Source organism: Rhizopus delemar, genomic scaffold, assembly GCF_000149305.1.
Source record: "Rhizopus delemar RA 99-880 supercont3.2 genomic scaffold, whole genome shotgun sequence".
Lineage (NCBI taxonomy): Eukaryota > Fungi > Mucoromycota > Mucoromycetes > Mucorales > Rhizopodaceae > Rhizopus > Rhizopus delemar.
This window is the reverse complement of record NW_027137828.1, coordinates 3,448,556-3,586,232: the sequence shown is the minus strand read 5'-3', so window position 1 is coordinate 3,586,232 and position 137,677 is coordinate 3,448,556. Positions and strand designations below refer to the sequence as shown.

Genomic DNA, 137,677 nt, shown 5'->3' with positions numbered 1-137,677 from the left:
GTGTTGGTATGTCTGATCGGTGAGGGACAGATGAGACCGTTGCCGAAATATACAGCCTCTACAGTGGAGAAGGTATGTAAATCACAAGCTGTGGTTTATTTGCAACTGGTGGATGCTTTCAAGGATACAAACATTCGCATGTTTCAAGACATTGCTTCTCGATCCTCTACTATTTTTGAAAATGTAAAAGAGTACGCATAGAGATGATGATATTAATGCGATGAATAGGATAAACACATTGGATTGATCAAACAGTGCTTTCAATCACTTTTAAGAAAGAAGATTAAGGAATTAACGAAAGTGTACATTACAGTTGGATTAAATGAGATGGCTAAAAAGATTGAGAATATCTCACCTAAAGAATTAGAATTGATACTGATTGAGATGGTAGGATGCAACTAAGTTTTAAATAGAGACTAAGAATACAATAGATCAATCAAAAACAAATCTCGGCTAGTATTTCCATCACCGAACAGCTCACAAAGATGGTTCATTTTAATGATGATGACGAAGAAGAAGAAAGACAAAGCAAACTTGAAGAATCCATATTAAATTTATCAACGATTAACAATAGAATATCATACATGGACAAATTGGAAGGATTAAATAGAGATTTCCAAACAAAGGTAAAACTATATTTACAAAAAAGGGATTTATTACAAAAGTATTAATTCAATTAAAGTACATGACATTAAGTTCAACTGGACCTGGAGGGATCAGTGAACATTTTGTAGATGAAGAAATGGAACTTCCAGTGGATGAAGAAGCAAAATCATCTTTTGCTGTCTAATTTTTTTTTTTTTTTTTTTTTTTTTTTTGCTTTTTACTTTTTACTGAGTTCATCCACTGCTAATTGTCCTGATTGAACACCTATTTGATCATTAAAAACCAATTCATTCAAGATAAATGATTGCTTACTTTCACTAAGTCCTGTGGCCTGTATCGGCTTTCTTGTCACTTTCTTTTGTTTCTTTTGAGGCTTGATCACCGTCACCGGCACGGGTGATTTCTGAACGAGAAAGGTAGAGATGGAACCCATAAAAAGTCTAGTACGATCATTAAACTCTGAAAACAACCCCCCTGCATCCCTCTCTCTTTATCGTTTTTACCCTTTCATTGTGCCACCACCCTTCGTTCCACAGACGACCATGGTTAAGGATAAGGTTGTGATCTGTTTTGGTAAGTCAGAGTACAATGGGGGCATTGTTTCCTATTTACCAATTGGGACAAGACATCTTTTACTCTTCCACAAATAGCATACGTGATCAAGTCAACATCAAACAGTAACATTTGATCCATTATTTTCTTGGCTTCTTCTGTTATCCTTTCCGATACCTTATTCAACTAGTCCAAAAAGGAGAGGGTGAATAAAAAAAAAGAAGAATGGAAAACTGATGTTTACCTCTTTGATGAAGGATGGACCCGATTGTTTCACACCTTCCGATTTATCTTCTCTACCGACTGCAGCCACCACATGCAACCGGTCACCATCACGCATCATGGTGCCCATGGTCCACTCGATCGCATGCATACTCTCTGGACTGAAATCGCATGCGACCAGATAGGACCTTTGACGTCGCTTCGGTCTGAATTCCTCACTCAGCTCACCCTTGGGTCCAGCACCGTAATGATGCTGAACGATGATCCGATCCGGCTGGGTGGTCACGTTCTGTTTGTCTGCAAACACCAGCAGATTCTTTCGGATGGCGACATCTTGACTTCGAAGGGACTTGACTCGATGTATCACTGGTGTCACTTGTTCTTCATAGGGAATGTATCGATTGGATTCCGTGATCTGATAGAGTGCTTCATCCTCCTCCTCTTCTTCTTCTTCACTGGATTTGATAATGTTGGGTGAGGGAGCAGGCATCATGAGACTCACTTGTTCTCTTTCCTCTCTGTCCTTGTATTCAGTTTTTAGTGGAAAGGATTCTTCTGCTTTTATTGGACGATCATTTAATGTGAATGTGGGTGTCATTAAAATCGGTTGATGCATTGTTTCAAATAGAAAGAAAAAGAAAATGAATTGGTTTTTATATTCAATTTTTTTAGGAAAAAAAAAAATTATGCACAAAACTTTTTTAGAACTTAAAAATTTTAATCTTTTAGGTTTCAACGTGTTTTCTGTTTTCTATTTAATTAAAATAGACTGAAGTGATCTGCATATGAATTCTAATTTTATCTCTTGTCCAAGCGTGTAACACGTTCTAGGTCAACACATGGCATCCTTTGTAAACCATGTTTCTTTTATCCTCTCTTTTCTCAGTCGTTTTTTTTTTTTTCATCCATCGCTCTAGCATCTTCCTTTTGTCTATCCTTGCCTTGTCACACATATACCCGCCTACCATGTTCACTGAAAAGGTCATTTTGTAAACCAAACCATCTTTTGAAAGGGAACCCTGTTTCATTTGGATCCCATTCGATGCTCGTACGATGGACACACCATTTCTTTTACCTGCTCTGGTGTGTTTATCCACCTGTTTTCTTTGGTGTATAAAAAAAAAGAAAATGAAATGATAATCACACCTAATTCATCTCTATCCTATACACCCTAGCATCCTTTTTTTTTTAAAAAAAAAAAATGCCAGATTGTCTCTCTTGGACTGATCAAGGCTTCTTCTTTTGATGATTGTAGGATAAAGTTGTTTTCAATAAAGACTAGTTCAGTGCGTTTCTACCTTTTGTAAGCAATAGAATTCCTTATTCGCATTGACTTGCCATATGTTCAACATGTGTGTTCAACTCAGCCAAGGGTCTCCTTTTTTGGAAACCAAAGCACATCAAAAGGGCTCGAATGAGACCCACATCATCCCTTGACTTGCTTGTCCAGACGGACAGACCAGCCGAGATACATCCCCCCCCCTCGTCAACACCACATGGACTTGGCCCTATGCTTGCATCCCCAATGACTTTCAATAGACGACTCAACCGTCATTGAACGTACGCTGTAAAGTTCAGACTTTGAACCCTTCAAAAGAGGACTCGGTTGCAATCATCCCTAGACTCCTGCCATGAAAAGAAGTACATCTTTTTTTTCTAAAAGCAAAAAGAATACAGTCTGGATGCTATTCATTTTATGCGTCACTTTAAAAAATAAACAAAAATCCCTTTTTTTTTTCCCTACAAAAAGAACCTTTTGGGCAAGTTGAAAATAAAATTGGTGTTACAAACGCTCTTTTTTTTTTTTTAAGAAAAAAGAGAGAGAAAGGGTTTCGATGTTTAATTATATAAGGACGTGTGTGTCTGAAAATAGGAAAAGATATATAGAAAATGGAGTTGACCTTGACTTGAGTTGTAAATAGCACTGAATACATTTAATAAACAGAATAACCAAACAAATTAGACATCACCAACCGTATAATTGCCATGGCTTATCCTGGTGAAGGTCTTGAGAGTTATTATAGAAACTCTTTTGATCTCGTTAAAAAGTAAGAAAAGACAAAAAGAAACAAATGGTTGAATAAAGAATAGGTTTTTAGATGAGCAACATAAAGGACATTACAAAGTTTATAATCTGTAAAAAAAAAAAAAAAAAAAAAAAACCAATGCCTTCTTCTTATCTTTTTATTAAACAGCCGTTCAGAAAAACTCTATGATTTGTCTAAATTTGAACACGGTAATAAAACAAGAGGATATGCTGTACTGTCTACTGATGATCGGATTAGCTGCTAATTATCCTTTTCTGGATCACCAAGCCCCACCTTTCCGTACGCTGATTGCGTTCTGCAAGGACACGTGGGAGTGGCTGTCGACCGATGTCCATCACGTGGTCGTGATTCACTGCAAAGCAGGCAAGGGCCGGACGGGCACGGTGATCGCGTGTCTGCTGCTGCATCTGGGGGAAGCCAGGGATGCGGTGGAAGCCATGGCGATCTATGCGGACAAGAGGACGAGGGACCAGAAGGGGATCACGATTCCGAGTCAAAAGCGCTATGTGGGATACTATGAATACATGCTCCATCATCCCGCGCTCTACCATCAACATCAAGCCTTACAGTCCACCTTGAACACCCTCCGCCTGTCCCATGCGCCCCTGAACGACTGTGTGATCCGTGTGGACTGTCAGGATGTCTGTGTCCATCAGGCGTTGATCAAGGTAAGCTGCCGTTCGTCATCCGATGCACTGGCTCACTCACAACAGACAACAGACCCTCTGGAGATCCAACTCGAACAAAAAGTATGGGAGGATGTCAAGATCACGTTCTCAACCGTAAGCGATCGTGTTCCTTTTTCCTCCTTGTTGACTCACTTTTTTTTTATTAGGTCAAAGGAAAGGTTTGGATGAGCTTTTGGTTCAATGTGGTGTTTGTGTTTTTGATCAACAAGAATCAGGTCGTGTTGAGAAAGCAAGATTTGGACTTGATTTATGAAAACAAAGCATTCAGTCATGATTTCACTGTACAACTCTTGTTTTCAAACTGAAAAAAAAAAAAATTTATTTTTTTTTTGGGATGCGAGCAAAATGATATAAAATGGTGTGAACATAGTGAGGTATGAATGATGCAAGTTGGATTCATCATTGGTTGGTGTTTTGTCTTTTTCTTTTGATGAAGCAAAGAGAGGAGGTCTGGATGACACGCTTTGTTCCAAGCAACCTTGTCTTGCCTGTCTGTCCATCTTCTTCCCAACTGATTTCCTGTAAAGGCCATCGGTCTTCTCCCCCTCTCTTTCCTTCTTCTCTTTCCTCCCACGGTGATCTGTTTTCTACTTCTTCTTCACTCATCTCCTCACAGACCGTGTTCTCCTGAGGTCTGTTGTCATGATACACCCGCACTAACCAAGCAGTACTCGGATCATAGTGTCCATCCACCTCGTCTTCCTCCTCAAACAGGGATTGTCTTGTCCGTGGCCTGGCTGACCACATCGCTTCCTCGAACGGATGGGCGGGTGAACAAGGATCGGATGAAAAGAAGGCGTCGTCGTCGGATTCTTCCTCTTCAGAAAACGAAAATGGCTATAGCGCATCAGTAACCCCCCCATCGCTTCCCCCCAAGCTCGGTCTTACCCTCTTTTTATCCATCGACCTCTCTTCCCCTCTCACTTTCTCTTCCATCCATCCTTCTTGAAACGGTCGTGGTGGATCGTCTGTGGCAGGACCGAGCGTCATGCGTGAAAGTCGAGTGCAGGGTGTGAAGGTCTGATGGGCCAAAGGACTCACTGTGGGTCGGTCAGGTGTCTTGGGTGAGTTCATGAAGGTTGGAAAGAAAAAAAGAAAAGGGGCGTTCAAAAAAAAAAAAACAATGGCCTTGTTGATTTCACAGACCGATGTCCAGTGAAACACGTCCTTCGTGTCTGGCAATTCCCTTATTTGGAAATCAGTCCTTTTTTACGTGTCTTTTTTTTGCTGTAGGACAATAAAAGAACAAGAAACAATGAACATACGCATGGAGTGTTGTGATTGGAAGTATCAAAAAGTCGATTCACATCGAATGGGGGGTGACAAAGGAACGAAAAGATTCTTTTTGAAAGAGGTTCAGAATGCCTTCTTCAGATTTGTCCCACGCCAGTTTGAGCTCAGGTTACTTTGATCCATAAAGAACAATGTTTTCATTGTTGAAATGCACTGTCATGTACTTTGAAAGTTATCTATTCATTGCTTCATCGAAAACACGGGTCCATTGAAATAAAGAGGAGCCAGTGGACATTCTTTCCTGTCTTTGGATGACACAAAATACGACAGCGAGCGCATGTTCCACTCACTTGATCCGTCCAGAGTTCTTTAAAAGCATCCTTCTCCATCGTCAGAGGGTTGTTTAGAGGGAACGATAGGAGCATGAAAAGTGATTCGACAACAGCCTTTATTCGCATCCTCCACCGTCTGCTTTGCAAGTCGTCCATCTCGGCCCATGCTACATTCCAAGAGCCAGCTTTCTAAAAAAAGTCCTTAAAAGAATGACAAGACTGCTCAGTTCTGGGATGAGACCAAACCACTGTCGATGCCCTTCAAGCCGATGACTGTATCGGATGATAGGGTGTGTGTGAGCTTGAAGATCACTGCTTTGGACATCAGCGGGATATATTCATCCTGTTTAAAAGAAGGGATAGATCCTACGATGCTTCGGCACGCCACATCCCTTCTGGTCCCATGTCATTCTGAAAAGAGTCTATCCAAGCATCTTCATCTCTCCTCACTCATCTGAGTACCTTATACCCCAGTCACTCTACTCTTCTTGTCTTTTGTTCCTCCCTATGGCTTGTATACCATCACCCATCTTATCACAAACGAACAGAATGATCAAACCAATCAAAGCAAGCCGGATCGGCAAAGAAAGCCTTGATTGGACAAAGTTTCTTTCAATAAATGGGCTGGTTCAGCTTTTGTTTATCATTTCTATTTGTAGAGAGCAAGCCATCTATATTTTCTTGACCTTTATTTGCATGGTTTTCGACAATTCAATCATGGGATCAAAAGTAACCCCCGCTTGCGTTATTTTCATAAAAGGAGTGATCAACCATCACTTTTTTGCTGTCCCTCGATGATTGGATTGACCAGCGATGTCCATCTTTTGTGGCCTGAAAACCCAAACAAGAATGCGCTTGTGATGAAAAGAGACATCACCGTCGTTCTCCTTTTCAAAGAAAGCGCTTCTGAACGGCACCCCATCTCCCCCTCGTTTTGAAGACCCTATCGCATCGAACGCTTGGTGAGGGCCCCATGACATCCGATGCCTGTTCACCTACCACAGGCTGGTTTTCATATCCCCCCCCCACTGAACGCGGGGTGGGGTTGCCAAAAGAGAACGCGGTCCTGGATGTGAACACGGTAAGAAAGCAACTTGACGTGTCAGGATCCGACAGCTTACGTTTGAATGAAGCCGTGTGGCATAAAAAGTAAAGTGATAAAAGAAGACATGACGGCCGCTGGTTGTTTCAAGCGATGCGACCGCACTGAAAAGGAGCAGTGAAGGTTTCAAAAAGAAGCGATTCCCGAACGGCCTGCTTTCAAACACATGTCATTTCATTTCGGCAGACCATGGTTTTCTGGCTCTCGATCCACCTCGGATGAAACAGAGAGGATGAATTGATGTCGAGAATGACTTGCTGTCCTGAAAGAAAGCATTCTCGGGTGGATGACAAGCCATGTCTCCTTCTTTTAAAGAAAGAGGGAGGGGGGGGGGAATTCAATGTGGATGGTATGTTTTTGTAGAAAATGAAGGTGCTCCTGGATTTTTTATTTTTATTTGAGGACAGATGAAAACAAATGAATTCAAACCCTATCTGAATGGGTTGTAGACAACTGTGCATACGAAACGTATTTGACAGGGCTGTGACGGGTAGCAAAGGAAGGTCCAGAGTGAACAGGTTTCAATACTTTATAGTCTCATCCACACTTGTGAATGACAAAAAGTGAAAGTAGTCATCCTAATGACTTGAGTCAAATAAACTATGTCACCCTTAAACGAGTTATTTCATGCAAATATCAAAATCCCTCTCTCTCTCTCCTTTGTCCCCTTCTCCTTTTGTTATAAGTGAAATAGAGCATCATGAGCCATCTCTCTCCTTGTGTCTTTTATGAAAAGATTCATGTTTGCATGTGTTCCCTGCTCGTGTTTTCTGTGGGAGAGCTCTGGGTGGGGATCCAAACCGAGTGTGTCGATGTGAATCCAGCCTGTATCACGTGCTCTCGATCCGATCCCACTTTTCTGGGAGACATCAGATTGGGTTTTGCCGAGTGGTCAAGTACGCCCAACCGTTGGCCTAAGGTGGATAACATGCTGTTTATCAACTCGGCGTTTGAGATTCGGGAGAAAGTGTGTTCGGTTGACCTCCAGGGTCAGCCATCCTTGGCAAATGAAGAGCATCCAAGCACAAGGTGAATAACAGATTGCGTGCTGTGAAAGTGGAACAAGAGATTCAAAAACAAGTTTGACGTGTGTGTGTGTGTGTGTAAGAGAGAGGATAGACTGAGCACATGTCAAATGACCTGTTGGAACATTCTTTTTCATCTACACTTTTAATTTAGTTTCTTTGATAACCTGTGCATCAGTCATTCAAACTGCAGAGCATTTTTCAAATTTGGCAAGAACCTGCGTCATGGTCATTGTTTTCAACGCATGCTGGTTCTGGATCGGTGCCCTGAAGACAGTCATCGATGACGGTTTTTTATTGGAAGACGAAATTGGTTTTTTTTTTTTTTTTGAATGAGGTGGATCGAATGTTTGAAACGAATGAGAGAGAGGGGGGGATGAGAAAGAGTGAATTCATTTGATCCTCAACCTGTGATTGAACAAGTTTTTTTTTTCTGGAAACAGAATAGAGTCATGTAGAACCTAGAGACAAGCCATTCCTTTTATAGTAAAAATCTCTGTTGGTACAGTTTGTGTGATACAAATAAATGAGAAACGAGACGCTTGCATCTATTGCTTATCTGCAGAGTATCACAGTGAATTAAGGGATATTGTTTCATCTGAGACCTTTTTGCTCACTTTTTGTAAATCAATAAACTCATTTGTCACACTCGATTCGTAAATCATCAAAGGGGGGCATGTACAACCGAATGGTTTCAGGATCTAATATGATTAAAAAAGGTTTGATTGAAACATGTGCTTGAGACTCTTTACACAAAATCGATAAGGTCTCATGAAAGATGAACTCTGATCACCTACCTCTTTTTCTTCTGCCCTTGTTTCTATCAAATCAACACAGGGTCTCTTTGTGAGAGGGGGGGAGGAAGATCTTTTTCTCCTGAATGAGTGATGACACTGAATCTTTTTTTTTTTTGAAAGGGGATAACCAGGATTTGAAAGCGAAAGGTGAATGTGCTCTTCATCACTGAAGCACACTTCATTGAAGGGGACAAGAGTTTCTGTCGAGTGTAGTCATCCTCCTTAATATCGATTGTAAACTGTTTGTAAAGAACTTTCTAAAAGGAATTACTTTTGAGGCTTTTATTTTTGGGAGCAAAACAAAATGACTCGTATTTGAGAATATTGTTTTTTTTTTTTAAAAAAAAAAAAAAAAAAAAAAAAAAAAAAAAAAAAAAAAAAAAAAAAAAAAAAAAAAAGTTATTTGTTTAGCAACTTTTTTTCTAAAAATGATTTGCGTAAAGAATGAATAAAATAGTCAGTGGCAAGACGATGGTCTAACAAGATCCATTCAATACTCTTAATAGCTCATGTCCCCCCTTTCATCCCCTTTCTTTTTGCCCTTTTTATTTTCTTGATTTAGTCATATAAAATCTTTACTCTAATTTTTGAAAGAGATAAATTCAATCTTTTATGAAATAGATTCCCCAACTTGAAACTAATAAATAGAAATATAGCCTTTTTCATTAACACAATTTTAAAAAAAAAATCACGTTCTCTCCTCCCCTTCTCTCACTCCCTTCTAAATAGAAGAGGCATTTATTATGACCAGTCCGTCAGATGACGAACAAACAAACATCTTTCAACTTATAACCCATCTGCAACTTTATACAAAAAGCAGGGACAGGTTGCATAGACAACTTTGTGTGGAGAGAGTGAAGCGGGGATGAAGAGCGTTTGAAAGATGAATTGTTTTGAAAGGACGATTGGGAACACATGGAAAAAAGACGAAAAAGTGTTTATGAATTGCTATAAACACTCGAGTGGCTAACAATCAAACCTTATTTACAGTAGTTGCCTGCAGATCCCAATGATATAAAAAAGAAAGCGCCGGTTTATAATAAAAGTTGCCACATCCAAATCAGTAGGTGGCTCATGCGTCCACCCGTGCTTCATCCGCGTCACTTTTCATCTCTCTTGTTTTCATCTATTCGACAAGAACGTATCATTTCTTCTTATTATCAAACCAATCGCTTTTTACTTTCATCATCCAGGACCCGCGCATCCATCATTACCTAATACCCCCCTCTCTCTTTCCTCCTATGAAACATGAAACGCCTCACTGCATGGCACGTGCGTTATTGTTCGACACAAACAGACTGCTTGTCAGGGCACCATTGTTTACCATCCACTTTAGAAAACACACGTAACATCTGGGGAAATCATCCCGTTCTCCCCCATCTTTTTTTTTTTACTTTATAAAAGACATACATCGTTCTTCATCCACTCCAGAGGCCTCGATCATTTACCTCGGAAACCTATTTTTGTGTCATCATAAAAAGCCAAGAGTATTTTTTTTTTTTTTTTTTTTTTACAGAAAAGGACGTCAAAAAGGCTTTTTTTTTACATTAAAGTAAGGGGGTGAGAGAGAGAGAGAGAGAGAACAGAAAATAGAATAGTAAAGAATAGAGAGAGAGAGAGGGAGTGTAGTAATTGGATTTGGTTCTTTTTTTCGCCCTTAAGCCTCATAAAAGGAGGAGGGGGGGGGGGAAGAGGGGGTGTGTGTGAAGAAGATATAAATACAACAAGCATCCACACCTACCTTTTTTTCTTTCTTTCTTTCTTTCTTGCAGATTATTTTATTCAATGAGCGAACACCCAATGAACTATATGAGTGGCATGTTTGATCCAACACTTTCCCTTCAACAAGATCTCTTTCTTCCTTCACCTCCAATGGACATGTACCTCTTCAATTCACCTCAACTCTATCTTGATACCGTCTTACCTACCCAACAACCCAAACGGAAGCGAGCCAACACAGGACACATCGAATGTTACAACTGTCATGTCACCAAGACACCTCTCTGGCGACGTACACCCGATCGCGTCCACTCGCTCTGTAACGCGTGCGGTCTGTACTACAAGCAATACAACACCCACCGACCTCTCCAGGTCCGTCAGAAACAAAAGATGACCACCAAGCCCGTGATGAGAAACAAGAAACAGGAAGCGACAGAGCCCGTGATGGAAGGCGATGATACGAAATTCAAGTCTTCACTGGACCGTATGTCGACCGAACAGATGGAAAACTTTTTGAATCTGATGGAAAGGCGTTGTGAAATCCTTCGATCCATCATTTATTCTTCAAATCATAGAGAAATCAACATTTATACTTTGTAAATTATTATATAAAATAAACAACTATTTTTTTTTAAAAAAAAACAAAAACACAAAAACACACTTTAGCAAACATTAAAAAAACAAGATTATTTTTTATAAAGTTATTGGTTCAACACTTGAGCAGCATGGTTGGTTTGAACAGAAGAGAAGCGACGCATTTCCTTGGCATCCATGCTCATCTTCTTCTTACCACCCAACAGCTTCTTTCCAAAGTTTTGAGAACGTTCGAGGGACTTGAGGGAACGAGTACGGTTGGCATAGTAACGAGCAGAAGAGGTACCCGAGAGAGCAGACGCACGACGGCTTTGGCCGGCCATGGGTGTCTTGGAGTGCTTCAAGTCATTCTTGGGTTCAAAGAAGAAACGCATGGCGAACTTGATCAAATCCATTGGCAAGAACCAGATGATGTTCCAGATCCAGGCAATACCGGCCCAGTTCCATCCACAACCCTTGAGTTCGGTGAAACCCCAGTTGGCATAGACCGCAATGAAGGTAGCAACCAGTTGGGCGACAATGAAGGCACACATCAACATGATCGAGGGACGTTCGGTGAAGAAGAAACCACGAGAACGGGTGATGAAGATCAAGGCTTGAGAGATGGTAGAGACTTGCAAGTAGATCACAGAGTGGTACACACCATCGTTCACATCCTTTACACCTTCAGCATTCACATTGTGAGGGAGACTAAAGTGAGTTTCAAAGAAGGTGGTCTTGTAGATCACCGCAAAGAAAGCGACGGTGGAGGCAGTCAAGTAAAGACCATAGACAATAGCATAAGAGAAAATTTCGCGCAAGTTCCAGGCATCGGGGTAAGGCGAGGGCTTGACACGGTCGGTAGAGATCGTCATGATCGTACCATCGTTCAGGATGGCAAGAATCAAGACCATGAAAGGAGGGAAGTTGTATTGGAAGGCAAAGACGAGAATGGCAAAACCGACAACGACACGAATGGTGACAGAACAGGTATAGATCGAGTAGTTACGCATACGTTGGAAAATTTGTCGAGAACCAATGATGGCTTCAATAATCACAGAAAGACCAGGTTCGGTCAACACGATATCGGCAGCAGAACGAGCGGCATCGGTGGCATCAGCAACAGCGATACCGACATTGGCCTTGGAGAGAGCAGGAGCATCGTTGACACCATCACCCGTCATGGCCGTCATGTGTCCCATGGCTTGAAGACGTTCGACAATTTCATACTTGTGTTCGGGATACACACCAGCGAAACCATCACAGTGCAAGACCATTTCGTCCACATCAGAGTAACCAGAACCAGCAGGAGGACCTTCCTTGAGGGTCTTGGACAAGAACATGTTATCACCCATACCCAAACGACGACCGGTTTCTTTACCAATGGCCAATTGATCACCTGTAATCATCTTGACAGAGACACCCAAAGCGATCGCGCGATCGATGGTTTCCTTGGTATCCGAACGAGGAGGATCGTAGATGGGTAAGAGACCGATCAAGCGGAAACCTAAACCTTCACCCTCGACTTCACCCGAGGGCACTTCATCCACAGCCACAGCAAGCGCACGGAGACCACGACGGGCAAATTCATCGACATCGTCGTTCAAGGCCTTGATTTGTTCTTCAGTCTTATCACGCGAACAGAGATCCAAGATGGTGTGGGACATACCCTTGGTGACACGAAGGACCTTGCCATCCGAAAGACGCTTGTAAGTGATTTCGGTACGCTTGACGACAGGATTGAATGGCTTGAATTCCAATTCTTCAATACCCTCACGGGCCAACTTGGGATCGGGCAAGGAGTTGACGATACAGAAATCGATGGCGTCTTGGTTTTCGGTACGAGAGGCATAGGCCGACAAGAGGATGATGTCGTCTCCACTGGCGTCTGAGTATTGCTTGATGGTCGGCTTGTCGACGATCAACTTGTTCAAGGTCAGTGTACCCGTCTTGTCCGAACACAAGATGGTGACAGCTGCCATTTCTTCAATGGCCGTGATACGGGTGACGATAGCCTTGTGTTCAGCGAGTTGCTTGGCACCGATGGCCAAAGTGACAGAGAGGACGGTAGGCATGGCAATGGGGATACCACCGATGAGCAAGACGAGGATGTTGTCGATACCGGTTCGGTAAGCATAGTGGAAGCGAGGGTACATGACAAGGATTTCGAGAATGATAAAGAGCGTGATGGTGACCAAACAAAAGTTACCGATCTTGGCCAAAATGGTTTGCAAGTGGCCGACATCATCATTGGCGTCACCGACCAACTTGGCCGCACGACCAAAGAAGGTGTTGGTACCCGTACCGATCACGATGGCTTCTGCTTCACCTTGCTTGACAGTAGAACCAGAGAAAACTTCATCACCTGCTTCCTTACCGACCGGTAAAGATTCACCAGTCAGGGCAGCTTGATCAATGGACACTTGACCGTGGGCCTGATGAACATGTTAGAAAATGAATTTGATAAAGTCAATCTACTTACAGCAATCAGACGACCATCAGCAGGAACAACATCACCCAATTTGATACTGATGATATCACCAGGGACCAATTCAGCAGCTTCCATCGTTTTCCACTCACCACTACGCTTCACCTTACATTCAGGAGCCAAGGCAGCCATGAGTGCCTTGACGGCATTACCAGCTTGACGTTCTTCCATGAAACCAATGGTAGCATTGGCTAATAAAAGAAGGACGATACCAATGAAATCAGGATAATCTGGGGGCTTGCCACCACCATTGGAAAGAGCAATAGAAACAATAGCAGCGGCTTCCATCACCCAAGAAAGAGGATTCCACATGAAACCCAAGAATTGAAGAATAGGGTTGATTTCCTTGGATTCAAGCTTGTTGCGACCAAATTTTTCAATACGACGGGCGGCTTCTTCGGAAGTTAAACCATCAGAGGAAGTTCTAAGGTGTGAGGTTAGTAAAAAAAAAAAATTTATGAAAAAGTTGTGATCCCCGATGATTTGAAACAGAAAAAAAGAGTGGAGAAAAAAAAATTTTTTTGGGAAAAAGGGGAAGAAAAAAGATGGAAAATAATGAAAAAGTGTTCAAGGAGAGAGAAAGGGGGGGGTAGAGAAGAGGCAGTAAAAAAAAGGGGATAGTAAAAAGAAGAATCATACAAGGGGAGGGGTAAAGGGGGTTCGTATACGTACTGTAAGAGTTGAAATACATCTCCAGGTTCCATTGTAGATAAATCAAATTTATCTTTGTCATAAAGTTCCTCGACAGTCAAGGTCGTAAGATCACCAGAAATGTTGACAGTCTTTTGGATAATGACTTCTTCACCAACGATTTCTTGTGTTTCTGTTTTCTCAGTCATGATTTATATAAAGAAGGAAGTTGAGAGATTTTTAAAAAAGTGTTTTCTTTTTTCTTTTTTTGCTCTTCTTTTTAGTTGTTGTGTTCCAATACAAGAATTAAATTAAAAAGAAAGGAAAAAAAAATGAATGGTGGGAGTTTTTTTGTTTAAGAATAGAAAAAAGAGAAAAAAAAAAAAAAAAAGGCAAGAAAAAATATTAAAGATGCTTTTATATAAGAGATCAAAAAAAAAAAGAAAAAACTCAGCACGGGCAGGGGAACGAACAAAAAAAAAAAAAGTTTAATCCAATCTTCCAAATTGAGTAGGAAGACTCTTGTATGGGGTATTTACAATACCACTAATACAATGGACCAATGATTTTTTTGTGTGCTTCTCTATCCGCTTTTGCCCGCTTTTTTATGTGGACGTCACCTTTGCCACTTTCAAGGATCGGTCAAGGGCCGGTTCAGTCAAGAACCCACTTACGCGATTTCTCATCCTTCTTACTTTTCTTTGAATTCTATAAAAGGGGATTTTGTCTTTACAGTGTAGATCAAATAAACAAGCAGGGTTGTTTAGCTTTCTTTTTTCGGTCCAATTCGCGTTACCACGTTTTTCAATGGGATGTTCGCCGACAGAAAAATCAAAGAATGGTTACATAAACTCATTTTTTTTTACTTGCAGAAATAAGGAAGAGCAATGTTTTGAATCTAAATAACAAGATAATTAAAATGAAACTAATAAAGGGAAATAATAAAAAGAATAGAAAATAAAGAAAGATAATCGCAGGCTTCATTGTTTTGTAATCAAGTTTTATATTGAATCTTGATCAAGCTCCGATAGAAACCCAAATGAAAGAGAGAAGAATGAAAAAAAAAGAAAAAAGAAAAAAAGAGGATAGGCTTTGTTTGTTTGAAATAAAGAATGAGGATAGATTTCGATTTGTTTGCTTTGGTTTTGCTGATTTCAAAGAAGAGAAGATGATGAGATAAGATGGATATACAAATGAAACACAAAGCACATGTATTAAACACAATTTTTGGATCTTCCGGCATTAAGTTTAAGCTCAATATTGAATATAAAGTAATTGGATCAAATGAATTCAAGTGTAACAAATAAACAGAATGATGCAATCAGGCACACAATACTATAAAATGGATCAATCGTCTTCTTCCTTTCTCCCCTCCACCACCTCCTCCTTTCCTCTTTTTATTTTGTGTAAATCATACAAATTGATATTTTTATCCTTCTTGACCTAAAAAAGAAATGAGTTTTAAAATAATGAAAAATTGTATTCTTGTTTTACCAAAATCATTTGTGAATTTCATTTGTTGTTCGATATCTTCTTGATTCACAGTAGGTCTCGTATTCTGAACTGCCTTTAAAAAGTCTTGAATCGTCAACTCGGGTTCTAATAATTGTTCAGATTCAATGTCAACCCAAGTCATCTCTTTTGCTTCAGGTGCACCTGGTGAACAAGGTGTCAAATAACGTGATTTTTGACTTGGGTCTTGTCTTGAGGGTGCCTCTACCCATCTAAAATGAGTTGCCATCTGTACTTTACGAATGGGTTGCATTAACGCATCTCTTACAAGTGTTGCAATATCAGAACCAGAATATCTATTTTATCGTCAGCATCCTCTTTTTCATCTTCTTCATCTTACCCTTCTGTCATGTCTGCCAATTTCTTATAATCCGCCTGTGTCAACGTACACGGGGTGGATCCAACATTCAAGGCAAAGATGGATGCACGAGCAGGGGCATCAGGAAGTGCAATATAAATACGCTTTTCGAATCTAATGAAGGGGTGAGTAAAGAGATGAGAATGAAGCATAGATACCTTCGACGAATAGCAGAATCCAATTGCCAAGGTATATTCGTTGCACCCAAGACAAGCACACCATCCATATCATTCCCCACACCATTCATTTGAACAAGGAATTCAGTCTTGATACGACGCGATGCCTCTGATTCGCCTTCTCCACGCGTGCCACACAAAGAATCCACTTCATCGATAAACACAATCGATGGCTTATTGTCACGTGCCATCTGAAAGAGCTGCTTCACCAGCCGTTCACTCTCTCCCAACCATTTCGAAACCAGGTCCGAAGAGGACACGGAAAAGAAGGTCGAGTTGGCCTCTGTGGCGACCGCCTTGGCCAGATACGATTTACCTGTGCCTGGGGGACCATAGAGCAAGATGCCACGCCAAGGCTTTCTTTGACCGGTAAAAAAGTGAGGAAACTTGATGGGCAGGATCACGGCTTCTTTCAGGGCTTCCTTGGCGCCTTGTAAACCGGCCACGTCGTCCCATCGCACATTGGGCTTTTCGGTCAAGATAGCGCTTGTTAAACTGGCCTTCATCTTTTTCAAGTCTGGGTCTTCGTCTTCTTCGCCTCCGCCTGCTGTCTCACTCGATGCATTTTTTCTATAATAAGTCAATAAACGTCAAGTAGACAAAGCAGCTTACTTTTTGGCGTCAGGATCCTTTTGCTTCTTTTCTTGATTGTTTAAAAACTGTTTCAACATCTCTGCTCGACCAAGATATTCAACAAATCTTTTTCGAATAGGTTCCTTTAAGCGGTCATTCCTTTCATCTTTTTAAAGTGTTAACCTTTCTTTTTTTTTTTTTTTTTTTTCTTTTTTTTAAACATTACATCGGATGGCAGTCATAAAATACTCAAGTGCATTCTGATAGAGGGTATATGCTTCTTTATAATTGCCTTTGTGGTCCTCTTCAGTGGCCCTTTTCACAATCTCAATTGCTTTCTATTCATCATTCACTTCAACATCCTCCTTCTTTTAACCCACTTTTGTTTGACTTACTGCTAAAAAATCTGTATTCGACATTAATAAAAAAAAAAGGGAAAAAAAAAAAAAAAAAAAAATCTTGGCGTATTTTGTTTGTGTGCGTATGAGTGTGTGCTGGTGGGAAACGGGGTTTTTTCCCCCCAGCTGGCTCTCACTCTCACTCACTCTCTCTCTTATGCGTGACTTTTTAATAGACAATCAACGTCATTACGTATTTTTTTTTTTTTTGTTTTTTTTTTAATATATAAAAAAAAGAGAGAGAGATCCAAAATATACATGGCAGAAGATTCATTACAAGATATTACAACACAAGAATCGAATGAGAATCAAGAGCAGCAGCAACCACAACAACAGTAAATATAGATTTGATGTATAAAATAGGTGTGTTAAAAGTTTCATAGTACCGGAGGACAATCATTCAGTGGTGGACCACCCGGTTTTGATCCTTCTGTGAGAATGGTCAATCCTTATCAGAGGATGCAGCAAGTCTGGTTCATGCAGCAACTTCAAAGACAACAAATGCAACGACAGATGGCTGTGGCTGCTGCAGCTGCGGCGGGTCCTCCGTCCAATATTCCTCCAGAATCTCAAAAACCACCTACGGGTTATGTCTGTTTCAAGTGTGGACAACCCGGTCACTGGATTTATTATTGTCCCAACGTGCCCAAAGGTCAATTTGTACAAAGAACGGTCAACAAGTAAAAAGAAAAAAAAATAAAAAAAGAGAAAGGTATTCAAAGTGTGATGTAGGACACAGCAAGAAGAAGAACAACAAAAACCCAGTGAGCTTTGTTGTATGATTTGTAACAAGTTGATGACAGAGGCAGTCGTGATCGCTTGTTGTGGAAAATCATTTTGTAAAGAATGTACGTATATTATTATCTTTAGTTTATTATTATTATATTTCTGTATTTTATATGTGAATATTATTTATGATTGCTGTTTATCAAGTATACAAAAAAGTCTATTTTTTATTATAAAACGAAATCTGAAAAATAATGATAATAAACTAAAGAAGGTTTTTCTTTTGGTTTTTCGCAAGTTATTTACTTTATTGTAGGTATTAGCACTACGCTTGAGAAAGGTGCAAGTTGTCCTCACTGCAATCAAGAAAATCTATCGACAGATCAATTGATTCCTAATAAGACATTAAGAAGAGCCATTGAAGCTTATGTGGAAGAACAAGAAGAGTTGAAAAAGAATGCTCAGTCCATGGAAGATGTTGTCTTGGAACAGCAACCAGAACAGCAAGAGAATGAAGGGAGTGGGGGAGGAGAGGTAAGTGATGCGTATGAAAGGTGTTTGTTATTAAATCCTAAATGCAGTCATCCAAGACGACAGGTGGAGGTACAGCGATCCAAGTGTTTGAATCATCCGATGAAAGGCCGATGAATAGAAAACACAACTTCAATATGGACAACAATATGATGTTCAACATGAATTGGATGCCTAGACCTCCCTTTACTGGTTTCCCACCTTTTGCTTCTAATGCGGACTGGATGAATAAGAACAGTGAAGGAAGCGGGGGAGAGAACAACACTCAGGGATTCATGAATTTTCCATTTAATGAAGAATACAACAACCCGATGGTTCCCTTTCAAGACATGTTTGGATACAACTTTGCCCGTGGCGGCTATCGTGGAAGAGGCATGAGAGGTCGCGGCTATCACGGTTCTCGAGGTCGTGGTGATTATCACTATCACACGAACCATGACTCAAATGAGGATCGTGGACGTTCGCCCAGACGCGATCGTTCGCACGATGACAGCCGAAGACGCGGATATGACGATCGACGTGAGGAAACCAAGGAAGACAGAGGCAGCAGACGATACGATGAAGACAGACGACATGACGAACGAGAGGAGAAGCGAGATCGTCCAGGAGATGATGAGAGTCGCAGCAAGCGAGAAGAGAGTCATAAAAGAGAAGGCAGTCGTAGAAGAGAGGACAGCCGAAGAAGAGAAGACAGCCGTAGAAGAGAAGAACGTAGAGAGGAGAGCCATAGAGGAGAGGAGAGTCGTCGTAGTACGACCCGACGCGATGATAGGAAAGATGATAGACGATATGATAGGTACAGCAGCGATCGATACACTCGCGACGAACAAAAGAGTCATCATCGTGATGATCGATACTCTTCCAGAAGGCGCTCCAAGTCTCCACGATCTTCCTCTCGTCATCATTCTCGCCATCGCAGTTCTTCTAGACGTCATTCGTCTAAATCAAGATATAGAAGCCGTGAAAGAGAAAAGGAAAAGTCAAGAGACAGAAGCCATAGAAGAAGATGATGATTAGGTGTTTTTTTTATTTTCATACAATAATAAAACGAGGTGCACGTTTTTTTTTCTTCTTTTTTTAATTCTTTAGAGGAAAAGTCCAGGATACTTGTCCATCTTGTTCTTTAATGGCAGGAACAAACGAATTCTTTGGGTGTCCTAGGAAAGGTTGATTCATTTTGTATTTTTCTTGTAAATCAATAATCTCTGCCGAGTTTTGCTTGGGATGCTCATCCACACTAGAATAAAGCAAAAAATTCTTTTCTTCCGCTCGACGGTATAATAAATAATTGCCAGGCTCAAGTGTTCTATGATCCAGTGAGTTCCTTGAGCGAGGATCGATGGTTTCACTTACCTGTGCAGATGTGAAAAGGTATGTCGGAGCATCTCGCTTTCTTCAATCGGTCTCCAGTGATCACCCATGATATCCAACATTTGCTTCTTAACAACGCGAATCAAACGATTGTTGACCACATCGATCCTTCCTTCAATCAACATCGAATGTCCTCCGATATAAGACCTCAGCCAATTCATCGCACGTTCAGCACCTGTCGTCGATTCCTCTCGGCCCTCTATTATTTGGTATTCCAGTTTTGAAACTAGACTGGCTTTTTTATCTGCAACCTAGGATGATGAATTGAATACAAAACAAATATGCTTATTTTGGTGAAAGGGGGAAGGGTTCTTACGTTGAAAACATCACCGTCCGACTGATTCCTGATCAATAGGTTCAAGTCTCCAAATGTCCAATGATTATATTGAAGGTTTTCGTCATTATTATAATCCCATTCAGGGGTAGATGCATGCTGTTTAGAACTTGACGATATCGCGTGCCGCTTTGACCAATCTAAACAAAGACTCTTGAAAGCTACATCATAGACCAACTTGTTTCTTTCTCTTGCAGTCGACACATCCTTTGGCAAAGGACGATCAAAGTATACGGTTTTTGCTATCGTCAACGTCAGATGATATAAAGACATTTTTTCATAACCATCTTACTTTCACCGTCTTGTTTTACCATCAGTGGTATATAACTACTCACAGATGGATCATCGTGCATTTCCACCAGATTCAATAAGCAAGAAGTAGATATGACAACATCCATTTTAACATCTTCAAGTAAACTATGCACTGCTTCATCATTACTTATCGTCGGCGGTATCTTCTTTTTGTAATGCGCATCCTCGTGCGTGTCATGATTGCTGAAAAAATAGTTTTTTGAAAGATCGATTTCTACCGGTAATGTGAATTCATCCGATTTGCACCAAGTGATTTGTCCCTTTTGTTTTTCATAATGAGAACCGACTATGTATGAGCTAGACTATCACTTACGGTCTTCATCAATGTCTTTTTAAATGATAATATGGGTTTCTCTGTAGTCATGTCGATGGGTGGTATAACGAATTGATTATAGTATTTGTAGTATCTCTAGTAATAACGTGTTCATCGTCCCTTTCATGCATAACTGCTATAGCAATAGAAACTTACGGGATATTTATAAACTCTTTGTTTCTCAAGATGATAATGTTCTTGTATTATTTTATTCACTCTTTCATCCAACAAGTCATAAGCTCCAGATTCATTCATCTTTTCACGTTGTTCGTTTATGTATTCTATCTGCTCTGCTCTAAACTTACTGCTCATTTCTCTATGCCACCTATCTTCTTCTTCTGATAGTGCAATGCCCTAATAAACAGTGAGCTCTTTGTTGTTATCTAAAGGATCCTATTTACAGCATTTATCTTTTCAGACAAAGAAATAAAATGAGCATGGTCCTGTCTTGTATAAGCCGAACACCGTGTCTCATTGACAACAGGTTCATTCAGCTCGTTTTCTGCAGATTGGCTCTGTTCCTCTTGAACTCTTTCCATTCGCTGACTCTTTTCAAATTCTATTCTATACCTTTGTGCCATTTTAAGGATCTCTATCTGTTCGGGTGTAAAGCCCTGTGGGATAGAGTAAGCTACATAGGCCTCTCGCGAGAAAAAGGTGCCTGAATCTTTGAGCCATTCACTGCGTGCGCGTTTTGCTTCTAGGCTTGCTGTTTCACTGAATTCGTATGGACTATCAACATTAGAAACTGGTTCTGTAAACACTTGCTCTAGTGGTCCCTCGCTTGCGATTTCATTAGATTCATGTGGGGTGAAACCACTGTCCATGGGGTGGATGAATGTCTCATACTGTCGTTGTGAGCCACTTGCAGACTTGCTTGCTGTGCCATCGGGTTCTTTTTGTTGTTGCTCCTCTATGCTTTCTGTTGACTCAACCTGCTGTTGATGTTCTGCTTCAACATCGGTTGCTGAACGATGGACTATATTGTCGGATCCAGTGTCGATTGATCTTGATGAATCATGTACTTCATTTTCTGACCGAGTATCAATATCCTCGCCTGGTTTGCTGATCACCACATCAGATTCAATGTCCTTGGGTTGTGTTGTCACATTACTGGGTTGAGCATCTTCCATTGTCACATTATCAAATTGTGCTTCAGTATCTTTTGCTTTATTATCATCGAGTACTTGTATTTCCTCTTGCTCCATGTATTGATCTGATTCGGATTGTACCTCAATCAACTCTTCTTGTATGTTTGTTCGATCGTCCAAAGATGCTTGAATGTTCTCTGAGGGATCATCGATTGATTCATTTGTAATGCCCAGCGCGTCAATTCTGACAGGCTGGCTGTCCTTGTTTGATTTGCTCATTTTTGAAGGTTGCTCCTCTACTGATTCATTCCTTATTCGTTTTGATTGTCTTACTGGTCCTGTCATGTTTCCAAAGTAAAAATATGAAAATTCTTTTTCTTTTTTTTTTTTTTTTTTTTTTGTTGTGTGCATAATTTAAATATCCGCTTGTCAATACTGAGTTTTTGATACACATAAAGATACATACATGCACTGGTACAAAAAAACCTATAGTTTTATTCTTTATTAAATACATCCAAAAAGTAGATAGATTTTTACACAAGTTCATATACGGTAAAAATTACATAGAATAAAAAAGACAATATACTGTAAACCAACATAGAATGACATGAATAAAAAATTAGATGCCATACTTGACAATTCCCATTTGGCTGACAAAATCCAACATGTTAGAAGAAACAAGGATGCTCCATATAGAATTAAAGGTGGGTGCAGCATGATTAATCTCTTGATTTCTTGATAACTTGCTTCTCCAATAAGCATAGTAAAATAATGAATGATCTTCGCGATCATCTTATTTTGTTTTGTAGGGATGAGGAAAAAGGGGTTTAGAAAAAGATGGAAAATAAGATCAAGAGGCTTCGAATTCATATTCAACTTCTTGATACACTAAAAAAAAAGGCCTTTGAATAATATCCTATTGTTGCATGGACCGCGCTCCGTTTACAATACTCAGCAGCAATTAAAAATGACATGAATTTGTTGCAACCCTACCTCCTAGCTTAAACACAAGACGTGTGGAAATTAAAATGAGTTATTTATGGTAAAGAATAGATTTGGTCTTGATGATCTTTAACAGATTATTTGCATATCTATTTTAATTAATTGTAAATAGGATAAAGGGAATAGTACCACAAATGAAACACATACAGTATTTCCGGAAATAGATTGCACAAATTCAATTTTCAATTGCATACTTGCCGAGATCCAGATTGCACACTTTTAAAAAACTTGTTTGCACCGACGTGCAATCTATTAAAGAGGTTCTTTATTCAAGCATACTTGTAGGTTTATGTGGGAATGACGACAAAAGCCTTAAAGATCTTTCAAGTATATCTTATTGCATGCGTCGGTCACTCTTAAAGTTTCCTCTGATAGCATTCTTTCTCTTTTCATTCTGCTCTTTACAACAGACCAAAATTGTTCGATTGAGTTGAGCTCAGGAGAATATGGTGGAAGATAAACACACCCATAGCCTCGGCAAACAACTAGCCTCTCAATTTGAACAGAGTTATGAATAGGAGCATTATCCATAACAAGATAGCATCCTTTGAGATGTTCATGACGATCAAGCACGTCCAAGGTGCTGACAATAAAATTGAAGTAGTGGCCTGTAACAGTGCCGACTGTCTTCTTCGCCTTTTTCTCGCACGTAACCTTTCTTTTCTTGGAGCTCTCTTCATAAAGCACTCGAACCTTAATGTTGACTATTCCTGCTGAACAGTTTGCTCCTAGGATTGTCGTTGTCTTAGCTCTTGTCTTGGGTTGTCTAGCAACAGCTTTAGTTCCCTTAACGGACCAAGCCATAGTACGGCTCAAATTGATATGAAAGGCCAACTCACCAATGCATACGCCATCAACAAGTCTCAAGGCAGCACTTTCGAAAACTTTCTAGTTTATGAAGCGCCCCCATAGACTCAGTAGGTCATTGTTTTATGGAGCATGGAACAGAATCATCGTTTATGAATTTTTTTTAATTTTTTGTGCTTCTGCTTGGGGAATAATACATATCCAGTGGCTCATTTGCTGGTACAGGACTGTGGCATGTAGGAGTGGATGGGCGACTGATATCCACTACTTCATACTTGTGCTTCTCTTTGTAGACGCCCAGAGCTATCTTTCGGCTTTGATTCAGGACATGTTGACGCCATTGGTATAGGTGCTTGACGGTTGTCCGAAAGTCTTCAAGCTCGACAAGGCTAATGGGTAAACGTACAGAACTGATGTGGTCAGCAACGTTGATATTCTCAAAGCGCTTTAAGCCAGCGATGTAACCATCAACGCCCCAAAAATCCATGTAAATTAAATACATATCATCTGCATTTGTCTTGGCTATCAAGTCATCCAGGACGGCGCCATTGATGCGGATGGATTTTGACTGTTGGCGGGTCAAGAGTTCTGTTGAGGCATTTTGCCTTTTGAATTCAATGCAGCAGTATTCATTGCGAATACCATAGCAGGAATTATGGACAAGGATATCTATTCTGCGGCCGAAGTCAGAGGTGGAGCGATCGTTAGCAGCAGCAGCATGCACAGTAGACTCCGAGACTGCTCCACCAGATTCTGTTGAGATGTCATAGCCTTGAAACAGGACAGCGAGTAGCGACTCAAAACTTGATGAAAAAGAGGCCTCTGACGCATTTGAATTTCCCATCTTTTCAAAGTTATTGACACTAAATTGCAATATACACGGTTATTTATAGTCGACCTTTGGCACATATATATCAAAACTGTTTTACTTACACCATCCAAATAAGCCTCAAAAGCTTGTAGTGTTCAGACTTCTTATCCTTCTCCCGATACTTCTCTCAATCATCATCACGGCATGCCTTTGACCTCTGTCACCTATTAAAATTGGAACGATACAGAGAAGATTAGCATGGCCCCTGCACAAGGATGAGACTTCTCTCCATCAATGTAATCAATAACATCGTTGGTATCGGTGCTAGACAAGCATACGAAATTGTTAATAAGATCCAGACAAATTTGCTGTTTCCACTTAGTCGCTCTATTTAAGGGTGTCTGATTTAAGGGTATTTCCTATTTATGGGTGTATATCTAAAGAACGACATAGGTCCCCAGCATAAATATCACTATACCACTCTTCTATTTAAGGGTGCAACGCAAATATTCTTTACCACTAAATAGAAGATTTTTTATAAGTAACAGTTTTTTGGAGTACTCTAACAATAAGTTTTTTACTGTGTAAAATAAGATCGAAGATCTGTTTGCTCTTTTGACTTATTTAATTCAGCACAAGAGTCAGCCAACCTCATTCGAATTCGACGATGTAATTTACGATCAAGATCGTCCAAAGGAATTTCGTACATGAGAATAGTTTCATAGGCTTCTCTCAACCGATTTTTACACTCTACTATATCGACATACTGCTCATCTTGCTCTGTATTATCATTTTCTTCTGTTTCATCTATGTTGCCTTCTGCCGTTTCTTCATTATTAGTAGTACTTGTGTATAACATACTATCATCTCGCTTTCATCTGCTTCAAGGTTCAACTGGCTAACATCAGTAACTTTGTTGTCAAAGTTCCTGGGGAGATCTGGGAGCATTCCTTTTGTTGTTTCTGGTTTTACTTTAAGCCATGCATTAGCTAGAGAAAACATATCCTGAGATTGATCCATTTTGTAAACATTCGGATGATCCAACTTTTTACTGATATACTGACATAAAGCACGGTCGTGCTGCTAGGCTCGGAAGTGTGCCTTAAAGTTGTCAACAATTCCTATGTCTACAAAATATGAATGAGAAAACTATAAAGTAAAAAGACAGCTTGTATAGCATTTTGTCAACAAATAATAGGTTACCTGTATCAAGAGACTGTAGCTTGCTAGTCGTGTTTGCTAGGAGAAATATCAATTTAATTTTGTTGAGCGGAATTCTTATTTTATGAACGGATGCATTATCCAAAAGAAGAGCAATTTTTCGATTCTGTCTTCCAAAAGCAACATTTAACTTTTTCACGTATGTTGTCATCCAAGCATTAGTAGAGTAATGGTATTCAATTTCATGTTTTTTTCCAATGGCAGTCGTGGATAACACATTAGCTCTTGCTTTAAAGCATTTGGGGCTCTTGTGTTGCCCTTTATAAGTCTCATCCGATTTACAGAGCAATCCAACTGTCAGACGAGTTTTACTTTTTTTAAGGTCACCAAGCGACTCGGAACATATGGTTCTTCTTGGTGGTTGCTGGTAATATAAACCTGTTTCATCAAAGTTCATAATATCTGCAGGATTGCATGGCCCAAGAAGTTCTTCTATCTTCCTCAATTTGTTCTGAATGTTTTCAGAAGTGATGTCTACCGAGGCACTTCCACTATGCATTGACCTGTATTTTACTCCAATTCTCTTAAAAAGTTTGGTGAGCCATCCAGAAGAAAATGAAATCGCATTTTCAAGGATTCTATACTTTACTCAAGCAATAGGTCTTAGATATCGAAGGATTGAGTCTCGATTGACTGGCAGATTGTTATTGTTCATGTCTGCAACAAACTTTACGACTTCATCATCAAGCTAAGGATAGCGTGTTGTTTTTAGACTCTTGCCATTATTGACAACATTATTATTACTATATAACGTTTCAGCATTTTTGAGAGTGTTTGATATAGTCTGTTGGGCAAGTGGTTGATCTAAATTGAATTTCTTCATCGCCCATTCACCTAATTCTGTTTGATTAAGCTGGCCAGTAGCATTTTGATCCAAAAGCTCAATTTTTTGAGAAATAGAAAGGCATACGCGTTTATTATTACATATTTTATAGATATAATCTAAAGAAAGAAAGAAAATAACTTGTTATATCAAATATCTATTCTCATCAAAATTATTTTGAGTCTTGGACTCGTATATTATCCTTCCAGCAACTTCCATCAAGTCTTATACTATTTTCAGGAATGAATGTCGCATTATTACAAATTTTACAATACAATTCATACATAATGACGATAAATTCACACGGCATTCTTTCCTGAAAATAGTGTAAAAGCAAATTTTGATTTGTTAATGTCGTTACACAATTACCAAATCTATACTAGCCGACAGTGGCCTATGTGGAGACATGTTGTATAAACATGTCTATAATGTGGCTACAATACATACTAAGTGACTTCAATTTTTTAATAGCTACGAATTTCTATTTAAAGGTATGTTCTATTTAAGGGTGGCCAAATTTTTTGGAATATCCGCCCTTAAATAGAGCGACTACTTTACCAATCTCCACAGACATTCTTAATTCCAGCTTATCCTATGGTAAAGTGGGTAAAACATTTTGTTTTCAAAAAAGCGTCTTTTTATTTTAAAGCCTTAAAAATATCTTGGCTAAAGACATTGAGATGTAAGCTAGCCTTGGCTTGTAATTAATCGTCTTTTTCTAGTGAGGTTGAAGGGTCACCTTGAATTACTCTTAAATTTCCAAGATGTCATTTAGAAGCCTTTTTTACTGACATGATAACAGGATTGCATGAAAGATGAAATGCTATACATTTTATATCAACCACATATATCCCAAAGATATGCACTTGCACTTTATAGTTTGTTAAGGATACCTACCAAACTAGTTCGAGCCACAAGTTTGCCTTTGGATTAAAACCATCCCTTGTTGATTCTGATCGCTCAATAAATATCGAGTGCTTTATTTTCAAGTTAAATTACTTTAATTTGATTTAAAATGACAGCAGAAATATATGTGATAAAAAGTGTAATGTAACAATAGCACAGTATAAACAGTAAAACTGTTACTTCTATTTATTATGTTATAAAATTACATTCATCTAAAGCCATTTTATACACAGTCAAAAAAAAAGCTTCTTGTGTAACGTCTCAGAAGATGCAGAAATTAAATTTCACACAATCTTTTTTTTCTTTTCTTTTTTTTCAAAGAAAATGTCTATTATAAATGATTTACCAGTAGAAGTTATATCAGAAATACTTAATATGCTTTGGAAGAGAGACATTTATCAATGTCTGTTTGTAAATAAAAGGTTTTATTCAGCTTCAGTGCTTGTATTATGGAAAGCGCTCGAGATATATTCAAAAGAAGAGTTTGACCAGTGTTTCTATGGATTGAATAGTTCTAAACACCATATAGGAAACAATGTTAAAGATATAACTATTGCACACTATTGTATCAGAGGTGAAGAATTTGTGAATATGTTACCTTTGATCTCTAATTTGGAAGCACTTCACATCATTACGTGTACGGGTCTTACGGAAGAAAGTATCATGCAAGTTTCGCAGTACTGTAAACAGCTAAGGACTTTAGCCTTGGGTTATTCAACCATATCATATCAATCAGCCATCTCTCTTTCTCATTGTAGTCATCTGAGTAGTCTTTACTTTAAATGCTGCCCTTCTATGACTTCTGAAGCCCTGCGCGCCTTTATCAACTTACCGATCGAAAGGCTAACAATAAAACATTGTAGATGGCTAACTACGGTCGAAACGGCTCACGACGTACGCTCGTTTGCCTGTCTAAAGCATCTCAATATACAAATTGATAATGATGAACTAGTTGAATTCATTCGTTGTCTTACAGTAGATGACAAGGGCATGCCGTATCTACCCTATTTGCAAACATTTGGCATCGAAGGAACCATGACACAACCTTTTCCTTTCGATATTCCCATCGTCTCCTTTTTAAAATCACACCCACATCTACGTGATCTGCACTTGTTTTCTGTTGGCGTGTCAGATGAAATACTCAAAAATTTGGATTGTTACCTTCCTGACTTGGAAAGTCTTCTGATAGAAGAGGAGTGCACAGAATTCTCAGCTCAAAGTATACGTAGCATTGTCTATTGCTGTCCTAAACTGTCAAAACTAGAAATTTATGATTGTTCATTTTCAAGCTATGAGTTTCCAGAGATTTATCACAAGCTTGAATCCTTTGAATTAATGCTGGATAGTGCAGATATACAACTTATAAGAGCACAGCAAACGACTAAAAAGATTGATGAATAAAGCACATAGCAATGTGTACTTACTGGATATGTTTGGATAAATAGCGCAAACTGATAATTTCCATGAACATTTGTACATCATGTAAAACGCAACCTTTTGTTAACTGTAATTTCGTTTTCTAGTAGCTCCAAAGCAAATTTAAATAAAACACACATATTTTAATTCAATTCTTGTAATCCTTTATCATAACCTTTTCTATCTCTGTTCCAACCACGATACTGAACATCTTTAGGGCATTCAAAAGCATGCTTACCATTATAATCTGTAAATATCACAGGTAACGAAAGCACTGACATTATACATTGAGCTGATATAAATGCACTCTTGAGTTTAGTCTCTATTGGAAAAAGCTATTTTTATTCACATCCATAGACTTTTCAGTTTATATTTTACAGCATCTCGTAAGAACAATTCACTACTGAAGACTTGCACATGTAAAAAAATTATTAAAAATCGTCAACTACAGAGAAAAAGACATGTAAGACAATACCTTAACGAACAGCAGGTTGCTTTCTTATCATCCGACAATTTATGCCATCGTCTATTTGTAATCATATTTATGTCATAAAGTGCCCTATTCAAGCCTGTCTCTTTTGTTTTCTTATAGCGGCATGATACAGCCTCACACATCTAACAAGGTTATTTTACATGCAATCTTTAAAATATTTAAAGAACCAGGTTGTTCCTATGTCAAAATTATCTATCTCTTCCATTTCCATCAGGGCTCTACAGCTTATCTATCTGATGTTTGTTGTATAATGGTAAAAATAATAAAGAAAAAGGTAAAAACAAAGAGCAAGAAACAGTTTGAGTACTTTTTGAGACTGATCTTTATTTCAGTTTAAGTTAAAGTAAAAGCTATTCTAATTAAAGGCAGGTATTTATATCTTATTGAGTGAGTGGCTTGATGTCTTCTATTGTAATCGTTCTTCTAATCTTCAGGTACTTTAGCAAGTGTTATCTATAATTATGATTATGAAAACTTTTCATTTGTTCTTTTGTATGTCTGTCATAGATTATCTTTTATTCTGGGAATTCTTCACTGAATTGAATAACGTTATTTTACGCGTTATTTCAATTATGTGAAAGATTAGCAATATTCCTGACATTGGATTGGATTTGGTTATTTTAGTTAATACGTCTTCTTATCAAAGAACTCTCATGAATGCAATACATATTCTAAAAGAACATGTTTAATTGGAATTGATTGTATGATCTTATTTAAATAAACTTATACTTTATTTTATTTTAATTATGATCTTGTATTAAGATTTATATTTATTAATGTCAACTACAATCAGTTACTGTTCTATAACAGCCAGTATTCTATAAAGACAATTTTTCAATACATCAAGTTGGTACAAGTCAATGAAAGGGAAGTCTGGATACACTCTTAATCGTGAAAAAGATACCAAACTTGTATAAGTTTGATAATATCTATGAAATCAAATAGGTTTCAATCATAGGTGTGTAGCAGCTTGTAGACAGCATCATGTTCTCCTATCATTGAAAAGCATCTAGAGTTATAAAATGCATGTCTAGCTTTTATACATTCTATAAAACATGCTATAATTATCATATCCTTATATAAATGAAATATAAAAGCAATACATCCAAATCACCAATAGACAAAAATAATAAGCTATGCTTTATAGGAAAAAAAGAAAGAAAGAAAGAAAAAGAAAAAAAAGCAAAGAACTTGGAGTAAAGTTGATTTGTACACGTAAAACCTGATAAATGTAAATGCCATTAGTTTTGTACTGTTAACCTCAAGTTGATCATACTGGTATGGCTTATTAATAACACGTATCGAGATTTATTAATTTAAATAAATTATCCTCAGCATAATTCAGTTTTGACTGATGATGAGGATGAGATGCAAAATCACAAACGCTTTATGGTAAAATATTTTTTTTTGCAGGATTTAATCTAGCGATGTTCTAGAAAGATAGAAAATGATAGATTTGGATACTATCTCTTCTGAAGCTTCTTTTAAAGCCAAATTAGAATAATGTGCACAGAAAGGGCGATGATAATAAACACCGATTAAAAAAAATATGAATTGTTTTAGTATTGTTGATAGTTTTTATCCTATTGAAGTCCTTTTTTTTTATTATCCACATGGACGGGGAAAGGAAAAGCGAGATGGCCGAAGTGATAAAATAATACTTATATGAAGAATAATATTAGGAAACATACCACATCGTCCATCTTACTGTACTGTGATATTAACCATAGGCGAAGCTTAACGTGGGTTCTTGATGTTTGGATACTTTCTTTTATTATATAGCTGCTGGAGGCAGCTTTGTTTTCACCTTTATGAGTAAACAAAAAATGCTTGGTAAGATCACCTTGATTATTCAGGAAAATATCCTTGCTGAACAGCTTGCTCTTAGTTGGTCAATTTGTACACGATTCAGTTTTAATGAATCATAGCCGCTGCTTTCATGGACTCTGGGAAGACCATCTTCAATAAGCACACTTTGAAACATTTCTAGGTTTGACAGTTTGGGACAAAGACAGGCAATATCATGTATAATCTGCACCGAGATTCGTTCAGAATGATCGATTCGAAGCACAGTCAGATCAGGAAGCAAACCAGCGAAATAGATGAGTATGCTATCTGAAATGCCACCTAGGAATAAAGACAACTCATGTATATGCGAATGAGTCTTTAGAAATGAATCGATACCAATGTTAATAGAATAGTATCTTCCATGAGGACTTGCGACATAAAAGGACTGTAACTGTGGAAGGCAGGGCATACCTTCAGCATCTGTTGTCATGCAGCGCAGCAATTCACACGCGAAATTCATACTGACACCTAGAGTAAGATGCGTCAGATGGGTCCATGTGCGCATGATACTGACCATCTTACTCCCGTCGGTCCAGTCTTGACCATTTAATGTTAAGTTTTCTATTGGCAGATGGATAAAAGAGCGTAAATTTTCAGAGTTCACCTTGAGCTGCATGCCGATTAGTCTCTCAAATGAATGTGGTAGCATAAGCTTGGTTTCTGGTCGCTGTGATATTTCAGAATATCCCAGTCTGAGAGTTTTAAACCACTTGCAATAACGAAAGATTTGCACCGTGGTTTTACCAGTAAGTAATCCTCCTACGCCTATCGCAAGCTCCTCTAAGTTAGGTACCAAATGTACAATATTCAGAAACCACGCATCCTTGATCTCACAGTGAATAGTTATACATTTAATTTTGCTTCCTATTTTAACTCTTGAGAGCTTCAATTCATCCATGAACTGCAAAAGTGCTTCTCTTGAATGTATTTCGGGCGCCTTCCATAATTCTGTTACCGAAACTGAATAAAACTTTTTGTTCACAAACAAACACTGGTAAATAGCTTGTTTCTCAAGCATACCAAAAACCATCGATATGACTTCTTTTGGCAAATCAATCAATACAGTCATTTTTTTGTAAAATTAAAAAAAAAAAAAAAATGGCGAAAGAAGTTGCTTGAGATGGAATTTTATCCTTTTGTTTTGGCAATGTCGCACGAACCCCTTTTTTCAACTTATCAATATGTTTATTTAATGCAATGCAGTTTGATATGACTTGAGCAAAAAGAAAGGATGGCTGTCAAACACAGTCACTTCTTTTCACTCTACAAATGATGCTTTGTGGGAAGCAAGAAAAAATAAATTAGAGAAAAGATGACTTAAGGTTTTACAAATTTATAAAAAGAAGTCAAATTACATTGCTGCACTAGCCTGCATAATCCAGTATATAACCAAATATTTGGAGCGCATGGCTAACAATCGTTCACATGAGTAAAAAAAGTATTAGAATATAATATATTCGAAATTTTTGCCTTGTAATGAAACGATAAATAATTCGATTTATCAAACTACTGGTTTAATAGATAATATACATAGAATTAAGATGATATATGGCAAAAAAGCAAAGTGTAGATGTGATGCACAAGTCCTTGAGTTTCAAATCTTAAATACAATACATAGAGTCATTTTATTCTTTCAAAAATAGATGAAATAGGTTGAGCCGTGTAAATTTGCATTGGAATGACCCTGGTTTGTTAATTCCACGTGTGATAAATGACAGCAATTCAATCACTACTTTCACAAAATATTGATCTATAGTGACTTACCGCAGTTAGCACCATGCTATAAAGTATGCTTATCAAAAACTTGCAATTGAACATTGTTGTAAAACAGTAACTGATTGTAGTTGACATTAATAAATATAAATCTTAATACAAGATCATAATTAAAATAAAATAAAGTATAAGTTTATTTAAATAAGATCATACAATCAATTCCAATTAAACATGTTCTTTTAGAATATGTATTGCATTCATGAGAGTTCTTTGATAAGAAGACGTATTAACTAAAATAACCAAATCCAATCCAATGTCAGGAATATTGCTAATCTTTCACATAATTGAAATAACGCGTAAAATAACGTTATTCAATTCAGTGAAGAATTCCCAGAATAAAAGATAATCTATGACAGACATACAAAAGAACAAATGAAAAGTTTTCATAATCATAATTATAGATAACACTTGCTAAAGTACCTGAATATTAGAAGAACGATCACAATAGAAGACATCAAGCCACTCACTCAATAAGATATAAATACCTGCCTTTAATTAGAATAGCTTTTACTTTAACTTAAACTGAAATAAAGATCAGTCTCAAAAAGTACTCAAACTGTTTCTTGCTCTTTGTTTTTACCTTTTCTTTTACTACTTAAACCATTATACAACATGTAATCATTGAGTCAAAAGGGATGTTATGAAAAATAAAACGCCAATGTGCCTTCCAAATACCAAGAAAAGCACAACCGATTATATTATCATTTTGAATGAGTCGTAATTTTTGACGAGGAAAGATCAAATTATACAGAGCGTTAGCTATATCTAACAGTAGCACGTCATGGACACCAAAAAATTGTTTCCAAAGTAGCCGCCAAATGATCAATTTGCTCGGACAACGAAAGAGGAAGTGGTCTGAGTTTTCAGGTGTAGAAGGGTCTCCACACAAACGACAATGTGAGTCACAGGTGTTGGGCACTAAGGCTTGCACTCGTTCAGCATTGGGAAATTTCCTATGAAGTAGTCGGTACCATGGAGTTCTGATAGCCAACGGAATATCCATGTTCCAAAACCGTTTCCAAAAAGAGGAGGATCTTGTGTGGCCTAAAGTGCCAGCAAGGAACTGTTTAATTTTCTCGAGATGCGCTTGTCTAAAGGCCTTTGGTGTAATTACCGACTTGTTTGGATCAATTAGCGGGTATACCAAAGCACTGCAAAAAGCATCAAAAGTACGATATCCAGTATTTACAGAATCAGAATCCGAAGAACGTGGAAAACATAACCGCGCAAAAAAAGGTAGTAATGTTACTTCACCAGACTGTATCCACCGTAAAAGTTTCAAGATACGATATTTTCCAATGATCAGTGAAGAATGTCCTTGGCTGGATGACAATGGAATAAGACATTGAAGCACAGGATCGAAGAAAAAGGCATCTTTAACAAGAACTGTGTCAAAGGAGTGTTGAACTGAAGGCTTGATCTGAGCAGACCACGACACTGTAGCCGACAATGGAAGTGAAAGACAAAAGTCAGATGTCAATTGAGGAGGTTGGTCCAAAGGAACATTCAATTTCTTGGAGACCGTAGCTCTGTCAAAAAGACTATCGAAGGCACGATAAAGGATGGAGCAGAGTCCAGGCCGATATTCATGCAACAGACCACGCCGTAGAGCTGGGAAGATGAAAGGCAATCGTCGATCTAAGAGCGGTAAAGTAGACATACTTTCCATGTGAGCACCAATCCATCGTACAGTCAGTGGAGTAGGATTGCTTTCATGAAGAAATGGAGTCAGCCACCGAAACTGTAAGGCCAACTGTTGGATAGCCGGATTCAAAACACCTAAACCACCTTGTTTGAGAGGAAGTTGAAGAACATCAAAAGAAATAGGTGGAAAGACTTTAAACATAAGAAATTCACGGCAGATGGATCCAATAGTACCAAGCAGACGTTGCGGAAACCATGAAACACGCAGTACATGCCATAGGGTAGACAAAATCAAAACGTTGGGCACAGTCGCACGCCCTCGAACCGAAAGTAGGCGTTGTTTGTGAATATCACAAGCATGCTTAATTTTAGTAATCAAGCGATCTTGAAATACTTTTTTCTGTGAAGAAGAAGCAGCCAACGGATAGCCGAGATATATAAGCGGCTCTGAATCATTGGGGTCATGCCATTTTGTAATCCCATGTTCTTGAGAGCCGGTAATCAGTGTGGATGCGGTCGATCAGAAACAGAAAAAGCCACAGTTTTGTCATAGTTCATTTTCGCGTTAGACGCTTGATTATAACACTGTATCAGTTGTTGTACCTCGGCTAAATCTTCTGCATTTTTAAGATAAATTAAAAGATCATCAGCATATGCCAACACTTTAAGAGACTGCAAGGAGGAAGGGCCAAAAACAGGAGAGGCAGAAGAATGCGGCGATAGGCTTGGAGGAGAAAATCCTTGTACAGTAAGGGACAAAATCAGTCCGTTTTTTGGTTTTTTCGCAATGCCACGCCGGGAATTATACTTAGAGCTCCGCTTTGCTGACAAAAAATTTACCTCTTTTTTCAACAAATCTGACAATACCTGTCGGGATTGGTATTTTTTAGTTTCCGACATGTTATAAGAAGATATATTGAAAATGACGGATTTTTATTTCTTTGAATTTTAATTAGTACTTGGTATCACGACCCTTACGCTGGATTACGTCCCGAACTCGACGGGGCATGGAGTGAATAAGGTTTCTACAGTACTCTGGAGTTGCTAGGTCATACCAAAGCTTCGAAACCCGGTCAAAAAATGCTTGATCAGCCTCAATCACGGAAGGGGGTGGTCTTGTCATCTGTTCCCTCTTTTTAAGCATGGCCCATGCATTTTCAATTGAGTTAAGGTCAGGAGAGTATGCTGGCCAACTCAGGAGATTAACCTTGTTCTTTTGGAACCATTTTGAAGGAGCTGAAGCACAATGGATGCTTGCATTATCTTGTTGAAAGATCATGTCACTACTTTGCAGGCCATAGTACTTCAATGTTTCCTTGTATTCCTCCTCAAGTACTGATGTATATAGCTCACCATTTACATTACTTTGTAGCCAGGACATGTAGCCCTCTCCATATATAGTTATGCAACTCCAAAGCATAATCCCGCCTCCTCCATAAGCATGTTTCCTCTTGTAGTGATGGTCTCGATAAGGTGCATTATCCTCTTTCCAAGCGTATTCTAGACCATTAGACCCTCTTTTTTGGGTCTTTGTCTCATCAGAAAAGACAACGCGTTCCCAATCAGTCTCGGACCAGTCTTTATGAGCCTTTGCCCGATCATATCGCGCCTTTTGCCTGTCATTACTAAGTGGAAGTGCCGTCTTTTTTTTAGCCGATTTTATACCTTTGCGTTTGAAAGTACGAGTAATTGTTTTTGGATTGACTGATCGATCTGGTTTTTTAATGCCAAAGGAGGCATCAGCTGCGCTTTTAGATAAGCCTAGTCTTATATCTCTAGCTGCTTTGGTTTCCTCCCTAGGTGTTAGTAAACGATGTCTACCTGCGCTATTTTTCGACTGCATCTTGGTTTTCCTTGAAATTCTTCGAATCATGGACTTTCCACAGCCTACTTTCTTTTGAATTACATTCCATGAAATGGAGTGGTTCAACATGTTTTCAATTTGGGCATGTTTGTCGGCATTCTTTGCTGTCATGGCGTGTTTGGCTAATCTGAGATGAGGTAAATGGGGAAAAAGAAAAAATGTAAAACAATAAAATGAGCTAAAATATGAGAACGCGTAAGCGTTCACTGACGTCATAAGACATACCAAACTAAATTTCAAGTCAATCCAGTGACTGTTTCTGGAGATACGGGACCTAATGCAAAATCGGGCATTAGCAGCAATCACGGAAAATCACTTTTTCCGCCATAACTACAGAAGAAATGCAGCTAGAAGCAATTAAATTACACCAATATTTTTGTCTAGTTTACATGCGTATTTAGTGTCAGCAAAGCGGAGCTCTAAAATTAATTCTCGGAGAGACATTGCGAAAAAGCCAAAAAACGGACTGATTTTGTCCCTTACTGTAGATTATCTTTTATTCTGGGAATTCCTCACTGATTTGAATAACGTTATTTTACGCGATATTTCAATTACGTGAAAGATTAGCAATATTCCTGACATTGGATTGGATTTGGTTATTTTAGTTCATACTTCTTCTTATCAAAGAACTCTCATGAATACAATACATATTTTATAAGAAGATGTTTAATTGGAATTGATTGTATGATCTTATTTAAATAAACTTATACTTTATTTTATTTTAATTATGATCTTGTATTAAGATTTATATTTATTAATGTCAACTACAATCAGTTGCTGTTCTACAACAATTTGAACTCGCGTTGCAATAGTTTTTGTAACTACTGTAAATACCTGCCTTCAATAAGAATAATTTTTACTTTAACTTAAACTGAAATAAAGATCAGTCTCAAAAAGTACTCAAACTGTTTCTTGATCTTTGTTTCTACCTTTTCCTAAATCATTATTACCATTATACAACATAGCTGACATTCCAGGTCAAATTAGAAGAGTACAAAATATGGTCTAAAACTGAGCTATGGAGTATCTAAAATTCGACCAATTATATACGCGTTACTCCCTCATTTTCCATAGTTGGCTCATCATATTTTGATGAAATACTTTACACATTAACCTTGCTTTAACATATTGCTAGCGACATGAGGCGACCTTCTCTTAATGCTATATGCTGCATGAAATGAAATTTTCGAAAAGGTTGTCCCTATTTTTTCACCTAGTGTAGATATTTGAACTGCAATTAAGCACGTTGTTTCACATATCAGATACTCAAATTTGCACATGGTTACAACTCGGAAATTAGCATTAGTGGTTGCAACTTGGAAATTGGTACTCGTGGTTACAACTCGGAAATTGGTACTCGAAATTACGACTCATTATATACCTGCGCCTTGTGGTTACATATGCATGCTATTATTGATGGTTTCACCATTCTAATTGACTCTATGTTCTTCTATTTGCAGGTTATAGCACATAGAACCAGTTTTGATATTTCACCCGTCTCATGGTTACATATTTGCAAATGAAGTTTTTTAGCTTAATTTGTCACTGTCATAATCTTATTTATCTAAAAAAAAGTTCTTGTTCATTTTCACATTATAGAACCAATAGTTCGGTGAATTTTTAAATATTACAGTATAATAAGCTTTCTACCAGCAACCGCCGGCAGCGTTTCATTGTATACCTATTATGAACCTCGCCTTATAAAAGGAAGTATGGCTGATATTGTTGTAAAGCACACAGAAAGGAGTAATAATGCTCTGGCCAAAAAGAGAGGCTTTGTACAATTTCCCCAAAAATCTATTCATGCCCTTTTTTGCTTGATTCGTAATTATTTTCTGTAAAAGGAATTTAGTGCTTTAAAGCTATCAGCAGTCAATGTAGAAATATCAGCTGAGCTTGTAAGAACAACTTACGTGTAACTAGAAGCAATATTCAGATTGTAGTCTACCTGCACAATTTCTTGCCCATCAGCAAAAGCACCTTTTTCACGCTTTAAGGCGGATATCAAGCTGAGTTTCGATGTGATCACCTTGTAAGTACCATCATTAAATGCGGAAACACTGTTTCTACCTATGGATAAGCTTGTCGTGTAGGTAGGACAAGAATTCCGCTTGTAATCCTTCCTAGTAGCATAGTGTCCGTCCGACCAGGGGGTTTTTTCGTCTTTAAAGGCCTGTACCTCCTTGTGTATCACAGTGAGAGATCTATAAGTACCACCATTGAATTGGAAAAAATTGTTTGCGTTGATTGCGGTACTGGGTGATGACGTCGTACAAATATTGGTAGAGTAATCCCTCCGCATCGTTTTTGTGGGATCTGCTCAAAAGAGGTTTTTTCGTGTTGCAAGCGCCATAGCTACCTGAGTTTAAACGTGACTGTCTCGAAAGTAACACCATTCGATCCGGAACAATTATTCGCGTCGATTGCTATAATTGGTATCTATGTAGGACAAAACCCGGCCCGGAATCTCCTTGCATCGTATCTTTTACATTGTCCTTATATTCTAAGACGTAGTTTGTATTGAATGGGCTCTCTCTCTCGTCCTTACTCAATAAAGAGGTTCCAGAGACTCATCGATTTTTCGACTTATTTATTACTTTTAATGATCGAGAGAAGTAACACGCCTATTCCACACCATCGAAGGTGGGAAAATGTTGAGTCGCATGGCTGTACCAATTGACGAATGCAAAATGATGAATGGTGTTGTTAAAGGAATGTGAGAAAAAAAATGATATTTGGCCAATTCGTAGTTGATTGTTCATAATGGCTTGAATATATGATGATGATGATGAATGATTGTCGGATTGTTGGTAACGTTGTCCAAGCAAGTTAATTTTTTTAAATGATTGTATATTTGTATTGATCGTATTGGGCATAGGTACATTAGGTCAAAAAACTGCTGCAAGGAATCCATTTTTCTTGGTTTTTGTAGCGCACATCCTGTTACAATGGCACAAACTGCCTCTGTTCCCACATAGTAAGTCTTCTACATGTCTTGAAAAATCCAAAAGAGTTTAAGCCCTATTGGATAAGTATTGAAGGAAGTACGAAGCGCGCAATTTGAAAATTTGAAAAAATGAAAATTTTAACGGAATAAACTTATTTATTAATATTTAGTTGGTCCTCCTTTTCTATTAATAATCTCTTGAGTTCTTTTCGAAATGCTATCTACATGACTTCCGAAAAGATATTTATCGAAATCAATTCATATTTCATCCACTCGTTCCCAAAGCACATCCGTATTCTTTGCTCTACGTTCGTAATAGTTGAGCTTCAACTTCAATTGATGCCATACGTGCTCGATTGAATCTAAGTCCGGGCTCTGAGCTGGCCAATCGTTAATATAGCTCTCTTGGTTACTGCATAACTAGGCCATTGTAAATTATGCCTTGTGCTTTGGGTCATTGTCATGCTAAAAGTAAATGTTGGACCAGTCGAAATTGTAGTACTTCATACTATCACGAAGCGTAGTGTTCAAAATATGCTGGTAAACACCCGAGTTCAAGTTTCCATCGTAAATTTAGCAAGCATATCCTGGTCCTTCAGAGATTATACAACCCCAGGGCATCATTTTGCTAGCTTCATAGTGGATTACAAAATCCAGGTCATGATGTTGAAAAAGGTCACTTGGCCTTTTCCGATAGTGATCATCACCATCAAAGCCCTATACGTTGATCTTGGTTTCATTAAAGTAAACGATTTGTTGTCAGTCAACCATTACCCAATCCTGATGCTCCTTGTTCCATTTTAACTGATGCTACGTATGCACTTTTGTCTGAAATAGCTCCTTTTTTTCTATCAGAAAATGGAACTCCATTGATTTCAGTACGCTAATTTCTGACTGGTATGAGATATCATAGCCAAATCCAAACAGCTCCCGGTATACCTCTTTGGAAGTCTTTAGAACCCCTTCCATGACTTTTCTTTTGATTAACCGCTTCGTCACTTTGGAGACTACTGTGGGTCCACCACCTGTGCTCACTGTCCTACTTGAAAACAACGTTATAAAGTATCTACTAACAGCTGATTCATGTAATCCAGTCTCCTTAGCAATATCATATTTTGATGTGGATGCGGTTAATGCCTGTTTGTGATCGTTTATTTTCTCCTCTGACAGCCGTTTAGGCATGCGATTGACGATAGGGTAAAAAAGAGAAATAATTTAAATAAGGGAGTATAAAATTTAAAATAAAGGAATTGTAAGCACTCTTAAACACGGATAGCACTCTAATCACGTCAAAAGTGAGAAAAATTGTGATGGCAACCGCTTGGGTCGTATTAAAATTCATTATTTCAAACATACAGTAGCTTACAAAATTGTACAAGTGTTTTGCATTTTTTGCTTCTGTAAGATTTATCGATACCAAAACGATAAATAAGCTACAGCATGTTCTACATCATTCGAAAGTATAGCTTCTTGGCTTTCTTTGAATACTATTCAGTCGGCGATAACTTCATTTTGGATGGAGCTATGGCCGCTTACAAATGCCGACTACACTTGTACAATTTTGGAACCGCTTCAAATATTTCAATATCAGCTTATAATCTTGCTCGTCACAGAGTGTAAGCCACCAAAAAAGATTTTTTTTATTCTTCAATGCTCAAAGTATCTTTTTCTTTCTTTTTCTGCCATTTTTCTTACACCTACAGGAACTAACTGCTATATAAAAGTGTACCAACGTCCAATATGCAACCTATCAGTGAAGATCTCCGTAATCGCATCATCAGCTGCTTAAAAAACGGATACTCTATATCAAAAACAGTGAAAACAACTGGAGCAAGCCGTGGAACTGTTCAGAACGTTCGAAAAACAATAAAAAACGAAGTAAACAGCATTAAAGCAGGTCGTCCCAAGTTACTCAGCAGCAGGGATGATCAGTATTTAGTCCGATTAGTAACTGTTAAAGGTCAAGAGAATGCAGTAGAAGCCAGAAACACACTCGAAAATGACTTGCAAAAGGTTGTAACTGCCCAAACAGCGCGAAGATCGTTGCGTAGGTCTGGTTTAACCTCTTTTGTTAAGTCTCAAAAACCATTGCTCAGTGAAGTAAACAGACGAAAGCGATTGGACTGGGCTCTTAATCACGTTGACTGGACCATAGAAGACTGGGAACGCGTGATTTGGTCTGATGAGACTAAAGTAAATCGTTTTGGATCGGAAGGTAAGCTTTATGCATGGAAGCAACCAAATGAGAAGCTTAAAAGAAGGCATGTAAAGCAAACCGTAAAACATGGTGGAGGATCACTTATGGTTTGGAGCTGTATTAGCTGGTACGGGGTTGGGTATATTGTCGACGTAGGCAAGAATATGGACAAGAACGTCTATTTATCTGTATTGCAAGATGATTTGGTGAAGTCTATGACTGGCTATTGTGAAGAAAACGACCTTATAATGGCTGATTTTGAATTTATGCAAGATAACGATCCGAAGCATAAGTCCAAAATCGTATCTGAAAGGTTGTCTAAACAGGATTTTACAACAATGGAGTGGCCTCCACAGTCTTCAGACTTAAATCCAATTGAAAACATGTGGAATACCTTAAAAAAACGCTTGTTTAAACAGTATGATTGTCCTCCTGCCTCTATGGATGAACTATGGACTCGTACGTTCGAGACTTGGTACGAAATTACCGAAAAAGAATGTCAAAATTATATTGAAACTATGCCTCAACGATGTATTGACATTATAAAGAATAAGGGTCTTTGGATCAACTATTAGCGCGCACTTTTAAATAAAAACTTTATTCTAAAACATCGGTTCCAAAATTGTACAAGTGTAGTCGGCATTTGTAAGCGGCCATAGCTCCATCCAAAATGAAGTTATCGCCGACTGAATAGTATTCAAAGAAAGCCAAGAAGCTATACTTTCGAATGATGTAGAACATGCTGTAGCTTATTTATCGTTTTGGTATCGATAAATCTTACAGAAGCAAAAAATGCAAAACACTTGTACAATTTTGTAAGCTACTGTATATTTAGTACAGAACATTGAACATTTCCTTGACTTACAGTTTTAATACATGGATCCATGAAAATAAATCTTTTAGTCTTGCACGTATCTACTCGGATAATTTATTCTATCTACACTTTTTACCTAAAACATGAAGAGGACCTAAAGGAAATAAAGATTAAATTAGATGTTTTACTGCAATTTAATGAAATAAGTACCTTTAAAGAGTTGTCATGAAATAAATATAAAAAGAAAAAAAAAGGAAAAAACGAGGAAAAAAAATTTTAGTTGTTAAAAATAACAACTTACCACGTTTTAGCAGTCCTCTATTGGGGTATAAAATGCTTTCTTAAAACAATATATTTGAGTTTCACTGCTTTTAGCTTTATTATCCATTCCATTTTTTTTAAAAAAAAAATACTTACAGCAATGCCTTTGAACAATTTGATCCGTGGTCCTCCTGAAGTCGTTGCCTCATCATCCCTTCCTGCTCGTAGAGTATCTACCACTCCTGCCTTGGCCACCCAGTCTCTCGAACAGACTATGGAGTCTCTGATTTCTGAGAACCAGGCTCTCAAGGAAAAAAATGCTGCCTTGGAGCAAAAAGTTTCGGACGTGAACGATAGGCTCGATCGTATGGAAGAAACGCTGGTTGGGGATCCTAAGAGCAAGCCCAAAAAGCCTTTGGGGAGGGACTCTCGCATGTCTGTAAGTAACAAAGTATATAATTGCTAAGTATACATTTATTTTACCTTTTACTTATATATCTTATAGAGCAAGCTTCGCTTTGAGTACCAAAGACTCAGCAGAGACCACCATATTTCTTGGAATTATGGTGAGTCTTATAGACATGTTGACAACCAGCGTGTTGCTGGGCGGTTGTTGGCTTCCACTTTTACCTTCACGGGAAGTCAACAGCTGTGTAGTGAAGACCGTGCCGACGCTGAGGCATTTACTTCAAGCAGGGTGCACAATTTTTTTACAAACTGTTGTAAAAAATTTCGTGATACCCAGCTTTCTGCCGAGGCAAGACAAGAAAAAAAGACCAAGAACGTTGTCAACAGCAGACTGACCAGAGTAAGTAGTTTTTACTTAAACGCAATTAATATTGATATCATAAGCTGTTTTTATTTACCTTTTCTTTTTCTTTTTTTTTTAGAAAGTATGCAGCAGAAGAAAGGCTCACTTGCATAATAGGCACTTGTTCAATGAACTTGAACATTGTGAGCTATTTCTTCAAAATGCGTACATGTCTGCTGAAGAAGATGGCACGGTCGATGAACATGGCAAGCCGAAGACGTTCTTGGTCCGAAGACCCACTTGGAGAAGCAGAAAGGTAAATAAAAATTAGTCATATAACATTACAAGATGGAATGCTAACACAATTACCGTAATATAGTTGAACAACTTTTTCGATCAACTTGATGCTATCTCCAAGGAGAATGAAGACCCTTTGGGGCATGTTGAACGTGTGGTCGTTCCACTTGAACTGGAAATGTCTGAAAAGACTATTGCTGCCCTTCCCCGTTGGGGATTTAAAAAATTTGAATAAATAATCTTGTTGCCTTCCGTTGTTTTTTTTTTTTTTTTTTTGTAATTCAAGTTGAAAAAAAAGAGTAAATGAATTCTATAAGTTTTATGTTTTTAATTAATGGTGTTAATAAAATGAAAAAAATAAAGAAAAAACAAAGTAAAAAAATAAAGTGAAAAAAAAATTAAAAAATTACCCTGTTATTTTTCTTGACATGGGAATTATGACATTTACTTTTTCTTGTTCTAACCACTTCATCACACCAACAGGTCTATAGATTCTCTGAACTGGAAGCACACAAGAGCTGCTCATTTCTTCAAATTCGTCAGACCATGTTTCTAACCCATTAGCTCTATGAGTGTTGAATGTGTGAGGTGTGGGTTTATACCATCTCACAAAAGCAAAGGTATGAATAACTTCTTTGTTGTCCATTTCAAGAATGTGGCAGAAAAAAAATTGTACCTGACCTGGACGGAGAATATAAGATTGGTTAGGACCAGGGGAAAAAGAGCAAAGATAAGACCCACGAGGGGAAGAGCAGGCAGCAGACTTGTATGATTGACCAAGTAAATTAATTTTTTTGAACTTAATGATTTCACCCGGAACATATATTTGATTCGTCTGATAAACGTCTTGATAAAAGGTGGAGATGCACTCATGAATACACATGTCATCTATTAAACTGGTTATAGAAACCAAGTTCATAGATGCTATGGTAGATAGAGGCAGAGCTTCCGATCCAGTTGTTAAATTGATGTTATTAGGGAGGGCCAGGGAAATGTAAACATTGACGTTGTAGCTTTCTAGATGATTTTGAATAAATGGTTGCATATTTTTTTTTAGGTTTTCTATTTTTTGATTTTTTTCGTTTTTGCTGTTAATTTTGACAGTGATGAATATCCAAGGCTGCTTGTCGAAACATTGAGCTCTCGTAAATAGTCACCACTGTGAATGCTGTATAAGAACTGCTTTAAATAGGTTGATTCAATATTTCCTTTACGATTTGTATTGAAGTTCTTGATATCACCATTATAGCGTTCAAAGTTAAACACCCAATAGCCATAGACAGGACCATAATTCATTATGCCTTCTTTTAAGTGCGCGTGTAAATGCATGTTGATAGATGTTTTTGGCACCATACAACCCCTCCATTTCAGAACAAAAAGAAATAAGTAATCGATGGGCCTCTTCTACATCTTCAGTCGTTATTGATGGTGATGCAATTAAAATGTTGGCATCAACAAATTTCAACCAATGCTGGTAATACTGTCGATCCAATTTTCCAAGCAATAACACCTTTGATATGGAAGTCACCCAGACCTTCCGCTCATCAGCTTTCAAATGCGAGAATCCAATTTCACCTGTTGTCATCTTGCGAATCAAAGAGGACGAGTCATACCCAACTGGCAGTTGAATATTCCTCGCCTCGGCTACCTTCTTCATATCGTCATTTGTCAGCATCAATCTTCTATTCTTGATTGTCGTACGCCAAATCATCATCATTTTCTTGGCTGTACCAAGATATAAGTTATGCATGGGATCAACAACGGTAAACACGACAGGATCAAAGTATCTAAGCCGAAGAAGCTCAGAGTACTTTGTACCATGTAAATTCGCGTGTCTCGACTTGCTTGTTTCGTTCAATTGTTGATACCATTCCATTGCTGCTTGTCTGTGGGTGTAGTTGGTACGAGGAATCCAGGATGCCATGTCAAAATTTCTGAAATCTCTGCGCATCATATCACCGTCTAGACTACCAAATTGCTTAAGACATTTGTGGCATGCACAGTTGGAGTTTCCAGCTGTAAATCCACACAGCTTTCTTGCAGCTGGCAAATCACAAGCAACCATGGTCAAAGCAGCTCTCATCCTTTCTTTCTTCAAAGCACCATCAACAAGAACATCCATCAACACTCCTTCATCAAAAAGAACAGATAATTCATCAACAAGAGGGGAAAGGTAGTTGTTGATTTCAGCACCGGATGGTTCCTTTGGTCCAGGTAATAAACCAACACAAATCACATTTTCCTTAAGGTTTCTCTCATCCCTTGCAAGATTTTGAATTGTCAGATAGATGCCTCCGGAAGAATGCTGAGTACCAACAAATGGTTGAAACCAATCCATGTTGATAGTCAGCATAATGTTATAATCTCACTGTTGAACAAAGGGCAAGCCCCCGTTTACAGAACCAAATTGTTTCCAAACATTTCCATCATAAACATCTAACATCAAATTTTGTTGCTGAGGGCGACTTTTCCATTTAAGGAGTGAATCAACAAATCCTTGGCGACACATGAACTTCTTCAACGTAGATACGATACAATTGTATTCAAACAACATCTTAGGAAGATGGGAGTTACTTGTGCCTCCAATGATCAAAGATTCGTCACATTTTCTGCAAACAGTAACGGTTGATCTTCCATTCTCGTTTAAACGATAAAGTCGATGACAACACTTACATACAGAATATTGTGTGACGCCCTCGTAGCATCTTTTCAATAATTCTGAGCTGGACAAGAGAGTGGTGGCCTTAACAGGAAATCGATACTTCATGTTGGTAAAAAGAAGAACCACATTCATACATTCCATTAATAATTCAGTTTGATCATCAGTCAAAAATTTTGTTTTGAACAAAATCACAAAAAAGAACAGGTACAATGAAAGTGGTTCATCAAGGGGTGGAAAGGTTTTATTAGTGTACATTGGTGTTTCTACAATAAACAAGTTTCAGTGTGTTTTTTTTTTTTTTTTTTTTTTTTTCGGCAGAAGAAAATAAGAATTACCATCAACATTTTCATTGAATTGATCTTCATAATCATCATCAAGGTCAAGATCAACGTTGTCGAAATCAATTGCTTCACCATTGTCATCTATTTCCTCTAAATTCGTACCTAATGAATTGAAATGAGTAACGTATTATGTTGCTGTATTTCAACAGCTAATAAAAATTTATATCTACTGGAATCAACTTCCATGACTTCAGTAATTTGACTTTCAGATTGGCCAAACATCGTCAACATGTCATCAGTTACTATTTAAGAAGTCTTAGGATACATTTATTACAACTAAAAGTAACACTCATACCGTGTTGGCCGTGTAAATGGTGAACAGGGTACGTTGAGTAAATTGTCGAGTACTGTCGAGTTACTTCATGGCGTTCAAAAGTTGATTTTTCTACAATATCATAGCCATTAGCCTTGATGGCACAAACTTCAGGGCAAACACAAATGTAAAGATTTTTGTTAGGCATTATAATAGAAAACGAGCAAGCTTTTGAAATAAGAAAAAAAAAATACATCAAGAAAAATTTCAAAGCACAAAAAAGTAACCCTGACTTTAAAATATATTAATATGAAATTTTGCCTAAGAAAATAACTTAACAAAAAAAAAAAGAAAAAAAAAAACTGAATTTAAAGTCCTAAGTGGGAGGATTTTTTTAACTTCAGTCATTTTTACCTCCTTAACATGCTTACCCTTGACGTAAAAAATAAACTTTTGTTTTTTATATATAATAATTTCTTTCAAGTTATAAATCAAATCTATATATAACTGTGATATTCAAGGCCCATTTACGATACAAAATTTATATTTTTGAGTGCTTTATCAACTTTTAAAAAAAGCGGTCTTAAAATTAGTAATATTAAGCTCTTAATATTCGAGTAATATTTGCTATTATATTTTTTCAAGGACATTGTTTTTTGTCCTAGGACACAATTTTTAAAACTCAGGCTTGAGAAATTTTATGTTATTTTTACATTTTCTATAAAATAACAGCAGTTATTTCTCGCTCGGGACACCACTGTAAAATAAACTATGCAATTAAAATTTACAAATCAGGAACATAAATATGTTTATTTTAAACTATGACAGCTACTCGAAATGCTATTATATGTTGCATAATTGCTGTTTTATATTTCAAAGGACATCTAATCTGATTTCTGTCACCATCCGCATTCATCCGTTATATGTTTTGATCCGCTTTTTCTTCGTTATTTCTTAAAGCTAGCATGTATATGACTATATATTTATCCATTAGTCACTATGAGCAATATTCCGCTTTGATCCGCTATCATATGTACTCGTTGTATATATAAAGGGACCTGACAAGTCGTTTTTATTTACGTTCAATTAAATCTTCTCTTAATTATTCTTTACAATCCCCAAGCAAAATGTCTTCTTCTTCATCAAACTCTAATGAAAATCTTCTTATTGGTGATAATGATATACTTCAAGTAGATGGTAGCACTGCTGTAGCTAGTAATGACCAGGATAGTAGCAACGACGAAGATACGTTTTACCAAGAAACAAAGGCAGTTGACGAAACTAACGAAGACTACGACAGAACTGCGCCTGTAAACACAACAAGAGCATATGGCCCTAAAATTAAAGAATTCAAGCTTTGGTGCGATAAAAAGTATAGTTCTTTACCTACAGAGCAAAGATACACAGTGACTGGTCCAAAACTTCATTTGTTCTTAAAAAAAGAGGTAATGTACATAATATTTACAGTGGGTGGACTAATTGTCCCAGTGTTTCAACGTTTTTTACTTTCGACTCCATAACTCAACCAATTCTTAGGCTAAGCGGCTAGTTCTATGCTCATTAGAAAGATCGCGGTCCGTACTACATAATATCAAAAACTCGGATTTCGGAGAGTACACAGTCTGAGTTAATCAACAATAGAAAAAAACCACCGCACTGGGACAATTTTTCCGCTACCCGCTTATTTTGCAATGCATTCTGAACATCGCTTTCTTATCAATCATAAATCACCGGAATTTGCATACCAACCTTATCTATGACAATCTATGACTCGTACCTTTAGTGTAAAGTATAAGTAGCTTTACGTTATCGGCTTTTTTTTACAATATTCTTAGTCTCTATCTATACTGTACTTTCTCATCTTTATCTTGCCTCAAATGACTCGTACTATCAGCAAATCTGCTCAAAATCAAATCCAATTGCTCTTGGATAGTAACGTGGCATATGAACAAGTTATGAAACGCATTTCCGGATTGAAAAAATCCACTTTAGGTAGGTGCACCAACAAGTTCTTTCCAAACAGAATGAAGGCAGCCCCTGGTCGAAGAGCAACTATTGGTGAAACTACCAAGTCATACATCCGTAGACAAGTAATAAAGGGTGAATTCAAGACAGCGAAAGCAGTACATCAATATCTGAATGGTTTGGGGTATACTATTGGTTATTCTGGGGTCTTAAAACTTCTTAAAAGTATAAACTTCAGAGCTAAAATTAATGCCAAGAAGCCTCTGCTTAGTAAACAGCACAAGGAACGACGTTTAGCATGGGCTATGACTCACAAAGACTGGACAACCGATGATTGGAGGCGCATGGTGTTTAGTGATGAGACTAAAGTCAATGTTTTTGGATCAGTGTCATGTTTTGACATGTCAATAAGATAACAGTCTTATCATTCTAAGCTAAATCTTTACAAATGAGTTTGAATAAGAATAGATCCTGATAATTACCAACTGCCCTGAACAGCCAAGTTTCACTTTCATCTCAACAGTTGATTATTTACATCAGTTTATAAAATTTTTCTTATACATGTCAAATCATATCGGTCGTAACTATCTCTTGTCATTTAATCTCAGGTCTTGCTCAAACTAATATAAATAGCCTTGGAATCTTTCTTTAATAAAAGTATTCGACTTTAGAACTATTGTTCGGTCTCGTTAATTCTTCTTTTTCATATTTTAAATACTTAAAAACACTTCATTTTTTTTAACGAATTCTGAACTCTTAATCGCAAATACAAATATGGTTAAAGAAGATCAAACTCCTAGTCCTTTTACTCATGGTGAAACTGATACGTTTGAAACGAATATGGAAGAAATACCAAAGGCCATTGAAGATACTGAAATGACCAATGCTGAAGAAACCTCATCCCCTATGGCAACAAGTCATGTAGCAAGTGATGATAAGCCCGTTGATGCTGTTATGGGTTTAAGAGTTACTTTAGAGAACCTTAGACAGCAAATTGCTCACGCTGTGATATCTGGTGCCCCACAAGAACACCTCAAAGGGTTACAAGAGCGAGCAGTGACCATTAAGAACTGTATCATGTTTTTAGATGAAGCACAGGCTTTTTGCGTCTCTCCTTCTACGCCTACAGGTGAAGCGGTCCTTGGTCCTGGCAACCATTTAAACACTTCTTACCCTCGTTCCGCTCATGTCATCCCACCTGACCTTCCCATCTGGCAGTGGCAGGGTAATGTATGGAGAAAAGAAGCAGATGTGCACGATTCAGTGGAAGATTTACTGGATACTTTCGCTCTCATCGTTGAATCAAATGGGCTATCCATAGATTCTAGCTGGTCCCGATTAGTGCCTATCAAAATGAACAGGGATCAGCGATCATGGTTCAATGAAGTCCTTAAGGGTCGCAACTTGGTATGGTCTGAAGTCAGAAGTATCATAGTCAAAACATACGCTGCACAAGACGTAGCACAAGAGCTAAAGTATATGGACCAACTCTTGTCCCTTAAAATGGTTCCAGCAGAATCCATAGAAGCCTTCACTGATAGATTCCAAAGAATCCGCAGGGCAGCTAAGTGGGACGATGACATCAGGACTGCCTCCATATACAAACGAGCTTTACCAGCATTTTTGCGGCAAGAGGTCTCTCGCTCCTTGTTGAACCTAGGAAGAGATCAGCAAGACTCTGTCGCAAAAGTCGCTGCCAAGGCCAGGGTGGTACTGTCATCCAACTTGTGTTCTGAGGGTAGCCCATCACCTCGCCAAGACTCCGTCCCTGTCAAGTCTTTATCTATGTCTCTCGCATCAAATGGAACAGAGGCATCTAAGTACAACCCTAGGAACTCACATTTGTTGAGCAACTTACAGGGTATAACTAAGAAGTCCTCTTCCCCTGGTAACGTCAAAAATAAGTTCCATTGTGCCATCCATGGTCTGGCCAATCATCCTACAGACAAGTGCAACAAGTACAAGAATTTGTTGAGCCAAAGCTCCTCATCGGTGAGCCCTTCCCCCACTACCACCAATCCGCCAATGTCTTTTGTATCTGTTGCCAAAAAATGCTTTCGTTGCTCTGGTAACGTTCCATGGTCCAGGGAACACGCTGCTATCTGCCCACGAGATAAGCCCTACCATGGTCCAAGTAAGGCCATCCGTTCCGCTCGCTTGGTTACTTCAAGTTCTAATGGTAGCAAGCTCAACCTCACCATCACTCCTCAAGCTAGGCCACAACAGGCATCTTCCAAGGTGTCTAGCGGTGATAGCAACTTGATGGACGTAGATGACGAGGGTTATCCAGTCAACTATGATTGTAAGAAATTAACAAAACAGAATGAAGTATTTAAAAGTACTAACCATTCTTTAATTGTACCTATCACAATAGAGAACGTGAACACTATGGCCCTGGTTGATAGTGGTTCCTCCTTTAGCACGATAGACATCAATTTTGTTAATAAATATAATATTGCAGTTGATAGAAATGTATCTGGTTCCGTTATACTTGCTACAAGTGATAATGTTAGTAAACGTTTCGGTACAACCAAATTTCCATTAAGTGTTATTTACGGTGATAATGATAATAATCTTATTCATACATCCCATTCTTTTGAAGTCCTTCCTCTTTCCTTGGATACTGAAGTTGTAATAGGATTAGATCTAATGCACAAGTTGAACATTCTTGTTACCAACTTAGCCATCAGACATCCTAATCTTGCACCAGTTATTGACAAAGAGATTACGGATGATACACCTGAACCTAACAAAGCTCCTTACGGTACACGTGAGCAACAAGTTCATTTCCATAATGCTATTAAACCATTTGTTGATCAAAATGCCTTAATACCAAAGAATTCATTCTGTACTGTACCCGAGTCAGTTATACGTTTAGATACTGTTAAAGGAAAAACCGCTTACCGTGCACCATATCGTACTCCTTTTAAATTACTACCAATCATGCGTGAATGTATTGACACTTGGTTAAAGGATGAAGTTATTGAACGTGCATCACCTAATTCGGATTGGAATTCTCCTTTAACATTGGCACCTAAGAAAGACTTGCTTGGTAATCTCACAGGACATCGACCCTGTCTCGATCCCTCGCTTGTTAAATTCTATTCTCGTGTCAAACGATAGACATCCTATTCCAAAGATTGAAGAGATTTTCGATCAATTACAAGGATCAACTATCTTTACCACTCTTGATCTTCGACAAGCATTTCATCGATTCCAAATCTACGAACCCGATCGTGTTAAGACCACATTCACTTTTGAAGGTCAACAATACCAATTTAGAGGTTGTCCATTTGGATTGAAACATATTGCTTCCCGTTATCAGCGAGTGATTAATATTGTATTACGTGATTTACCTTATGCACAGGCTTTTGTTGATGATATCATCATATTTTCCAAGTCTTATGAGGAACACATCACACATGTGCAAAACATAATTCAGAGATTAACTAAAGTGAACTTGATCCTTAACCCAGACAAATGTCATTTTGCGCAGTCTACTGTTTACTTGCTTGGTTTCTGTGTTGATGCCAAAGGGTCTCGACTCGATCCTCGTAAAGTTACAAACGCTTTGACTTGGCCTAGACCTTCATCTGGAAAAGAGATTCAACGCTTTTTAGGACTGGTAAATTATTTTAGAAAATACTTGCCAAATATTTCTGAGGTCACTGCGCCTTTGGACAAATTACGTTTCGAAGGTAAACTTGATAAACTTTGGACATCTGAACAAGAAAGTGCTTTTGAAAAGATCAAGTCATTATTGTCTTCTGCGCCACTTCTTCATCATCCAGATTTAGAACAACCTTTTTACGTTGCTACTGATGCTAGTAACTATTCAATTGGTGCTGTTCTTTACCAAGTTATCAAAAATGAGACTCGATATATCGGTTTCATGGCACGCTCACTTTCTACATCTGAAAAGAATTATTCTACCACTAAACGTGAGCTATTAGCAGTGATATTTGCACTAAAGAAGTTTCATCCATTTTTGTGGGGTAATCCATTCACCTTATACACTGATCACAAGGCCTTGACTTATCTCCACACTCAGCCTGTAGCTAATGCTATGATGATCAATTGGCTGGACACTATACTGGATTATAACTTCAAAATCATCCATCGACCTGGTATTCAAAATATTCTGCCAGATGCTTTGTCGCGTCTTTTTGAACCTGAAAAAACGCTGGAGGGGGATAATAAAACCATCAAAACAATTGTCACTTCCCAAATCATCAATTCTAACGGATCAATTCTTACATCCAGAATGATGATGCCTGCTGACTTGATGACCCCAGCACCAGAAGACAGACGAAAGCTACTCATGGGTACACACTTAGAAGGACACCGTGGAGCTCAAGCAATCGTAACAGCTTTACATAGTGATGGTATTCACTGGACAAAGCTCAAGGAAGATGCGCTTGAAATAATACGTAGTTGTCCTGATTGCCAAAAATTCAATATCGCAAAACACGGTGTTAAGGATACATAAGATTATAGTCACTTTATTTTAGTAAAAGGAATCTCATATGATCCTAAATAATATGTTGACATAACTTTGGAATCATTTATAACATTATTCCCAGCACAGATCAATAAAAGACTTTGATTAGATTTTTATATTAGGCTTTATTCATATTAACTTCACACAGTCAAATGTATGGCGTGGTTGTAATATAGTTTATTGATGATATGAGCATGTTGAATAAGGAATGACAATTACTTACCGGATCATCATTAAGTCACGCAAACATTTATCCTAACTGAGATATTATTATTAGCCATAATATCCAATCACGGAACTAGAGGATTTTATATTCATCCGTACCGTCTCCTAAATAGTCCTACATCCAGAGTTATCTGAAACCATCCCAATAGCATAATTGACAATACAAGCTAGGAACAGGCTAAACTAATAATTAGAAATAGTAATCATCTATTCTGTCGAATTGATCATAAATCTGTCCTAATTCTTTATCCGTATCATGTCTATAAATACTCTCACTTTTTACATGTAGAATTAATCATATTCAATCTTAGTTATCTTAACTTAATAAAGAGATACCAAGTTCTAACAGTATTTCTTTATCTTTGTTGTTATACTACTTTTACCTAAAACCCCCTATCCTAAACACACGGATACAATCCCTTGACCTCAATCTATGCTGATGCACCTTGGGATCACATCTGTATCGATACAGCCGGACCTTTCCCTACTTCAGTACAAGGTAATCAATACATCCTTCTGGTAGTGGACGTCTTTACACGATATTGTGTACTCAAAGCCTTGCCCGATAAATCTTCTCTCACTATTGCACTTGCATTAAGGAGTATCTTATCGCTCTTTGGTCGACCAAAAATTATCCAAAGTGATAATGGTACTGAGTATGTCAATGAAATCGTAAGACTGTATGTTGAATCATCCGGTATTGATCATCGTCTCATATCAGCTTATCATCCCCGAGCTAACGGTATAGTCGAACGATGGGTTGGCAAAGCAAAAAATATTTTGTACAAAAGATTACAAGGCAGAACTGAGGATTGGGACTTGTATGTTGACAGTACCCAAGAAGCCCTCAACAATACGCATACAGCTTTACACGGCACTAGACCTTTCTCATTGATGTTTGCAAGACGTCCCAATGAAAACAAGGATTATAATAACGTGCTGGACAAAACTAAATCGCCTGAAACAATGAAACAGTTAGAAACTAGAATCAACGAGTTTAATGACACTGTCTTACCTGCCATTCGTGAAAAAATAAAAACTTCACAAGCTGCTTCTCGAGACAAGTTCAACCAAACTCACAGAATTCTAACCGATATCCCCACTGGTAGTCAAGTCACGCTCAAGAATGTAAACCGTGTTGCAAAAAGTGATCCCCTCTACGTTGGTAATTACACTGTCAAAAGAAAAACTCAAGGTGGTTCATACGTGTTGGTTGATGCAACTGGAGCACTCTTACCAAGAGATGTACCTCCATCGCAAATAAAGGTTATGGGTGATTGGCACTTCAGGCCACGATGGATAAATCATAATATCTACAGCTATAGCGGAGCTAGAATAACAATCCAAAAATAGAAACTAAGGTTATAAGGCAAGCAGAATCGAATGGCGCTGTTTAATTTTTGAAGTTCCGAATATTTCCCGATTTAGTCTAGAATAATGGGGCGTTTCTTATGTGAAGCACCTTTGTTCCCAGTTAGTTTTGTATCATTTGGTACATCGGTAATTTTCAAAAATAGTAAGCACCATATAATATTTTTAAACATGTTTAACGGTCTTCAAAATATTTATGGAAGTCCATTGGATGTTTATAAACCACTTTTTTCCAGAAATTACAAAATAGCTTAATTGGAAATATGGCTCATTTGAATCTTGATGTCACGAGTTCAATCCACCCAATGACCATTTTATACTTTTGCGATAACGGATTAAGTTTTCCCTTTTATTTATTTTACAGCTGAAATGTTTTTGTAGGTCACAAGAACTTCTTTTTGAGGGTTGATGTTGTGATAAAGAAGTCAAAAAAATGGTGTAACAAAGAAGTCAAAAAATGAAAAAAGTCAAGAAAATGTTAAAGGTCAAAAAAGTGAAAAAGTCAAGAAAATGAAAAAAGTCAAAAAGAAAAAAAAATTAACAATATAAATATCCCAACTATTTAGATGAAGAAAAAGGACAGTACAGTTCTACTCACATTTTTATTTTATATATTTTATTCAATAAACAGGCAACCTTCTCATAAAAAGTTCCTGATCCCTTTATTTTTTTTTATCTTTACCTTTATTTGATCTTAATTAAAAGATCTGGTAGTCACTACAGTACCTTACTTTAAAAATTTCAAGAAAAACTTCTCTAAAACACTCAACTCAAAACACAAACCAACAAAAAATAGCAATAGAAAAAATTAAAAGATAAAAGATTATAAAAAATGTTAAAAAGATAAAAAATGTTGAAAATATAAAAATGGTCAAAAAAAATAAGAAAAGCAAAAAAGAAAAAAAAATATCATACATATGTATATATCCCATCTTTTTGTGAAGAAATTGTTGGTCAGTTTAAATAAATCATATGTTTTTACGCAGTAAATAACAAACTTTAACAAGTCCCTGTTTACCTAAACTTTTTACTCTACTTTAACTTTTATCAAGAAACATCGTATTGATCTTACACATAAGATCTGGTGGTCACTACTTATCAAACATCTGCTTAAACCCTATATAAAACAACAACTTACAAGGCAATCACAACCTTAAATTAAGCTTTATAAGCAAACTTAACTCAAATTAACTCACTTACAGAAAGACAACCTTAAATAGCAGCATAACTATATGCTAACTTTAATTTGCAAAGCAAAAGCGCTATTATCATGTGCTCTTGCTTAATTATAATTTTTCTTTGCCTAAAAAGTACTCACTGTTGTGATTTTTTCACTGCACCTACCATGTGTTGTAGAACAGAGTCTGATCATAACGGACATTGAATAATCACAACTAAAAGAAGTATATTAAAATTGATAAAAGATAATAATTTAAATCTTTATTAAATAAAATATACTCTTCTTCTTTTTTATATAAAACTATCACTATTAGATTCATTCTATAAAGTAAACATGAATACTAAATAAGTCATGATCTTTACTATTCATCATTTCTGTAAATGAATAATAATGGATCAGGTACCTAGTCAACTTTGATCTGACTGGAGGCATTTCATATAAATATATCTTTCCTCTCATTGAAGATGGGACAATTCTCCCAGATCAGTTAAAGAACAATAAGATCTATAAAAACAACGAATTAAAATTTTTCATAATCGATTCAGTGATCATTCTTCAATCAAACGTGTCAATTATTGGATCTACGCTCATAACTACTCATTTACCCGCCAACTGATAGAAGAATATAAGTAGTAGACTTTGTAATGATTTCTTTTTAACAATTAAGATTGTCTTAAATAAAGTTCAGTCTCAAAAAGTATTCTTTTGGTTTATCTTTGTTATTACCTTTACCAGAACATAACACTATGAACTATAAACACACATCGAAAAACAAAAAAAGTAGCAAAGAAATGTACCAAATCCAATAAAAAATAATTTACAGTTTTTTTTTAATTCAAATTATAATGAGAATAACACATTTTATTAGAACATTTAAATTTAACTAAGAATAGATTTGTAATCAACAAAACATTATAAAAACGATAAGCATTAATATTTTTAAATGATATTCAAGAATAATATCACGATATTATATAACAGTATATAGGTTATTACTGTTGTAGAACAGTAACTGATTGTAGTTAGCGTTGATAAATATAAGTCTTAATACAAGATCATAATTAAAATAAAATAAAATACAAGTTTATTTAAATAAGATCATACAATCAATTCCAATTAAACATGTTCTTTTAAAATATGTATTGTATTCATGAGAGTTCTTTGATAAGAAGAAGTATCAACTAAAATAACCAAATCCAATCCAATGTCAGGAATATTGCTAATCTTTCACATAATTGAAATAACGCGTAAAATAACGTTATTCAAATCAGTGAGGAATTCCCAGAATAAAAGATAATCTATAACAGACATACAAAAGAACAAATGAAAAGTTTTCATAATCATAAATAGAGATGACACTTGATAAAGCACCTGAAAGAGTAGAAGAACGTTTACAATGCAAGATATCAAGTCATTCACTCAATAAGATATAAATATCTGCCTTCAATTAGAATAATTTTTACTTTAACTTAAACTGAAATAAAGATCAGACTCGAAACGTTCACAAACTGTTTCTTTATTTTTGTTTTTACCTCTTGTTTTCTATTATCTTAACAATTACAATTAGTTTTTTTACGACTAATGTTTGAACCATAATGAAGAAATAACGATATTTTAAGAATCGAGGAAGCAATGTGATCCTCACATAATATCAATGATGTTATTTAGTTAAAAAACTTAGTATCTATATTACATTCATCAAAAGATGCTTAGAAATAAGCTTCCATTTGGTATGCATGCTCGGACAGTGGATGATGCCACTTTGCAAGACATCCTTGTTATAGCATATACGCTAAGAACCCTAAATCGGTCGCAAAAATTTTGGCGGCCATATCGATGTTTCATATAACTGCCATACATCAGTAATGTTAGAATTCAAGAAACATACAAAGGAGTTGGCGATTGCTAATCCTTCACAAAAGTAAATGAGGGCAAGCTGAGGAAATCAGATGCTTACAGTGCCAGATGAGCTCCAAAATTCAATTTTTCAGATTCCATTCAAACTTCTACCCAATATAGCGTACTATTGGATAAGTCATTTCCCAAAGTCTCGGAGTGTGAAATCAAATATTCGCTCCGCAATCATAAAAAAAGTGCAGACATGCTATAAATTTAAGGGTCACATAAAATTGTTTCTATTCGATGGTTTTTAGTAAAAATTTGCATACCATAAGCTCTAACTGATTAAAGTATTTGTGCAAAATCTCCGCCAAAATCTCAGACATTTCTATTTTTTTATTGCTGTTTTTAACATATTTCTCTTCATCAAATACAGATATTTTAGCAAAGCTATAACGTCTATTGTTGGACCATATAGTTACACAAATTTTCAAAGTTTTATTAAAATCTGTGAAGAAGTCATTGATATAGTGCGTGCCCAAAAAAATTGCATACCGCCTATTTTCAAGCGCAGATATCTACAACAAATAGTCGGAATTGGAAAACGAAAATGGTACCAATCGATGCGCAATGACCAAAAATATATATTTCCATATTTGGAATGTAGTTATAGCGCCGATTGAACCGTAAATATCATGATTTATCCATCGTGGCCTGAAGTGCCAATTGTCCAAAGGTTATTTCCCAGGAAGTATCCTTATCCAATACTGATCAATCTGAATCATACGATGTTGAGGCAGTTTTACACCATAAGGGATCACCGGGTAATTACTTATATAAAGTTCGATGGAAAGGTTATGGAGAAGAAGATGACACTTGGGAACCGGCTAGTCATTTCCATGATTACAGACCGATCCAAAAGTATTGGTCACGTATAAGTGAACAAGAACCAGCGCGCGAGGTTCAACTTGTTCCTAAAAAAGATACAACCAAGAAAAGAAAAAATGTGCATCGCAATGTAACTAACTCTAAAAGAAACAGACGTTAACACATTGACCTTCTTCCACCCAACTTTCATTAACTATACATATATGTTACCAGCAAATAACGCAATTATAAAATATTTACAAGGATAGTAAAAAATGGAATTTTTTCTCATGCCTTAATATTTTTCAATTTGCACATTTGTACGCAGTCACATTTACAGACAAACATCACTTTAGCAATAAATTCCTGTTTAGGGTTTATTATCGCCTAAATGCTTTGTTCCATTCTTGAACACTATACTTTATATGTTCACATAAAGAGCCACTATACGTTATATGACTTCACCCTACCAAGCACCTATTTCTTACAACAAATAGAGCTCATCTTGACATCTCAAACCTCATTTCGACATTCAGTTAAACAAACATCTTTTTACTTGCCACATTAATCCCAGAAAAGATAATTACAACCTGGAAGGGGGCAATGTCATGTTTTGACATGTCAATAAGATAACAGTCTTATCATTCTAAGCTAAATCTTTACAAATGAGTTTGAATAAGAATAGATCCTGATAATTACCAACTGCCCTGAACAGCCAAGTTTCACTTTCATCTCAACAGTTGATTATTTACATCAGTTTATAAAATTTTTCTTATACATGTCAAATCATATCGGTCGTAACTATCTCTTGTCATTTAATCTCAGGTCTTGCTCAAACTAATATAAATAGCCTTGGAATCTTTCTTTAATAAAAGTATTCGACTTTAGAACTATTGTTCGGTCTCGTTAATTCTTCTTTTTCATATTTTAAATACTTAAAAACACTTCAAGAAGGTCCAAGTCAACAAGCTTGCCCGGCACTAATTTTGGTTATGAAGAACGGAAAAACGAACAAGAATGGGCGCTTGGAAGTTAGTGCATGTATGAGAAACGTGGATTATAAAATAGGTCCTTTTATGATGCTGGGATTATATTTCTTTCAAATGTATCATGTGGAGTGCCGCTCTTTTCCAGATTTTACAACCTCTCGAAACTGGTATCATACAAAGCTACTCCAATCTGATCCCCATGATCCAACAAAGCAGTGGTCTTACGCTAGCCATTATGCAGCAATGGAGTCAGCCCTTAAGGCTTGTAATATGTCTTCTACAAAAAAGACACATACAGTGGGTGAAAAAACTCTAAAAACGTTATGACGTTATCAGCGTTTTTGATTGTTATGTTCTACCAAATTGGTGTATCGCCTTGAAATTTTGCATATATGTAGCACTAAAAATAAAAAATAGTATGACAAATTTTAAATCTCAGATGGTGGTTATTCATCCGAAAACAACTGCTAGAAGAAGACTGGTTTATTTTTAGAGTTTTTTCACTTCCATAAATGTCGGATACACGGACCGACCGACAGACTCCTCGGACTTTTAATGACTTATTATGACTCATAAAGGCTCCAAAAGAATAAAAGGGGTCGCTTTTCTCTTTTTTTCGTAATTTTTTCCATTTAATTTTTAAATATCTTAAACACCTCAATCATGCCTAAATCTCTCTCTGCTGACATCAAAAACGATATAAAGTCCGCTATACTTGCTGGAAAAGTCTCCATGGAGGTTGCGAACCGCTTTAGGGTTACGTATGCAACAGTTAATAACTATGCGAACAAGTTTTTCCCAAACCGACAGCGTCGACTTGGTGATAGACCTATGGTTGTGTCCGCTCAGACGAAGAGGTTCATCAAACTTCAAGTTTTACAAGGCCAACTCAAGACTGCAAGGGAAGTACATGGCAAGCTCATGGAGCTTGGATATTACATATCATATAAAACCGCTATAAATGTGTTGGAATCGATGAACTTCTTTGCTGCGATTAAGGTCAAAAAGCCTTTGTTAACCGCAAAGCACATGAAGAGACGGCTAGCATGGGCCAAGAAGCACCAAAACTGGGCTACGGATGACTGGCGACGCGTAGTATTCTCTGATGAAACAAAAGTGAACATTTGGGGCTCTGACGGGTGTAAGTACTATTGGTCAAGACCAGGGGACCCTCTTAAACCTCATCATATTGACGTAACTGTTAAGCATGGGGGCGGTAGTTTGATGATGTGGGGATGCATGACGTATGAGGGACCCGGATACGCCTGTCAAATATACGATGAAACTATGAACTCGGATCTTTACCAACATATATTGGACACAACACTTCGGGAAACAATGGAGTACTATAATATGGATTGGTCTACTGCGTATTTTCAGCACGATAGTGACCCAAAGCATCGTTCCAAGTCAACTGTCCAATGGTTACAAGCTAATGGGGTGAACTACATTGATGACTGGCCAGCTCAAAGTCCTGACCTTAATCCTATTGAGCATCTTTGGCATCATTTGAAGTTGAAGCTATCGTTATATGACAAGAAAGCCAAAGGCGTCCATGAATTGTGGGAAAGAGTTGAAAAGGAATGGAACTCCTTTGATAAAGAAGTTTGCATAAGGTATATTGACACTATGCCTGCACGTATTAAGGCAATAATCGATGCCAAAGGTGGATCTACTCGGTATTAAGTCATCTATAATATAATAAAAGTAAAGGGAAAAAACTCTAAAAATAAGCCCACAACACTTCTATCGCTTTTTCGGACTGTTAAATAATGATCTGAACTTAAAAATTTCATGACATGTAATAGACAGTACAACAAGTATGTCATAAAGTTTTTGCATGATTTAAGTCGCTGTGTATGCTCACAGAGGCTAAAAACTGAAAAAATATCTGACGTTTTTAGAGTTTTTTCACCCACTGTATGGCTCGTGGTGCAGGTGCACGTATGTGTGATCTTGGTGGTGTTGAAGATGCAAGCATTAGAAGACTTGGCTGCTGGAATTCCGATTCAATGAACGGCGCATATGTTACTGGTCTCCATAGAGAAGCTATGCGTTCCTTGGCTGGATTCGGAAAAGTGAAAGGAAATTTCTACTTACCAAGGGCCAATCTTGATCCATGTGTAGAATTGCAGAAAAAGGTCTTTCCTCTTGTTGATGAATGGCTGGATAAACTTGATGCAAATGCCATTGAATACAATGTTGCTGCCCGTGGATTTCTCACATTAATGAAACAGTTAAGAATCACCTTCCTACAAGATTCTGTATTAATAATGAAAGATTTCCCGGCACATCCTGTTTTTAAGCACGAGTTATTCAACGATCCCTTATTTGTAACTTTCAAAAGGTAAAAAAAGCGCACTGGTTCACTTTGGTACACCCATACTAACGCCTTTTTTAATATGTAGTAACTTGGAAGAACTTCTTCTGTCAGATAGCACGCCACAAGAAATTACATTGCTTCGTGCCATGCCAGCGTTAGCTAAAGAACTTGATACAAGATTCAATGCACAGGATGCCTCATTACGATTGCTGCTACAACAAAATCAAGAATTTCAGTCAAAACTTGAAGACATATCGACTGGAAGAGCTCCTGTTCCTGTACGTGTAACTGTTGACTTTTCGGATGGAAACCGAACTGTAACTGGGGTCACGTCAAATGGTTTAGCATCAGAGATCCAAGGTGATTCACAAGTCGGTTTGCTATCTATTCCTTCCCAAACAACAATTGATACCATGATGTTTAATGCTTCTGATGGACAACAAGCTAGTACATCATCAGTGTCAGTAACAACTTCAACACAGGGTGTTCATAGATGGAGTGAAGGTGTGCACACAATTCACGACCTTTGGAGAGAGTACACCGTTGAACTTGGAGGGGGCCTTTCAATCGAAGAGTTAAATAAATCACAAAAGCCATGGTACCCCAAGAGTCATAAAACTTTCCACTATCGACGTATGCGCATTATCAAAGCGATAAAAAACTACGCAGAAGAACACTCGATAACAACTGATACAGCAGTTCAAATTGCAGAACGCAGACGTCTAGCTTTGCAACCATCATTAGATTCAATAGGAAAAAATATCTCTAAATTGTACATAGATTAAATTGAAAAATAAATAAATATAATAGATGTACTGTATTAATTGAGAAAGTATTCTGTTTAAAAACCCATTAAAACATAGTCAATAGACATATTTTTTTACTTTATTTTTATTTTAAAGCTGATCAATCTCTTCAATTTTAAATTTGCAGTTATTTTAGTCGGGACACTAAATAGCGGGTGTCCTAGGAAATTGTCCCGCTAGTGTCTGCTGAGATAACTACTAATTATTTCCAGTGTAAAAAGGAATTAAAGGTGACTCCCGACTAAAATACGTCTTGGTTATCATAGCAGATCTTCGGTAGTATAGTGGTGAGTATCCCCGCCTGTCACGCGGGAGACCGGGGTTCAATTCCCCGCCGGAGAGAAATTGTTTGATCGTAGTACGATCTGTCGTATTACAATATTTTGATGTATTGTAATTGTTGTCCCTTTTGATATCATATGTTTCATTCTCCTTTTGGATTATGTTACAAATATTCCTTTTTTAATACTTCTACTTATAAATGTCAACCGCAGTATATCCGCAGTGCTTTCAATATCAATGTAACACGCAAGAACAAAACGGCGGAATTTAAATCGTTGCAGTTTATAACGAACGCCTTACAGTTTGCAACAACCACCTTACACTATACAACAACCGCCTCTTATGTTATAACAACCACCCAAAATACCAAAAACAGAACAAAAGCATAAAATCCAAAAACATATAAATAACTCCAAATAATAATCACAAAAATACTTCACTTCTTATTAACTTCTTACTTACTTCACTTGTTTTACTTTTTCTTTTTATCAAATAAATATTCTTTTAAAGAGGCAAATTATCTCTTATTTTATTTAACATCAAGAACAAGAAGTCCCTTGAAGCTATCATACTTCATTGTAAAACCCCCTTTTATTTATCTTTTTTTTTTATTTTACCTTTATCAAAACAGTCTGATCAACTTTATAAGATCTGGTGGTCACTATAACAAGCGAATCAAGCCAAATCTGACTCATATTAAAGCAACTCTTATATCAATTACATCCAAATCTGTTTATTTAAACCTTAACTCAACACTCCCAAACAGAGAAACTACTATAAACCAAATCATTACACCAACATTATATCAATACATAACAAACGTCACCTCCGCAGCAAATGTAAAACAGTATAAATATACATTATCTTTATTAAATAAAAAGACCAATCTTTAACTACTTAATAATTTATCTGTACCTTTGTTAATTACTATAAAAAGACTATTCGTGATCAAACACGACACTTGTACTGTAGCATGAATGATGAAATTTTTTATGTTGTTGAAAGATATACAGTGTGACGAAATCATAGATCCTTTTAGTCAAACTGTACCACTTGTCAAAGCAAGTTCGGACCTGAACTAAGTTCATATTCTCAATATTTCTGATAATTCAATGAAATTGAAAAACTCAACAAAATTCACAATTCAAAGGAAAAACACAAAAACCCAAAAACAGCACAAAATCAAGAAAACCAAAAACATATAAATATCAACAATTTACCAAGCATCGTTATTATTATTATTATTATCTTACCTGATCCAAATAAATCTCCTTTGAAACAAAATACTTTTTATTTTATAAACAGGAAGAATCAATAATCCCTTAAATCATATACTTCATTGTAATCTCTTTTTTATTTTATCTTTTACGTATTACTTTTACTTTTATTCAAATCAGTCTGATCTATTTAACAAGATCTGGTGGTCACTCTACACAAGCGAACTTATAACTCGAATTATCTACTCTATTTGGAACTTACTTTATCCAATACTTTATTCAACTACTAAAACTTTATCTCAATAACTTATATCAAACCTACCAAAACCAGAAAGCATATCGAATCTCACAACACGCAAGAACAAAACGGTGGAATTTAAATCGTTACAGTTTATAACGAACGCCTTACAGTTTGCAACAACCGCCTCTTATGTTATAACAACTACCCAAAATACCAAAAACAGAACAAAATCATAAAATCCAAAAACATACAGTGGCTACCAAAACCGTTCGCACAAAACGTATTTTTTTCTTTCCGCATCTTTTGTGACCTATTGCGCATACAAGATACCATATCTAATACATATTTTATAAGAGTAGAAACTCTTGACTTTCTGATGACGTATAAAATGTCACCCTATGCGCACCTTAACTCGTACTACGGAGAATCAAAACTCAAAGGCACATTCGAACGGTTTTGGGGCCATATATTTTAAAAGCAAAATTAATTAAATAAGTTTATTTAACATCCAATATACAAGCCATCGGCCTCAATAACTGCACGACATCGATCGGGCATACTTTTAATAAACTCTTGGCATTCTTCAGCCGTAATTTGGTACCAAGTGTCTCCTATACGGTCCCATAGCTCATGTATACCACATGGAGGGCAGCCATAGTTTCTAAACAGCCGTCTTTTAAGTAATTGCTACATGTTTTCAATTCGGTTCAAGTCTGGTGATTGTGGTGGCCATTTCATTACATAAAACTCTTGCTTATTTAGCCATTTTGATACGACTTTAGCTGTATGTTTAGGGTCGTTGTCCTGCATAAAGATAGATTTACTCGTAAATTTTCCACTTTCTTCCATATACCAGGCCAAAGACTTCATCAAGTCATCTTGTAAAACCTCCAAATAAACGTCCTTTATCATGTTCTTGCCCACATCCACAATATAGCCTGGACCATACCAGCTAATACAGCTCCATACCATTGTAGAGCCTCCTCCATCCTTCACTGTCTCACGAACCTGGTGTTTTAATCGTAAGATTAAATAAAAAATTAAACGAAAAAAATAATAGCAGCAATATAAAATTAAAATCCTTCTTTATTGCAGATTTCTTTATATTGCCAAAGAGCTCCGTTTAAGGGATAAAAAGTTAGTGTCTATTTATATTCTTTGTGAGCGTAGATATAAAAGATATAGACTCGGTAACGATGTCGTGCTGAAGAACCAATGATTAAGCTAAAGCTTGTCGATGTTCTAATATATGCATCTGAAGTTGAACAATAGAAATAATAACCAGTCAATTAACTTTGATCTAATTACTTTTGGGGTTGACAATTGATTAGACTCTCTAGGATGACAAATATTGATCTTATTTTTCTAAATTTGGAAAAGTGTGGAATTGTTCAATCATAGTTTAATCTTTTGTGTATCGTTATTTATTTTAATACAACTGATATCTTATAGAAAATAACTATGTTTACAACACCTGGTGCTTTTTTAACGGTTGGCCTGGCGCTTTCCATGCATAAGTCTTCCCGTCGGACCCAAAACGGTTGACTTTGGTTTCATCATACCATATGACGTTCATCCAATCGTTTACTGTCCAGTCAATGTGCTGACGAGCCCATTGGAGCCTCTTCTTTCTATTTCTTTCATTAATTAAAGGTTTCTTTGGCCTGACAAATGAGACCAAACCAGCATCTCTTAACGCTCTACGTACAGTATTTACAGAAACTGACTTGCCCAAGTTCTGCTCTAACGACTGCTGTGCTTGTACAGCATTTTCGAGACCATCTACTGTTACAGCACGAACGAGATGCTGCTGCTCCCGCTTAGTGAGTGCTTTTGGCCTACCACCTTTGTCAATTCGAGCAGGCAAGCCTAAATCCAAACAAATTTGATGAACAGTAGAGGATGATACTTTGACTATCTTTGCAATTTTATGATAAGAAAAGCCTTGACGAAGGTAAAACTCGATAGTGTTCTTGCAATCCTCTGTTAATGGTTGCATGTTGGGTGATTACTTGGTAGATGTCGAGATGTCGAAATGAGAATGTGCGAATGACAAAGAAAAAAAAGCAAAAAAATAATGCGCAGTGGTGAATTAGTAAGCAGCGAAAGTTCTGGAAGAATTGGAGGGTGCAGTGACTGCGTTTATCGCAATCGAAGAATTCCTCAAGCGTGGCTCCAAAACCGTTCGAATGTGCCTTTGAGTTTTGATTCTCCGTAGTACGAGTTAAGGTGCGCATAGGGTGACATTTTATACGTCATCAGAAAGTCAAGAGTTTCTACTCTTATAAAATATGTATTAGATATGGTATCTTGTATGCGCAATAGGTCACAAAAGATGCGGAAAGAAAAAAATACGTTTTGTGCGAACGGTTTTGGTAGCCACTGTATTTCATACAGTAAGGGACAAAATCAGTCCGTTTTTTGGTTTTTTCGCAATGCCACGCCGGGAAATATACTTAGAACTCCGCTTTGCTGACGAAAAATTTACCACTTTTTTCAACAAATCTGATAATACCTGTCGGGATTGGTATTTTTTAGTTTCCGACATGTTATAAGAAGATATATTGAAAATAACGGATTTTTATTTCTTTGAATTTTAATTAGTACTTGGTATCACGGCCCTTACGCTGGATTACGTCCCGAACTCGACGGGGCATGGAGTGAATAAGGTTTCTACAGTACTCTGTAGTTGCTAGGTCATACCAAAGCTTCGAAACCCGGTCAAAAAATGCTTGATCAGCCTCAATCACGGAAGGGGGTGGTCTTGTCATCTGTTCCCTCTTTTTAAGCATGGCCCATGCATTTTCAATTGAGTTAAGGTCAGGAGAGTATGCTGGCCAACTCAGGAGATTAACCTTGTTCTTTTGGAACCATTTTGAAGGAGCTGAAGCACAATGGATGCTTGCATTATCTTGTTGAAAGATCATGTCACTACTTTGCAGGCCATAGTACTTCAATGTCTCCTTGTATTCCTCCTCAAGTACTGATGTGTATAGCTCACCATTTACATTACTTTGTAGCCAGGACATGTAGCCCCCTCCATGTATAGTTATGCAACTCCAAAGCATAATCCCGCCTCCTCCATAAGCATGTTTCTTCTTGTAGTGATGGTCTCGATAAGGTGCATTATCCTCTTTCCAAGCGTATTCTAGACCATTAGACCCTCTTTTTTGGATCTTTGTCTCATCAGAAAAGACAACGCGTTCCCAATCAGTCTCGGACCAGTCTTTATGAGCCTTTGCCTAATCATATCGTGCCTTTTGCCTGTCATTATTAAGTGGAAGTGCCGTCTTCTTTTTAGCCGATTTTAGACCTTTGCGTTTGAAAGTACGAGTAATTGTTTTTGGATTGACTGATCGAACTGGTTTTTTAACGCCAAAGGAGGTATCAGCTGCGCTTTTAGATAAGCCTAGTCTTATATCTCTAGCTGCTTTGGTTTCCTCCCTAGGTGTGAGTAAACGATGTCTACCCGCGCTATTTTTTGACTGCATCTTGGTTTTCCTTGAAATTCTTCGAATCATGGTCTTTCCACAGCCTACTTTCTTTTGAATTACATCCCATGGAATGGAGTGGTTCAACATGTTTTCAATTTGGGCATGTTTGTCGGCATTCTTTGCTGTCCTGGCGTGTTTGGCTAATCTGAGATGAGGTAAATGGGAAAAAAGAAAAAATGTAAAAAAATTAAATGAGCTAAAATATGAGAACGCGTAAGCGTTCACTGACGTCATAAGACATACCAAACTAAATTTCAAGTCAATCCAGTGACTGTTTCTGGAGATACGGGACCTAATGCAAAATCGGGCATTAGCAGCAATCACGGAAAATCACTTTTTCCGCCATAACTACAGAAGAAATGCAGCTAGAAGCAATTAGGTTACACCAATATTTTTGTCTACTCTATGTGCGAATTTAGTATAAGCAAAGCGGAGCTCTAAAATTAATTCTCGGAGAGGCATTGCGAAAAAACCAAAAAACGGACTGATTTTGTCCCTTACTGTAGCTATGAGGCACCACCAAGTAGTATGCATGAGCTATGGGAGCGTATAGGTCAGACCTGGTATGTCATTGTCATGTTTTGACATGTCAATAAGATAACAGTCTTATCACTCTAAGCTAAATCTTTACAAATGAGTTTGAATAAGAATAGATCCTGATAGTTACCAACTGCCCTGAACAGCCAAGTTTCACTTTCATCTCAACAGTTGATTATTTACATCAGTTTATAAAATTTTTCTTATACATGTCAAATCATATCGGTCGTAACTATCTCTCGTCATTTAATCTCAGGTCTTGCTCAACTAGTATAAATAGCCTTGAAATTTTTCTTTAATAAAAGTATTCGACTTTAGAACTATTGTCCGGTCTCGTTAATTCTTCTTTGTCTATTTTAAATACTTAAAACACTTCAATCATTTCCAAAGAATGCCAAAAATACATCGAAAGTATGCTGAAAAGGTGTGCTGCAGTCATTAAGGCAAAAGGTTGTTGGACTAAATATTAATTTTTTTAAATAAAGTGTGTAAAAATGTTGACTTATAAATGCCGTCAAAACTGGTCGCATGTACCATCAAAATTTAAGTGCCAATTACTACCAGTATACTGGATCTACTGTGATATCTGTGCTACCATATAATTGTCCAGAGTTTGCTCTTTCGAATGAAGTATATTTCATTGCTATAGACTAAGAAATGAAGAAGATAGTGCGTATAGTCAAAATATGAAAACATGCGACCAGTTTTGACGGCCACTGTATGCCCATGTCCGTTATAATTATAACAAATGATCGATCTTAATTTCACAGGACAATCAGCGATAGCGTGGGCTGGACTATGGCAGTACCGGCAATAAGGTGGCATGGAGAGCCAATGAGCGTATACCAAATACTCAGAGGAACGGTTTTGGCCATACGTGTTATTGTCATTGAGTGGAGCGAATTGCCAGTGAAATTCATGCGATAAAGAGGACTCAGAAGACTCACGAAGCTCGAGAACAGCATATCCTCGACCTGAAAAAACCCCCAGCGGCCCCAGAAATAGTACCACTATCACAGACATTGCCGAAGCGAGATAAGTTCGCAAGCATATTCTCTTGCAACTGACGTAGTACGCCATCCTTACGACCATATTGACGTGGGAGACCGTTAAAGGTGATAGTTAAAACTTCGGAATCAGGAGAGAGTGAACGATAACCGTAAAACTTTGATTCGTAGGAGGGGAGTTTCAAGCCCTCTTCACAGACGCAGGATGCAAAAGTTGGGGAGAAAGTAACTTCAGCGTACATTTTGCCGTAATCCCGGAGAATATTATCTTCGATGCTCCATAGGTGAGTATTATCCTCACAAGCATCTTTCAACTCTTTCAGAAATGTTTTTTTTTATCTTGGACACATGTTATCTCAACAAAAATAGATCCCTGAGCGGTCTCTTTTAAAAATTGTTTTTGAATCTGATGCAATGGGTTGCTAGAGTGAGCCATGCTAGCAAGTGAACGAGAAGGTGTAGAGCTGTCTTTCATGGCAATGGGCGACTCAGCATAGCTGGATGTCTTCATGGAACCTCTTACTACAGTGGTCTATTCTCTTTGGGTTTGAGAGTAGTTGGTGGTAGGTGAACCAACTTGTTGCTTAGAAGATGGTACAGTAGGTCAAAAAACTGCTGCGAGGAATTGCAAAATTCAGGTTTTACAGCTGGTTGTCCATGGGTACTGCACCAAACTATCTCAAACTTTGACTGTTTGTACCTCAATAGAAAGTGCATTTATTCGTCAATTTTCGGGTATGGGCAATGGTTATTGGTGGAATTTGATATTGCTAAAGGTAGTATTATAAACATCCGGTATTTTTTACTTGTTTACATACAGTGGGTGGACTAATTGTCCCAGTGTTTCAACTTTTTTTACTTTCGACTCCATAACTCAACCAATTTTTAGGCTATGTGGCTAGCTCTATGCTCATTAGGAAGGTCGCAGTCCGTACTACATCATATCAAAACTCGGATTTCGGAGATTACGCAGTCTGAGTTAATCAGCAATAGAAAAAAACCACCGCACTGGGACAATTTTTCCGCTACCCGCTTATTTTGCAATCCATTCCAAACATCGCTTTCTTATCAATCATAAATCACCGGAATTTGCATACCAACCTTATCTATGACAATCTATGACTCATACCTTTAATGTAAAGTATAAATAGCCTTACGTTGTCGGTTTTTTTTTTTACAATATTTTTAGTCTCTTTCTATACTGTACTTTCTCAACTTTATCTTGCCTCAAATGACTCGTACTATCAGCAAATCTGCTCAAAATCAAATCCAATTGCTCTTGGCTAGTAACATGACATATGAACAAGTTATGGAACGCATTCCCAGGTTGAAAAATTCCACTTTAGATAGGTATGTCAACTAGTTCTTTTCAAACAGAATGAAGGCAGCCTCTGGTCGAAGAGCAACTATTGGTGAAACTACCAAGTCATACACCCGTAGACAAGTAATAAAGGGTGAGTTCAAGACAGCCAAAGCAGTACATCAGTATCTGAATGGTTTGGGGTATACTATTAGCTATTATGGAGCCTTAAAGCTTCTTAAAAGTATGAACTTCAGAGCTAAAATTAAAGCCAAGAAGCCTTTGCTCAATAAGCAGCACAAGGAACGACGTTTAGCATGGGCAATTGCTCACAAGTTCTGGACAACCGATGATTGGAGGCGTATGGTGCTTAGTGATGAGACTAAGGTAATGTTTTCGGGTCAGACGGCTGCAAATATTACTGGAGTCGACCAGACGATGCATTACAGCCTCATCACTGAGATCCTACAGTAAAAGGTGGCCAAGGAAGTGTCATGGTATGGGGTTGTATCACTCACGATGGACCTGAGTATGCTTGTTGGATACATGGTAGAAGTATGAAAGCTATAAATTATGTAAATATCTTAGAAACTACCCTTATGGAAAGCTTAAAGTACTATGGATACAATCCTGAGGATATCTATTTTCAACAAGATAAGGATCCTAAGCACACTTCGAAGCTTGCTAAGCAATGGTTTGTGGATAATAACTTCACCAGTGATCATATCTATAGTTGGCCAGCCCAAATTCCCTATTTAAACCCTATTGAACACGTATGGCATCACCTTAAACTCAAGCTGAGTGTATATGACACTAAGGCTAAAGGTGTACATGAGTTATGGGAAAGAATTGAAAAAGAATGGAATACTTTTACAGTGGACGAGTGTAGACGATATATAAATAGCATGCCTGATCGTTGCAAAGCAGTTATTAAAGCTAAAGGGGGATATACCCGCTATTAAATAAAATTTATGTTCAAGCGGAAAAATTGTCCCAGTGCGGTGGTTTTTTTCTATTGCTGATTAACTCAGACTGCGTAATCTCCGAAATCCGAGTTTTGATATGATGTAGTACGGACTGCGACCTTCCTAATGAGCATAGAGCTAGCCACATAGCCTAAAAATTGGTTGAGTTATGGAGTCGAAAGTAAAAAAAGTTGAAACACTGGGACAATTAGTCCACCCACTGTATGTTTGAAATAATGAATTTTAATACGACCCAAGCGGTTGCCATCACAATTTTTCTCACTTTTGACGTGATTAGAATGCTATCTGTATTTAAGAGTGCTTATAATTCCTTTATTTTAAATTTTATATTCCTTTGTTTAAATTATTTCTCTTTTTTACCCTCTCGCCAATTGCATGCATAAATCACTGTCAGAGGAGAAAGTAAACGATCTCAAGCAGACATTAACCGCATCCACATCAAAATATGATATTGCTAAGGAGACTGGATTACATGAATCAACTGTTAGTAGATACTTTATAACGTTGTTTTCAAGTAGGGCAGTGAGCACAGGTGGTAGACCTACAGTAGTCTCCAAAGTGACGAAGCGGTTAATCAAAAGAAAAGTCATGGAAGGGGTTCTAAAGACTTCCAAAGAGGTATACCGGGAGCCAGTTGAATTTGGCTACGATATCTCATACCAGTCAGAAATTAGCGTACTGAAATCAATGGAGTTCCATTTTCTGATAGAAAAAAAGGAGCCATTTCAGACAAAAGTGCATACGTAGCAGCAGTTAGAATGGAACAAGGAGCATCAGGATTGGGCAATGGTTGACTGACAACAAATCGTTTATTTTAATGAAACCAAGGTCAACGTATAGGGCTTTAATGGTGATGATCACTATCGGAAAAGGCCAAGTGACCTTTTTCAACATCATGACCTGGATTTTGTAAGACAGCATGAAGCTAGCAAACTGATGCCCTGGTGTTGTATAACCTCTGAAGGACCAGGATATGTTTGCTAAATCTACGATGGAAGCTTGAACTCGGGTGTTTACCAGCATATTTTGAACACTACGCTTCGTGATACTATGAAGTACTACAATATCGACTGGTCCAACATTTACTTCTAGCATGACAATGACCCAAAGCACAAGGCATAATTTACAATGGCCTAGTTATGTAGTAACCAAGAGAGCTATATTAACGATTGACCAACTCAGAGCCACGACTTAAATTCAATCGAGAACGTATGGCATCAATTGAAGTTGAAGCTCAAGTATTACGAACGTAGAGCAAAGAATACGGATGTGCTTTGGGAACAAGTTGATGAAATATGAGTTGACTTCAATAAATAACTTTGCCCATATCAGGGAGATAACATTTCGGAAAGAACTCAAGAGATTATTAATAGAAAAGGAGGACCAACTACAGTTGTTGGAATAATTGTTCGAATGTTTTGCAATTTTGTACGTTTTGCTTTGTATCTCTGCAGTCAGATAAGATAAAGCTACGTACAATACCTCATTAGAAATCGACAATTGTCGGATATAACATATAAAAAGCTAGGGTTACGGAATTACTTCCGTATATAGTAAGATCAAATTGCGTCAAGCATATGCATTCGAACAATTTTTCCAATTGAATCATCTTTTATTTAATATCGTGTATAACCGCCTTTAGCTTTAATAACTGCTCTACAACGAGCTGACATACTCTTGATATATGCTTGGCATTGCTCTTTGGTAAAAGAGTTCCATTCTTTCTCGATTCTAGACCAGAGATCATGCACTCCTTTAGCCCTACCTTCATATAAGCTCAGCCTCAACTTTAAATGGTGCCAGAGATGCTCTATAGGATTCAAATCGGGACTTTGAGCAGTCCAATTGAAAGTATGCTCTTCTTTAAACCCATTTTCCTTAAACCAAGCACGAGCAAGCTTTGATGTGTGCTTAGGATCGTTGCCTTGTTGAAAATAAATAGCTTCCTGTTCGTAACCATGGTACTTCAGACTGCCCATCAGTGTAGTTGACAGGATATGAACATAATCTGATGCTTTCATAGTATCGTCCTCAATTGCGCAGGCGTATTCCAGGACCATCTCACGTCATACAACTCCAAAGCATCACACTGCCAGCTCCTCCTTTGACTGTAAGGTCAAGATGATGAGGTTGCAATTTGTCACTAGGTCTTTTCCAAAAGTACTTACAGCCATCTGAACCCCAAACATTAATCTTGGTCTCATCAGAAAGCACCATACGTCTCCAGTCATCTTCTGTCCAGACTTTGTGAGCTTTAGCCCATTTTAGTCTAGCTTCCATGTGTCATTTTTTGAGGAGAGGCTTTTTCTTCTTAATTTGGGCATTGAAACCCATGCTGTGAAGCATTTTTACTGTACCAAACTAATCTATTTTTTGACCAATACTGCTTAAGTATGACCGTACGCTCTTTGCAGTCTTAAGTGAACCATTTATAAGCTCTCTCTTCAGGTAATTCTTTGTTGTTGAGCTTAGAGTAATCTTTCTACCAGCATGACATCGAGCACGTTTAGGTGTATACAAGCCCTTGTACTTGCTCAAAGTGGACCTTGATACTCCTGGAACACATTTCATAATTTCTGAGTATGATAAACCCTTTTTCAACAGTTACCGGATGCTTTCTTGCTTGCTACGAGATAAAGTATATACCATGATATAAAGAAGTATAGGCTGTACAAGATAGATGGGAAACACTGCAAAATCCAGCCTTATTTATATATTTTAAGCTCTGACTAAAAGCAAAAGCGTTGTTTCATTATTACATCATTTAGTAATGCTGTATTAGTGATGTCAGAAGCGGTAACGATATCATCATTATAGAATGCATTGAGTTGGAAAAATTGTTCGAATGCATATGCTTGACGCAATTTGATCTTACTATATACGGAAGTAATTCCGTAACCCTAGCTTTTTATATGTTATATCCGACAATTGTCGATTTCTAATGAGGTATTGTACGTAGCTTTATCTTATCTGACTGCAGAGATACAAAGCAAAACGTACAAAATTGCAAAACATTCGAACAATTATTCCAACAACTGTAAATATTAATAAATAAGTTTATTCCGTTAAAATTTTCATTTTTTCAAATTTTCAAATTGCGCGCTTTTTACTTCCTTCAATACTTATCCAATAGGGCTTAAACTCTTTCGGATTTTTCAAGACATGTAGAAGATTTACTATGTGGGAACAGAGGCAGTTTGTGCCATTGTAACAGGATGTGCGCTACAAAAACCAAGAAAAATGGATTCCTTGCAGCAGTTTTTTGACCTATTGTAAATTTTTTTTGTCGGGAAGAACCATGTAAGTAAAGTATAAAAAATATTGAAGTTATTTATATGCCTTTGGTTTTTCTGATTATATGTTGTTTTTTGATGATTTTGTGGATATTCTATATTTTTCTGTATGTATCTGTATTCATACGTATTTGTTCGTATGTTCCTGGATTTGAATTAGTTGGAGAGAGAAGCGTCAAATGCTGCCAAAGTTTGTTGCATTGTGTTACACTGGACATTGTAATGATTTTTTATAGTAGTTTCTCTGTTTGGGTGTATTGAGTTAAGGTTTAAATAAACAGATTTGGGTGTAAATGATATAAGAGTTGTATTTATATGAGTCAGATTTGGCTTGATTCGCTTGTTATAGTGACCACCAGATATTGTAAAGTAGACCGAATTGTTTTGATTAAAGTAGAATAAAAAGGTAAAAAGATAAAATAAAAAGGGGCTTTACAATGAAGTATAATAGCTTCAAAGGACTTCTTGTTCTTGATGTTAAATGAAATAAGAGATAGTTTGCCGCTTTAAAAGAATATTTATTTGATAAAAAGAAAAAGTAATGTAAGAAGTGAAGTAAAGAAAAGTAGTAAGAAGTGAAGTAAGAAGTATTTTTGTGATTATTATTTGGGGTTATTTATATGTTTTTGGATTTTATGATTTTGTTCTGTTTTTGGTATTTTGGGTAGTTGTTATAACATAAGAGGCGGTTGTTGCAAACTGTAAGGCGTTCGTTATAAACTGTAACGATTTAAATTCCACCGTTTTGTTCTTGCGTGTTGTGAGATTCGATATGCTTTCTGGTTTTGGTAGGTTTGATATAAGTTATTGAGATAAAGTTTTAGTAGTTGAATAAAGTATTGGATAAAGTAAGTTCCAAATAGAGTAGATAATTCGAGTTATAAGTTCGCTTGTGTAGAGTGACCACCAGATCTTGTTAAATAGATCAGACTGATTTGAATAAAAGTAAAAGTAATACGTAAAAGATAAAATAAAAAAGAGATTACAATGAAGTATATGATTTAAGGGATTATTGATTCTTCCTGTTTATAAAATAAAAAGTATTTTGTTTCAAAGGAGATTTATTTGGATCAGGTAAGATAATAATAATAATAATAACGATGCTTGGTAAATTGTTGATATTTATATGTTTTTGGTTTTCTTGATTTTGTGCTGTTTTTGGGTTTTTGTGTTTTTCCTTTGAATTGTGAATTTTGTTGAGTTTTTCAATTTCATTGAATTATCAGAAATATTGAGAATATGAACTTAGTTCAGGTCCGAACTTGCTTTGACAAGAGGTACAGTGTAAGGTTCGTTAGGCTTTCGGGTTTCGATAGGTTTGATATAAGTTGTTGAGATAAAGTATTAGGTCAATTGAGATCCAATAAGAGTAAGTAATTTGAATTATAGGCTTGTTTGTATATAGTGACCACCAGATCTTGTTAAGTGGATCAAACTTGATTTGTAAAGTAAAATGTAAAGAAATGTAATAAAAATATAAAATGAATACAATGAAGATAGCTTGCTTCAAGGGAATTCGACTTGTTTGTAATAAAATAAGAAAGATAGATTTGTCTTTTAAGAGACTATTTATTCAAAGTAAAAACGGGTTTTTGAATAAAAGTGAATATAAGTGAACCGAAGTAAATTGAAATAAAAGATATAGGGATATTTATATAAAAATAATAGAGATAAGAAAAGGAAATAAGGTTGATATTTTTACTTGAGTCGATGTTGTATATTGTGAAATCTTTATGTTTCAGGGTTTAGATAGATTTGAAGTAAGTTGTTAATATAATATATTGTGATTTGAATAAGGTGTTGAATATAATTTGTATCCAAAGAAGTAAAATTGAATAGATGTATGTTTGAGTGTAAGTGACCACCAGATCTTATTAAGTTGATCAGACTTGAATTGAATAAAAGAGAATAAAGGTAAGTAAAGATAAAATAAAAGGGATTTACAATGAAATATAAGTTTCAAGGGATTATTGGTTCTTCCTATTTATACAAATAAAATAAAGAGATATTTGGATTCAAAGGATATTTATTGTGATAAAGTAAGGTAATGTAAAATAATAGGTAAGATAATAGGATAAGATAATAATAATCGAAATATTTATAAAAAGATACTGATATTTATATGTTTTTGATTTTCATACTTTTATGCTGTTTTTGGTTTTTCTTTTGTTTTCTTCCTTTTTTGTTGTCCTTGAATTCCTTTGCTATTGCGATAGCATCTCTCCTATAACCATAGGGTTTTCCTTTTTCATGTTTCGTGTGTTACAGTATTTCAGTTAAATTATTGAAGTAAATTGATTTCAAAGTCAGTTGTATCGTCCAAAAATTTGTAAATGTCTTCATCATTCTCGTTACAACAGTGTAATTTTTCTTTCTTTAATGGCTTGTAAGAGTTAACGATTTTGAAATTGAATAAGATTGATGAAAAAGAATAAAAAATATAGGCCTTGAGTTGAGTATTGATATTGAATTCGCTTGTTGTGAGTGACCACCAGATCTTGTTAAGTAGATCAGACTTGTTTATAATAAAGTGATTGGATAAGTGTTTTGAAAGTATTTACAATGAAGATAGTTGGCTTCAAGGGACTTGTCTTGCTTGTGTTTTAAGAGTGTTATACCAAAAGATTCAGATAAAAATACTTGATTTATTGATAAAATATATTTAAGATATATAATTGAAGAGAAGTCCAGTTAAAAGTCATAAAAAGGTTATCCTTTTTATATTCAAAAAAGGTTATGAAATTTTAGGAAAGGATTCCTCGATCAGGAGTCAAATCCAAAAGAAGAAATAAAGTTGAAATAATGTAACTTGTTAGTACTTGGGACTTGGCTTGTGTTAAAGTGATGTAGATTTGTTTAAATTGAGGTTTGAAGTCTTGAATGACTTGAGTTTAGGTAACTTGATTGAACGTTTAACAGTTCTTTAGAGTAAATTGTCTTTGAGTAGTGACCACCAGATCTTTTTAGATCAATAAGGTTAAGAATAAGATTGTTTGATAAACGATAAAAATAAAAGGGATCTTTCTTGATTTGTGATTACTCGGGTATCAGATCAGAAAGAATAAGTAAAAATAAAAAGAAAAGAAAAGGTTATTGTGATCCAATAAGAAAAGATTGCTTTTTAAGCGTAAGAAGATTTGATTTATTGAATTGGATTGGATAATATTGTTTTGTTTAAAAATATTCATCTTATTTATATAAAAATTGGCGTGGCTTATTGTTTGTGTTGTTTGACATCTATGTCGAACGACATCAATGTCGCTGGACATCAAAATTATTCTTGTGATCAGCATTGTTCTCTTGATCTAAAATTTCATCATTTGTGCTACAATAAAAATAAAGTTCAAAAGAAAAATAAAGTTTAAATGAACTTTAAAGTTACAACATGTAACCATGACCGTGGCTTGACTTGACCTTGTTGTTCCTACAGCAGTTTGACTAAAAGGATCTATATTTTCGCCACAGTGTTACAACATAAAAAATTTCATCATTCATGCTACAGTACAAGAACAGGTATGATATTGTTATTTTGTAGTATGGTTGGTTTAGTTTGAGTGTTTTAGAGAAGTTTTTCTTGAAATTTTTAAAGTAAGGTACTGTAGTGACCACCAAATGTTTTAATTAAGATCAAATAAAGGTAAAGATAAAAAAAAATAAAGGGATCAGGAACTTTTTATGAGAAGGTTGCCTGTTTATTGAATAAAATATATAAAATAAAAAAAATGTGAGTAGAACTGTACTGTCCTTTTTCTTCATCTAAATAGTTGGGATATTTATATTGTTAATTTTTTTTTTCTTTTTGACTTTTTTCATTTTTTGACTTCTTTCATTTTTTGACTTCTTTGTCACAATATTGTAATAGCTTGTTTTCTATTTAGGCCTTGTGTATTTATAAAGGGTTTAAAGTAGTTTTGAATATGAAGTAAAGTTATATTTGAGTATTTTCTTGATAGGAGTGACCACCAGATCTTGTTTTAAAGTAGATCAGTCTTGATATAAAGGTAATAGTAGCTTGATATGAGCTTTAACAGTGATACAACGAAGATATTTGGCTTCAAGGGACTCGACTTGTTGTTGATGTTTAGTAAAATAGTAATAGTAATAAAAGAGATTTGCTTTGAATGATATTTATTTAAAAATAATCAAAAGTAAAGTATGTCAGAAGTAAGTTTGTCAAAAGTAAGTGAATTAATTGTTTTTATAGTTTTTATGAATTTTATAACATGCTTTAAATTTAAAGCATGCCTTGATTTTAATGCACCTTTTAATTTTTGTGCCTTGCATTAATTTTTATGTACCTTCGGGTCAAAATTTATAATCTGCATCCTTACAATATCAAAAAGGACTACACTTACAATACATAAAAATATTATAGTACGACCTGTCGTACTACAATCTGATATATCCTCTCCGGCGGGGAATTGAACCCCGGTCTCCCGCGTGACAGGCGGGGATACTCACCACTATACTACCGAAGATCCTGTTATATGACGAAGACGTCTTCTGATCGGGAGTCGCCTTCGATTCCTTTTTGATTTTTAAAGCTTATTTTGTATTCAAACGATGCTCCTTTTCATGGCGATTCTAATGGTATGCTTTTCGGTGTGGTTGGATAATCCTAACGGACGTTATTCAAGAAAATGTTAACGAAAATAAGGGGAAAGGAAAATAATCAGCTTCACCGCATCGGGAATTGAATGAAAGGAAGTCACAATTGGCCGACATTATTTTTCTTACCCATTATTTTTTTTACCCTCACAGGATACATCAAGAAGTCGATCTCTGGACGCATTGTTCACCCAATGTGCCAGCACACCAGACAGAAAAGAACATCAAAAGAATCAACATGAAAACGAATATTCAATTGGTACATCATTTACTTTATTAATCAAAATCACCATAATACTCTTAACAATTGTACATTTTCCCCAGTTACCTTATATTAATATGTTATTTCAAAGCATCTATTGTTGTAATGTAATAAAACGAAGGCTTTCTTCCCGCTAAATTTAATTTTGGCTGCCGAACATTTTTATTTTGCATGTTCAAGCAATTGAAGTCAAGAACTAGTTTAGCTGTTGATCTTGTTGTTATTGTACATTAATAGTCTCCTACAGTCTTCTATTAATTGGTTTCTGTTATAACTTCACCGTATAGCGAAACTAAGCATAACATACAAATTAGCAACTGTCATATGATGAGAATTACGCGGTAGTTTGATATAGCAAAATGAGGCAGTTGGAGCACTGCAAATAATTTAAGAATATTAAGTCGGTAATATTCGCGTAATATCTGAGATTTTACACGAATATTACCAGATTTAAAACGGCACCTTTCAAGAGAATTTTACGGCAGTTGGTAATATTTCAAGTATTACTCGAATATTACGCACGCCAAAAAAACACTTGAAATCTCTAATTTTACCTTGATTTCACATAAAAAAAAGAGAGTAATATTCGCATTTTACTTGATATGATAGGCTGGTTCTTTTTTAACCGTTACATGTTTACTTCTTATTATTGGACGAAGTAATGTTTACTCATATACTTCTTTACATTCTTATTTGTAGAAAACCTTATCATTTAATACACTTCATTGGCTTAAAAAACAATATATTGGGCTTTAAAATCATACTTTTTATTGGATAAAAAATTTTATATTGAAATATAGTTTCTGTACTTCTTTACGCCTTTAGAATGACCAAATACTATATCATTTCTACCTTTTGGCAAAATAATACAGCAATCATCCATCCATTTTTCATTACCTCCATCCATTCATCCATCCATCCGCAGATACCTTTCTTTTTTTTTTCTTAACTTACCTTATTTGACGCGTAATAAGTAGATTACGTTCAATAAAGACCTTGTAAACTGCCCATCTTGAGAAAAATTGCCTTTGGTTGGTTATACACGTAAAACAAATCAGCAAAGCATGTCCCAACAGAAGGATTACGGTTGCGTTATAGGATAACTACAAAATATTCTTCAGATTAAACATCTTGTAGAGCACCGTATGAGAGTTTTACTTACATTTAAGCTTCATTTTTGTAATATAGACCCAATAAAACCATCACTAATCTTGTAAAGCATTTTCTAAATATAAAGATGAGTAAAGTTTGTTTTAATAGCAGTAGAGCTACAGTAGCGGACAAAACTGGTGCACAAAATGTTTTTTCAGCTTTTAACTACCATTGCTTGCTCATGGTAATTGCGATAGTCATGAAACTATATAAGAAGGAAGATATACTAGCCATTGTGATTTACGTGTATTCCTAGCATGACATTGTTAAAACTGAGCGAGGAGCATGCTTTTTATTTATAAAAATTTATATTTTCTAAAAACCGCAAAAGTGGCTAAAATCTAAGAATTTGTATAATCATCTCATCTCTTGATATCATCGGATATTCTTCTTTGCATATGCAAGTAGTATGCGTGTACATTACTTTCAACAAAAGAGCCCAACCCTTTCACTATGCTTTTCCAAAGATCATCTACACTTTTTGGCCTAGTGTCGTATCGTTATAGCTTTGTCTTCAAATGCCACTGGGCATGCTTAAACAGACTTAGGCAGGGATTAGTTGCGACTAACCCTTTAGTACAGAAGCGCTGTTATCAGATATTGAGTTTGTGGCATACCTTGACTTGTGCTTTGTGTCATTGTCATGCTGAAACGAGAGATTACGGCATTTTAGACCACTACACCCTAGGCTTTTGTGTTCTGTAGTAAGCGAATTATATGTGTATATTTATGAGTTCATTATATCATCGTGTACTTGAAGAGTATATCCTGGTCCTCAATATCTAATACAGCCTTAAAATATAACAGAACAGCCAGCATGCTTCATTGTTTGATCACCGTGAAAAGATTGCTAAGGTTGCTCGACATGCTTTCAATATTAGTGTTTACTATCTGCACTCATAAAGATCATGTTTGTTTCATTGCTGAAGATGATAGACTTCCAGCCCTCTATAGTATGTGATGGCTTGTCGTATTATCACTTTCATCGCTTTTTCTGGCTTATACAGCTAATGAAAATCTTCGCTTCCTTAGTTCAAGACTCAAAATGTAGCTTCCTACAGTGCATTCGGACTGACAGTTTGCTAATACTGTATCCTAAGGACCTCAAAAAGAGCTGTGCATCAAAAGCTGTGCGTAAAGATCCTTGTCGAAGCTTTAGGCGGATGATTGCATTAGTTATTTTGCTGACTACGACCGGTCGACTACCACGGTCACAAGCCTTGATGTTCTTTTCTTCCTTTCTTATCCTGTTGATTGTCCATTTGGAGATTCTTGCTACCCTAAAAAGATCCGCTGCCATACGAACTAAGTGTATTCGAAACCTCAGAGCTTCGCGTTTACAGTTGCTTATTTTCTTAAGCATATAAAGCAAGTACTTTGTTATAGTAAATAGGGTCAAAACAAAAGGGGAATTCAATGGGAAATACAAAATAAGCATGGGTTTATGTATTTTTCAAGAGCTACTAAAGCTCACTAATATACTGTGAAATCTGAGAGCAAATGGGATAGATATGAGGAAAATTGAAGGAAGGCTAGACAAGTACTATATTTTTGGCGAAAATTGAAATATTCAAAAAATCACTAAAAATGATCTTATGTCTGAAGGATGTCCGACACAGTTCCTGCTTACATAGCATAATGTATATTTTAGTCCGTCTTTCAGATGGTATGTGTTACAAAAGTCGCAGATATATAGCGGAGATGCAATGCTGATTTTAAGTTTTGTGCACCAGTTTTGTCCGCTACTGTACTTACAAAAATGCCATAAAAGTATAAACAGAAGCATATCAGAGCATATTGTACAGCCATGAAGGGCAAGCTATTAAAGAAGTAACATATATTTAGTACAGAACATTGAACATTTCCTTGACTTACAGTTTTAATACATGGATCCATGAAAATAAATCTTTTAGTCTTGCACGTATCTACTCAGATAATTTATTCTATCTACACTTTTTACCTGAAACATGAAGAGGACCTAAAGCAAATAAAGATTAAATTAGATGTTTTACTGCAATTTAATGAAATAAGTACCTTTAAAAGAGTTGTCATGAAATAAATATAAAAAGAAAAAAAAAAGGAAAAAACGAGGAAAAAAAATTTTAGTTGTTAAAAATAACAACTTACCACGTTTTAGCAGTCCTCTATTGGGGTATAAAATGCTTTCTTAAAACAATATATTTGAGTTTCACTGCTTTTAGCTTTATTATCCATTTAATTTTTTTAAAAAAAAATACTTACAGCAATGCCTTTGAACAATTTGATTCGTGGTCCTCCTGAAGTCGTTGCTTCATCATCTCTTCCTGCTCGTAGAGTATCTACCACTCCTGCCTTGGCCACCCAGTCTCTCGAACAGACTATGGAGTCTCTGATTTCTGAGAACCAGGCTCTCAAGGAAAAAAATGCTGCCTTGGAGCAGAAAGTTTCGGACGTGAACGATAGGCTCGATCGTATGGAAGAAACTGAGATATTTGGTACTTATAATATGAAAACAGTAGGAAGTCAATAGCTAACAACTACTATTTATTAAGTAAGAAAAAGGGGAGGAACTAATAATTTAGAATGAACCCTGGATTATATCGTCTGACTATTAATTGTATAGTCTGACGTAGGGTGGACTGAGATCAATAATAAAATAATAAATAAAGACATCATTAATGACCAAACACGACACCATTCTCGTTTAAACGATAAAGTCGATGACAACACTTACATACAGAATATTGTGTGACGCCCTCGTAGCATCTTTTCAATAATTCTGAGCTGGACAAGAGAGTGGTGGCCTTAACAGGAAATCGATACTTCATGTTGGTAAAAAGAAGAACCACATTCATACATTCCATTAATAATTCAGTTTGATCATCAGTCAAAAATTTTGTTTTGAACAAAATCACAAAAAAGAACAGGTACAATGAAAGTGGTTCATCAAGGGGTGGAAAGCTTCTATTAGTGTACATTGGTGTTTCTACAATAAACAAGTTTCAGTGTTTTTTTTTTTTTTTTTTTTTCGGCAGAAGAAAATAAGAATTACCATCAACATTTTCATTGAATTGATCTTCATAATCATCATCAAGGTCAAGATCAACGTTGTCGAAATCAATTGCTTCACCATTGTCATCCATTTCCTCTAAATTCGTACCTAATGAATTGAAATGAGTAACGTATTATGTTGCTGTATTTCAACAGCTAATAAAAATTTATATCTACTGGAATCAACTTCCATGGCTTCAGTAATTTGACTTTCAGATTGGCCAAACATCGTCAACATGTCATCAGTTACTATTTAAGAAGTCTTAGGATACATTTATTACAACTAAAAGTAACATTCATACCGTGTTGGCCGTGTAAATGGTGAACAGGGTACGTTGAGTAAATTGTCGAGTACTGTCGAGTTACTTCATGGCGTTCAAAAGTTGATTTTTTTACAATATCATAGCCATTAGCCTTGATGGCACAAACTTCAGGGCAAACACAAATGTAAAGATTTTTGTTAGGCATTATAATAGAAAACGAGCAAGCTTTTGAAATAAGAAAAAAAAAATACAGCAAGAAAAATTTCAAAGCACAAAAAAGTAACCCTGACTTTAAAGTATATTAATATGAAATTTTGCCTAAGAAAATAACTTAACAAAAAAAAAAAAAAAAAAAAAAAAAAAAAAAACTGAATTTAAAGTCCTAAGTGAGAGGATTTTTTTAACTTCAGTCATTTTTACCTCCTTAACATGCTTACCCTTGAAGTAAAAAATAAACTTTTGTTTTTTATATATAATAATTTCTTTCAAGTTATAAATCAAATCTATATATAACTGTGATATTCAAGGCCCATTTACGATACAAAATTTATATTTTTGAGTGCTTTATCAACTTTTAAAAAAAGCGGTCTTAAAATTAGCAATATTAAGCTCTTAATATTCGAGTAATATTCGCAATTATTTGCAGTAGAGTGATTAAATTTTTCAGGTGTAAGTATCAATAACTAGTATTTCTTGAGGTTATTGATAGATTGTTAGATTTAGCGGGTAAATAACGGTTAAATAATTTCGATTAAGCAGATGCTTGTCACGAAGACAAGAAGAATTTCCTTTTTGTTAACGATATTCTTTATTTCGATTAATAAAATATTTCTTTTTATACTCTTTACAAATGAAGGTTGCGACTTCCATTAACTAATACTAAAAGATCAAGTATGATGTAAGAATAATTTAAGTGAAGAAAAATCAGATGGTTAAATTTAAACTAAGGTAGAACAACTAATTTAGCGTAAAACTACTAAAGGAGAGTACTAGAATAAACTTGGTAAAGAAAATAATTAAAGTTAAAGAAGTACAGATCGAGAAAAATCCAATGTTAGCTCCGCCAGGACACCAAGGTTACCAAAACCATTTCTCACGTCACTGACTTGCTACGCGCACCCCAAGTGCTCCATCTTCAGATTCTTGATTCATGTTAATTAATTTCTTCACATCTCTTCATTACCGAAATGGAGAGAAACCAAGTACAAACAGAAGGTCAGCCAAAGGTTCCAGCAGCTTCACCAAAAAAAGGACAGTCGTTAAATACCTTTAGAATGGGACCTTAAGTAATTCAAAAAATAAAATAAACCAAAGGAAGTTTCGCCACGAAAATTGAGTTTACAATCACATTTACATCAGGTAGTGTCAATGATGATAAGATACTGGCCGTTGGCGGAGTAAACTCGACTTGAGTTCGCAGCAAGAAATAATCAAGGTTAATCGCTGACCATACGACTGGATGGTGTACTCTTTAGTGAAGGAAGCATATTGAATGATGGTGAAGGAGGTAACGGGAAAGGAAATGATAAAAGAGGGAAAAAGGAAAGACAAAAAAAAAGAAAAAGAGAAAATTATTTTACAAGAAGTGGGGTGTCCGTAGCGGTTCCGAAATGGGTTTCGATGGCTACGTCACAAAGTGATCCAGTTGGTTAGAATAATTTTTCTTAATTTGGGTATTTTGTCTCTGAACCTGCTGTTCCTCTACCTCTATCCCTGATCAAGCTACTCCTCATACGTTAATTTGTTATCACTACCATCGCTGTCAATAATCGAAAGTTTATCCCTTGAATGGCCTGTTATTATTTAATATTCTCATATTTTTATAGTCACTTAATATATTTATCGATATCTGTAAAGGTATAAATAACTGTCAATTGTAAAGCAAATAAACATCATCGTTTTACTTGGATTCATTTTTGATTTAATTTTATTCGAGTCTTATTTTATTTTTACTTTTATTCTTTACACCTCCTTACAGAAATACTTCTCCTCTCTCAGAGATTATTTTTTGTAATTACAAGCGAACACTTACCTTAACAAACTCTCCCTGGATTCTATATTCTGGTACCAATTGAACGAAGTAGGTTTTTTCAGTCGGCCTTGGTTCTCGTTGCAGTTGAAGTGAATTAATAGAACTTACAGTAGTTATTCTAGTTGGTATTTCTTGTCTTTGCTGTGGTAATCATCTCCCTCAAAAAGAGTACCTTCTCCCTTAGTACATTCTCAATGATGACCAAGACGTATTTTGGTCGGGAGTCGCCTTTGATTCCTTTTTGACACTGCAAATAATATACAGACTTTGACGTAGATTTCTAACAGACCTGACAATCATAGATCCGTAGATTTTATAATTTTTTTATGAGAAACTATTATATCTTGCTGTATTATATCTTTTTTAATTTTGAAAAAAGATTTAGGTGCGAAAAAAATAAAGAAATTTATCGATATTTTTGTTTTTTTTTGTAGGGTAAGTATTCATAAAGTTATTCACGTTTTAAAAAAGTATCTGTTTTTTTTTCCAGATGATCTTTTTTTTGGAAAGCCTGTTCCTCTCTATCGTTGAAAGACCGATGTCTTCTTTTTTTTATTTTTGAGGCAAAATGCGGAAATCAAAAGCAATTTGCGATTATTTTGTTCAGAAGAATACACATTAGGAAGGTGGTTTGTGTTTTTTAGCTTAGATTATTACAAACGTGTTACAAAACGTAATAAAATAGTCGTGTTTGGGAAAAAAAATGACCTGGTAAAAAAAGACTTCTTAAAAAAAAAAGACTTCGTAAAAAAAAGACTTCGTAAAAAAAAAAAAGAGTATAGCAATAGAAAGTTCATTGTTCAAATGAAAACAATCATCTAACAGCAAGTATACTTCATAGAAATGCAAATTACTTTTACATTATAACAAAAGAATACGTGTATATTCTAAAAGAATAAAAAAATAAAGAAGCTCCGCTAACATTTTGTTACAAGGCAGTTATAATTAACAAATACATAAAAAACACTTTCGTTTATCAAGTAAATAGATTGCTTTATTATTTTTTATGACAAATAATATAAAAGAATATATGTTTTTTAAGCTTATACTCGTTCATTACTTACTTTATGTTTGCACATGGGTGTAATTTGCCATTAGTCATTAGTCGTTAGAGATGTGAGCAATGGCAACTTTCTTTACCAAAAAGAACTTTTTAACAACAGGCAACAATATAAGTCTGTTATTCTTATTGCCTCATCATGTTGGAAAGAACAAATTTGCTCATGAGGTTCATGTTCGTCATCCGAATGTGTCCCATTAGGAATTCCTAATGTAAGAAAAAAAGAAACCGACATTAGACTTGGCTGCTATTTTTTTTCATAAACTTACATTTGACCAGAACTTGAGCTTTCTTTTTTATCTTTTGTACCTTGAGCATCTAGTGATAGTCCATGAAACAAAACCAGGGAAAAAAAAGGTTACTTTAAGCACCGATTTTGTTTTTTGGAATTTAACCTTTTTTTTTATCAGGCACGTTTTCTCTTTCTACCTATTTTTTTGCTATTTCTAAATTTAAAAATTATAAACAATATGAACAACTTCAATGCCACCAAAATTGCTTGCACCTGTTCTGAATGCAGCAGCCAACCCAATGGATACAGAATGCTTGCAAAGAGAACTGTCAGAACTCATGTTCTTATGGATAGATATAGAAATAGAGGTTTTTTTTTTATTTTTCAGTGGAAATACAAACGTGCTAATGTAAAAAAAAAAACAAACAATAGAATCGAGAAGAGTATCTGAAGCTAACGACAACGGGGAGGAAACTGTCGAATACTCGTCAGCCATTCCTGAGCCAGTAATTGAAGGTATATTTCAAACAACAAAGTATTTAATATAAGAAAGATTTTATTTATTGAAATATATTTTGCAACTTGTTAGACGGAATGAATGTTGACGAAGAGGAGGAAATGAGTAATGAGCAGCAGCTTCGTCACCTTTTGCTGTTGTTCATTGTGCTTTTTCAAGCAAAGCACCTCTCGGTGAAAGCCGGTGAAGACTTGTTGGCCTTTCTTTCCTTTTTTGTCCGTTCTCTTGGCCATAGTATGGAGATTCCAACAAAGATCTCTACTGCCCGTACTATGGTCAATTATTCCAAGGCCACCGATGGTTTGTCCCGTTTTCTTGTTTGCTCTGCTTGTCGAAGCGTTTACACTTCTGGAAGCTTGCATTCTCGCTCCTGTGGATATGTACGCTTCCCTAACAACCCTTATCGACAAGCACAACCATGTGGAAATGCTCTTTTTGTAGGCAGCAGTTTAAAGCCAGTGCTTGAGTATCCCTACAACTCAATTATTGAGACTTTAAAAAAGTTCTTTATGCGACCCAGCTTTGAACAACAGATTGAGCAATGAAGAAGAAGATCAGTTGATGAAGATGTCATGTTCGACATACAGTAGCGGACAAAACTGGTGCACAAAAATTAAAATCAGCATTGCATCTCCGCTATATATCTGCGACATTTGTGGCATATACCATCTGAAAGGCAGTCTAAAATATGCATTATGCTAGGTAAACCGGAACTGTGCCGGACATCCTTCAGGAATAAGGTCATTTTTAGTGATTTTTTGAATATTTCAATTTTCGCCAAAAATGTAGTACTTGTCTAGCCTTCTTTCAAATCTACCCATTTCTTTCTAGTTTGCTATAAAATTTTATAAGGCACTAGTGCATTCCAATAGCTTTTAAAAAATATATAAACCCTTGCCTAATTTGTATCTCTCTATGAATTTCACTTCTTATTTTTACCCTATCCATTTTAACAAAGTACCAGCACTCTATGCCCAAAAAAATCAGCAACGATAAAAGAGAAGCTGTGAAATCTGGAATACGCTCAGGTCGTACGACAATGGATATTTCTAGAAAACAGGAGACTCTAAATGGACGATCAACAGGATAAGAAAGGAAGAAGAGAGCATCAAGGCTCGTAACCGTGGTGGTCGACCGGTCGTAGTTAAAAAAATAACTAATGCAATCATCCGTCTAAAGTTTCGACAAGGACTCTTACGCACAGCTTCTGATGCTCAGCTCTTTTTGAGGTCCTTAGGATACAGTATTAGCAAACGGTCGGTCAGAAGGCTTCTTAGAAAGATAGGCTTCAAGTCTGGAATTAAGAAGTACAAGCCTTTCATCAGCTATACAAACCAGAAAAAGCGATTGAAGTGGTGTCGCGACAAAGTATCATGGACTGTGGAGGACTGGAAGTCTGTGATCTTCAGCGATGAGACCAAAATCAATGTTTGGGGTGCCGATGGTATACGCTACTATTGGAAGCAAGTCGATCAACCTTGGCGATCCTTTCATGTTAATCAAACAATGAAGCATGGCGGCGGATCTGTTATGCTTTGGGGCTGTATTACACCTCGAGGACCAGGATATGCTTGTCGAGTATATGATGGCACAATGAATTCAAAATTATACACCCATACTTTGTCTACTACGTATCAAGAAAGCCTAGCATATTATGGTTTGAAACATTGTGATGCTTTGTTTCAACATGACAATGACCCAAAGCACAAGCCAAGGCATACCACTAACTGGTTATCTAATAATGGGATATCGGTATTAAAAGATTGGCCGCCACAAAATCCCGATCTATATCCTATTGAATATGTTTGGCGACAGTTAAAGTCAAAGCTGTCTCAATACGATACCACACCAAGAAGCATAGACGATCTCTGGAAAAGAATCGATAAAGAGTGGAACTCTTTTACTGAAAGTGATATGCAGCCATACTATGAAAGCATGCCAAAACGAATTGCTGCTGTTATCAAAAGACGAGGCAATTATACGAACTTGTAGGTTTTAATCACTTTTATGGTTTTTTTTAAAAAATATCTATTCTTATAAATAAAAGCTTGGTTCTCCCTCATTTTTGGCAATGCAATGATTAAACTTTGCACAATTTGCAACATTTAGTACGCCTTCCATCTGATATAGTTTCATAGATATTGCAACTGTAATGAGCAAGTAATGGTAGCTTATAGCTGAAAAAAAGTTTTGTGCACCAGTTTTGTCCGCTACTGTATATGATGGCAGAGTTTGGAATCAGCTTGTGGATTCAAACGGGCAAGTTTTTACCAGCCAGCCAAGATCATTAATGGTATCATTGAATGTGGATTGGTTCCAGCCAAGTGACAATATGAAGCATTCTAGTGGTGCCATTTACCTTGCAATTAACAACTTGCCAAGGAATATGCGCATGAAGTTTTCCAACATCGTTTTGGTAGGTGTTATTCCTGGACCCTACGAACCAAATGATGATCAAATCCAGAACTTTTTAAAGCCATTGGTTGATGAATTGCTTGTATTGTACAATGGTGTTGTAATGCCCACTTACCAAAATCCTAACGGAGAAGTAGTTCGTGTGGCATTAATGTCAATCAACTGTGACATGCCTGCAGCAAGAAAAGTAGTTGGATATACAGTGGGTGCACTAATTGTCCCAGTGTTTGAACTTTTTTACTTTCGACTCCATAACTCGACCAATTCTTAGGCTATGCGGGTAGTTCTATAATCGTTAGAAAAACCGCAGTTCGTACTACATTATACCAAAAACTCAGACTTCGGAGATTACGCAGTCTGAGTTAATCAGCGATAGAAAAAAAACACAGCACTGGGACAATTTTTCCGCTACCCGCTTATTTTGCAATCCATTCCAAACATCGCTTTCTTATCAATCAGAAATCACCGGAATTTGCATACCAACCTTATCTATGATAATCTATGACTCATACCTTTAATGTAAAGTATAAATAGCCTTACGTTATCTTTTTTTTTTACAATATTCTTAGTCTCTTTCTATACTGTACTTTTTCATCGTTATCTTGCCTCAAATGACTCGTACTATCAGCAAATCTGTTCAAAATCAAATCCAATTGCTCTTGGCTAGTAACATGACATATGAACAAGTTATGGAACGCATTCCCGGATTGAAAAAATCCACTTTAGGTAGGTATGCCAACAAGTTCTTTCCAAACCGGATGAAGGCAACCCCTGGTCGAAGGGCAACTATTGGTGAAACTACCAAGTCATACATCCGTAGACAAGTAATAAAGGGTGAATTCAAGACAGCGAAAGCAGTACATCAATATCTGAATGGTTTGGGGTATATTATTGGTTATTCTGGGGTCTTAAAACTTCTTAAAAGTATGAACTTCCATGCTAAAATAAAGGTAAAAAAGCCTTTATTGACTAAGGTTCAGAAAGCAAGACGACTAGCATGGGCTATGGCTCACAAAGACTGGACAACCGATGATTGGAGGCGTATGGTGTTTAGTGATGAGACTAAAGTCAATGTTTTTGGATCAGACGGTTGCAAGTATTACTGGAGTCGACCAGACGATGCATTGCAGCCTCATCACTTACAGTGGGTAGAAAAATGGTTCCAATGTTTTTGATTTGCAAATTTAAAGCTTTATATCTTTGGAACTACAAATGGTAACGGCTCACAGAAACATGCATTTTGTAGCGCATTTACAGCTAATATTGCTGAAAAAAACTTTTGCTTGTATTGTTACACAATCGGGAAAAAATTAAGATTAAATACAAAAACCAACAATGGAACCATTTTTCCACTACAACTGTAGATAAGTTTATTTGTTAATTGGTGGAGCTTCCACCGGAGGTTTTTGGCTAATTATGAGTCATAGTATTCCGACTATCACCGAAAAAGCCTATTTGACTTATAAAATTAATTTATCCCCGGTCAAACATTTTTTTTTCCTTTTCTTTCTTTATATATCGAAGCTTTAAGGTACCACTATACATATGGTTCGCGCTCTCTCTAAAAACAAGCAAGAAAACATCAAATCGTTGGTTTTACAGAACAAGCCATATTCAGTGATAATGGAATGTGTTCCGAACTTAAAAAAATCCACCTTAAGCAGATATGCCAACAAGTTTTCTCCTGGTAGAGTAACATCAAACCCTGGTAGAAAGGCTGTTTTAAGTGTTACCACCAAGTCTTATATACGTAAGCAGATTATTAATGGTACCCTCAAGACTGCGAAGGCTGTTCATAAGTATCTAGTATGCACTGGCTACACTATCAGTTACTCGGGCACCATTAAGGTTATGAAAAGCATGAACTTCCATGCTAAAATAAAGGTAAAAAAGCCTTTATTGACTAAGGTTCAGAAAGCAAGACGACTAGCATGGGCGGAAGAGCACAAAAACTGGACAAGCGATGACTGGAGACGTATGGTATTCAGTGACGAAACAAAAGTTAATGTTTACGGCTCAGATGGTTGCAAGTACTATTGGAGTCGACCTGATGATAAACTTCAACCCCATCATCTCGACTTAACAGTTAAAGGAGGGGGTGGTAGCATTATGGTATGGGGTTGTATTACCTATGACGGACCTGGTTATGCATGCTGGATTAGTGAAAGCACAATGAAGGCTTCTGATTACGTCGGAATACTTGGTACAACCCTTATGGACAGCCTTGAGTACTATGGTTACCATCCTCAAGACATCTATTTTCAGCAGGATAACGATCCTAAACATACGTCTAAGCTAGCTAAGCAATGGTTCAAGGACAACAACTTCAAGTGTGATCATACCTTCAACTGGCCTTCACAAAGTCCAGATCTAAACCCAATAGAGCACATCTGGCACCACCTTAAGCTCAAGTTAAATGCCTATAATACTAGGGCAAAAGGTGTGCATGAATTATGGAATCGCGTTAAAAAAGAATGGTCTACTTTTACAGCAGAAGACTGTTGGAGATACATAGATAGTATGCCAGATCGTTGCAGGGCTGTAATTGCTGCGAAAGGCGGTCATACAAGATATTAATAAAATAATGCACATAGTGGAAAAATGGTTCCATTGTTGGTTTTTGTATTTAATCTTAATTTTTTCCCGATTGTGTAACAATACAAGCAAAAGTTTTTTTCAGCAATATTAGCTGTAAATGCGCTACAAAATGCATGTTTCTGTGAGCCGTTACCATTTGTAGTTCCAAAGATATAAAGCTTTAAATTTGCAAATCAAAAACATTGGAACCATTTTTCCACCCACTGTAGATCTTACAGTAAAAGGTGGCAAAGGAAGTGTCATGGTATGGGGTTGTATCACTTACGATGGACCTGGGTATGCTTGTTGGATACATGATGGGACTATGAAAGCTGTAGATTATGTAAATATCTTAGAAACTACCCTTATGGACAGCTTAAAGTACTATGGATACAATCCTGAGGATATCTATTTTCAACAAGATAAGGATCCTAAGCACACTTCGAAGCTTGATAAGCAATGGTTTGTGGATAACAACTTCAACAGTGATCATATCTATAGCTGGCCAGCCCAAAGTCCCGATTTAAACCCTATTGAACACGTATGGCATCACCTTAAACTCAAGCTGAGTGTATATGACACTAAGGCTAAAGGTGTACATGAGTTATGGGAAAGACTTGAAAAAGAATGGAATACTTTTACAGTGGATGAGTGTAGAAGATATATAGATAGCATGCCTGACCGTTGCAAAGCAGTTATTAAAGCTAAAGGGGGACATACCCGCTATTAAATAAAATTTATGCTCAAACGGAAAAATTGTCCCAGTGCTGTGTTTTTTTCTATCGCTGATTAACTCAGACTGCTTAAACTCCGAACTCTGAGTTTTTGGTATAATGTAGTACGGACTGCGGCCTTTCTAACGATTATACAGTGGCCGTCAAAATTGGTCGCATGTTTTCATATTTTGCCTATACAGACTACCTTCTACTTCATTTCTTGGCGTATTACAATGATATATACATCATTCGAAAGAGCAAACTCTGAAGAGTTAGTTGGTAGCACAAACAGCGCCGTAAAACAAATATATTGGTAATAATGGATTCTCAAAGTCCGACGGTACATGCGACCAATTTTGACGGCATTTATAAATAAACATTTTTACACATTTTAAAAAAATCAATACTTAGCCCAACGACCTTTTGCTTTAATGACTGCAGCACACCTTTTCGGCATACTTTCGATGTATTTCTGGCATTCTTCTTTAGAAATGGCATACCAGTTCTGACCTATACGCTCCCATAGCCCATGCATACTACTTGGTGGTGCCTCATAGCTATGAAATAGCTCTCTCTTTAAACGTGCCCACATATGCTCTATGGGATTTAAATCCGGGGACTGAGGAGGCCATTCCAATGCTTCAAATGGCTGCTGGTTGATCCATTCTTTCACTATCTTTGATGTATGCTTTGGATCGTTGTCCTGCTGAAACACTACTTTGGAGGAATCCAAGCCATAACTTTCCATTGTCTTGAGTAAATTATCTTTTAAGACCTCAAGATAGCCTTCACTATTCATACGATAACCAACATCAACTATCCATCCAACACCTTCCCATGTAATGCAGCTCCAGACCATGGTATTGCCGCCTCCATGCTTGACGGTTTGCTGTACATGTCGCGAGTTCAATTCCTCATGAGGTAGTTTCCATGCATAGGCCTTTCCATCGGATGCAAAACGATTTACTTTAGTCTCATCTGAGAATATAACTCGTTTCCAGTCGTCCACAGTCCAATGTTGGTACGATTTGGTTCATTGAAGAACGTTTTATGATGTTTTGGCTGCGTAGCAAAGGTTTTTGAGGCTTGACAAACGCTATAAAACCAGCTTTTTTAAGAACGCGGCGTACGGTACTGTCACTTACAGACATTCCAAATTCTTCTTTTAGAGCTTTTTGGATCTCTACAGCGTTATTTTTTCTTCCTAAGGTGACTAATCTCCGGATGTAGTTCACCATGCGTTGGCTAATTAGAGATGGGCGACCACCTTCATCAACATTTCCACTCATCTTAAGAGATGAGCGGTACTTCTGAACAGTGGTACGACTAACACCAACTTGCTTCGCTACTTTGCTGTTTGACTTCTTGGATCTCAGCAATGAGTAGATGCTGTTTACTTTGTCATTTGAAATTGCACGCATGTCGGATCTGCAATGGTATAATGTCTTAATGGCGTGCTGCAATTTAACAAAAAAACACTTACATGTAAATGATATTACGATGAAAGAAGAAAGAGAGGAAAAAAATATAAAAAATTTATTATTAAGCCACATTTTTGTGACTATATTATGTTATTTATAAACGCCGTCAAAATTGGTCGCATGTACCGTCGGACTTTGAGGGCCCATTATTACCAGTATATTGGGTCTACGGTGATTTCTGTGCTACCATATGATTTTCCAGAGTTTGCTCTTTCGAATGATGTATACATTATTGTAATACGCCAAGAAATGAAGTAGAAGGTAGTCTGTATAGGCAAAATATGAAAACATGCGACCAATTTTGACGGCCACTGTAGAGCTACCCGCATAGCCTAAGAATTGGTCGAGTTATGGAGTCGAAAGTAAAAAAGTTCAAACACTGGGACAATTAGTCCACCCACTGTAAGCGAAACACGTGTCGAAGCTGGGGTGGGTTTGTTGTTCGATAGAGAGGTGGTGGTATTAGTTGTGGTGGAGGCAGTAGTGGAGATTTGGGGATTGAGAGATGGCAATTGTGACGGTGTGTCATATGCTGGGAAATTGGTGTTCTCATCTGGCATATTGACATCATCATCACTGCATATAACTTCCAAGTGGACATTATCTTGATCCTGCTCGTCCAAGATTTGCTCTAATTGATGAATGTCAATATCCTCAAATTCAGGTGTATCCTCTGGTTGAGTTTCTTCTACTGGAGTGTCATTAGTGGTGACAGGAACTGTTGTTATCGTGGTGGTGCTCTGGCTGAGGTGTTTCTGAGTTTTGTTGACTCGAGGAGTAGCAATGGCGCGAGTCGTGATGGAGGAGGCGGGTTCAATGTGGCGGGATCGCTTGGCAGCTTCTGGTTCAGAGGGAGGTGCACGCAAGCACTGGATATTCAAGTGACCTTTAATTCCGCAAGTATAGCATGTGCGGTTTTCTTTTGGTCTTTCAGGGCATGAATCACGGTTATGGCCCATCTGTTTACAATAACGACAGTGCACAGGCATCTTATTCCAGGTAACGAGTATCGCAGTTTGGTTTTTGTAGTCAACCTTATAAGAAGGCTGCAATTGGTCATCAGATGAGTCGGCGATGTCAACTAGTACATGTCCATTTCCACGGAACCATTTAGAGGATGCATCGTCAAGATGTAGGACGATGTCAACAACCTTTCCGTATTTGGAGAAAATGTTCAGCAAGTTAATCTTTGTCTCCACTGGAGATTCCATAGGAATACCACTGAAGTTAAAACGAGTCAAAGAAGAGGAGAAAGTTCTGGTTGCAGGGAAGCTGATATCTAAGTACGATTGGCTTGTTAATGGCTTGTTGACAGTAATCATCAGAGGCTAGGCCAATCTCGACAGACAGAGAATTACCATCCTCTTTATGTTGGACGGCAAATCCAATACCAAATGGAAATTCATCACGCAGAGCTGACAAGAAGTCTAGGTCCAGGTGACGGTGGGAGGGAGGGACAGTATATGTAACTGAGCAATCTGATGAACCAGTGATGTACGTCAATGGAGTGGAAGGTACAAGAGGGTCATTAATAATAGAAATGTAAGTTGGGGCAGAAGTTGCTGATGCAGAAGGTCGACAATTGAGATTTAGGGTGACAGAAGACGAATTAATAAACTTTCGAGGAGCAGTGGGTCCAAGTTGGCCTTTAGCGGCTGCAATAAAACTCGAAGTTGGTGATGAGTGAAGTTCATGGTTGGTTGATTGTGGGTTAACACTCAAATTGCTGGGTACACTAGGTGCACCCCGAGATACCAAAGTTTTTTTATTGGAAAGAACCATGACAATTGAACTTTATATTGTAACACGCAAGAACAAAACGGCGGAATTTAAATCGTTGCAGTTTATAACGAACGCCTTACAGTTTGCAACGACCACCTTACACTATACAACAACCGCCTCTTATCTTATAAGAACCACCCAAAATACCAAAAACAGAACAAAATCATAAAATCCAAAAACATATACAGTAGCTTACAAAATTGTACAAGTGTTTTGCATTTTTTGCTTCTGTAAGATTTATCGATACCAAAACGATAAGTAAGCTACAGCATGTTCTACATCATTCGAAAGTATAACTTTTTGGCTTTCTTTTGGTACTATTCAGTCGGCGATAACGTCATTTTGGATGGAGCTATGGCCGTTTACAAATGCCGACTACACTTGTACAATTTTGGAACCGATGTTTTAGAATAAAGTTTTTATTTAAATGTGTGCATTAAAAGTTGATCCAAAGACCCTTGTTCTCTATAATGTCAATACATCGTTGAGGCATAGTTTCAATATAATTTTGACATTCTTTTTCGGTAATTTCGTACCAAGTCTCGAACGTACGAGTCCATAGTTCATCCATAGAGGCAGGAGGACAATCATACTGTTTAAACAAGCGTTTTTTAAGGTATTCCACATGTTTTCAATTGGATTTAAGTCTGAAAACTGTGGAGGCCACTCCATTGTTGTAAAATCCTGTTTAGACAACCTTTCAGATACGATTTTGGACTTATGCTTCGGATCGTTATCTTGCATAAATTCAAAATCAGCCATTATAAGGTCGTTTTCTTCACAATAGCCAGTCATAGACTTCACCAAATCATCTTGCAATACAGATAAATAGACGTTCTTGTCCATATTCTTGCCTACGTCGACAATATACCCAACCCCGTACCAGCTAATACAGCTCCAAACCATAAGTGATCCTCCACCATGTTTTACGGTTTGCTTTACATACAGTAAGGGACAAAATCAGTCCGTTTTTTGGTTTTTTCGCAATGCCACGCCGGGAAATATACTTAGAACTCCGCTTTGCTGACGAAAAATTTACCACTTTTTTCAACAAATCTGATAATACCTGTCGGGATTGGTATTTTTTAGTTTCCGACATGTTATAAGAAGATATATTGAAAATAACGGATTTTTATTTCTTTGAATTTTAATTAGTACTTGGTATCACGGCCCTTACGCTGGATTACGTCCCGAACTCGACGGGGCATGGAGTGAATAAGGTTTCTACAGTACTCTGGAGTTGCTAAGTCATACCAAAGCTTCGAAACCCGGTCAAAAAATGCTTGATCAGCCTCAATCACGGAAGGGGGTGGTCTTGTCATCTGTTCCCTCTTTTTAAGCATGGCCCATGCATTTTCAATTGAGTTAAGGTCAGGAGAGTATGCTGGCCAACTCAGGAGATTAACCTTGTTCTTTTGGAACCATTTTGAAGGAGCTGAAGCACAATGGATGCTTGCATTATCTTGTTGAAAGATCATGTCACTACTTTGCAGGCCATAGTACTTCAATGTTTCCTTGTATTCCTCCTCAAGTACTGATGTGTATAGCTCACCATTTACATTACTTTGTAGCCAGGACATGTAGCCCCCTCCATGTATAGTTATGCAACTCCAAAGCATAATCCCGCCTTCTCCATAAGCATGTTTCTTCTTGTAGTGATGGTCTCGATAAGGTGCATTATCCTCTTTCCAAGCGTATTCTAGACCATTAGACCCTCTTTTTTGGATCTTTGTCTCATCAGAAAAGAAAACGCGTTCCCAATCAGTCTCGGACCAGTCTTTATGAGCCTTTGCCTAATCATATCGTGCCTTTTGCCTGTCATTATTAAGTGGAAGTGCCGTCTTCTTTTTAGCCGATTTTAGACCTTTGCGTTTGAAAGTACGAGTAATTGTTTTTGGATTGACTGATCGAACTGGTTTTTTAACGCCAAAGGAGGTATCAGCTGCGCTTTTAGATAAGCCTAGTCTTATATCTCTAGCTGCTTTGGTTTCCTCCCTAGGTGTGAGTAAACGATGTCTACCCGCGCTATTTTTTGACTGCATCTTGGTTTTCCTTGAAATTCTTCGAATCATGGTCTTTCCACAGCCTACTTTCTTTTGAATTACATCCCATGGAATGGAGTGGCTCAACATGTTTTCAATTTGGGCATGTTTGTCGGCATTCTTTGCTGTCCTGGCGTGTTTGGCTAATCTGAGATGAGGTAAATGGGAAAAAAGAAAAAATGTAAAAAAATTAAATGAGCTAAAATATGAGAACGCGGGGTGATTGGCACTTCAGGCCACGATGGATAAATCATAATATCTACAGCTATAGCGGAGCTAGAATAACAATCCAAAAATAGAAACTAAGGTTATAAGGCAAGCAGAATCGAATGGCGCTGTTTAATTTTTGAAGTTCCGAATATTTCCCGATTTAGTCTAGAATAATGGGGCGTTTCTTATGTGAAGCACCTTTGTTCCCAGTTAGTTTTATATCATTTGGTACATCGGTAATTTTCAAAAATAGTAAGCACCATATAATATTTTTAAACATGTTTAACGGTCTTCAAAATATTTATGGAAGTCCATTGGATGTTTATAAACCACTTTTTTCCAGAAATTACAAAATAGCTTAATTGGAAATATGGCTCATTTGAATCTTGATGTCACGAGTTCAATCCACCCAATGACCATTTTATACTTTTGCGATAACGGATTAAGTTTTCCCTTTTATTTATTTTAGAGCTGAAATGTTTTTGTAGGTCACAAGAACTTCTTTTTGAGGGTTGATGTTGTGATAAAGAAGTCAAAAAAATGGTGTAACAAAGAAGTCAAAAAATGAAAAAAGTCAAGAAAATGTTAAAGGTCAAAAAAGTGAAAAAGTCAAGAAAATGAAAAAAGTCAAAAAGAAAAAAAAATTAACAATATAAATATCCCAACTATTTAGATGAAGAAAAAGGACAGTACAGTTCTACTCACATTTTTATTTTATATATTTTATTCAATAAACAGGCAACCTTCTCATAAAAAGTTCCTGATCCCTTTATTTTTTTTTATCTTTACCTTTATTTGATCTTAATTAAAAGATCTGGTGGTCACTACAGTACCTTACTTTAAAAATTTCAAGAAAAACTTCTCTAAAACACTCAACTCAAAACACAAACCAACAAAAAATAGCAATAGAAAAAATTAAAAGATAAAAGATTATAAAAAATGTTAAAAAGATAAAAAATGTTGAAAATATAAAAATGGTCAAAAAAAATAAGAAAAGCAAAAAAGAAAAAAAAATATCATACATATGTATATATCCCATCTTTTTGTGAAGAAATTGTTGGTCAGTTTAAATAAATCATATGTTTTTACGCAGTAAATAACAAACTTTAACAAGTCCCTGTTTACCTAAACTTTTTACTCTACTTTAACTTTTATCAAGAAACATCGTATTGATCTTACACATAAGATCTGGTGGTCACTACTTATCAAACATCTGCTTAAACCCTATATAAAACAACAACTTACAAGGCAATCACAACCTTAAATTAAGCTTTATAAGCAAACTTAACTCAAATTAACTCACTTACAGAAAGACAACCTTAAATAGCAGCATAACTATATGCTAACTTTAATTTGCAAAGCAAAAGCGCTATTATCATGTGCTCTTGCTTAATTATAATTTTTCTTTGCCTAAAAAGTACTCACTGTTGTGATTTTTTCACTGCACCTACTATGTGTTGTAGAACAGAGTCTGATCATAACGGACATTGAATAATCACAACTAAAAGAAGTATATTAAAATTGATAAAAGATAATAATTTAAATCTTTATTAAATAAAATATACTCTTCTTCTTTTTTATATAAAACTATCACTATTAGATTCATTCTATAAAGTAAACATGAACACTAAATAAGTCATGATCTTTACTATTCATCATTTCTGTAAATGAATAATAATGGATCAGGTACCTAGTCAACTTTGATCTGACTGGAGGCATTTCATATAAATATATCTTTCCTCTCAATGAAGATGGGACAATTCTCCCAGATCAGTTAAAGAACAATAAGATCTATAAAAACAACGAATTAAAATTTTTCATAATTGATTCAGTGATCATTCTTCAATCAAACGTGTCAATTATTGGATCTACGCTCATAACTACTCATTTACCCGCCAACTGATAGAAGAATATAAGTAGTAGACTTTGTAATGATTTCTTTTTAACAATTAAGATTGTCTTAAATAAAGTTCAGTCTCAAAAAGTATTCTTTTGGTTTATCTTTGTTATTACCTTTACCAGAACATAACACTATGAACTATAAACACACATCGAAAAACAAAAAAAGTAGCAAAGAAATGTACCAAATCCAATAAAAAATAATTTACAGTTTTTTTTTAATTCAAATTATAATGAGAATAACACATTTTATTAGAACATTTAAATTTAACTAAGAATAGATTTGTAATCAACAAAACATTATAAAAACGATAAGCATTAATATTTTTAAATGATATTCAAGAATAATATCACGATATTATATAACAGTATATAGGTTATTACTGTTGTAGAACAGTAACTGATTGTAGTTAACGCTGATAAATATAAGTCTTAATACAAGATCATAATTAAAATAAAATAAAATAAAATAAAATAAAATACAAGTGTATTTAAATAAGATCATACAATCAATTCCAATTAAACATGTTCTTTTAAAATATGTATTGTATTCATGAGAGTTCTTTGATAAGAAGAAGTATCAACTAAAATAACCAAATCCAATCCAATGTCAGGAATATTGCTAATCTTTCACATAATTGAAATAACGCGTAAAATAACGTTATTCAAATCAGTGAGGAATTCCCAGAATAAAAGATAATCTATGACAGACATACAAAAGAACAAATGAAAAGTTTTCATAATCATAAATAGAGATGACACTTGATAAAGCACCTGAAAGAGTAGAAGAACGTTTACAATGCAAGATATCAAGTCATTCACTCAATAAGATATAAATATCTGCCTTCAATTAGAATAATTTTTACTTTAACTTAAACTGAAATAAAGATCAGACTCGAAACGTTCACAAACTGTTTCTTTATTTTTGTTTTTACCTCTTGTTTTCTATTATCTTAACAATTACAATTAGTTTTTTTACGACTAATGTTTGAACCATAATGAAGAAATAACGATATTTTAAGAATCGAGGAAGCAATGTGATCCTTACATAATATCAATGATGTTATTTAGTTAAAAAACTTAGTATCTATATTACATTCATCAAAAGATGCTTAGAAATAAGCTTCCATTTGGTATGCATGCTCGGACAGTGGATGATGCCACTTTGCAAGACATCCTTGTTATAGCATATACGCTAAGAACCCTAAATCGGTCGCAAAAATTTTGGCGGCCATATCGATGTTTCATATAACTGCCATACATCAGTAATGTTAGAATTCAAGAAACATACAAAGGAGTTGGCGATTGCTAATCCTTCACAAAAGTAAATGAGGGCAAGCTGAGGAAATCAGATGCTTACAGTGCCAGATGAGCTCCAAAATTCAATTTTTCAGATTCCATTCAAACTTCTACCCAATATAGCGTACTATTGGATAAGTCATTTCCCAAAGTCTCGGAGTGTGAAATCAAATATTCGCTCCGCAATCATAAAAAAAGTGCAGACATGCTATAAATTTAAGGGTCACATAAAATTGTTTCTATTCGATGGTTTTTAGTAAAAATTTGCATACCATAAGCTCTAACTGATTAAAGTATTTGTGCAAAATCTCCGCCAAAATCTCCGACATTTCTATTTTCTTATTGCTGTTTTTAACATATTTCTCTTCATCAAATACAGATATTTTAGCAAAGCTATAACACCTATTGTTGGACCATATAGTTACACAAATGTTCAAAGTCTTATTAAAATCTGTAAAGAAGTCATTGATATAGAGCGTGCCCAAAAAAATTGCATACCGCCTATTTTCAAGCGCAGATATCTACAACAAATAGTCGGAATTGGAAAACGAAAATGGTACCAATCGATGCGCAATAACCAAAAATATATATTTCCATATTTGGAATGTAGTTATAGCGCCGATTGAACCGTAAATATCATGATTTATCCATCGTGGCCTGAAGTGCCAATTGTCCGAGAACGCGTAAGCGTTCACTGACGTCATAAGACATACCAAACTAAATTTCAAGTCAATCCAGTGACTGTTTCTGGAGATACGGGACCTAATGCAAAATCGGACGTTAGCAGCAATCACGGAAAATCACTTTTTCCGCAATAACTACAGAAGAAATGCAGCTAGAAGCAATTAGGTTACACCAATATTTTTGTCTATTCTATGTGCAAATTTAGTATAAGCAAAGCGGAGCTCTAAAATTAATTCTCGGAGAGGCATTGCGAAAAAACCAAAAAACGGACTGATTTTGTCCCTTACTGTACCTTCTTTTAAGCTTCTCATTTGGTTGCTTCCATGCATAAACCTTACCACCCGATCCAAAACGATTTACTTTAGTCTCATCAGACCAAATCACGCGTTTCCAGTCTTCTATGGTCCAGTCAACGTGATTAAGAGCCCAGTCCAATCGCTTTCGTATGTTTACTTCACTGAGCAATGGTTTTTGAGACTTAACAAAAGAGGTTAAACCAGACCTACGCAACGATCTTCGCGCTGTTTGGGCAGTTACAACCTTTTGCAAGTCATTTTCGAGTGTGTTTCTGGCTTCTACTGCATTCTCTTGACCTTTAACAGTTACTAATCGGACTAAATACTGATCATCCCTGCTGCTGAGTAACTTGGGACGACCTGCTTTAATGCTGTTTACTTCGTTTTTTATTGTTTTTCGAACGTTCTGAACAGTTCCACGGCTTGCTCCAGTTGTTTTCACTGTTTTTGATATAGACTATCCGTTTTTTAAGCAGCTGATGATACGATTACGGAGATCTTCACTGATAGGTTGCATATTGGACGTTGGTACACTTTTATATAGCAGTTAGTTCCTGTAGGTGTAAGAAAAATGGCAGAAAAAGAAAGAAAAAGATACTTTGAGCATTGAAGAATAAAAAAAAATCTTTTTTGATGACTTACACTCTGTGGCGAGCAAGATTATAAGCTGATATTGAAATATTTGAAGCGGTTCCAAAATTGTACAAGTGTAGTCGGCATTTGTAAACGGCCATAGCTCCATCCAAAATGACGTTATCGCCGACTGAATAGTACCAAAAGAAAGCCAAGAAGTTATACTTTCGAATGATGTAGAACATGCTGTAGCTTACTTATCGTTTTGGTATCGATAAATCTTACAGAAGCAAAAAATGCAAAACACTTGTACAATTTTGTAAGCTACTGTATATCCAGTAAAATGGGCAGGTTTATTATTGTATAGGGTAGTATAAATGGACAAATTTAAATGATTTAATAATGCGATGCTTTATTTATTTGATTATATATTCAATAGTGTACATTTTTCATTTAATATGCACTTGAATAAAAAAAAAAGTAATTAAAAAAAGTAATAAAAAAAGTAGTACAAAAAAGTAATAGAAAAAAGTAATAATAGAAAAAGTAGTAATAAAAAAAAAGGAATAATAAAGAAAAGGAAATAATAAAAGAAAAGGAATAATAAAAGAAAAGGAATAGTAAAAGAAAAGGAATAAAGAATGAACAGAAATAATACATAAGTCATTACTTACCTGACCTCGACATCCCATTCAATGCAATTCGTTTAGCAGATTTAATTACATTCAACAACCTTCATTGCAATCTACATTCAACAGGATGATTAATATTTAAATATTTGAAATTTTATTACTATTTACCAAATTATTTTTCTTTTTTCTTTTTATCGTGATGAATAATTGCCTTATACAGCAGCTGTTACTTTTTCTCAAGTCCATGCTCGTATACTCTATAGGGTTTCATAATACTCTATCATCATTGCTGTTATCATTGGTATCATCACAGTCAATTCATACACAATCTTCATTGCAAAATAAAACAAAATATCAAAATCTAATAAATAAAGAACATCAGTTAATAAAAAATAACAAGCAAAAAAATTATACCTTTTGTCTTGTTCAAACATACTATCTATACAATATGTTTTTAGTCAAAGTTCGATCTATCTGAAGCCGCATAGAGTATAATTTTACCTAATATGAACAGCATACACGATATGAAACCATACACCAAGCACAGTATACAAAAGCAGAGGATGAGTAGTTGCGACAAACCGGTCTACAGTATGATATGATACTGATTATACATCTAGGTTGCACACTACAAAGAGAGTCAGTAAGAGGTCAATGTAAGAAACGGAAAGAAATACAAATAATGATATAAAGAAGAGCAAGGGTTATTGCATGTTGTAATGTAACCATAACCAAGTTTTTTTTTTAATTAGTGAACCATTCGTTAGAAACACCTTGACTAAAGCACTCACAATATTTAAAGTAAAAGAATACTAGAACTTACTATAAGCAAAGATAAAAAGGAATAGTTAAAAAGAATAAAACATTCAACAACTTTATACCCATGCAACAAAATAATTGTTTTTCGTTTGCTTGTAATGTGTTAACTTTTTGAGTTGATTTAGTTTTGGCTATTTTGTTTTCAAGACATGGTGCATATCAGCAATAGTTAAAAGTATCAAAAGCTGTTAACAAAGTAGAGTAATGACAAAAATACAAAGAAAAAAGAAAAAAAAAAAAAGAGCAATGAAAAAAAAAAAAAACCTTTAAAATTCATGCAAGCTTATTTCGTTGAGCTAACGTCATAGGACCAATGACATTGAAGAATAGCAACTTATATAAAAAAAAAAGTACTAACATTACCATCGTGAAGATCTAGTCATGACAAGACAATCTTAAACGACATTTAACAAATAATAATATAATTTATTTAAACAATAAAAGGAAAAAGAAATAATTATACTCTTCTCTTTTTATTTTGACGACGAGAAGTGGAACGAGTGCCAGAACGGGTACGACGAGAAGAAGCAGGAAGGAGAGAAGAAACAGCAGAAGACGAGAAAGTAGTTGAAGAAGTTGCACTAAGGTTAATAAAATTTAATCGTTATAATGATAGAGTATATTTGTTTTTAAAATTACACATACATGCTAAGTTCATTGCTATATCCTTCTTCTACTTCGTTCGAAGCGTCCAGATCAGGTAGTAGTTCAAAATCAAGGTTTTCCTCAGGATGTGCATCATCTATTTGCTCTGTTACGTAGGTGTTTGGCTCTACTAAGTTACTTGCAGCCTCTGGTTGTTTATTTTTCAACTAATATAAACATAATGGTTAATCAAATGAACGTTTTTGTAGAAAAAGAATACCTTCATGTTGTGGTAATTGTTGTATGACTTTGCTAGCAAAACTTGAGCTCCCCAGCTATTGATACATCTATTTAAAGGGATACTTGCTCGTAAAGCAAGTTCTTCAAGCTCTGTAGATGCTGTATTCTTATAAACAGCTGGAATATCCTTCCATGATAGCTTGTTTTTATCGATATGCGCATCCGCAAGAAGCTTATTGCTTAAGCTCATACAAGTTACTTGGGTGAACCTGTTTAGTTGAGAGTGATACCTTTTGGTTAAGAGGCGTTTATGATCAAGTGTTTCGTCAGAATCCTCTGGATCGTCTACAAGGCCCATTGTTTCTCTTAAAAATGCGTCTATACAGACTGCGTTAGTATGTCGCCCATTACCCAAACTTGCTGGGAATCTTGGAACATCTCTACGAACGCTGTCAAATGTTGGTAGATTTAATAAGGAAGGTTGTGGCTGATAAATAGCTACTGTAATGTATTTTAAGTAAAAAACATCTCAATCAACTTCCTTTTTTTTTTTTTATTTTTACCTTGTGAAGCAGGATAGCTTATAGGAGCGATTCGCTCTATCATCAGCTTCAACTCGGTCATTTGTTGCTGAATTTCATTTTTCCAGGCTTCAAATTCACTTCTCATAGCGTTAACAGTTCTGTTATAATTGCGGATTTCATTAACAATTCGATCAACGTTGTAAGGCATAGCAAAAAGATGAAAAGTAATAAAGTGTTAGTTTGGTATAACTAAAATACATAGTGATTATACAAACAGCAAGTGCTTATATATACTTTTCACATTCATCTAATAACATATGTACCATGTAGTGCCAACTAAATATCAAACGGCATTATGCAAATCTATGCACTTGCTCCTTAATAGTTTGTTCAACTAGACAAGTGGTGTCCACTAGCACATTTTCATTTCTACTGATAACATTGTTTAATGTAAATAATCTGTTTAGTCACTCTTTGATTACCTTTGCAGCAAGGCACATAGTAAAAAGGGGAAAGATGCTACGACTATATTCAAAAATGAAAGATGTAGTCTGATATTAACAAAACTAATAAAAATATTCTTTTAGTAATTTGCGAGATTGTTGTTGTCTATATCACTTCTATAAACTCGATTATTAATTGAAGAAAAGTATTCATTGTAATGATGATCAATTCAGGAGTATTGTATATGATATCTTTAATTAATTTTTGTATTAAGGAGAAGTTACCTTTTTAGTTTGTAGTATACTTGATAAAAAAGATCACCATTTCCATAACAAACATCGTTTGCAGATATTTTATGCTATAATAAAATATGGGAAAAAAACATTTACATAATACTTTTAAAAGAAGTAAAACACTATAAAATGTTCTTTTTAAAGTTGTAATCATTACATAGTAGATAAGCGAGACTACAGAATGTAATTTTTTCAAGAGATAAGTGTATATGTTCTAATACCATTTCTTTTATTGTTTTTATACTGACTTTAAACGACTTATTATGAATAATTTTAATTTATTTCTATGTTATATTATGTTTAGGTTACCTTTGTTATTGATCTACATTGTATTGTTTATTACTTGTATTCACGTTAAGAATTTAAGGAATTGGCATTTGTATATATTACTATATCAGATTATACATACTAGTTTTAAGTGACAAACATCAACAGATTTATTATTGATTTTTATTAAAAAAAAATAAACATAGCAAAATAAAAGAAAAATGAGCTTTATACTTAACTTTAGCCTAGATAACAATTGTCTCTGATACCAACAATTTTATATTAACTTCTGATTTCTCTATAAGTATCTGCGTTTTAGTCTTATATTTTCTATACTAAAGGCTATCTTCTATTTACATATGTACGTTGTAATGTATGAGCCAATGTTTGTTTACGCCCTATATTAATTCCCACATTTTGTTTTTATTGTTATTTTTCTTTGCTTTTACCTATTACATTCCAAAAATGACAATGGATATGCATTAGATGTACGGATCATCTCTATAATCAGCATTACCCCATACAGAACCATTGGCTAATTCGGTAGATTTAGCCACCTATAGCCAGATAGGCATCCTGAGGAACCATGATTTTCATCTGATTTCTACAATAAATACTTTGTACTCTTATTAATTTTGACTTGAACAATAACACACTGAAAAGTATAAATACCTTTAAATTACTATTGTCTGCTCTTCATCTCTTTTTTTAACCTTTGTCAAAAAATTAACTTTCCAATGTCTCAAGCTACTTCTTATCCTTGTAACCTTTGCAAACGCTTTGTTGGTGTTACCTTTGCTAAGTTGCAGTTACATCAGATACGTGGTGGATGTATGTCACATTTTATCCGAGAACATAGAGCTGGTGAACTGTCACTGCAAAATTCTACTTTAGAAACTACTTCAAATGATGACTATGATAACGATGCTGATACAAATATTGATGTAGACGTTGATGTAGACGTTGATGTAGATGTTGGCATGGAAAGCATGTCTAATGTTAGCGTTGGATCTGTTGCTTCGTCACTTGCTGGTAATAAAAAATTAGGAATTAGTGATTGTTTATCATTATTGCGTTTTGCTAATATATCACACTTTCATCGCTCTAGATAATGCAGTGGTTTATGAGTACACTGGATCCAGCTTGCAACTCTCGGCGGTCGAAAAGGCTGCTGTTGAGCTTACTCGATTGGCTGATCAGCACGGTGTTAATCGTCAGTTCAAGAGAGATATGATGAATACTATAAACAAAACGCTATTAAGCAAGATTAGTGACGATGCTCTCAATGGTAGATTAATAAACAATGTAAAATTCCTCATTATCTCTAACATAAATCCAACAGAGCTTGGTGGTATGATGCCTAGTCCCGATACAGTTTCAAGATGGATATGCAGTAGCCATGATGGGTTTCAAGTTGTTTCTCATTTTGATGTTTGTCCCAATGGCTGCTTCTTATACCCAAAGGATGAAGCAAATATCTTGTTTTGTACTAATGAAAATTGTCAGCTTCCAAGATATAGAAAGCATGAACAAGCTCTTGCCCTTCGACAAGCTGGTGTCGATTTGAATGATGAGTCCTTCCCTTCTTTTGTTGCTGTTCAGCAAATGGCTGTTGTATCTGTTGGTGCTGCATTAGCACAAATGATGCTTGATGAAGACAAGAGAGAATTATTTAAGTACCGTGCCGAACAAGATTGTACACATGAAGATGGAGTGTACAGGGACATCTTTGATGGTAAGGTGTATCAAGACTTTCTTTTCAATCAGCAGCAACTTTTTCAGGATGATAGCGACATTGGGATAGTCTTGTTTGTTGATGGATTCCAACCAAAAGTTCAAACAGGAAGCACATTAACAATCATTCATTGCTTAGTGATGAACATACAGTTGTTGGAATAATTGTTCGAATGTTTTGCAATTCTATACATTTTGCTTTGTATCTCTGCAGTCAGATAAGATAGAACTACGTACAATACCTCATTAGAAAGCGATAGTTGTGATATATAGCATATAAAAATTCAGGGGTATGGAATTACTTCCATATATAGTAAGATCAAATTGCGTCAAGCATATGCATTCGAACAATTTTTCCAATTGAATCATGTTTTATTTAATATCGTGTATAACCGTCTTTAGCTTTAATAACTGCTCTACAACGAGCTGGCATACTCTTGATATATGCTTGGCATTGCTCTTTAGTAAAAGAGTTCCATTCTTTCTCGATTCTAGACCAGAGATCATGCACTCCTTTAGCCCTACCTTCATATAAGCTCAGCCTCAGCTTTAAATGGTGCCAGAGATGTTCTATAAGATTCAAATCGGGATTTTGAGCTGGCCAATTGAAAGTATGCTCTTCCTTAAACCCATTTTCCTTAAACCAAGCACGAGCAAGCTTTGATGTGTGCTTAGGATCGTTGTCTTGTTGAAAATAAATAGCTTCCTGTTCGTAACCATAGTACTTCAGACTGTCCATAAGTGTAGTTGACAGGATATGAACATAATCTGATGCTTTCATAGTACCATCCTCAATTGCGCAGGCATATCCAGGACCATCCCACGACATACAACCCCAAAGCATCACACTGCCAGCTCCTCCTTTGACTGTAAGGTCAAGATGATGAGGCTGCAATTTGTCACCGGGTCTTTTCCAAAAGTACTTACAGCCATCTGAACCCCAAACATTAACCTTGGTCTCATCGGAAAACACCATACGTCTCCAGTCATCTTCTGTCCAATCTTTGTGAGCTTTAGCCCATTTTAGTCTAGCTTCCATGTGACATTTTTTGAGGAGAGGCTTTTTCTTCTCAATTTGGGCATTGAAACCCATTCTATGAAGCATTTTTACTGTACCAAAATAGCCTATCTTATGACCAATACTGTTTAAATATGACCATACGTCCTTTGCAGTCTTAAGTGAACCATTTACAAGCTCTCTCTTCAGGTAATTCTTTGTTGTTGAGCTTATAGTAGTCTTTTTACCAGCATGACCTCGAGTACGTTCAGGTGTATACAAGCCCTTGTACTTGCTCAAAGTGGACATTAATACTCCTGGAACATGTTTCATAATCTCTGAGTATGATAAACCCTTTTTCAACAGCGACCGGATGCTTTCTTGCTTGCTACGAGATAAAGTATGTACCATGATATAAAGAAGTATAGGCTGTACGAGATAGAAGGGAAACACTGCAAAATCCAGCCTTATTTATATATTTTAAGCTCTGACTAAAAGTAAAAGCGTTGTTTCATTATTACATCATTTAGTAATGCTGTATTTGTGATGTCAGAAGCGGCAACGATGTCATCATTATAGAATGCATTGAGTTGGAAAAATTGTTCGAATGCATATGCTTGACGCAATTTGATCTTACTATATATGGAAGTAATTCCGTAACCCTAGCTTTTTATATGTTATATCCGACGGCTGTCGCTTTCTAATGAGGTATTGTACGTAGCTTTATCTTATCTGACTGCAGAGATACAAAGCAAAATGTATAAAATTGCAAAACATTCGAACAATTATTCCAACAACTGTAAGTCCTTCATACAGGCAAGCCTATTGTTATTAAGCCTAATTCTTAGATGTTAACCATTATTCTATAGGCATACTCGCCATCATATGATTACTCTGGCCATCATACCTGGTCCCTCTAAGCCTGATAATATTATGTCTTTCCTGCGACCAATTGTTGACGAAATCAGAAGTCTTGGAAACAATGGTTTTCGAGTATTAAAATATAACAACATAATATACAAAGACAAGGTTCACTTGATGGGTGTTATGGGTGACATTCCTGGTGTTGCAGACTTAATGAATCATGCTGACCATATGGCATACCATGGTTGTCGTATTTGTGATGTTCGAGGTGTATCAGATGGTGCGAGATACTTTCTACATAACGGCAATATTCGATCAAAAGAAAGCCTAGTACATGGTGATCCTGTAAGTTTTTTTTTTTTTAAAAAAAAAGTTATGATTGCTTACAATACATCACAGAGCCATCAAATGGGACAAGTACCAGAGCTGCTCACTTCTCTTTCGACATTTTGTGGTGTAGAATTTTTTGGAATTGACGAGATGCACTTGATTGGCAGAGGGATTGGACACCTTATTTTCAATATTCTTAACGCCAGTTGCAATGAATCGTACATCATTGAATCAGGTACATCATACAGCTTCAGACTAAAAAATCCACTTCGAAGAACCAATGGTATGGCTATTGTACAGCACCAGATGGAAGTATGTGCCTCCAAAGTCCCCCCAATATTTGAAGGCTCCTTTCATGTTTCCTTTGGTCGCTACAGAGCTGTAGATTGGCAGAACTTTCTTTGCGTGATCGTACCAAATATCATCTTGCCTTACCTAGTCGAATACGAAGCAAAGAAAGCGTTGATGTGTCTAATAAATGGCTGTAATCTGGCACTCCGTCGAATATTAAAGGAAGAGGATGTGAGAAAAATGGAAAGGTGAATACAAAGTAGCAGAAGTTCGTTATTACATTTTACTTACTAACAGTATTTTATCATTTAACATAGTGATGTGGAAACATGGCACAAATACTTGCGTGATCAAATCAACGTTGGTAATTTGTCAGTCAAAGTTTTCACAGCCAACAACCATTATCTGGGTCATCTTGGGCACATGACCAGACAGCTGGGGCCCATAAAGAATTATAGCTGTAGATCAACGGAGAGAACAATAAAAGAGTTTGCAAACAAGATTAAATCGACCACAAAGCCTGGAGTTAACAGCTCCAACGTTTTGTTGAACATCGTCAACCTACAACAATATGGAATTACCACGTCTCTAGCTAACAACGATCAAGTGAATGCAGATCAAAGCTCTCCTGTATCGTTTGTTTCCCATCCTTCAGGCAACGATCAGTTTCCGCAATTATGGGATCCTGCTGATGAAGCATATTTGTTATCAAATGGAGTAATCACCCCTGATCTGCGCGATCAAGATCTTGTTGTTGCACTTTGATCCTATTACAGGCGACTTTATGGTGATCAAAGCATAATCGATATTGGAACTAATTCTATTTTGTTTGCTGAACGGCTTTGGACCGATTCTATCGTTATTTCTTCCCTGTCATATCGCAAAAAAAAACATTGACTACAGCAGCTGACAACTTTGTCTTGTTTGAAGCTGGACGATATCGAAGGTAAGTAATTTTATATGGACATTAAATATAACATCAACTAATCTTTTTTTTTTTTAGTTTGAGAAAGTGTTGGTTTGTTGGTGAAGTTTACACATACTTCCAGCATACATATGATGATCAAGTACGCTTTCTTGCAGTTGTAGATGTGATGAAAAATCACAAGCTTGATCAATTTAACATACCAATGGTTGAAAAAGATGTTGAACATAAGCATTTTGCTGTGTTAGATGTGGCAGACATCTTGGAATGTGTTGGGTTACTCCAATATTCAGCAACCAAAAATAAGTTTAAAGTTATATGGCCATATATGCGTTATGATGACAAAGTTGGTGGTAGACATGATGGTATGCTTTCCGATCTTTAATGCCTTTTTCTTCATTTCATTGATGCAATCTTCTTCTTTTATTTTTTATGCTTTTATGCCTACGTCTATGATTTAATAACTTCTTTTTCCACGTTCCTTTTTTTTCTAATTACCATCAAAACTTCATTCAAAATATAATTTAATCTTCTCTTATGTATCGCTATATTCATATCAACCACTCTTTGACTATAACCCAAATAAATTCTATTCATATGTTACTATGCTTAAAACTTTTTAGAAGAAACTATTTTTATACCTTTTGTAACTGTAATAAAAAAGAATCGTTTTCAAAGTTGTTAAACAGAGGTTCAGGTTTTGTATCTGTTAACAAGTTGCACTACAAAATGATATGCTGTTTGACACCTTCCATTATCTCTACAGTTTTACGTTGCTGTTACAGGAATTTACAACCTTATATCCAATATACTAATCAAAATAAGATTTTTCATTATGAGTACTGAACTTGTATGTTTTTTTTTCCTACCATTTAGAGACTTTTTTCTACTAAATATTTCATAAAGCACAGGGTTAAATAAAGAGTAGCTCATGTTCTATAGGTATACGTTAGACACAATATATATCAACATAGATTACAATTTACCTTTAAAAAAAAACTAAATCTTGTTAAGTAATTGTAAAAGCATGGTATTCAAGTTTCTTCTATAAATCACTAGAATCAAAAGTAAGCATATTTTTCTTTATCATAACTATTTACTTTTACACTTTCACGGAGCCATGTGTTAATCGACTAACGTATAATTATAATTCGGGATAAAAAAGCAATTTTGGTGGAAAGGGGCAAATAACTGGATTAAGGTACAAGATAAATAATAATAATTTAATTGTTAAGAAGAGTTTAGAATAGTGAAAAATAACTATGAGTCGTAAGAATTTCGTAGCAGGATTATGTAAAGAAGGAAAAGAAGTACAATCGGAAGTTTTTTGTACTTTTTGAAACACTTGTAAGTTATAACGACGTCATTTCAGAGCATTTGCAAACGCGTTTTTTTTTGGATTGTTTTTGGATTTATTTATTTAATGTAAATGATTGAAACAATTATTGGATCTATTATTCTTTAGCAATAAAACAAATAAGCTCCTTTGGCTTCAATAAACTGAATACAACAGAAAAAATTATAATAATAAAGGACAACCTACTCAAAACAATATTTTTACCGAATGAGGGAGTAATTTATAAATGAATTACTTTATTGTATATGATTTGAACTTGATAATAGTTTATAAAGCTCTTTTTTATATCTATTACGTATTTATATTCTTCAGTTTACTTCCCCATAGTTAATACAAAACAGTAAAGATCCACAACTATGACAAATCACTCTCAGTTCAACTAATATAAAAATGTTGTAATGTAACTTGACTAGTCAAAGTATATTGAAGCAGTACTATAATTGGAAACAAAGAAAAGTTACGGCAATCAAAACATGTCTTGTTTAAATTTGCTGAAATAAATAAAACTAATGGTACAGGCACACTACTAACTCTTCGCCATAATGCTTACATGTCTTCTTTTTCACAATTTAAGCTTCCTTTAAAAACATGTCAGCTGGAGCACAAGATGTAAAAGTGATTTAGGATACGACAGTTGACAGTAGCATAAAAAACATGATCTTCGTTTTTTTCTTTTACATTTTTGGCCGTGATTGAGTTATATGTTGTCTCTTTTTTTGTTGTTGTAAATTATCTATTCTAAAAACAACCGCAAAATATAGCTCAAGAAAGAAACAAAAAAGAAAGTTGCAGAGCGTCTTTTTAAAAAAAAATAAAAAATTGCATATAATCTACTTTCTTTGCAATTGCTTAAAGAAACTAATGAATAGGGATCTCTTTACGACCATTACAGTCATCATGCACAAAAATGCAAGCTGCTTAATATCGCTTCGTTTCGTCTTTTAATAGCATAACTCAGGTTGTGTATAGTTTAAAACGTGATTTCGCCAAGTAGATCCACCCTATTTCAGTATTTACATGCCAAAAAAAAAAAAAAAGTGTAGCAATAAAAAAGACTGAAGCGTTTTAAAAAAAATGCGGAGAACAACTTAAAAAAAATGGCAAAAAATATGCTGGAACTAGCATAAAAGACGCTTGAGCAAGCGTACGGGTGCTTCAACTCGTGTTCTTCTGCGCCGTAGTGTATATTAGGAACATAGAACTTAAAAAGAAATAAATCATCTTTTACTCCGCTTAACTTTATTACTGTGCTGTCCCCCAATAATACATGGTGAGGCTCCCAGTGTTAACTTTTAACAATTAAGAGGTCATATCAACAGTTTTTTTCACCGTTTCCTAATAAGCGTCAACGTCGCTACTCAGAAAGCGCTCGTTCATTACCGCATTCACTACTTCTTTCTTGGGAGGAGTTAACACTAGTACAACAACATAGACGAGCTAGTTTATCATCAATATCAACAACTAGTTCCTTTCACACAGCGCCTATTAATTATCAGAGCAAAACAACAATGTCAGGAGGACGTACTGCACCACCTAAATCAATTACAGAATTCTCTCAGTACCTTGCTCACGAGAAAGCTAAAACAATTCCTATTGAACCTTACCAACTTGGTAATAGTCTTCGAGTTTGGATCATTCAATTTGAACAACAAGCAACGGTTCACGGCATTGAAGATTTTAACATTGTTGCCACTCAACTTTCAAGATATCTTCCTGTCGTTATTCAGCAATGGATACCTACATTACCTGTCAATGTTCGTACTAATTACTCTCTGCTAAGAGAAGCTCTTTTGAATCGGTTTGCAATGGCCGAGGAAGAAGAAAACCGAATCCTTTTACGCCAACTCAAACAATGTAAAAAGGATCCTAAAGAGTCTATTCGCTTGCATGCAGCAAGATGGGAACATTTACTTAGTCTTACAGTGGCCGTCAAAACTGGTCGCATGTTTTCATATTTTGCCTATACGCACTATCTTCTTCTTCATTTCTTAGTCTATAGCAATGAAATATACTTCATTCGAAAGAGCAAACTCTGTACAATCATATGGTAACACAGACATCACTGTAGACCCAATATACTGGTAGTAGTTGGCACTTAAATTCCGACGGCACATGCGACCAGTTTTGACGGCGTTTGTAAGTAACATAATATAGCCACAAAAATGTGGCTTAATTATAATTTTTTTATGTTTTTTTCTTCTCTTTCTTCTTACATCGTAATATTATTTACATGTAAGTGTTTTTTTGTTAAATTGCAGCACGCCATTAAGACATTATACCATTGCAGATCCGACATGCGTGCAATTTCAAATGACAAAGTAAACAGCATCTACTCATTGCTGAGATCCAAGAAGTCAAACAGCAAAGTAGCGAAACAAGCTGGTGTTAGTCGTACCACTGTTCAGAAGTACCGCTCATCTCTTAAGATGAGTAGAAATGTTGATGAAGCTGGTCGGCCATCTCTAATTAGTCAACGCATGGTGAATTACATCCGGAGATTAGTCACCTTAGGAAGAAAAAATAATGCTGTAGAGATCCAAAAAGCTCTAAAAGAAGAATTTGGGATATCTTTAAGTGATAGTACAGTACGCCGCGTTCTTAAAAAAGCTGGCTTTATAGCGTTTGTCAAGCCTCAAAAACCTTTGATACGTAGCCAAAACATCATGAAACGTCTTCAATGGGCCAAATCGCACCAACATTGGTCTGTAGATAACTGGAAACGGGTCATATTCTCAGATAAGACTAAAGTAAATCGTTTTGCATCCGACAGAAAGGCTTATGCATGGAAACTACCCCATGAGGAATTGAACTCGTGACATGTGCAGAAAATCGTCAAGCATGAGGGTGGTAATATCATGGTCTGGAGCTGCCTTACATGGGAAGGTATTGGATGGATAGTTGATGTTGGTCATCGTATCAGTAGTGAAGGCTATCTTGAGGTCTTAAAAGATGATTTATTCAAGACAATGAGAAGCTATGGCTTGGATTCTTCCAAAATGGTGTTTCAGCAGGACAATGATCCGAAGCATACATCGAAGGTAGTGAAAGAATGGATTGACCAGCAGCCATTTGAAGCATTGAAATGGCCTCCTCAATCACCAGACCTAAATCCCATAGAGCATATGTGGGCTCATTTAAAGAGAGAGCTATTTCATAGCTATGAGACACCACCAAGTAGTATGCATGAGCTATGGGAGTGTATAGGCCAGACCTGGTATGCCATTTCTAAAGAAGAATGCCAAAAATACATCGAAAGTATGCCGAAAAGGTGTGCTGCAGTTATTAAAGCAAAAGGTCGTTGGACTAAATATTAATTTTTTTAAATAAAGTGTGTAAAAATGTTGACTTACAAATGCCGTCAAAACTGGTCGCATGTGCCGTCGGAATTTAAGTGCCAACTACTACCAGTATATTGGGTCTACAGTGATGTCTGTGTTACCATATGATTGTACAGAGTTTGCTCTTTCGAATGAAGTATATTTCATTGCTATAGACTAAGAAATGAAGAAGAAGATAGTGCGTATAGGCAAAATATGAAAACATGCGACCAGTTTTGACGGCCACTGTATGTGATAATAATTAGTTAGATATAAATTAATGCTATTCATAAAGAGATCGAAAAACATACATGGCATGCAACCAATTCAACACCACGATGGCTCATAGCCGCGCAAACTGTCACGTTTCTTCCTCTTGATGTAGATTCGACAATGATACGTGCAGGTCGGCCCCTTCTTGATCTTGCCTGCGTTCTGTTGATATGCAGGTTGAATCCAGTTTCATCTACAAAGATACAATTTGTGTTGTACCTTACTATCCCCTCAGAAATAATCCTGTTGATGAAATTAAAGCGTTGTAGCTTTATTTCAGGACTATTGCGTCGTCGGGGGTAGATGATAGCCTTCTTCAACGTGAAATCCATCTTGGAACGCATATGCTTGTGTAAAGCCGAATTGCTTATTACTGTTTCGAAATCTACAGGGAATTCCTCTTGCAGCAGTAGCGCAATTCGTTCCAAACTGTATTCACCATGTTCTTCTAAAAAACGCTCGATAAATACAGTAAGTTCTGTAGATATTCTGGGAGAAGCCGTACGTCCACGTCGCATAAGAGCAGGCATTCCACCTGTACTATCATTTTCGACCCGAGCAACCCATTTGCGCATGGTTGCTTCAGGGAAATGAATGGACTTTGCTGCAAGATAAAGATTTTTCTCATCAACGGTATAGTTTTCCCAAAAAATCTTCCAAAGCTCTTCAGTCATAACCTTATAAGGACCTCTTTTTCTTCGAGCCACGGTATATGACTGATTTTCTGTAGGGATACGTAAAAAGATGTTAATATCTATGGCGAGTTACTAAATTAATAAATAAAACTAACCATCATGTACTTCAGTTTCTTCAGTAATTCTAGAAGAATCGATTTCGTTCAGTGTAGAGGAATTCATTTGTAAAAACTATATGCGAAGATAAAAAGATGATTTATGTAATAAGAAAGTGATACTCTATTTATACTTTCATACACGGATAATATTTCATGTTATGGGTTAATAATTAATGAGTATGATATAACTAATGACAAATAGATAAGGGTTACGTGTTCTTCCATTGTTATATTTGTCATAGAATACTCGTATATGATTGACTGCGTTTGATTGTCATTTAGTTCCTGGATTTAATATAATTTAACCGTGCAATTACGCAACATCTTATCCTTGATAAAGATTATCTGAATTAACCTGTAGCTTATCTATTGGATATACTTTACATGTAGCTTATTAATACTATTTTCATATCGAGTTATGAGTGATGGATACATGATAAAGTTTTCTTTTAACGTAAATTATATGTCATTGAACCATCTTTACTTTTTAACACTCAAATTCAACTTTAACATATAGTAAAATTATATGTCACTCATAGTGAATTCAAATGGCTTAGAACGTAAAATTTATTTATTTCCATTTTAAAAAATTAAGTTCATTTTCGCAAAAATTGTTGTACCATTCCGTTAATTTTTTTTATTTTTCGTAAAATTATTTTCGGACTTTCGTTAAATTGATTGTCCAAATCGCAAAGTCTCCGTAAAAATCCTGTAGTTTTTATTATCACCACGTATGTCGTACGCCTACATACATTTTAGAGTCAGTATAGTTACAATGCCGACATAAAACTATGTACGCCAAATAACAAACGAATATTTATTGTGCCATATAAAAATAATTTAAATGCTACAAATTGAAATTTTACTTTTATATATATTAAAAATATAGACATAACTTACTGATTGCATAATTTTTTGTTTAGAATAAATTAAATATATATAATATATTTATAGCTGCTGTTAATAAATAATATTACCTTAATCACAATAGGCCCATATTCAAAAAAAATTCTACTGCCCTTCGCCCATGTATCTTTTACTACATGTACCGTCGTGGTATGTTTCTCTATTGATTACGACATTACAAGCAAAGCTAAAAGTGCTTTTCCGGATAACTGATTGTCCTCATAATTCCAAAAACCAACCGTTTGAGTTGAAAACATAGTCGCAAACAGTTAAAACAAAAAACTTAGTGTCTCATATAACACCAAGATAATAATTATGATGCTATTCTGGTAAGTCAATGAAGTGTTTTGAGAATTTAAAATAGACAAAGAAGAATTAACGAGACCGAACAATAGTTCTAAAGTCGAATACTTTTATTAAAAAAATTCCAAGGCTATTTATACTAGTTTGAGCAAGATCTGAAACTAGATGACAAAAGATAGTTACAACCGATATGATTTGACGTAAGAAAAATTTTATAAACTGACGTTAATAATCAACCGTTGATATGAAAGTGAAACTTGGCTGCTCAGGGCAGTTGATAATTATCAGGATCTATTCTTATTCAAACTCATTTATAAAGATTTAGCTTAGAATGCTAAGACTATTATCTTATTGACATGTCAAAACATGACACTTGTAGCAAAATGTTAGCAGAGCTTTTTTATTTTTTTATTCTCTTTAAGATACACATGTATTCTTTTGTTATAATGTAAAGGTATTTGCATTTCTATAAAGTATATTTGTTGTTAGATTATTGTTTTCATTTGAACAATGAACTTTCTATTGCTGGAGCCTTTTTTTTTTACTTAGTCTTTCTTTTTTTACTTAGTCTTTTTTTTACCAAGTCTTTTTTTTTACCAGATCATTTTTTTTCCCAAACACAACTATTTTGTTCCGTTTTGTAACACGTTTGTAATGATCTAAGCTAAAAATCACAAACCACCTTCCTAATATGTATTCTTCTGAACAAAATAATCGCAAAATGCTTTTAATTTCCGCATTTCGCCCTCAAAAATAAAAAAAGAAGACATCGGTCTTTCAACAATAGTGGTGAACAGGCTTACCAAAAAACGACCATTTGAAAAAAGAAGACAGTTTTTAAAACATGAATAGCTTTGCGAATATTTACCCTACAAAAAAAAATAAAACTATCATTAAATTTCTTTATTTTTTTCGCGTTTAAACCTTTTTTCAAATTTCAAAAATGACCAATACAGCGAAAGTTAAATTTTTTCTCCAAAAGCCATAAACATCTGTTAACCAAAAAATGTTCAATCTTGCGATATGCTTTATCCAATTGGAACGATTGTTTCCAGTGCATGGAAAAAGAAACACTGGCGACTACCGACCAAAATACTTGTTCGTCATCATTGACAGTTGCTAATTTGTATGTTATGTTTAGTTTCGCTATACGGTGAAGCTATAACAGAAATCAATTAATAGAAGACTGCAGGAGACTATTAATGTACAATAACAACCAGATCAACAATTAAACTAGTTCTTGACTTCAATTGCTTGAACGTGCAAAATAAAAATGTTCGGCAGCCAAAATTAAATTTAGCGGGAAGAAAGACTTCTTTATTATTACATTACAACGATCGATGCTTTGACATAACATATTAATACAAGGTAAGTGGGGAAAATGTACAATTGTGAAGGGTTTTATGGTGGTTTTGATAAATAAAGTAAATGATGTATCCATTGAATATTCGTTTTTCATGTTGATTCTTTTGGTGTTCTTTTCTGTTTGGTGTGCTGGCGCATTGGGTGAACAATGCGTCCAGAGATCGTCTTCTTGATGTATCCTGTGAGGGTAAAAAAATAATGGGTAAGAAAAATAATGTCGGCCAATTGTGACTTCCATTCATTCAATTCCCGATGCGGTGAAGCTGATTATTTTCCTTTCCCCTTATTTTCGTTTACATTTTCTTGAATAACGTCCGTTAGAATTATCCAACCACACCGAAAAGCATACCATTAGAATCGCCATGAAAAGGAGCATCTTTTGAATACAAAATAAGCTTTAAAAACCGCACTGCAAATAATCGTGCAAATTTGTTAACAGATATACAGTGGGTCAAAAAACTGCACCAACGCAACTCAGTTTTTCTGAAATACAGTGCCTCACAAAACCCTTCAAGTGTTTTGGTTTTTTTCGTTTTTTGCTTGTCACCGAGTACTAAGTACAGCAATTGGTAGCATGCCATACCTCATCTGAAAGCCACGGTGATAGGGTACTTGGATAATGTTTAAACTCCGAGTTTCATTTAATGACAGCGGAGTAATAACATTTTAAAAACAGGCACACACTTGAAGGGTTTTGTGGGATTTTTATTTTATAACAATTAATATTTAGTATGACCCCTTTTTGCATTGTAAACTGCTTTAATACGTTCAGGCATACTTTCTATGAGTTTTTGGCACTCATTCTGAGTAACTGACTCTCAAACGTTCTCTACTCTTGACCATAACTCAAGCATTCCGTCAGGCTGCTTTTCATACTGCAATAAGCGTCTTTTCAGAATTGACCAAAGATTCTCAATAGGGTTTAAGTCTGGAGAGTGAGAAGGCCATCTTAATACAGTAATATTATTGTTGTCCAGCCACTCAGAGACCTTTTTAGCAGTATGGATACTAGCATTGTCTTGCTGGAATATAATATTTTCTTTTTCAAGATCATACCAATCAATCGTTTTCATTAACTCATCTTCCAAAATACCAATATAAAAGTCAGAATTAATGCTTCCCTTGATATTGGATAGGTATCCAACATCATGCCATGTTAAACAGCCCCACAGCATCAATGAGCCTCCTCCATGCTTGATCATATGCTGAACCTGAAAGCCTTTTAACTTATTGCCATTGGTCCAAGTCCATTGTAAACCATCTGAACCAATTCTATTCACTTTAGTTTCGACGCTGAAAATTACTTTTTTCCAATCGTCGATGGTCCATGATAGATGTGCACGGGCAAATTCATATCTTTCCTTCATACGGTGCTTCGTCAAAGGTAAGACTTTAGGCTTATGAATTGCTGCATAACCTGAATCTTTTAAAAAACGTCGTATAGTCTGTGCACTGATATTCTCACCGTCTTCCAACAGCTTTCTAGCAGCATCTGAAGCATTTTTGTAATTGCCAGAGTTGAAATTTCGCAAGATTCGCCGACCCAGTAATGTCGAGATTAGGCATGGTCTGCCTTCATTAGTTTTTAAATCTCCCAAATCGTGGTTTTTTCGAATTTTTGAAACTGCTCCAGTACTAACACCAGTCTTTTTTGTTATTTCTTCACCAGAAACCCCTTCTTTAAGAAGTTGAACAATTCTGCTCTGAATGTCATTGCTAATTGGTTGCATGTCACTTAATTGGGTAATGTTAAAAAAAAGAGCAAAAAAAATACAGAAAAATGTAAAAAGCAAAAAACTTTTACATAAAACATTAATAAGCCACACTTTTGTGTCGTTTATGATGATTTTTACGACATTAACTTGAGATTTTTTAAATCCCACAAAATCCTTCAAGTGTGTGCCTGTTTTTAAAATGTTATTACTCCGCTGTCATTAAATGAAACTCGGAGTTTAAACATTATCCAAGTACCCTATCACCGTGGCTTTCAGATGAGGTATGGCATGCTACCAATTGCTGTACTTAGTACTCGGTGACAAGCAAAAAACGAAAAAAACCAAAACACTTGAAGGGTTTTGTGAGGCACTGTACAAGTATAGCTATGTCAGTTTAACAGTAAACATTACGAAACTTGGAGCAAAAAGAGTTATTACTGTTACTACAGTAAGGGACAAAATCAGTCCGTTTTTTGGTTTTTTCGCAATGCCTCGCCGGGAATTTAACTTAGAGCTCCGCTTTGTTGACAAAAAATTTGCCTCTCCCTTCAACAAATTTGACAATATTTGTCGGAAATGGTATTTTTTATTTTCCGACATGTTATAAGAAGATATATTGAAAATAATGAATTTTTATTTTTTTGAATTTCGATTAGTACTTGGTATCGCAGCCCTTACGCTGGATTACGTCCCGAACTCGACGGGGCATAGAGTGAATAAGGCTTCTACAGTACTTTGGAGTTGCTAGGTCATACCAAAGCTTCGAAACCCGGTCAACAAATGCTTGATCAACCTCAACCACGGAAGGGGGTGGTCTTGTCATCTGTTCCCTCTTTTTAAGCATGGCCCATGCATTTTCAATTGAGCTAAGGTCAGGAGAGTATGCTGGCCAACTCAGGAGCTTAACCTTGTTCTTTTGGAACCATTTTGAAGGAGCCGAAGCATAATGGATGCCTGCACTATCTTGTTGAAAGATCATGTCACTACTTTGCAGTCCATAGTACTTCAATGTTTCCTTGTATTCCTCCTCAAGTACTGATGTGTATAGCTCACCATTTACATTACTTTGTAGCCAGGACATGTAGCCCCCTCCATGTATAGTTATGCAACTCCAAAGCATAATCCCGCCTTCTCCATAAGCATGTTTCTTCTTGTAGTGATGGTCTCGATAAGGTGCATTATCCTCTTTCCAAGCGTATTCTAGACCATTAGACCCTCTTTTTTGGATCTTTGTCTCATCAGAAAAGAAAACGCGTTCCCAATCAGTCTCGGACCAGTCTTTATGAGCCTTTGCCCAATCATATCGTGCCTTTTGCCCGTCATTATTAAGTGGAAGTGCCGTCTTTTTTTTAGCCAATTTTAGACCTTTGCGTTTGAAAGTACGAGTAATTGTTTTTCGATTGACTGATCGATCTGGTTTTTTAACGCCAAAGGAGGCATCAGCTGCGCTTTTAGATAAGCCTAGCCTTATATCTCTAGCTGCATTGGTTTCCTCCCTAGGTGTGAGTAAACGATGTCTACCCGCGCTATTTTTTGACTGCATCTTGGTTTTCCTTGAAATTCTTCGAATCATGGACTTTCCACAGCCTACTTTTCTCTGAATTACATCCCATGGAACGGAGTGGTTCAGCATATTCTCAATTTGGGCATGTTTATCGGCATTCTTTGCTATCATGGCGTGTTTGGCTAATCTGAGATGAAGTAAATGGGCAAAAAGAAAAAATGTAAAAAAATAAAATGCGCTAAAATACAGTGGCCGTCAAAACTGGTCGCATGTTTTCATATTTTGCCTATACGCACTATCTTCTTCTTCATTTCTTAGTCTATAGCAATGAAATATACTTCATTCGAAAGAGCAAACTCTGGACAATTATATGGTAACACAGACATCACAGTAGATCCAGTATACTGGTAGTAATTGGCACTTAAAGTCCGACGGTACATGCGACCAGTTTTGACGGCATTTATAAGTCAACATTTTTACACACTTTATTTAAAAAAATTAATATTTAGTCCAACGACCTTTTGCTTTAATAACTGCAGCACACCTTTTCGGCATACTTTCGATGTATTTTTGGCATTCTTCTTTAGAAATGGCATACCAGGTCTGGCCTATACACTCCCATAGCTCATGCATACTACTTGGTGGTGTCTCATAGCTATGAAATAGCTCTCTCTTTAAATGAGCCCACATATGCTCTATGGGATTTAGGTCTGGTGATTGAGGAGGCCATTTCAATGCTTCAAATGGCTGCTGGTCAATCCATTCTTTCACTACCTTCGATGTATGCTTCGGATCATTGTCCTGCTGAAACACCATTTTGGAAGAATCCAAGCCATAGCTTCTCATTGTCTTGAATAAATCATCTTTTAAGACCTCAAGATAGCCTTCACTACTGATACGATGACCAACATCAACTATCCATCCAATACCTTCCCATGTAAGGCAGCTCCAGACCATGATATTACCACCCTCATGCTTGACGATTTTCTGCACATGTCACGAGTTCAATTCCTCATGGGGTAGTTTCCATGCATAAGCCTTTCTGTCGGATGCAAAACGATTTACTTTAGTCTTATCTGAGAATATGACCCGTTTCCAGTTATCTACAGACCAATGTTGGTGCGATTTGGCCCATTGAAGACGTTTCATGATGTTTTGGCTACGTATCAAAGGTTTTTGAGGCTTGACAAACGCTATAAAGCCAGCTTTTTTAAGAACGCGGCGTACTGTACTATCACTTAAAGATATCCCAAATTCTTCTTTTAGAGCTTTTTGGATCTCTACAGCATTATTTTTTCTTCCTAAGGTGACTAATCTCCGGATGTAATTCACCATGCGTTGACTAATTAGAGATGGCCGACCAGCTTCATCAACATTTCTACTCATCTTAAGAGATGAGCGGTACTTCTGAACAGTGGTACGACTAACACCAGCTTGTTTCGCTACTTTGCTGTTTGACTTCTTGGATCTCAGCAATGAGTAGATGCTGTTTACTTTGTCATTTGAAATTGCACGCATGTCGGATCTGCAATGGTATAATGTCTTAATGGCGTGCTGCAATTTAACAAAAAAACACTTACATGTAAATAATATTACGATGTAAGAAGAAAGAGAAGAAAAAAACATAAAAAAATTATAATTAAGCCACATTTTTGTGGCTATATTATGTTACTTACAAACGCCGTCAAAACTGGTCGCATGTACCGTCGGACTTTAAGTGCTAATTACTACCAGTATACTGGCTCTACGGCGTTGTTTGTACTACCAGCTAATTGTCCAGAGCTTGCTCTTTCGAATGGTGTATATATCATTGTAATAAGCCAAGAAATAAAGTAGAAGGTAGTGCGTATAGGCAAAATATGAAAACATGCGACCAGTTTTGACGGCCACTGTATGAGAATGCGTAAGCGTTCACTGACGTCGTAAGACATACCAAACTAAGCTTCAAATCAATCCAGTGACTGTCTCTGGAGATATTGTACCTAACGCAAAATCGGGAGTTAGCAACAATCACGGTAAATTACTTTTTCCGCCATAACTACAGAAGAAATGGTGGTAGAAGCAATTGGGCTACATCAATAATTTCGTTTAGCTTGCGTGCAAATTTAGGGTCAGCAAAGCGGATCTCTAATGTTAATTCCCGGCGAGGCATTGCGAAAAAACCAAAAAACGGACTGATTTTGTCCCTTACTGTATATGCTCAATAGGATTAAGGTCTCGACTTTGTGATGGCTAATTGTCGATGTAAATCATGCCACTATCCTTCATCAATTGTGTCGTAGACTTTCATCGATGTGTAGGATCATTGTCATGCTAAAATACCGACACTTTCCAGTTAAGACCATAGTACTCCATAGTGTCTTGTAGACTTGTACCAAGGATTTCTTGGTATACCTCTGAATTTATGGTACCATTATAAATCCGACATGCGTATCCAGGCCCTTCGCTGGTTATACAAGCCCATAACATGAGACCACCGCCTCCACGCTTCACAGTAACGTCGATATGGTGAGGCTGTAAACGATCACATTTTCTTTTCCAATAATACTTGCAGCCATCAGAGCCCCAAATGTTGATTTTCGTCTCACCAGAAAAGATGACACGTCGCCAGTCGTGAGTAGTGCAATATTGATGCTTTTTGCCCATGCTGATCGAGTCTTTTTGTGCTTTTCAGTCAATAATGGCTTCTTCTTTTTGATCTCAGCATAAATTTCAACTGAATGTAAGACATTAATTGCCGATTGATACGACATAGGGCGCCCCAGCTCCTCCAACTTCATTTGTACGTCCTTGGCAGTCCTCAAACAACCTGTGAGCACTTGTCTCTTGATGTATCGACGTGTTGACTCTGCCACAATGCTCGGTCTACCTCCTCTTTTACGTATTCCATCGTGCATCCACTTATTTGCATACCTATTGACGGTATTTCTATGCACTCCAACCCGTTTCCCAATGACTGCAGGATCATCACTGTTCTCTAATAATGTTTTGATACTGTTTTGAATATCGGATGGAAGCTTTTTGGACATTTCTAATGATGGATAGATACTGACGATGTACAATGAGTTTGGGTAAAGCAGGAAAGAAAAAAAAAAGAAAACAATTGCGAAAAAAGTTTATTTTAAGGTCCCCAGTGTGACTAGGTATAAGAAAGATTAGATTAAATCTGCCGGAATAGTCTCAGTCCGGACATATGATCTCAAAGACCTTTTCATTTTAAAAGTCAAAAAACTGCACCAACCGACCTCCTCTTTTTGCTGAGTGCTCTTTAGATCAATACTCCGCATCTGACTTTGAAACTTTTGTCAATAAATAGTAACAGTAGTAACTCTTTTTGCTCCAAGTTTCGTAATGTTTACTGTTAAACTGACATAGCTATACTTGTATTTCAGAAAAACTGAGTTGCGTTGGTGCAGTTTTTTGACCCACTGTCGTATTTACCTTAATAATTTTCTTAATGTCGTGTGAGATCACTCAAAAGATTCTTCAACTAATAATTTGACTGTATATCATATATAGCCCAAAGTGCTATATACGATAAACAGCCCACACAATTTATACCGTACTACCTCGGACCCTAAATCACATTATTATATTCTAAGACGTAGTTTGTATTGAATGGGCTCCCTCTCTCGTCCTTACTCAATAAAGAGGTTCAAGAGACTCATCGATTTTTCGACTTATTTTATTACTTTTATTAATCGAGAGAAATAACACGCCTATTCCACACCCACTGTATTATCAATCTTGCGAAAGATCTTAGAATCGTGTGACATCCGGTAACTGATTGTTGATCGCACTGCCTCCTGTCTCTGCCACAAATCGTTTAAAACGTACAGTAGGTCACAAAACTGCTGCAAGGAATCCATTTTTCTTGGTTTTTGTAGCGCACATCCTGTTACAATGGCACAAACTGCCTCTGTTCCTATGTAGTAAGTTTCCTAGATGTCTTGAAAAATCCCAAAGAGTTTATGCCCTATTGGATAAGTATTGAAGGAAGTATGAGGCGCGCAATTTGAAAATTTGAAAAAATGAAAATTTGAACGGAATGAACTTATTTATTAATATTTAGTTGGTCCTACTTTTCTATTAATAATCTCTTGAGTTCTTTCCGGAATGTTATCTACATGACCTTGGCAAAGATCTTTATGAAAGTCATTTCATATTTCATCAACTCGTTCCCAAAACACATCCATGTTCTTTGCTCTATATTCGTAATAGTTGAATTTCAACTTCAATTGATGTCCTACGTGCTCGATTGAATTTAAGTCGGGGATCTAAGCTGGCCAATAGTTAACATAGCTCTCTTGGTGACTACATAACTAGGCTATTGTAGATTATGCCTTGTGCTTTGTGTTATTATCATGCTAAAGCTAAATGTTGGACCAGTCGAAATTGTAGTACTTCATAGTATCACGAAGCGTAGTGTTCAAAATATGCTGGTAAACACCCGAGTTCAAGTTTCCATCGTAAATTTAGCAAGCATATCCTGGTCCTTCAGAGATTATACAACCCCAGGGCATCATTTTGCTAGCTCCGTGATTGATTGCAAAATCCAGGTCATGATGTTGAAGAAGGTCCCTTGGCCGTTTCCAATAGTGATCAGCATCATCAAAGCCCTATACGCTGAGCTTGGTCTCATTAAAGTACACTGTTTGCTGTCAGTCACTCATTGCCTAATCCTGATGCTCCTTGACCCGTTCTAACTGATGCTACGTATGCGTTTTTGTCTGAAATGGCTTCTTTTTTTCTATCAGAAAATGGAACTCCATTGATTTCAGTACGTTAATTTCTGACTGGTATGAGATATCATAGCCAAATCCAACCAGCTCCCGGTACACCTCTTTAGAAGCCTTTAGAACCCATTCCATGACTTTTCTTTTGATTAACCGCTTCGTCACTTTGGAGACTACTGTAGGTCTACCACCTGTGTTTACTGTCCTACTTGAAAACAGCCGTCTAGAGTATCTACTAACAGTTGATTAATGTAATCCAGGCTCCTTGGAAATATCATACATTGGTGTGGATGCGGTTAATGCCTGTTTGTGATCGTTTATTTTCTCCTCTGACAGCCGTTTAGGCATGCGATTGACGATAGGGTAAAAAAGAGAAATAATTTAAATAAGGGAATATAAAATTTAAAATAAAGGAATTGCAAGCGCTTTTATATACTGGCATCATTCTAATCATGTCAAGAATGTGAAAAATTATGATAGCAACCGGTTGGGTCGTATTAAAATTCGTCATTTAAAACATATGTGAACAAGTAAAAAATGTCGGATGTTCATAATACTACCTTTAGCGATCTCAAATTCCACCAATAACCATTGCCCATATCCGATAATCGACGAATAAATGCACTTTCTATTGAGGTACAAACAGTCAAGGTTTGAGATAGTTTGGTGCAGTACCCATGGACAACCAGCTGTAAAACCTGAATTTTGCAATTCCTTGCAGCAGTTTTGTGACCTACTGTAGTCGCCATAGTGTACAACGGAAAGAAACTTCTTCATGTATGTAACTTCGAATGCTGTCTTGTAGTTTACCGTCATCTTCTTAATGTCACCATTAAGTCTTTCAAAGCCATACAACCAAAATGCATAGATTGGACCAAAGTCTTGAATGGAGTCCTTCAAATGTAGATGAAGATGCATATTTGGAGTGATCATCTCTGGACCATACAATTCAGCAACACCAAGGACAAACTCATAGAATAGCTTGTGAGCTATCATGGCTTCATTCTGGGTAATGCATGGACGACATACGATATGACAGGCCTGCACAAACTTTGCCCAATTTTCTTTATGACGGACTGGAAGACGAGACTTGAGCAAAAGAGGAGAAAGAGCAAGACACCAGGTTCTCCATTCATCAGCCTTTAAGTCAGAAAAATTGTTGGCAATTTTCTGATTGATTGGCGTGTACTGCGCTGGCAATATAATATCGTTTGCTTCCTTTTGCATTTCTTTCAAGTCAACATCAGTCAGGTATAATTCATGGGTAAGGTCACAAATGGTTGTACGCCATATTTTAACCATTTTCTTTGCTGTTCCTAGGAAAAGACCATGCATAGGATCAATGGCAGTGCAGCGAACAAGATCAAGGTATTCCAAATCATGCAAAGCAGAAAAACGAGTACCATACTTCTGTTCCAAGTCGGCTCTTTGTCTCTTGGTGGTTGCTTCTTTCCAATTTTTTGCATGATAACGGTTTTCAATATTGGTACGAAGTGACCAAGCATCAATATCTTCAAGACCAAAAGAAAAATCACGTTGAAGATGAGTGTTATAACGAGCAGGAAATGCTGTTGAGCACTTGTTACAAGGTACAGTTGCATTGAACGAAGTAAACCCACTAACCTTTCGGCTAGCAGGAATATCGCAAGCAATCAAGAACAGAGCAGCACGAACTGGGACAGGCACGTTAGGAGATTCAGCCGTACAGGTAAAGAAGTCATCGTAGTAAAGTTCCTTCAGATCATTTACCAAAACTTGTAAATAGTTGTTGATTTGTGTGTCCTTGGGTTCTTTGGGACCAGGAATAACACAAACCAAGATGATATTTTCGTTTTTGTATCTGATGGATCTTGGAAGATTATTTATTGTCAAGTAAACAGCACCAACAGAGTATACGGTTCTTTTTGAAGATTGAAACCAATCGACATTCAAAGTGAATAGGAGGGATCTAGCTTGACTGGTAAATACATTACCATCTCTATCTTTGAATTCATTCCAAAGTTGACCATCATAGATACCATACATGGTGTTGTTATGACGAGTACGATAGCGCCATGCTTCAATTGCTGATTCAAATCCTGGTCGTGAAAACATCACGGTTAAAGCATACTTGATGGAATTGAATGCAGAGACCTTGTTGGCGTACATTTTGCTTGCACCAATTGTAACAGGCTTGAAGAGTGAAGCATTACAGGTGATACGAAATTCAGAAAAGGTGCACTTCGAATCACAGTGTACTTCTTCAGGCTGGTACAGGGTATGACATTCGGGACAGACAACAAGGCGGAACATGCCCTTGTAAGTATAATCAATTCCAACAGCGTTACGCATGGTATCCAATTTTGCGGGAAAAATTGGTTGATGGTTTAAAAGAAGAGCAAGATCATTGGCAAATTTCATTACTATTTCAGCAGCATATTCTGATATGAAAAATAACTGGAAATAGGTCAAGAAGACAGCAATAAAAGCAACAACATCATTTTGGAATCCCTTGATTTCAACTAAAAAATTAATAATGTAAGTAATATATTCCTTATAATAGTAATCTACTTTTAGGAAATAATTACCTTGAGGCATATCAAATTCAACAATATCCATACTGCCAGATACATTCACTTCATCATTTTCCATCACTTCCCAATTTGAAACGTCTTCTGCACTATCATCATCAGAATCACTTTTATTTGCTTCAGATATCTCATTATTGGCATCAATTTCTTGGACCTTTTCTGATTCATCTATGCATATTTAACGCGTCAGTAAAAATATTATCTAAATGTAAGTGAACTACCTTTAGCAGCTTCCTTTTTCTTATGACGAGCAAGAGTCCATCGAGTAACCATTTGGTACTTGCCAATTTTCCCTTCAGAACATTGGCTACAGTAGCATTTAAATTTGTATTGGGTTGAAGAATTCATTGTAAATATAATAAAAGATTATTTTATAAGTTTGATCCATTATTTTACGCGTTTATATATGATTTCAAAAACAATAGCCAAGGAGAATTGATATTCAGTTGAAAATCTAAAAATAAAACAAAGCATTATGATTGGTGTAACCAAAATACTTACATCACACCAACAATCGCTGGATAGTAGATTTGGTTGCAGATAAAGTAAGTTTGCCGTTTATATTGTGGGCTTTGAATCTTTTTTTAGATTTCTGTGTGATGCTTTTCACCTTCGCCATATTTGGTCCACTTTTATTTTTTAATGAAAAAAAAAATTCAAAGTACTTTTTTTTTAAAACCCAAATTTAAAACGCTGCGTTTTTCATTCAAGTTAAAACAGTACATTGAATGGAGATTCCTTTTGCAATGTCAATGCTGGGAATGTATTTTTTTTTTTACAATTTCAACATTTCAACATCTCAACATTACAACTTTTTTTTTCTTTTTCTAAAGTAGTCAGTAACAATATACTTTTTTTTCTGTTTTTTAACCTTTTCCATAGAAATCTCAAGACATGTAGCATAGTAGACATTCATTCCATTACCACTTTTTTTTTTTTTTTTTTACTCTCAAAAAATAAAAATGATTATCAAAAGTACTTTGTCTTTTTTATTTCATAACCTTATTATTTAAAGCATATCTTTTCCAGGTTTAATACAAATTTAACTTCTTTAGAGCCAAAAGAGTCTTTTTTCTTTATTTATTTTATTTAATCGTTTAGATTTTCTACTTTATTCATATTCTTTTTTATTTTAACTTGTAGACAAATGCTTTCATACTTATTATTATAACAATATTGTGCACTTCTATAAGAGTTTGATCTTTCTTCTTCATATGTGTCACTTTTCTTTTTTTTTTTTTTTTTTTTTTTGCTCACTTGCAACTAAAATTAATCGCCTTTTTTTATTTAATAAATCTTTTTTTTTTTGTAAAATACGACATGAGAGCTGAGGAATGCTAGAAAAGAGAACGCCACGACTCAATCACTTGGATTTCCGAGCTTATACGCCAATAGAAATGCTTTTTGGATTTTTGTTGAATTTAAAAAACCTTGCACTGAAGTTGAAAAAGGATGGTCTTCCCAATTTGTAATCTTGTATGGCATCATGTAGCACAACAGAAAAACATTTATTTTTTAAAAAAATACAATGTCTTTTTATTCAACAAACATATTATATACTTTTGTTTATTTTTATAGATTTAAAATCTATTTTTTTCGAGCTTTCTTTTGATATAAAAATTAGGCTTCTAACATTGAAATCCACGTTCTCATCCCTTTAATAGAATTACCACTATTAAAAAAGATCACCTTTATCAATTTGGATAATCATGTTTGGGTGCAGTGCAAAAAGGAATCAAAGGCGACTCCCAATAAAAATATCTCTTCATCAATCATGATATATGCTTTTCCCCTGATTATGCTTTACCTTGAATAGCTTGAAATTTAAAACAGTAACCAAGAAAAAGAGAACTAGTATTGACTTTAAAGGCGTAAAGTAAGTGTAAAAAGAAATATAATAAAAAGAAAAGAGAAGACTGTATATTGTTTATTCAATAAAAATCAAACATCCTTTTATACTTTTCATTGGCTGCTAGCCACTCCGTTATACATCTACAATTTAATGGGACCACCATTATTCTTCAAAAAATACATAAGGCCACCATTACCATCTTCATTAGCGACTGATCAAGCATTAGGATAAGGACCCTCTTTAGGACCCTGAACTTCCTCCTTCATTTCAGTCTCAGCACGACCACCACTCAGGGTCAAATAACCTTCCGGTCCATACCCTAGTCTATTCCGGTCATCTTCTCCCGAACCCATCGGTGTTTCATTTAGACAAAAGAGGCGGTCCCGACCAACATAGCACACATCACAATCACTCGAGGGGCTATGGCCCAATGGATAAGGCGTCTGACTACGAATCAGGAGATTCCAGGTTCGACCCCTGGTAGCCTCGATGAGAAATAACTCAGTTATTTATTTTTGCCGAAACAAGAATGATGATGACATTGTAGCTATGATTATGAAGAGGTGAACTCCGAAACTCCTTTCAAGCTTTAATTTTTGACGTTGAAAGATATACAGTGCGACGCAGTTGGTGTAACTTTTGCTGAAGAAAGGACTCAGTCGAAGGAGGGACCTCAGTCCCTAAAGATAATGTGACAAAGAAGTCAAAAAATGAAAAAAGTCAAGAAAATGAAAGAAGTCAAAAAAATGAAAAAAGTCAAAAAGAAAAAAAAAATTAACAATATAAATATCCCAACTATTTAGATGAAGAAAAAGGACAGTACAGTTCTACTCACATTTTTTTTATTTTATATATTTTATTCAATAAACAGGCAACCTTCTCATAAAAAGTTCCTGATCCCTTTATTTTTTTTATCTTTACCTTTATTTGATCTTAATTAAAAGATCTGGTGGTCACTACAGTACCTTACTTTAAAAATTTCAAGAAAAACTTCTCTAAAACACTCAAACTAAACCAACCATACTACAAAATAACAATAAACAAAAAAAAATAGAAAAACACAAAAAAATAATAATCATATAAATATCCCCTCTTATAATTTTACTGAACTTCACTTTTAAAAAAATATCTTTTATTCAAATAAACATCGAGTTCCTCTTTATCAAAACTCTTTATTTTTATTGTATAACTCAAGCAAGTCAAGTCCTTTGAAGTCAAATTATCTTCATCGTATCACTTTTATATTCTCTTATCAAGAAAACTCTTTATTACTTTTTACTGTTTGATCTACAATACAAGATCTGGTGGTCACTTACTACAAGCAAACCAAATTTATTCATTTAAACACAAATCTTTGATCTCAAATTCTTTTACACTCTAAAGAAAAGTCAAATTTACTTTTAAACTCTTAAGGCCATTACAACAAAAACGTTAAAGTTACAACAGTCAAGTTTTTTTAGTACTGTAGCACAAATGATGAAATTTTAGATCAAGAGAACAATGCTGATCACAAGAATAATTTTGATGTCCAGCGACATTGATGTTGTAGCGAAGAACCTTACAATGTTGACGCCACCAAAGGCTGCGGTTTGTGATCTTACTTATTTTTGAACCTTATTCATTTTTTGAACTTTATTTCAAAATCAAACTTTATTTCAAAAACAAACCTTATAACTAAATCAAACCTTATAGCAAAATGAAACTTTATCTCCCCTTTGTCTATAAAATAGACAAGTTTTTATTTCTATTTTACTTCACTTATCTTATTTTTTTTTATAAATAACCAATAAATCAAGTATCTTTATCTCTGACTCTTTTGGTATAACGCTCTTAAAACACAAGCAAGACAAGTCCCTTGAAGGAAATTATCTTCATTGTAAACACTTTCAAACCTTTTATTAAACTATTACAAACAAGTCTGATCTACTTAACAAGATCTGGTGGTCACTCATAACAAGCGAATCCATTATCAATACTTTAATTCAAGTCTTATTTTTTTATTTTTTTATCAACTTTATTCTTTTTCAAAACCATAAACTCTTACAAGCCATTAAAGGAAGAAAAATTACAATGTCGTTCGACATAGATGTCAAACAACACAAACAATAAGCCACGCCAATTTTTATATAAATAAGATGAATATTTTTAAACAAAATAACCTTATCCAATCCAATAAATCATATCTTCTTACGCTTAAAAAGCAATCTTTTCTTATTGGGCCACAATAACCTTTTTTTTTTTTTACCTACTCTTTTTGATCTGATAACCAAGTTATCACGAATCAAGAAAGACCCCTTTTGTTTTATCTTTTATCAAACAATCTCACTCTTAACCTTATTAATATATAAAGATTTGATGGTCACTATTTAAGGCCAAACTACTCTATCAAAAGAACTTTAAACATTCAATCAAGTTAATCAAACTCAAGTCATTCAAGACTTCAAACCTCAATTTAAACAAATCTACATCACTTTAACACAAGCCAAGTCCCAAGTACTAACAAGTTACAGTACCACGCCAGTTAGAAAATGAACTTTTGCGTAACAACCTATTTGAAAACGGAGCATCAACTCTTTTGCTTGAAAACCAAAAACAACATAAAATTATAAAAACCAAAAATATACAGTGGCTCACAAAATTGTACAAGTGTTTTGCATTTTTTGCTTCAGTAGGATTTATCGGCACTAAAATGATAAATAAACAGCAGCATGTTATACATCATTCGAAAGTATAGCTTCTTGGCTTTCTGTTAATATTGTTTAGTCGGCGATAAATTCAATTTTGATGGAGCTATATCCGCTTACAAATGCCGACTACACTTGTACAATTTTGGGACCGATGTTTTACAATAAAGTTTTTATTTAAAAGTGCGCGCTAATAGTTGATCCAAAGACCCTTATTCTTTATAATGTCAATACATCGTTGAGGCATAGTTTCAGTATAATTTTGACACTCTTTTTCGGTAATTTCGTACCAAGTCTCGAACGTACGAGTCCATAGTTCATCCATAGTTCATCCATAGAGACAGGAGGACAATCATACTGCTTAAACAAGCGTTTTTTCAAGGTATTCCACATATTTTCAATTGCATTTAAGTCTGGAGACTGTGGAGGCCACTCCACTGTTGTAAAATCCTGTTTAGACAACTATTCAGATACGATTTTGGACTTATGCTTCGGACCGTTATCTTGCATAAATTCAAATCAGTCATTCTCAGGCCATTTTCTTTACAATAGTCGGTCATAGATTTCACCAAATCATCTTACAATACTGATAAATAGACACTCTTGTCCATATTCTTGCCTACGTCGACAATATACCCAACCCCGTACCAGCTAATACAGTTCCAAACCATAAGTGAGCCTCCACCATGTTTTACGGTTTGCTTTACATGCCTTCTTTTAAGCTTCTCATTTGGTTGCTTCCATGCATAAAGCTTACCATCCGATTCAAAACGATTTACTTTAGTCCCATCAGACCAAATCACGCGTTTCCAGTCTTCTATGGTCCAGTCAACGTGATTAAGAGGTCATTCCAATCGCTTTCGTATGTTTACTTCACTGAGCAATGGTTTTTGAGGCTTTACAAAAGAGGTTAAACTAGACCTACGCAACAATCTTCGAGCTGTTTTGGCTGATACAATCTT

General features: G+C 36.1%; 52 protein-coding genes and 3 non-coding genes across 55 annotated transcripts in view; 26 read left to right on the top strand and 29 right to left on the bottom strand.

The window, feature by feature from the left end:
* The window catches only part of RO3G_03639 (uncharacterized protein), a gene marked incomplete at both ends in the record, with an annotated part of 1,326 nt that extends 924 nt beyond the window's left edge, over window positions 1-402 (top strand). The window contains 2 exons of the mRNA XM_067658229.1: window positions 1-183; window positions 229-402. The exon at window positions 1-183 is cut by the window's left edge and continues 168 nt beyond it. Coding sequence (XP_067514330.1) covers window positions 1-183; window positions 229-402 — 357 coding nt within the window. The remainder of the gene's footprint in view (window positions 184-228) is intronic.
* Window positions 403-923: 521 nt separating this feature from the next.
* RO3G_03638 (uncharacterized protein) lies at window positions 924-1,996 on the bottom strand (the record flags this gene model as incomplete). Its single annotated transcript, XM_067658228.1, has 3 exons — window positions 924-1,046; window positions 1,219-1,344; window positions 1,403-1,996. 3 exons carry the CDS (start codon window positions 1,994-1,996, stop codon window positions 924-926), a joined length of 843 nt encoding a protein of 280 aa, XP_067514329.1.
* A 1,370-nt stretch (window positions 1,997-3,366) lies between these two features.
* Window positions 3,367-4,422, top strand: RO3G_03637 (uncharacterized protein; the record flags this gene model as incomplete). The annotated part of the gene is made up of 4 exons (XM_067658227.1): window positions 3,367-3,428; window positions 3,576-3,616; window positions 3,666-4,096; window positions 4,264-4,422. The coding sequence occupies 4 exons, from the start codon at window positions 3,367-3,369 to the stop codon at window positions 4,420-4,422; spliced, it is 693 nt and encodes a 230-aa protein (XP_067514328.1).
* Window positions 4,423-4,516: 94 nt separating this feature from the next.
* RO3G_03636 (uncharacterized protein) lies at window positions 4,517-5,191 on the bottom strand (the record flags this gene model as incomplete). Its single annotated transcript, XM_067658226.1, has 2 exons — window positions 4,517-4,954; window positions 5,006-5,191. 2 exons carry the CDS (start codon window positions 5,189-5,191, stop codon window positions 4,517-4,519), a joined length of 624 nt encoding a protein of 207 aa, XP_067514327.1.
* A 5,200-nt stretch (window positions 5,192-10,391) lies between these two features.
* On the top strand, window positions 10,392-10,925 carry RO3G_03635 (uncharacterized protein; the record flags this gene model as incomplete). Its single annotated transcript, XM_067658225.1, has 1 exon — window positions 10,392-10,925. One exon carries the CDS (start codon window positions 10,392-10,394, stop codon window positions 10,923-10,925), a length of 534 nt encoding a protein of 177 aa, XP_067514326.1.
* A 101-nt stretch (window positions 10,926-11,026) lies between these two features.
* On the bottom strand, window positions 11,027-14,225 carry RO3G_03634 (uncharacterized protein; the record flags this gene model as incomplete). The annotated part of the gene is made up of 3 exons (XM_067658224.1): window positions 11,027-13,333; window positions 13,381-13,810; window positions 14,059-14,225. The coding sequence occupies 3 exons, from the start codon at window positions 14,223-14,225 to the stop codon at window positions 11,027-11,029; spliced, it is 2,904 nt and encodes a 967-aa protein (XP_067514325.1).
* Window positions 14,226-15,445: 1,220 nt separating this feature from the next.
* RO3G_03633 (skd1 protein) lies at window positions 15,446-16,877 on the bottom strand (the record flags this gene model as incomplete). Its single annotated transcript, XM_067658223.1, has 6 exons — window positions 15,446-15,459; window positions 15,511-15,824; window positions 15,869-16,000; window positions 16,045-16,632; window positions 16,675-16,801; window positions 16,862-16,877. 6 exons carry the CDS (start codon window positions 16,875-16,877, stop codon window positions 15,446-15,448), a joined length of 1,191 nt encoding a protein of 396 aa, XP_067514324.1.
* A 414-nt stretch (window positions 16,878-17,291) lies between these two features.
* On the top strand, window positions 17,292-19,307 carry RO3G_03632 (uncharacterized protein; the record flags this gene model as incomplete). The annotated part of the gene is made up of 6 exons (XM_067658222.1): window positions 17,292-17,368; window positions 17,417-17,713; window positions 17,766-17,881; window positions 18,076-18,293; window positions 18,341-19,001; window positions 19,087-19,307. 6 exons carry the CDS (start codon window positions 17,292-17,294, stop codon window positions 19,305-19,307), a joined length of 1,590 nt encoding a protein of 529 aa, XP_067514323.1.
* Window positions 19,308-19,639: 332 nt separating this feature from the next.
* RO3G_03631 (uncharacterized protein) lies at window positions 19,640-20,268 on the bottom strand (the record flags this gene model as incomplete). Its single annotated transcript, XM_067658221.1, has 2 exons — window positions 19,640-19,912; window positions 19,978-20,268. The coding sequence occupies 2 exons, from the start codon at window positions 20,266-20,268 to the stop codon at window positions 19,640-19,642; spliced, it is 564 nt and encodes a 187-aa protein (XP_067514322.1).
* A 735-nt stretch (window positions 20,269-21,003) lies between these two features.
* Window positions 21,004-21,990, bottom strand: RO3G_03630 (uncharacterized protein; the record flags this gene model as incomplete). Its single annotated transcript, XM_067658220.1, has 2 exons — window positions 21,004-21,013; window positions 21,191-21,990. 2 exons carry the CDS (start codon window positions 21,988-21,990, stop codon window positions 21,004-21,006), a joined length of 810 nt encoding a protein of 269 aa, XP_067514321.1.
* A 1,010-nt stretch (window positions 21,991-23,000) lies between these two features.
* Window positions 23,001-24,364, bottom strand: RO3G_03629 (uncharacterized protein; the record flags this gene model as incomplete). Its single annotated transcript, XM_067658219.1, has 3 exons — window positions 23,001-23,033; window positions 23,119-23,587; window positions 23,718-24,364. The coding sequence occupies 3 exons, from the start codon at window positions 24,362-24,364 to the stop codon at window positions 23,001-23,003; spliced, it is 1,149 nt and encodes a 382-aa protein (XP_067514320.1).
* A 452-nt stretch (window positions 24,365-24,816) lies between these two features.
* Window positions 24,817-25,190, bottom strand: RO3G_03628 (uncharacterized protein; the record flags this gene model as incomplete). The annotated part of the gene is made up of 2 exons (XM_067658218.1): window positions 24,817-24,850; window positions 24,913-25,190. The coding sequence occupies 2 exons, from the start codon at window positions 25,188-25,190 to the stop codon at window positions 24,817-24,819; spliced, it is 312 nt and encodes a 103-aa protein (XP_067514319.1).
* Window positions 25,191-33,938: 8,748 nt separating this feature from the next.
* On the bottom strand, window positions 33,939-34,657 carry RO3G_03627 (uncharacterized protein; the record flags this gene model as incomplete). The annotated part of the gene is made up of 2 exons (XM_067658217.1): window positions 33,939-33,962; window positions 34,061-34,657. 2 exons carry the CDS (start codon window positions 34,655-34,657, stop codon window positions 33,939-33,941), a joined length of 621 nt encoding a protein of 206 aa, XP_067514318.1.
* Window positions 34,658-35,407: 750 nt separating this feature from the next.
* RO3G_03626 (uncharacterized protein) lies at window positions 35,408-35,836 on the bottom strand (the record flags this gene model as incomplete). Its single annotated transcript, XM_067658216.1, has 1 exon — window positions 35,408-35,836. The coding sequence occupies one exon, from the start codon at window positions 35,834-35,836 to the stop codon at window positions 35,408-35,410; it is 429 nt and encodes a 142-aa protein (XP_067514317.1).
* Window positions 35,837-39,267: 3,431 nt separating this feature from the next.
* On the top strand, window positions 39,268-39,626 carry RO3G_03625 (uncharacterized protein; the record flags this gene model as incomplete). Its single annotated transcript, XM_067658215.1, has 2 exons — window positions 39,268-39,296; window positions 39,437-39,626. 2 exons carry the CDS (start codon window positions 39,268-39,270, stop codon window positions 39,624-39,626), a joined length of 219 nt encoding a protein of 72 aa, XP_067514316.1.
* A 1,380-nt stretch (window positions 39,627-41,006) lies between these two features.
* Window positions 41,007-42,038, top strand: RO3G_03624 (uncharacterized protein; the record flags this gene model as incomplete). Its single annotated transcript, XM_067658214.1, has 1 exon — window positions 41,007-42,038. One exon carries the CDS (start codon window positions 41,007-41,009, stop codon window positions 42,036-42,038), a length of 1,032 nt encoding a protein of 343 aa, XP_067514315.1.
* Window positions 42,039-42,698: 660 nt separating this feature from the next.
* RO3G_03623 (uncharacterized protein) lies at window positions 42,699-43,821 on the top strand (the record flags this gene model as incomplete). The annotated part of the gene is made up of 4 exons (XM_067658213.1): window positions 42,699-42,977; window positions 43,044-43,346; window positions 43,429-43,605; window positions 43,669-43,821. 4 exons carry the CDS (start codon window positions 42,699-42,701, stop codon window positions 43,819-43,821), a joined length of 912 nt encoding a protein of 303 aa, XP_067514314.1.
* A 1,023-nt stretch (window positions 43,822-44,844) lies between these two features.
* RO3G_03622 (uncharacterized protein) lies at window positions 44,845-46,820 on the bottom strand (the record flags this gene model as incomplete). The annotated part of the gene is made up of 4 exons (XM_067658212.1): window positions 44,845-45,891; window positions 45,985-46,511; window positions 46,584-46,691; window positions 46,760-46,820. The coding sequence occupies 4 exons, from the start codon at window positions 46,818-46,820 to the stop codon at window positions 44,845-44,847; spliced, it is 1,743 nt and encodes a 580-aa protein (XP_067514313.1).
* Window positions 46,821-47,969: 1,149 nt separating this feature from the next.
* On the top strand, window positions 47,970-48,391 carry RO3G_03621 (uncharacterized protein; the record flags this gene model as incomplete). The annotated part of the gene is made up of 2 exons (XM_067658211.1): window positions 47,970-48,214; window positions 48,379-48,391. The coding sequence occupies 2 exons, from the start codon at window positions 47,970-47,972 to the stop codon at window positions 48,389-48,391; spliced, it is 258 nt and encodes an 85-aa protein (XP_067514312.1).
* A 328-nt stretch (window positions 48,392-48,719) lies between these two features.
* On the top strand, window positions 48,720-49,223 carry RO3G_03620 (uncharacterized protein; the record flags this gene model as incomplete). The annotated part of the gene is made up of 1 exon (XM_067658210.1): window positions 48,720-49,223. One exon carries the CDS (start codon window positions 48,720-48,722, stop codon window positions 49,221-49,223), a length of 504 nt encoding a protein of 167 aa, XP_067514311.1.
* Window positions 49,224-49,581: 358 nt separating this feature from the next.
* RO3G_03619 (uncharacterized protein) lies at window positions 49,582-53,296 on the top strand (the record flags this gene model as incomplete). Its single annotated transcript, XM_067658209.1, has 3 exons — window positions 49,582-51,109; window positions 51,269-51,859; window positions 51,975-53,296. The coding sequence occupies 3 exons, from the start codon at window positions 49,582-49,584 to the stop codon at window positions 53,294-53,296; spliced, it is 3,441 nt and encodes a 1,146-aa protein (XP_067514310.1).
* A 1,131-nt stretch (window positions 53,297-54,427) lies between these two features.
* On the top strand, window positions 54,428-54,886 carry RO3G_03618 (uncharacterized protein; the record flags this gene model as incomplete). Its single annotated transcript, XM_067658208.1, has 1 exon — window positions 54,428-54,886. The coding sequence occupies one exon, from the start codon at window positions 54,428-54,430 to the stop codon at window positions 54,884-54,886; it is 459 nt and encodes a 152-aa protein (XP_067514309.1).
* A 5,556-nt stretch (window positions 54,887-60,442) lies between these two features.
* RO3G_03617 (uncharacterized protein) lies at window positions 60,443-62,887 on the top strand (the record flags this gene model as incomplete). Its single annotated transcript, XM_067658207.1, has 4 exons — window positions 60,443-61,395; window positions 61,588-61,636; window positions 61,684-62,126; window positions 62,188-62,887. 4 exons carry the CDS (start codon window positions 60,443-60,445, stop codon window positions 62,885-62,887), a joined length of 2,145 nt encoding a protein of 714 aa, XP_067514308.1.
* Window positions 62,888-63,178: 291 nt separating this feature from the next.
* Window positions 63,179-63,250, top strand: RO3G_19037. Its single transcript has one exon. It is a non-coding gene; the product is annotated as a tRNA-Asp (tRNA).
* A 2,085-nt stretch (window positions 63,251-65,335) lies between these two features.
* Window positions 65,336-65,620, bottom strand: RO3G_03616 (uncharacterized protein; the record flags this gene model as incomplete). The annotated part of the gene is made up of 1 exon (XM_067658206.1): window positions 65,336-65,620. The coding sequence occupies one exon, from the start codon at window positions 65,618-65,620 to the stop codon at window positions 65,336-65,338; it is 285 nt and encodes a 94-aa protein (XP_067514307.1).
* A 493-nt stretch (window positions 65,621-66,113) lies between these two features.
* RO3G_03615 (uncharacterized protein) lies at window positions 66,114-66,647 on the bottom strand (the record flags this gene model as incomplete). Its single annotated transcript, XM_067658205.1, has 1 exon — window positions 66,114-66,647. One exon carries the CDS (start codon window positions 66,645-66,647, stop codon window positions 66,114-66,116), a length of 534 nt encoding a protein of 177 aa, XP_067514306.1.
* Window positions 66,648-69,622: 2,975 nt separating this feature from the next.
* RO3G_03614 (uncharacterized protein) lies at window positions 69,623-69,928 on the bottom strand (the record flags this gene model as incomplete). The annotated part of the gene is made up of 1 exon (XM_067658204.1): window positions 69,623-69,928. One exon carries the CDS (start codon window positions 69,926-69,928, stop codon window positions 69,623-69,625), a length of 306 nt encoding a protein of 101 aa, XP_067514305.1.
* A 989-nt stretch (window positions 69,929-70,917) lies between these two features.
* On the top strand, window positions 70,918-71,447 carry RO3G_03613 (uncharacterized protein; the record flags this gene model as incomplete). Its single annotated transcript, XM_067658203.1, has 3 exons — window positions 70,918-71,012; window positions 71,064-71,373; window positions 71,436-71,447. 3 exons carry the CDS (start codon window positions 70,918-70,920, stop codon window positions 71,445-71,447), a joined length of 417 nt encoding a protein of 138 aa, XP_067514304.1.
* Window positions 71,448-73,588: 2,141 nt separating this feature from the next.
* Window positions 73,589-74,252, bottom strand: RO3G_03612 (uncharacterized protein; the record flags this gene model as incomplete). Its single annotated transcript, XM_067658202.1, has 2 exons — window positions 73,589-73,986; window positions 74,141-74,252. 2 exons carry the CDS (start codon window positions 74,250-74,252, stop codon window positions 73,589-73,591), a joined length of 510 nt encoding a protein of 169 aa, XP_067514303.1.
* Window positions 74,253-79,671: 5,419 nt separating this feature from the next.
* On the bottom strand, window positions 79,672-79,743 carry RO3G_19036. The gene has a single exon. It is a non-coding gene; the product is annotated as a tRNA-Asp (tRNA).
* A 3,789-nt stretch (window positions 79,744-83,532) lies between these two features.
* RO3G_03611 (uncharacterized protein) lies at window positions 83,533-83,796 on the top strand (the record flags this gene model as incomplete). The annotated part of the gene is made up of 1 exon (XM_067658201.1): window positions 83,533-83,796. The coding sequence occupies one exon, from the start codon at window positions 83,533-83,535 to the stop codon at window positions 83,794-83,796; it is 264 nt and encodes an 87-aa protein (XP_067514302.1).
* A 381-nt stretch (window positions 83,797-84,177) lies between these two features.
* On the bottom strand, window positions 84,178-84,785 carry RO3G_03610 (uncharacterized protein; the record flags this gene model as incomplete). The annotated part of the gene is made up of 4 exons (XM_067658200.1): window positions 84,178-84,230; window positions 84,319-84,426; window positions 84,495-84,566; window positions 84,620-84,785. The coding sequence occupies 4 exons, from the start codon at window positions 84,783-84,785 to the stop codon at window positions 84,178-84,180; spliced, it is 399 nt and encodes a 132-aa protein (XP_067514301.1).
* A 3,737-nt stretch (window positions 84,786-88,522) lies between these two features.
* On the top strand, window positions 88,523-88,966 carry RO3G_03609 (uncharacterized protein; the record flags this gene model as incomplete). Its single annotated transcript, XM_067658199.1, has 1 exon — window positions 88,523-88,966. One exon carries the CDS (start codon window positions 88,523-88,525, stop codon window positions 88,964-88,966), a length of 444 nt encoding a protein of 147 aa, XP_067514300.1.
* Window positions 88,967-89,927: 961 nt separating this feature from the next.
* RO3G_03608 (uncharacterized protein) lies at window positions 89,928-90,413 on the top strand (the record flags this gene model as incomplete). The annotated part of the gene is made up of 1 exon (XM_067658198.1): window positions 89,928-90,413. One exon carries the CDS (start codon window positions 89,928-89,930, stop codon window positions 90,411-90,413), a length of 486 nt encoding a protein of 161 aa, XP_067514299.1.
* Window positions 90,414-90,753: 340 nt separating this feature from the next.
* RO3G_03607 (uncharacterized protein) lies at window positions 90,754-91,107 on the top strand (the record flags this gene model as incomplete). Its single annotated transcript, XM_067658197.1, has 1 exon — window positions 90,754-91,107. One exon carries the CDS (start codon window positions 90,754-90,756, stop codon window positions 91,105-91,107), a length of 354 nt encoding a protein of 117 aa, XP_067514298.1.
* Window positions 91,108-91,447: 340 nt separating this feature from the next.
* RO3G_03606 (uncharacterized protein) lies at window positions 91,448-92,011 on the top strand (the record flags this gene model as incomplete). Its single annotated transcript, XM_067658196.1, has 1 exon — window positions 91,448-92,011. One exon carries the CDS (start codon window positions 91,448-91,450, stop codon window positions 92,009-92,011), a length of 564 nt encoding a protein of 187 aa, XP_067514297.1.
* Window positions 92,012-92,459: 448 nt separating this feature from the next.
* On the top strand, window positions 92,460-94,143 carry RO3G_03605 (uncharacterized protein; the record flags this gene model as incomplete). Its single annotated transcript, XM_067658195.1, has 2 exons — window positions 92,460-93,377; window positions 93,577-94,143. 2 exons carry the CDS (start codon window positions 92,460-92,462, stop codon window positions 94,141-94,143), a joined length of 1,485 nt encoding a protein of 494 aa, XP_067514296.1.
* Window positions 94,144-95,942: 1,799 nt separating this feature from the next.
* Window positions 95,943-97,392, bottom strand: RO3G_03604 (uncharacterized protein; the record flags this gene model as incomplete). Its single annotated transcript, XM_067658194.1, has 2 exons — window positions 95,943-96,889; window positions 96,969-97,392. 2 exons carry the CDS (start codon window positions 97,390-97,392, stop codon window positions 95,943-95,945), a joined length of 1,371 nt encoding a protein of 456 aa, XP_067514295.1.
* Window positions 97,393-97,857: 465 nt separating this feature from the next.
* RO3G_03603 (uncharacterized protein) lies at window positions 97,858-98,298 on the bottom strand (the record flags this gene model as incomplete). The annotated part of the gene is made up of 1 exon (XM_067658193.1): window positions 97,858-98,298. One exon carries the CDS (start codon window positions 98,296-98,298, stop codon window positions 97,858-97,860), a length of 441 nt encoding a protein of 146 aa, XP_067514294.1.
* Window positions 98,299-103,687: 5,389 nt separating this feature from the next.
* RO3G_03602 (uncharacterized protein) lies at window positions 103,688-104,640 on the bottom strand (the record flags this gene model as incomplete). The annotated part of the gene is made up of 4 exons (XM_067658192.1): window positions 103,688-103,715; window positions 103,819-104,263; window positions 104,315-104,355; window positions 104,465-104,640. The coding sequence occupies 4 exons, from the start codon at window positions 104,638-104,640 to the stop codon at window positions 103,688-103,690; spliced, it is 690 nt and encodes a 229-aa protein (XP_067514293.1).
* A 1,663-nt stretch (window positions 104,641-106,303) lies between these two features.
* Window positions 106,304-107,403, bottom strand: RO3G_03601 (uncharacterized protein; the record flags this gene model as incomplete). Its single annotated transcript, XM_067658191.1, has 4 exons — window positions 106,304-106,427; window positions 106,486-106,658; window positions 106,712-107,049; window positions 107,235-107,403. 4 exons carry the CDS (start codon window positions 107,401-107,403, stop codon window positions 106,304-106,306), a joined length of 804 nt encoding a protein of 267 aa, XP_067514292.1.
* Window positions 107,404-108,936: 1,533 nt separating this feature from the next.
* RO3G_03600 (uncharacterized protein) lies at window positions 108,937-110,003 on the top strand (the record flags this gene model as incomplete). The annotated part of the gene is made up of 3 exons (XM_067658190.1): window positions 108,937-109,231; window positions 109,308-109,934; window positions 109,990-110,003. 3 exons carry the CDS (start codon window positions 108,937-108,939, stop codon window positions 110,001-110,003), a joined length of 936 nt encoding a protein of 311 aa, XP_067514291.1.
* Window positions 110,004-110,309: 306 nt separating this feature from the next.
* On the bottom strand, window positions 110,310-111,341 carry RO3G_03599 (uncharacterized protein; the record flags this gene model as incomplete). Its single annotated transcript, XM_067658189.1, has 1 exon — window positions 110,310-111,341. One exon carries the CDS (start codon window positions 111,339-111,341, stop codon window positions 110,310-110,312), a length of 1,032 nt encoding a protein of 343 aa, XP_067514290.1.
* Window positions 111,342-111,815: 474 nt separating this feature from the next.
* RO3G_03598 (uncharacterized protein) lies at window positions 111,816-113,423 on the top strand (the record flags this gene model as incomplete). Its single annotated transcript, XM_067658188.1, has 5 exons — window positions 111,816-112,139; window positions 112,194-112,663; window positions 112,733-113,132; window positions 113,319-113,361; window positions 113,419-113,423. 5 exons carry the CDS (start codon window positions 111,816-111,818, stop codon window positions 113,421-113,423), a joined length of 1,242 nt encoding a protein of 413 aa, XP_067514289.1.
* Window positions 113,424-116,205: 2,782 nt separating this feature from the next.
* RO3G_03597 (uncharacterized protein) lies at window positions 116,206-116,782 on the top strand (the record flags this gene model as incomplete). Its single annotated transcript, XM_067658187.1, has 2 exons — window positions 116,206-116,551; window positions 116,697-116,782. The coding sequence occupies 2 exons, from the start codon at window positions 116,206-116,208 to the stop codon at window positions 116,780-116,782; spliced, it is 432 nt and encodes a 143-aa protein (XP_067514288.1).
* Window positions 116,783-117,655: 873 nt separating this feature from the next.
* RO3G_03596 (uncharacterized protein) lies at window positions 117,656-117,766 on the bottom strand (the record flags this gene model as incomplete). The annotated part of the gene is made up of 1 exon (XM_067658186.1): window positions 117,656-117,766. The coding sequence occupies one exon, from the start codon at window positions 117,764-117,766 to the stop codon at window positions 117,656-117,658; it is 111 nt and encodes a 36-aa protein (XP_067514287.1).
* Window positions 117,767-118,518: 752 nt separating this feature from the next.
* Window positions 118,519-118,961, bottom strand: RO3G_03595 (uncharacterized protein; the record flags this gene model as incomplete). Its single annotated transcript, XM_067658185.1, has 2 exons — window positions 118,519-118,530; window positions 118,662-118,961. 2 exons carry the CDS (start codon window positions 118,959-118,961, stop codon window positions 118,519-118,521), a joined length of 312 nt encoding a protein of 103 aa, XP_067514286.1.
* Window positions 118,962-122,472: 3,511 nt separating this feature from the next.
* On the bottom strand, window positions 122,473-123,021 carry RO3G_03594 (uncharacterized protein; the record flags this gene model as incomplete). The annotated part of the gene is made up of 1 exon (XM_067658184.1): window positions 122,473-123,021. The coding sequence occupies one exon, from the start codon at window positions 123,019-123,021 to the stop codon at window positions 122,473-122,475; it is 549 nt and encodes a 182-aa protein (XP_067514285.1).
* Window positions 123,022-124,021: 1,000 nt separating this feature from the next.
* On the bottom strand, window positions 124,022-124,450 carry RO3G_03593 (uncharacterized protein; the record flags this gene model as incomplete). The annotated part of the gene is made up of 1 exon (XM_067658183.1): window positions 124,022-124,450. One exon carries the CDS (start codon window positions 124,448-124,450, stop codon window positions 124,022-124,024), a length of 429 nt encoding a protein of 142 aa, XP_067514284.1.
* Window positions 124,451-125,616: 1,166 nt separating this feature from the next.
* Window positions 125,617-125,727, top strand: RO3G_03592 (uncharacterized protein; the record flags this gene model as incomplete). The annotated part of the gene is made up of 1 exon (XM_067658182.1): window positions 125,617-125,727. One exon carries the CDS (start codon window positions 125,617-125,619, stop codon window positions 125,725-125,727), a length of 111 nt encoding a protein of 36 aa, XP_067514283.1.
* Window positions 125,728-127,186: 1,459 nt separating this feature from the next.
* Window positions 127,187-127,519, bottom strand: RO3G_03591 (uncharacterized protein; the record flags this gene model as incomplete). Its single annotated transcript, XM_067658181.1, has 1 exon — window positions 127,187-127,519. The coding sequence occupies one exon, from the start codon at window positions 127,517-127,519 to the stop codon at window positions 127,187-127,189; it is 333 nt and encodes a 110-aa protein (XP_067514282.1).
* Window positions 127,520-128,776: 1,257 nt separating this feature from the next.
* RO3G_03590 (uncharacterized protein) lies at window positions 128,777-129,135 on the top strand (the record flags this gene model as incomplete). Its single annotated transcript, XM_067658180.1, has 2 exons — window positions 128,777-128,805; window positions 128,946-129,135. 2 exons carry the CDS (start codon window positions 128,777-128,779, stop codon window positions 129,133-129,135), a joined length of 219 nt encoding a protein of 72 aa, XP_067514281.1.
* Window positions 129,136-130,116: 981 nt separating this feature from the next.
* RO3G_03589 (uncharacterized protein) lies at window positions 130,117-132,452 on the bottom strand (the record flags this gene model as incomplete). Its single annotated transcript, XM_067658179.1, has 3 exons — window positions 130,117-132,110; window positions 132,177-132,347; window positions 132,401-132,452. 3 exons carry the CDS (start codon window positions 132,450-132,452, stop codon window positions 130,117-130,119), a joined length of 2,217 nt encoding a protein of 738 aa, XP_067514280.1.
* A 1,995-nt stretch (window positions 132,453-134,447) lies between these two features.
* On the top strand, window positions 134,448-134,520 carry RO3G_19035. The gene has a single exon. It is a non-coding gene; the product is annotated as a tRNA-Arg (tRNA).
* Window positions 134,521-137,560: 3,040 nt separating this feature from the next.
* Window positions 137,561-137,677, bottom strand: part of RO3G_03588 (uncharacterized protein) — a gene marked incomplete at both ends in the record, with an annotated part of 335 nt that continues 218 nt past the window's right edge. The window contains one exon of the mRNA XM_067658178.1: window positions 137,561-137,677. This exon is cut by the window's right edge and continues 124 nt beyond it. Within this exon, the coding sequence (XP_067514279.1) occupies window positions 137,561-137,677 (117 nt within the window).